The 140,830-nt window shown below is 43.8% G+C and overlaps 11 protein-coding genes across 24 annotated transcripts in view; 6 read left to right on the top strand and 5 right to left on the bottom strand.

The window, feature by feature from the left end:
- The window catches only part of LOC117581810 (S phase cyclin A-associated protein in the endoplasmic reticulum), a 29,644-nt gene extending 22,430 nt beyond the window's left edge, over positions 1 to 7,214 (top strand). The window contains exons 7-11 of the mRNA XM_034269251.1: positions 2,668 to 2,813; positions 2,899 to 2,991; positions 3,286 to 3,377; positions 6,536 to 6,862; positions 6,923 to 7,214. Of these exons, the coding sequence (XP_034125142.1) occupies positions 2,668 to 2,813; positions 2,899 to 2,991; positions 3,286 to 3,377; positions 6,536 to 6,862; positions 6,923 to 7,063 (799 nt within the window). The 3' untranslated portion in view covers positions 7,064 to 7,214. The remainder of the gene's footprint in view (positions 1 to 2,667; positions 2,814 to 2,898; positions 2,992 to 3,285; positions 3,378 to 6,535; positions 6,863 to 6,922) is intronic.
- A 37,903-nt stretch (positions 7,215 to 45,117) lies between these two features.
- Positions 45,118 to 68,941, top strand: LOC117582268 (insulin gene enhancer protein isl-1). 4 transcript variants are annotated; one of them, XM_034269894.1, is made up of 10 exons: positions 45,118 to 45,909; positions 55,142 to 55,204; positions 63,706 to 63,895; positions 64,662 to 64,792; positions 64,863 to 65,051; positions 67,074 to 67,194; positions 67,252 to 67,414; positions 67,469 to 67,705; positions 67,773 to 67,965; positions 68,033 to 68,941. In XM_034269894.1, exons 1-10 carry the CDS (start codon positions 45,771 to 45,773, stop codon positions 68,386 to 68,388), a joined length of 1,782 nt encoding a protein of 593 aa, XP_034125785.1. In that variant the 5' UTR covers positions 45,118 to 45,770; the 3' UTR covers positions 68,389 to 68,941. The 4 variants fall into 4 exon arrangements, with proteins under 4 accessions (XP_034125785.1, XP_034125787.1, XP_034125786.1 ...); XM_034269895.1 differs by having other exon boundaries at positions 45,123 to 45,909; positions 67,490 to 67,705; XM_034269896.1 differs by lacking the exon at positions 55,142 to 55,204 and having other exon boundaries at positions 45,121 to 45,909.
- An 866-nt stretch (positions 68,942 to 69,807) lies between these two features.
- Positions 69,808 to 70,415, bottom strand: LOC117582271 (putative uncharacterized protein DDB_G0271606). Its single transcript, XM_034269900.1, has 2 exons — positions 70,279 to 70,415; positions 69,808 to 70,211 (listed from the first exon to the last, which is right to left on the bottom strand). Exon 2 carries the CDS (start codon positions 70,209 to 70,211, stop codon positions 69,825 to 69,827), a length of 387 nt encoding a protein of 128 aa, XP_034125791.1. The 5' UTR covers positions 70,279 to 70,415; the 3' UTR covers positions 69,808 to 69,824.
- A 1,069-nt stretch (positions 70,416 to 71,484) lies between these two features.
- Positions 71,485 to 73,056, bottom strand: LOC117582269. The gene is made up of 5 exons (XM_034269898.1): positions 72,730 to 73,056; positions 72,475 to 72,669; positions 72,281 to 72,412; positions 71,968 to 72,223; positions 71,485 to 71,903 (listed from the first exon to the last, which is right to left on the bottom strand). The coding sequence occupies exons 1-5, from the start codon at positions 73,054 to 73,056 to the stop codon at positions 71,710 to 71,712; spliced, it is 1,104 nt and encodes a 367-aa protein (XP_034125789.1). The 3' UTR covers positions 71,485 to 71,709.
- An 11,454-nt stretch (positions 73,057 to 84,510) lies between these two features.
- Positions 84,511 to 87,555, top strand: LOC117582267. The gene is made up of 4 exons (XM_034269892.1): positions 84,511 to 84,708; positions 84,779 to 84,870; positions 85,460 to 85,748; positions 85,814 to 87,555. The coding sequence occupies exons 1-4, from the start codon at positions 84,701 to 84,703 to the stop codon at positions 87,492 to 87,494; spliced, it is 2,070 nt and encodes a 689-aa protein (XP_034125783.1). The 5' UTR covers positions 84,511 to 84,700; the 3' UTR covers positions 87,495 to 87,555.
- Positions 87,556 to 87,694: 139 nt separating this feature from the next.
- On the top strand, positions 87,695 to 90,633 carry LOC117582263 (putative mediator of RNA polymerase II transcription subunit 26). Its single transcript, XM_034269884.1, has 2 exons — positions 87,695 to 88,425; positions 88,483 to 90,633. Exons 1-2 carry the CDS (start codon positions 87,840 to 87,842, stop codon positions 90,558 to 90,560), a joined length of 2,664 nt encoding a protein of 887 aa, XP_034125775.1. The 5' UTR covers positions 87,695 to 87,839; the 3' UTR covers positions 90,561 to 90,633.
- A 144-nt stretch (positions 90,634 to 90,777) lies between these two features.
- LOC117582264 (centrosomal protein of 97 kDa) lies at positions 90,778 to 101,918 on the top strand. Of its 4 annotated transcripts, XM_034269885.1 has the most exons (9): positions 90,778 to 90,790; positions 98,455 to 98,604; positions 98,877 to 99,040; positions 99,112 to 99,578; positions 99,631 to 99,989; positions 100,053 to 100,310; positions 100,373 to 100,549; positions 100,631 to 101,033; positions 101,087 to 101,763. In XM_034269885.1, the coding sequence occupies exons 2-9, from the start codon at positions 98,598 to 98,600 to the stop codon at positions 101,694 to 101,696; spliced, it is 2,445 nt and encodes an 814-aa protein (XP_034125776.1). In that variant the 5' UTR covers positions 90,778 to 90,790; positions 98,455 to 98,597; the 3' UTR covers positions 101,697 to 101,763. The 4 variants fall into 4 exon arrangements, with proteins under 4 accessions (XP_034125776.1, XP_034125779.1, XP_034125778.1 ...); XM_034269888.1 differs by lacking the exons at positions 90,778 to 90,790; positions 101,087 to 101,763 and adding an exon at positions 101,859 to 101,918 and having other exon boundaries at positions 98,302 to 98,604; positions 100,631 to 100,743; XM_034269887.1 differs by lacking the exons at positions 90,778 to 90,790; positions 101,087 to 101,763 and adding an exon at positions 101,859 to 101,918 and having other exon boundaries at positions 98,302 to 98,604; positions 100,631 to 100,857.
- LOC117582262 (mediator of RNA polymerase II transcription subunit 12) lies at positions 92,746 to 97,995 on the top strand. The gene is made up of 3 exons (XM_034269883.1): positions 92,746 to 94,042; positions 94,085 to 94,090; positions 95,521 to 97,995. Exons 1-3 carry the CDS (start codon positions 92,840 to 92,842, stop codon positions 97,888 to 97,890), a joined length of 3,579 nt encoding a protein of 1,192 aa, XP_034125774.1. The 5' UTR covers positions 92,746 to 92,839; the 3' UTR covers positions 97,891 to 97,995.
- Positions 101,889 to 102,659, bottom strand: LOC117582270 (probable RNA-binding protein EIF1AD). The gene is made up of 2 exons (XM_034269899.1): positions 102,416 to 102,659; positions 101,889 to 102,350 (listed from the first exon to the last, which is right to left on the bottom strand). Exons 1-2 carry the CDS (start codon positions 102,585 to 102,587, stop codon positions 102,025 to 102,027), a joined length of 498 nt encoding a protein of 165 aa, XP_034125790.1. The 5' UTR covers positions 102,588 to 102,659; the 3' UTR covers positions 101,889 to 102,024.
- A 1,047-nt stretch (positions 102,660 to 103,706) lies between these two features.
- LOC117582265 (39S ribosomal protein L13, mitochondrial) lies at positions 103,707 to 107,947 on the bottom strand. Of its 3 annotated transcripts, XM_034269889.1 has the most exons (7): positions 107,826 to 107,947; positions 107,639 to 107,762; positions 105,752 to 106,011; positions 105,541 to 105,689; positions 104,716 to 105,454; positions 104,321 to 104,649; positions 103,707 to 104,254 (listed from the first exon to the last, which is right to left on the bottom strand). In XM_034269889.1, the coding sequence occupies exons 1-7, from the start codon at positions 107,847 to 107,849 to the stop codon at positions 103,786 to 103,788; spliced, it is 2,094 nt and encodes a 697-aa protein (XP_034125780.1). In that variant the 5' UTR covers positions 107,850 to 107,947; the 3' UTR covers positions 103,707 to 103,785. The 3 variants fall into 3 exon arrangements, with proteins under 3 accessions (XP_034125780.1, XP_034125781.1, XP_034125782.1); XM_034269890.1 differs by lacking the exons at positions 107,639 to 107,762; positions 107,826 to 107,947 and adding an exon at positions 106,177 to 106,254; XM_034269891.1 differs by lacking the exons at positions 103,707 to 104,254; positions 104,321 to 104,649; positions 104,716 to 105,454; positions 105,541 to 105,689; positions 105,752 to 106,011 and adding an exon at positions 106,927 to 107,364.
- Positions 107,948 to 108,200: 253 nt separating this feature from the next.
- Positions 108,201 to 135,407, bottom strand: LOC117582259 (protein cappuccino). 6 transcript variants are annotated; one of them, XM_034269873.1, is made up of 9 exons: positions 134,986 to 135,407; positions 129,595 to 130,113; positions 126,384 to 127,181; positions 122,285 to 122,860; positions 114,782 to 114,993; positions 109,915 to 110,788; positions 108,786 to 109,856; positions 108,431 to 108,728; positions 108,201 to 108,368 (listed from the first exon to the last, which is right to left on the bottom strand). In XM_034269873.1, exons 1-9 carry the CDS (start codon positions 135,335 to 135,337, stop codon positions 108,251 to 108,253), a joined length of 4,818 nt encoding a protein of 1,605 aa, XP_034125764.1. In that variant the 5' UTR covers positions 135,338 to 135,407; the 3' UTR covers positions 108,201 to 108,250. The 6 variants fall into 6 exon arrangements, with proteins under 6 accessions (XP_034125764.1, XP_034125765.1, XP_034125766.1 ...); XM_034269874.1 differs by having other exon boundaries at positions 108,202 to 108,368; positions 126,384 to 126,929; positions 134,986 to 135,406; XM_034269875.1 differs by lacking the exon at positions 129,595 to 130,113 and having other exon boundaries at positions 108,202 to 108,368; positions 134,986 to 135,404.
- Positions 135,408 to 140,830: the final 5,423 nt, after the last annotated feature.

Here is a 140,830-nt window from a genome sequence, read left to right as displayed (position 1 = left end):
GAAACGGCACAGAAGAGAAGAGTTTTTGAACTTTTGAAGAAGAGTTTTCTATGTACTAACTAAACTAAACTTTTTGGATCAGCTTTACATTTTTACATTGATATATCGCTGCGTCCATGTGTTCTTCCATTTCTGTGCAAATTACTCCCCCAACACCTAAGATATATATTAACATATGAACCATATACCATATGGTATATAAACCATAAACCATAAACATTTCCATATCCTAATCCAACAATAGTTCACGTTGGATCTCCAACTCTTATAGAGATTTCTTTGAAGTCACAAAGTGTATGGGGATAATCCGATTTTATAACAAGTTTTTGGCAAGCAAAATATTTGTTTAATACAAAAGATAATTAAACAAAAATTCTCTAATTGAATTTACATTTATTTGTACATAAACTAATTACAATTGTGTCGCAACTAGACCGCTAAATTTGATATCATGAGGGAAAAGCTCTTCGAATCGTAATCCATATATTATTTCTGTAGGTACACCTTGAAAATAATCAAGTAAAGTCCCTCATCTAATCCTGAGTTTTTTTAGCAACCAAAATCCTATCAAACATTTCCGTAAGGGTATCCACAACTCCGACTCTTGGCTCTACATAAGTTTGCTGTTTTATTTTTATTTCGTCGCCATCGTTGCTGCTGCTGCTGCTGCTTCTGGCTGCTGCTGCTTTTGGCTGCTGTTTATTTTACGGCGCTGACGATTATGTCCGAAGCCCGGACCGAGGACCAAGGACCGGGGTCCGTCTGGTGGAGAGAAAGTGGAGAGGAAACCTCAGCCACATCCGATACGCTCGCCGGCCGGGGTGTTGGCCATTTTGTGTTTGGATTGATGCGACCAACGAACTAAATACTTGGCACAAGCAGCGTCCAAACGTCCTGCCAGATAGCCACAGCCAGGACACATGACAAACGATGACAGTTCGCAGGGGGGAGGACGGATGAAGAGCACACACACACACACACAGCGAGATGTGGAAAGGACAGGGCGGTGGGCTGCGGGGTGTGGGGTAAAAGCATCCTTCACGGCGTTTGCTAGCTTTGGTGCTTGCTTGTTGGTTTAAGAAAATTATTAAGGATATTTTTGTGGTGCTGATGAGTTTGCCGAGTACTTTTTGTCAGTCCTTTTCCCCGAGTTTTTGACCAACCAGGGAGAGAGAGCAAACATCATGTGGGTAGTGCCCCACCCCCATCCTGTGTCGCCGCTAAGTGTCCTGTGTGCGATGTGAAGCACAAATAGCAAAACAGGAAGCTCAAGTATGTTTACAGTTGACAACGCCAGAAAATGCCAGAGTCGGTCCGGTCCGTTTCGGGACTCATCCGGGCAAAGGCACGTAGTCCTTCCCAGGCTTTGTTTGTCCTGCTCCCATGTGTGATATGTGTCCTGTGTGTGTGTGTGTGTGTGTGTGTGTGTGTGTGTGTGTGGCAGCATTCTGTACTCTGTATGCTCTGCGTTTGAGTAATGGACGCCTTTATTTGTGAACAGGACTTTTGGCTGTGTCAAAAGGGGTCAAAATGGATTTTTCGGCCATATAAAAATTTCTCGTTTGCTTCTGCGAGGGCGGGGGTCCCATTGTCCTGGCATATCAATCACTCATTTCAAGATCCCGTCGTATATGTTTATGGGAACTGGACTGCCACTTTAATTGCAGAAATCTGTATGCCATTCATTTATATTGTAAACATGGATGGCCATGGACTCGGGACTGTGGACTGTGGACTGTGGACTGTGGACTGTGGATTCTCCTTCATTTATTATGATAAATCACACACGAAAGGAGAGACCCAGAGAGAGACTCTCATTGTTTGTCCCCCCATTTGTGGCTGGGTGTGTGATATTTTTAGTGTTTGTAATCAGAATTCGCCTAATTGAAATCAAAACAATTTCAAATATATTTGCACAACAATTTTCTCAGTCAGACAGACAGAAACACTCTCGTTCCCTCTCGCAAACAGTCTAAAAGAAATCGAAAAGGCCACAAGTACTCTTGAAGCTGAAAACAAAAAGCTCTTCAATGCATGCCACGTCACAGCTCACTCTCTCTCTCGTTCTAAAGCTTCTTTTTATGCCATTCCACATCGACAAATTCTCTCATTCTAAATCACATTTCTCTCCACCCCATTCGTATTTGCTTACAAACATTTAGCAGCATTTTATGAGCGAATGAAATCTTTTGCTAATCGGTTTTTAATGCTTGAAGCGTGCTCCTGATTAGCATATGAAATAATTGTACATAGAGCTATTGTCGGGGCTCGGCGCTTAAGAACAACAATTTTCAATCGGCCTGCACATGAAACAAATGTGCAAAAAGATTTTGAAGCGTGATCAACAGATTGAGTTGTGTAAACTGTTGGCCAGAATATTAATGAGTTTGATACAAAAATAAGTAGCTTAGCTGCTTTGAAAATAATTAAAGCTGACCAAGGAATATTTTGAAATATCTTGGGGCCCTAAATTGTTCCAGACATAATTTAAAATATTTATTTTATTTGTTGGATAATTCTTTGGTGGTGCAACAGTTTTTGCTGGAAATGTTGCAACCTTTTTGGAATATTTCTTGGTACGAATCTTCCTTCTATTTTCATCAGTTCAACAGTCTAAAAATTGATTAAAACACTGCAAAATTCCCTTCTTCCTTCTTCTCCTTCCAGCTATGCCGTGATCACAGGTCTCATTGAGATCCTGTCGCGTCGCAATCAAAAGGTGCGTGAGTCCATCGAACAGAACCATGGCGTAATGCTGAATCTGTTGACGTCGATCGGCTTCATCAGTCGATTCATTGATTTCTGTCAGCCGGGTGAGTCATGCACAGAAGTTCGCACCTGGTTGATAGGCTGGTAAATAACTCGGAAACTGCTTCCTTTCCTCTTCCCTCTGTGCAGGTCCTGCCGATCCGACACGTCTGCTGAGTGCCGCCAAGAGCACGGAGCTCTTTGGAACTGTGACCATGCTCAGCGGCAGCATTGTGCCAATTGGTAAGAATTTGAACTCCAGCCAAAACAGTAGCACAAAACGGAAGGGTCAACAGCAAAGTGCTAATTACATTTCGATGCACTTTGCACGGACACCAGACACAGACGACCCACGCAACGTGATGTCCAGGCCAGAGCGGAAATTAGTTTTGATTTTCCACTCGGTTCTCGTTCTCCTGCTTGCTGGGGAAGCTCTAATGTTTTATGAGGGAATATCCGCTCATCCATCTATCCAATCTTCTCTTACAATTTTTTCCACATTTTCAAAATGTTTTTCTTCTCTCTCGATTTTTGCAGGTGATTGCATTCCACCGCGCACGACCGCCCTGGCGGCAGCTACGTTTAATCTTTACGTGTCCCTGGCCGCAGTGGATGTGAACACTTTTCAGGTGAGTCAAGAGTTTACCTTTCCATCCGGCAACAGCAACAACAGCAACGGCAACAGCATCGCAGTTGGCAGTTGGCATTGGCGTTGGAGTTTTGGAGGAGTTTGAACGGCAAACGTCGAACTGCTCTGCGGAGTGGAGTACGAGCGTCGTACGTCGTCGTTTAAACAAATCAAAAAGTCAGTCAGCCCTTAACCCAAAGCGGCCCGCCCTGCCAGCACAGTAGTTTGAGAGTGAGAAAACCAATAGACGTTTAGGGAATAACAATTCAGATATGGATATAGATGCTAGACTTGGAGAGGAAGATAACAATTAAATGCTTAGAATTTGCAGACCAGTTTGAGAGTACGATAATATATTGGATTTGTGTTTTCTGTGTTTCAATTAATAATCTTACCCATTTCTTAATTCATGCACGATACCAGAACTTTATTTATTTCATATTAACAACCTATTGCGAATGTATCTTCATGGAAAGTTTATAGTTTGTAGTGGAATATTCCAAAATGGTGTCAAGCTTTCTTCCAACATTCAGTCAGAGTTCATTCGAATAGCTTAGATCCACTGTGAAGTATCCTTTTAATGCTTGTCAATTGATAGCTATGGCTATACAAGTAGTTCTTAGTTAGTTCTTAGTTCTTAGTTATTCCAAACTATTTCTGTTCTCTCATTGTCTTTGTTAATCCTACTTAACTTATTAGTTGTACTATTATCTGATACAATGCCTAATCTTTGCTTTCTTTAATCTTTCGTATCACATGTTTCTCTACACATTTCTCTCCATACCCGAACCACTGTGAATCCCCTTCTGTCTCTCTGCCTGCTCGTGCAGCGAAGCGCAGCGAAAATTTCATTAGAATTTTTCCTTTTCGGTTTTTTTTTTATTTTTTCTGCCATTGGAGCTGTTGCTGTTGTTGTTGGTGCGGCGTTGTGTGTGCGTTTTGGCTTTTCTTTGCTTTGCACTTGTAAACTTTGTCGAACGTGAAATCGCCCGTCGAAAATTGAGAAAACCCCAAGAACAAAAGTTAGTGCAGACGTTTAAAACTTTTGCAATTGCTGATGCCGCTGATGCCTGATGCTGCTGCGGCTTGCAATCTGCTTGGCGAAATTTCACCAAAGTGATTTGCATATTGCCAAATGTCGTGACAGCCACGGGAATAGTATATATTCTGTGTGTGTGTGTGTGTGTGTGTTTGGGGGGGTTTTTGTGGGTAAGGGACAGAGAGTGACATTTTGCTGTACAGACAACAGAGCAGAGCGCCAAATGACAAACAGAACATGAGGCAAACGCCATTGAACCGCGATGACATTTGGCTCTGTACCTGTGAAAAGTCATGGGGAATAGTAGATAGGGCAGGGCCATGGATAAAATAGAAGATGGGTGGCAATACGCAAATATTTTGACACTTTACTTTGGGCAAATGTCAGTCACAGGCGCAGGCACCAGCTACAGGCGAGTGTCGTCTTGGCCTCTCTACCCCCGCATGCCCTGAAATATTTATGGCTGCTGGCAGGAAGGAGCTGGAAGAGGAAGAGTCTGCTGCCTGATTTGTCCTGGCAGCCAAAAACCGCGCAAATGAAACGGAATATCGAAGTGGAGGAGAGTCATAGAGAACAGTCTCGCAGACAGGCATCCACCTATCCATCCATCTGTCATCTGCATTTCATTTCCTGTGCTCTGTGTGTGCGCTGTGCTCTGTGTGTTTGTTGCACGTGTCAATATTTAGAAGTGCAGCCTGCCCAAGTCTACGCACTTGACAAACTAATTTGTTAGACAAACTTTGGCAGCAAACCCCAAGCTCTGTCTCTCTCTACCCCTCATATTCCCCGTACTGCCAGCCCATACCCCAAATTGCATCTGGGATTAGTGGGTTGAACATTTCTATTTGTTTTAAATTACCACAAAAATAGATAAAGGCTTTTGCCTACCCACCAAACGAGGGGAGTTTGTTTTTTAACTCTGATGCTGCTGCTGCTTCGGCTGGCACAAACTTTTGGCAAATAATTTGATTCGGTTTTAATCAGCAAACTCAATTTTGGAGTGCCGCTTCTGTTCTTCGCTGAGCCGTTGCCACTGCCATCGCTCCTTCCCTCTGTCTTGCTGCTGCGACTGCTTGTTTTTGCGTAAATATTGACTTTGTAAAATGAAATTTTCAAGTTTAACCCAAGCCAATCCCAGGCCACGCAATTTTCATTGCTTTTTGATGCTCCGCACTTGTGGGTAGGCCATGGGGTATGCTGCGTTGGCTGAGGTGTTTGTAACAGGCAGAAAAACTCAGCACAAAGAGGGAATGGGTTTGGGCTGTGCATGTGGAGGAAATATGTATGTTCAATGGTGTAGCTGAGGATTGGCATAGAAAACGATCCGTGGACTCTTCAATTATGGAAATTTTTAATGCTCCAAGCACCCCTAAAAATTGGATTCGGTTACAGGAAAATGATTCTAAAGTTATCTCAAAAACAGTTGAGAACTTTCCTTTTTTATGGACCCAATTTTTGACACAAATAAATATTGAACAATTATCCAATCCACAGAAAATCTTTTTTATTCTTCACAGAAACTACCCATTAATTAGCAGCTCTTCTCCACTTTATTGTCCAACACAAACACCCACATTTCAATGGATAACCCATAGTCTACACCCCCACCAAACCACTTTGGCTGGTACATTTTTTTGTTCTGCCAAATCCTTGCTCGCTCATATCCTGCCCAGTACTGGCGTTGTTCTAGCCAGCCAGGCATGTCAATTGTTTGGCTAAATATTTGCTTAGTGCTCGTACAAGTTGCCAGTTTCAGTTGTTGAATTGAGTTGAGTTTTTGGTCTGCGTTTGGGGTTTGGGATTGGGTCTTTGGTATTGGGTTTGGCCTGGTCTCTGGCAGGGCAAACAAATTAGAAGCGTCCTCTGGCTTGTCCATCCTCTCTCCTTCCTTTATGCAAATAAATGTACATATATATTGTATATATCGAGTGAAGAGTGCGGACAGAAGTCGAAACGGACGTGCCTGGGTCCTTCATATCCTGCCCTAAACAAGTGCCACTCTTTGATATTTGCTTTGACTTAATTAAAACATTTGCACAGTGATTTTTTTTTTTTCATTCTCCCCTGCAATTGTGTTGCCAATTAAATGTGTTATTTTGTTTTTCTTTTCCTTTCCACAGGAGGCTCTGTCGGTGGAGGGTCCTTTGTCGTTGAAGCTGCTCGATGTGATGATGATAATATTGGACAATAGTGTTACAAACACTCCATGGTCCAAGACCAGTGAACGGGCAACAATGCTAATTGATTTGATTGCCTCGTTGGCCTTCTTTGTCGTAAACAATCGACGGCATCAGGACCTGCTGATATCCGAGCCGTACGCCCACATATTTAAGAATCTGGCCAAGCTCTCTACGGATTTTAATCCCGTCATTTATCCATTTTTGGTCACTGCCATTTTTAATAATTCAGCAGCGAGAGAGCTCATAGGCAAGGAGTTTGATTTGCAGGTGAGTTTTTTGCCATAATTAATGATTGGACTTGTTCTGTATGGGTTTTATTTCTTGCAGTTTGTGGATGAGTATAGCAGATCGGATGTGGCGCAGCGCAATCGCTTGATCAAGCTTATACACAGTCGGAACAAGGAGCGAGTCAATAATAATCCTGTACTTGGCTACAGCAATCCACAACTGCCATTCAAAGGAGGTTAAGTCTGTGCCCTCGTCGCTCCCACTCACACACACACACACACACACACACACACTCGCTATATCCATACATATAGAGACTATCCTTACTCATTCTCAAGCATTGCCCATGGGAGCAACGTGATATTATTTTCATAGAAAATGAAAAACGAAAACCGAACTCGAAACATTCGCAAAGAGATGGTGAAACACAGGAAGCAAAGCAAAACAGCAGCAAAACAACACAAAACAAGGAAAATGAATACTTAAATATTGAGAGATCACAAATTATTCGAAATGCAGCTAATTTATGTCTACATTAAATTTAAAGCTAACTTAAAACTAAATTTAACTACCAAATAAATCACTCATCTCGCACTCACACATTCGCAGACACAACACACATATACATTCACAAAAACAAAAACAAAGACGAAAATCGCATATACATATATTATAAATCATATAATGATCAATTTCATTGTAGTTTATAGGATACTCACTGCTAAGTATTAACACGCTCATCACCCTCTACCCCTGCATCGCTTGCATTGGAAATTCACCAAAAAATCTACCAAAATTCCCAGTTTTTACACACACGCATGAGCTGCCATCTCGTACAAGGCAAAAACTAGATTCAGCCTAATGTATTTTTTATATGCATCAACATTTTTGTGTGGCAAAAGCAATTATCATAAATCATAAACATAAATGAAATAAACAAGTGAACAAAATGCTATGAAAATGGGTTTTCAGATTAAGAAAGAAGTTTAAATCAAGTTGGGTTAAGTGCTGCCAAACGGACTACAGTTATGCCGAACTGCATGGAGTCGGCTAGAGACAGTTCTGCGCTGGATAAGAGTGCTCTGAGGCTGCAAACTATCTCAAAATGTGAGGCTAATGATGTTCTATAAAGGAAAATGTTCTGTAGATTTCTCTTCCCAGGTGCTGCTAGGACTTAGGCGTCTCTCTCTCTGCAGTAACTCTCATAGAGATTTCTCCACACGGCAAACCTGCATAAGCAAAAGGAGGCAATATTACCTCCCACATCTCCACGCATTCTAGTACACCTACCCACAAGTTAATATCTCTTCTCTGCACACCTCCTCTTAATTTTGATTGTCTACAGGTCGTCACTTAGGAAGGAATTCATTCCTTAATTCAGATAAAGAACATGTAATATTTCATAATCTCTGAGACACAGACCAGTTCCACCTTTCAGTTTCTGTTCTCTTCGTTCTCTTACGTTTGAAGTGCTGCAAACAATGGAGAGTGCCAGACATAGGGAAACGGAGACCTGGCAATTTCTTTGCCTGCCGCCCAACCCAAAACTCAAATTAAAAACGACAAAAATAATGTGCCTTAATCATTTGTGGGCGTGTATTCCAGTGGCAAACAGAGTGGAGAATCGAAAACAAAAGCAAAACTCATCAGTCGAGACAGAGACATCACCGAAGAGTGTCTTTTGTCCTGCCCACCGGTAGCAGTGGTCGTTGTCGGTGGGCGTGGACCTGGTCCTGGTCCTGGTCCTGGCCATGTGTCGTGCTGTCCATTGTCTCGATTGTCCTCATCGTTGCACCTCAGCCTCAGCAAGTATTATGTATGTCACACGATGTGGCACAGAACAGAAGCGGGAGCGGCAATGACGACGACATCTAATTTCTTTGGACATTGTACGTGTGGGTTTTTTAATGCTGCCATATGCACAACCCCTGGCCAGAGAGGAGGGTTTCGCTTTTTTTGTTGAACATGGATAATAATAATAAAAGGCCTCAAGACTCTTTCAATCTCTGGCGACAGATTGAAGTCACTCAACTTGAAATAAAATGCGACAGCGTTGAACAGTTGCACAATCAAATGGGGACAATATGCATGGCATATCCTGGAATATCCTAAATGGCACAAAGAATGGGAAGAAAGGTAGATTAGACTTGGGGGGAAGTATGTAACTGATGTGGGGAGCTGTAGCTGGAGTTTACATTTAATTGCATTTTACATCAATTTTAATGCAGGGTGCAATTTAATGCAATTTTTAAAACGGGTTTCCATGCATTATAAATCTTTTCAAAATATTTAATCTATTTTTCGCCTCTCCAGGGTACTTTCCACGTCCACATCTACGCTCCCTTATCCATCAAATCTGCTGTTTTGATTTTGTATTCTCCTTACTCCTCTTTTTCTTCTGTTTTGTTAAACATTATTTTTAATTTGAAGCCCGGAAAAGCAATGAACAAATTGGTGTTAGCAGAAGCCAAGTGCTTGAGCACAAAGAATGGGACAGTTTTTTGTTGGTGCGTGTATGTGCGGGGGAGAAACAGGAAGGGGTACTGAGAGGAAGGAGTACGAAAGGGAAGGAAACAGTACGGAAAGGAAGTGGCCATTGGGCTGAGGGATCCTTTGCCACAAATGAAAGTGCGTCAATCAACCCTTCCACAGTGACTATCCACATAAAAAAAATGCCATAATTGCTATGTAGATGCCACACTGTCCACTCCACTACACTAATTGCTGGACAGGGGACAGCAAGTCAACCAGTCATTCAGTCAACCACCGGGCAAGTGACTAAGCAGACGACATCGTTGAACGACTCTGTCAATATATCACAAAATACCAATTTTACCTTCTCAATCAAAATTATGACAAAGCAACAACAAACGCTACAGTGACAACCCCCAAGGGAGCTGCGTTTTGTGTAGATTAGTTTAGCATAGTCTATCAAATAAGTATACTCACACACACACACACTGCAACAGCATGGCAATTAAAATGAAAAAGTGTTTGGGGCAACATTGCGTGCAAGGAAGGCATAAGGTTTGGGTGGAGCTGCGGCACGGGGCAGCAGATTGGAAGGTGGAGAGCAGCACCGACTGCTGTTGTGGGGTTGGGTCAGCTTTAAGGCTCAATAAGATAGGAGGAATAGTTTGATGGGTAAAGATTTGGATGCTCTTTTGGAGAGCAATAGGGACTACATTTTTATTCAATTTTTGTTACATTTTTGGAGATCTGTAACTAAATATTATGCCACAAATTCGTGAGTGTTCCTTAAACAATAAACCAAAGAACCTGTCACGCAGTTTTCTGCTCTTAGACTTTATCTACAATCCACATCAATCCTCTCATAAACACTTCTTCTGCACACCCTTGCTCACAATCTGAATACCCATTTGCGGGCGCATAAAAAAGTTAATTGCAAATACTTAAAGAGGAGCAGAAAGCCAAACTGATTTCAAGGTGCGGTCCTGGACAAACAAATTTTTCGGCGACCACACAAAATGTTGACCCAAAGCAGGGCTCGAACAGACAGCCACAAAAAAATGGGAAAGTTGACTTGACGCTGCCGACTGTCCAGTTTTTTCTGTTGTGTTGTGTTGTGTTGTGTCTGTTTTTTGGGCGCTTCTACTTCCGGCCAGGATACGCTTCTAATTTGTTTACAAGCGCTCGGCGTTCGGGCTCGGCGCTTGCTCCTCGGTGTTGGCAATGCTCACGTGCCGCATGGACATTATGCACGATGCAAGGCATACGATAAGGAACGTCCCTCTGCCAGCTGGACATGGGATTATTTTTGGGCTGGGGTGTGGGGGCGGCGGTGGTTGACTTACCGACTTTTTCCGGACTGTAGCTGTAGCTGGAATGATGTGAGCAGCAATGGCCATTGCGTGATGACCTTATGATGACACCCAGCTGATTATAAAGAAATATCCTGGAGCACAGTGTGTTTTCGGTTGCGTGTTCGAAGCAAATTCAGCGGAAATGTTTGCAAGCAACGGTAAATTATGTAACACACGCAGGAAGAGGGTAGCAGGAGGAGAAAGCGGGAAGCAGCAGCTCGCTGGACAGCGGCTCAGGGTTGTGGCCGAACATTCCCATTGAAAATCAGCGGAGCGCAGTTGCTAAGCCCCTTGTCCCACAGCCAAATGTCCTTAAGCAGCTTTGCACCGAATGCTCATTTGCACGTAAGTCGAAGACAGAGACAGAGACTCGAACTCCGCTCCCATAGGCAGCCAAGCGTCAAGGCTTAAGGCCCAACTATTTGTCCCCGAACCCGTAGCCAAACCATTTCTCGTTGCTCTGCTTTCAGCTGCAAATTTATGACCACATAAATAACATAACAGAAAAACCAGTGGCAGAGACAGGGGACAGCCAGCCAGGCAGTAAGAGTGAGAGAGAGAGAGAACGAGGAGCAGCGCAGGAAACCCGAAAAACCCCCAAAAGCAGCGAAACGAGATAAAACACGAAGATAAACGTAGAAATACTCTGGAAATAGTGTGGAATTTGGGGGCTGTAGTGGGAGGTCATTTGTGTAGGGGATTTGATCTACTATAGATACATTTTGGTATACCACACAAGCAGATAGGAAGGAGCTAAAAATAGTCCCAGTTATGGAGGAGTTCGTGGCCAGAACTGAGCTTAACCTTTGTTTAGGAAATAAATCAGTCATTACAATACAGTTTTCGTACCAAAATAAATCTACAAATAAATGGTAGTTTTAGTTAAAAAACCAATTAATGTAAGCTCCTCCATAGAAGCAATCCGCATTGAAATCAGCTAAGAATTTGAACCCTCAACAGACCAAAACTATTTTAATACTTATTCCAATTTGACTAATAACTGATTTTCTCTTGAATTGAAGAAACAAAATCGCTGAATAGGAAATGTCGAAGTACAAAAATCAAAGTCGCTGCTGGAAACTGTCAATAATTTAAGCATAAATGTAACTGTTACATACAGAAAGAAAATCCCAAACTCCCTTTATTATTATTACCACCTGGTGGGAGTTCCATCATACCCCACAACTCTATCACTCAATAGCCTCTAGGGTATGATGAAAAAACCTGCTGCTGCTAGGCATTCATTCATTTCGTATGCATATTTATAGCTTAAATAAATAACAAATAATATGGCTATAAATTTTGCCACTCTCTTTTGTTTTAATAACTAGCCAGAGACAGCTACAGACACAGCAGCAGCAACAGCTACAGAGTAGAAGGATGGCTCAGCCCCATCAACATATTTCTACATATCTATCTACATATTTATCTACATGTACATGTCTCTATATGCATACGATTTGAAGTACGTTGTGGCATAGTTCATGTCGATAAACATTAAATATGCATAAATAAAAATCAACTCGACAAATGAACAGCGAAAATGTTTGTTTGATGCCAAAATGCCACACAACCAAAAACTAGTTTGAGGTCATGATTCCCCACCGCTTGGGGACTGACACACGCTGGGTAGGGAGACCCTGGGGGAAAAATCATGACAGTTTTTCTGGGCATAAATCAATGCCAGCCAGCCATGTGGCTAGGTACGATTCTCCTGCCACTGCCACTGCCACTGCCACTGCTGCTGCTGTCTCGATAAGGCCGGCCCCTAGAGGCGATAACAACAATTTGTTGTAACTAAATTCTTATCAGCTCTCGCACTCATTCTCGTACTCGTGCAGTTTTGTGTGGAATTCGCTGTGAGCGAAAAAAAAAGATAAATTAAAACCATGTAAGTGGTTAATTAAACGCGTTTTACCCGCACTCACGAATTATAGCATATGTTGTGGGGCGCATCCGATAAGATAGAAGAAACAGATACTCGTAGATACAGTTTCCAGTTCGAGTGCTGCGACAATCCACTCCACACTCCACACTCCACTCACAAAAGTGCAACATAAACAGGAAAATCTGCTTTAGTTTTGAGCTTTTAAAATTGGATGGACTTAAGAAGGTTAATTTAGGGGAATTTATCACGTGTTTAGTGTCCCAGAAAATTGTCACTCTCTGGGGAAACAATTCTGTTTAATGTTTAGTCGACTTGGAAATATTTCTTCAAGGTGTGGAAAGTGATATTCTAGATATTCCAACATAATACTAATCCAATTATTTTTCTGGATGCCCCAGTAGAAACCCTTGCCGAAAATATTATAACAACTAGCTAAGATTTTCACAGCCATTCCAATTTCTTTGGCTCATATTTCTGTACATATAAAATATGCAAAAAACATTTTGCAAGATTTATTACAACCCAAAAATGTTCTAAACCACGAAAAATTTATATTTTTGTATACAGTTTGTGATCTGCCCAAGCTTAAAATATATAAATTCTCTTCGTGGCACAGAGACAACATTTTTATTTTGGCTTATACAATGTCTGTGTGGGAGCTGTCCTTTTTATTTTATTTTATGTGCCCAAGCAGGAGCTGAGCTGAGCTGCAGGCAAAAGCGTTGACAGCTTTTTGTTGAAATTGCCAAAATGCTTGGCAATGGCCTGAAGATGAGATGCGATTCCAAATATGCCAAATCCAGGAGGGGGAGAGAATGTTGTAAGGCATTCAATTTCCATCATTTGGACAATCTTTGTGTGCCGGTCGGAAATATTGTTGGTCTCTCATGCGTTCGTTCGTTTCGGCTCGGATATATGCACAAACATTGTACAATATTGCATAAATTATTAATGCCAACTTTTATTTATTCCCCATATTTTCATATACATATCTTTCTCCTGCTTTTTTTGATATTTTTACATATTTGAAGACAGTTGGCAGTCGGCAAATACGGGGCACACACACGAGGGCATGAGGGATAGACTGACTGTCTGTCTGTTCGTCAGTCAGCGCTCGTCATATATTTGCGTGTTTGCATTTAATCATCGAAAGCCATGCAGTATGCCACGCCCATAATTCTGTAAGGGGAGAGGGAGCCAACACCAACCCGCAGAATGGGCAGCAACCCGCCCAGCCCGTGGCTCCACTCAACCATTGCGTTATTTGCATTTTGCGGAAAAGTTATTCTTCTTTTACTCGCTATTTTCTCTCCGTTTTTCGCAATATTATTTTCCATTTTAATACTTTGGTTGCAAAAAATATGAAAGAGAGGCTGAAGTATTTGGATTACGCTAAAGGGAACTTGAATTCAAATTAATCAAAGATTTGCCTGTTAAATGATGATTCGAGGATTAATTTCTGACGAAAACTTCTACCAATTTCTGATACTTCAAACTGATTCCACAGCAAAAAAAGGCATAACTCCCTGCTAGCATAATTGTCAGTTGACATTAAACAACTATTCTGTTTGCCTTGTAACTCAGATTGCTAGACAATTGTGCCAGATTCGGTAATCAAATGGGGCTTATCATGGACCGAGCCAAAAACAACTCCATCAATAAACCAGAAATCAGGAAATCCTTTGGAGCACTCGAAATTTGAGGCAAACGCACAATGGAATGGAAACGACAAGTCTGTCAATTAGTTATCATGTTCGGTGTCAGCAGAATATGATTTTGATTTGGTTTTTGATTTAATTTTATGGGCCACAGGCACGACACGTTTTGGGTTGTGGGAGCTCTGTGATATATCTGCCTACACAGATAGTAATGACAGTAAATCCCTCCGTTTGCCATATGCTCGGCCAATGCTCGGAATAATCATTCATTGGAATTGGAAATGAAATGGACACAGACACACACACACAGAGAGAGAGAGAGAGAGAGAGATTGCCACAAAGGGACGCTCTCCATAGCCCGGATCCATCCTTTGTTGCACCGCAAATAGTTGCAACTTTTTTTTGCGTGTTTATAAAAAATTAAAAATAAAAATCTCTGCCTTGTGTGTGCTTGTTGTGGACAAAAACCGCACAGTGCCACAGCCACACCCGCAGCCCTGCTGCATGCCACATGCCAGCAACAACTGCGGCCTGACTGTCTGTCTGCCTGTCCGTCGCCCTGCCCTGCCCTGCCCCTTGTCCACCAGACCATGCTGTATTTTGATTAAACTTGGCTTTTACATTGTTGCCCATCATCATCAACCATTGTTGCCACTGCATTTTGTTGCTGTTGCTTCCTTCTTCCTTCTTCCTTCTTGTTGTTGCTGTTGTCCATGGTTATTGTTTTGTTGTTGTTCCCACCGCTGCAGCGCTGGCTGCGCTTTGGGAAACGCATTTGGAATTTGAATTCGCATTTCCGAGCTTTTTTTTAACTATTTTGGAATGCCCTATGAGGCACAGAGGGTATTGTGGAAGTGCCAACAGTGTTGTAGATTTATGTAGATAATGGGATAAAGGATTTTTCTATGAAATGAAGAATGAAATAATACTTTAAAAGCAATCTGGGAACGACTCAGTGTATTGAGTTTGGTAAATCAAAAGAAAGATCCTTGAAATTTCTATTCATTTTTCTGTGTTAATTCGATATCCAAAGCACATCATGAAATGATGTGAAAGCATTGAAATTTCATAATTTTGTCTTTTAAATAGTTCGCAGAATAAGTGATTTAAAGATCAGAGTAAAGCCAAGCTGTTGAATATTTATTCCACAAATTTGCTAAGCTGATTAAATTTGATTAAATTGATTTTGAAAATAAAATAAAAATGTAATTTAAAGATTGAATTTTAGAATAAATTGCATCAAACAATTTTCACATTTTGCAGTACATTTTTCAGGGGATGGTTCTCGTTTTGTGTTTCAGATGGATCTGCTGCATGGTTAGAGTATTTTCTGCCTTGTGTTCAGTTCTAAATAAAATCTTGCCTTAACTTTTTGTTCCGTTTCTGTTTCGGTTTCAGTCTCTGAATCTCTTCTTTTGTTGGTTATTCTCGGGCTTTGTTGTTGTTGTGCCATTTGCTTTTATTGCATATTTGCATTTTGCATTGTTATTGGCCATGGCTGAATGCCTCAATGTGTGTGGGTGTGTGTGTTTGTGTGTGTGGGCGTGTCAGGTGTAGGCGTGTGATAGCAAAGGGAGGGTGGAGACTGTACTTTGTTGTTGATTTAACGCGTGGCGAGCATTTTGTTTGTTCTAGGAGCGGACAGGACAGGAAAAAACATTGCCCCACGCCTACACCTTTCTACTCTCTAGCCAGTCTTTAGCCCTTATTTTTACCCCCACTGCGGTTGTCCATTTGTTGTGCCTTTTGTTTGACTTTTGTAATGCTTTTTATGCCTCCTTTTTTTTTTGCTGCTGGATTTGTGGCAACTGTAGGGATATACTCGTACAGCAGAAGTTTTTCCAACTATTTGTCCGGTGGTACATGGGCATAAAATAATTTGCAAGTGATTTTCGCAACATTAACGAGAAGAATGAAACAAACAAAAAAATAAACATTAAAAATGCAAAAAGCGTTGCTTCTCATTTATAATGCAAATATGCAGGCAGGCAGTGGCCGGGGGGAGGCTGAGGATAAGGCATAAATAATAAATATTCCATGTGCACATGCAACATGCAGCAGATACATACGGAGGAGGAGTAGCGGGTTGGGCGATGCCAAAGCCACTTTAATCAACTCTTCTGGCTCACAGTTTTGCGGTGCATTTCAAAGCAAAATGTCAGCCAATCCGCCAATCAGCCGGCAAAGAGCCACACAGTAAGTCCACACCAGAACAAACCCAAAACTGAGCTGTCAACGATGCTGCCGCTGCTGCTGCCTCTACAATCCAATCCAATCCACTAGCCCATGCCCACAGCCCCACTGTCCCTCTACTACCCTTTCGAGTTCCTTTGTCCGCTTTGGCCCAGAAGATTAACAGCTTTACTGCTATCGCTGCTGCTGCTCTGCTCTCTTGTGTCTCTGCTGAATGCAAATCCCCTTTTGACACTTGACCAGCGTTGACCAGCGTGCGGGTCAGCCAGCCACCCATCCACCCATCCACCCATCAGCGGTGCTCATTTCCCTGATGTCCTCGTGTGGGGGGTGTCATAATTTGTAATCCCGAAACGCTGCCTGTTTAATTTTCACACCTTTGTAAGGTCATCTTAGCCTGCCAGACAGACACACGACCAGCCAGCACATGGCTTAAATGGCTCAAAATGGCACTTGACCCCAGCGATACAAATTAGCTGCCAAAATAATCCTCGTCACAGCTAAACATTGGAGAGATGCTTATTAGAAAATTGCAATTATTATTTGCGCAGCTTTGGGCTTATTGTTGGTTGAGGGAACATCAAAGAAATGGCAAATATATAGACAGGAATTTGAAAATAATAATTTGTGTGGGATAAGGGATATTTTTTAGACAGAAATTCTTAGAAACTGTTTTAATTAAGCTGTGATTGGGGTGGAAAGTTTATGCCTAAACAGCCAAGAAATGGTTTGAACTGAGGGCTGTTTACACGAGACAAAATATTGTTTGTAGGCCTGCATGAGTAAATAATTTCCCCATGCTTAGAACTGTTGGAAATTATTATAAATATTACTTTCCAAGGAATTTTCTTGTAGCTGATTTGCTGTTATTTCTGTGGGTAATTACACAATTCCTACACAATTTTGGCATTTATTTTGTTTTGTTTGATTTATTTGTTGTCGGAACACTTCGCTCTAATTTGATGGCAAAATTCTATGATTTTGTTCACTAATTTTATCGCTAAATTCTGAGCTTTTTCCGTTCTTCTTCGCGGAGTGGCAGCACTTTTCCACCATCACACATTGCACATTTGTAACATTTCTTACACATAACCCACAAAAACTATAACCATTCAAGATACATTATGTAAAATGAACAAAAAAGCTGTAAAATGCGTCTGAAAATGCATCCATAAAATGCCAAAAAAATATTCTCTTAGCTTTATGACTTCTCCAAAGAGATTTTTGTTTAGCGGAGTTAAGTAGATACGGATGGATGATGGGAGATCCATTGAAACGTTTAGCATGATAATCGAAATGGATTTCCCCTCTCCCTAGCCCTCGAGGCCACTCCGAAGCACTCTCTAATGTGGTACGAAGGCTGCTGGCTGCCTGCTGCTTGATGTCTGCTCTAATGTGCCACAGCGACGCAAACATTCTTCGATTCGATTCGATTCGATTCAATTCAGATGGTGCGAAGCCCGGTTTTGGCAATGCCACAAAACTGACAACTGAAACTGGAACTGGCCCAGCAAATTCTGAATCGAATTCAGAGACGTAGATGGAGATGGAGACACGGGTGCCACTGCCTGAGAGACTGCGACTGAGACTCTGACTGCGGCACAGGCTGGCGCTCGCCATCATCAAGTTGGCGTGTTTATGGGCCAAGCGGCACAATTAACATGTCGCGGCTTTTAGCGTCTCCGTTGCTCTGTCTCTGTGGCAGCACCATTCGAGGAGGCAGCCGCAGCAGCAGCGGCAGCGGCAGCTTGCACAAAATGACATATGAGGCGCATAATTGAAACTTCAAAGGAGCAAGGGGCGCAGTCGGGTGCCATGTCGGGGGGCATAAATTAGGCGGCTGATCGCCGACGTTCTGTTCTTGATGTCTGATGATGTCTGCAGCCCAAGGTGAGGAGAGAACAGCAGAAGAAGACGTCATCGTTTTAGTTCCATTAGCGTCGTGTGGCAGTGGCAGTGGCAGTGGCACTGACAGTGGGGAAAGTGGCAACGGTAGTCCCCCCGCCCGCACGTTTGTCATGCCGCGCCCTTCCATTAACACAACAGACACCAACATATATGCCATATATCCTCCTAGATTCCCGTGTTGTGCTACATGAAAATCAATAAAAATCTGCGTGTGCGGTGATCAGAGATCGCTCTTTGAGGAAGGGGAACGAGAAGCTCTGACTCACACATGAGAAATGCTCGTCTCATTGTCGGCATATTCCCCAACACCAATTTCCATATTTTACGCCATAAATTAAACACTTGAACAGGGCCCACAAAAATGAACCACTTACCCGGCCAGACTTTTCTTTGCTCTCACTCGAGAAGAGAAATTTTCAATTGCAGTTCGGAGATAAGGAAATTGAACATTTTGTTGGGAAATATCTTCTCGCAGTCTTTGCTAACCGGAAGAAGCCAAAACAAAGAGAGAGAGAGAGAGAACAAATGTCGTGTGGGAAAGAAAAAACTCTTCAAGAAGAAAATCAGAATCCCTGGCAAAAGGGCAAACGAACACGCAACAAATCTGCCGTTTAGTCGGAGACGCTGAGGAGCAGAATCCGAGCCAGCTGAAAATCCATATGTGGAGAAGGGCAGGAATCGGCGACACCTTCTAGTTCCAGTTGGCAGACACTTTGCAGCAGCTTAAGCACTGCCAGACACGCCAATGGCAAACAAAGTCAATAGCCAGACAAATGAAAAGCTCAACTCGAGAGCGCACCAAAAAACAAGAAGGGAAAGAAAACCAAAAAAAGGGAAAAGCAGAGAATGAGAATGTGAGAACCGAATGCCGGCGTAAAACTCTAGGGAAAGTTCTAAATGATGGTAGGGCATAGAGGAACTTTGCCATACTCTAACCAACACTGGAAAGTGGAGGGGCAATAGAAATAGAAATAAAAATAAAGATATGTGGAAACAATGAAGTTTGCGGCGCATTAGAGAGAGTTTGTGCAAGTTTTTGGAGTAGAATAAGTTGCTGAGGATATTAGAAGAAGAAGTTTGTGGGACTCGAACTCAACGGAAACAGGAGTGCAGGAATGGGGGGCATATGCAGTGGATTTTTGTGAGGCTTGAATGTGATTTTAAGCAGGGATAAAAAATATGAATAAAGTACGAAACTACAGCATGAACTACAACTGAGTGACCCCCCAGCAGATTCATCAAAAAGAGCTAAGAAAATAACTTAACTTTCCCAGAATAATGTCTCATGGAAGGGATTGAAAAGGCTGAAATGGAATACAAATCAAGGTAATGACTAATATATAAAAGAAATTAAATTCAATAAACTTTGAGCAGACAAAGAAGAACCCTTTTTTGAGTCAGAAACCATCAAAAGTACAGCAGAGGAAAGGATGCACAAGAAATCTATAAAAACCCCTATGATTTATGTTAAGATTTAGACTAAATATTATCCACATCCACCACGTACACAGTCACTAAATTTTCCACAGAAACGTTTCAGCAAAACAAAACTCTAATTCAACTAGAAATCTATTGCCATCCAATCACAAACAAGTCGCTGGCCCAGCCATGCCCCCAGCCAACAAACCAACAACCCAACAACCCAACCCAGCTGATGTACCCCACCGCAAGAAATAGAGCATAAAACGGTTCATTCCGCACGAATGAACAGCCTGTCGGGCTGCTGGCCCCGGTGCCTGTGCCGCTCCCCTGCTTCTGTTTAGATCCAAAAACCCAAGGAGCCCCAAGGAAGGAGGAGGAGAAGGGCAAGCGGCAGAAAGGAAACCCAAGCGAAGCGTAAACATTTTACACTTTTGTGTGCAATGAAAGCGACGCCATCTTTATGTTCGAGGGCACAGCCCCTCCTTAATGCAAGGGAGAACGGGTTTTTGCCCAAGCAAAAGGACTGTTTGTATCGCCTGAAGGCACAGGCACAGCCATCGGCATGTTCATCTCTCAGACACTTGCAAGGCATAAAATCATTTGAGCGATGCAAGTCAGTCCCAGTACCAGTCCCTGTCCACTGGCCAATAGGCTCTTCCTTCTGCCTTTCACTTTCTTATCGAATGGAAGACGCCGTGCAATTTGTCATAAATTTAGCAAAGTTATAGGCGGCAACGTAAAGTGCATGAAATATGCGACAAAAATGCAAAAATACAGCAGGGGAGGGAGGAGTGGGTTTAAAATTGAAATTTCGCTTGCTGCTTAGATAGCAACTAAGTGTGGTTCGTTGCTTGGTTTGTAGCTTGTGGTGTGGCATGCAGCATGCGGCATCCTCCTGCAACATCGTAAGCCAAAATGCAAATGTAAAGCAACACCTCACACACACACACACACACAGAGAGAGTGTACACCAGCAGCACCTCTTTTGCCACGCCCACCACGCAAAACATTTGCATTAATCATGTTTGCATTGCATTATGCAGCAGCATATAGTAAGAGAGCGGGCAGAGAGAGGGTTGGAGGGGTGCTACTGCTGGAGAGGCATGTGGCAAGGCTTTAAGCCCCTCAGCACACACACAGAGCGTGGGGAGGCAGCGACAGAGGGGCCATAAAAGGACAGAAACTCATGCATAAATATTTTTTTTGCATAAACAAAAGTGTTGAAAATGCAATTTGCCTCGACTGTGGGTAGGTTCTAAAGGGGTAAACAGAATGAAGGGCAACACAGAGGAGCAGGAAAAATGTTGGATGGTTGGAATATTATTGGAGTAAATGCCATAAAGAGGGTTTGCCCATCCCCCAGGGACTATGTTTAGTGTGAGGTCAAACCAACAATAAAAGCAGACATCAGCTTAAACTAGTGCCAGGAACGCTATAATTTCTACCTCCAACTACACGATCCAGTGTGTATATTATACTCCATGACAAGGAGTATTTACTGTACGAGAAATGGAAATAAAGTGATTAAAATTAATAAAGTGTTTTGTGCTCATGAATTAGGATATTAAAGGGAAAAATATGTAGTCTTGACGTTAAATGTGTAGCGTTTTCCAATAGAAATTATTATATTTATAATGCTATAAAAGCTATTTATTGTTTGGGTATAAAGTTACCAAAACTTTTCATTTCGGTGGAGAACCTTTAGTTTACTTTACTTAACACTTTAGTTCACATTCCAACTGTACGAAACACAATCATTGGGTGCAACTTGACAAGTTTTTTATGGACTGCTAGACGTCCAAAAATGTCCTGTAGATTTCCGTGTAAATCTGCCAAATATCTACAATTTCAAAGTATTTCTCCCATGACATATTACACATTCGATCAATAAATCTGATTTTACATTACGGAATTTGATTACATTTTCAGTGAAAACCCACGAAGTATTTGCCATATTTTTATCCATAAATCATAAGCCTCTTCAAAATATTATAGTTAAGCTCTGCTTTAAAAAATGTTGAGGGCTTAAATATTTTTAATTCTATATTTAATTCCGTTCAACTTCCCCACAGAAAATTTCTCGTAGCAACTCTGGAAAAAAATATATAAAAATTGTTATGTTGTTTGTGAACTCTTAGCGTTTGCTTTTGGACAATGGCCCAAGCCCCCACAGGCGGCCAAAGGCAAAGACGGGCAACAGCCTATGCGGCGTATGCGTATGTTCTGAGTTCGCATTATGTATACGCACTGATGCACAGCCAGAAAGAGAGCGAGAGGGAGGATGAGAAGCGACACATTTATATGGCAAACTGTTTTTAATGCTTTTAATGCGCCAAAGTGTTGTTTCATTTTCATTATTTGCACAAGCTGCCACACATTTAAATGCCAGTCGGCAGCCCCTCCAGCGCCTCCCTCTGCTGACAGCCATAAACCCCCTTTGCATGGCGCTCTCTCTGTCTCTCCACTCAGTGTGTACGTACGAGTGTATGTGCAGCTGCTGAGCTATAATCATAATTTCATAAAGCACATTTTCACAAAAGCTTTCAACACCCTAAACTGCATTGTAATTACAACGAAAGCGCTGGCTGGCAGGGGGCAGTGCAGAGGGTGTTGAGGGTTGAGGGAATGGTGTGCTGCACACAACACACACACACAAACGAAGTACTGAAGTACCCAACAGAGCGCGCATTTCGTAGGGCCAACGTCAAGGAACGAATGGATAACGATAACCAACATGTCGGTTGGTTGGTTGGTTCGCTGCTGCCACGAGTCGGTGGGGATCTGAGGGTGCTTGGTGTGCTGGGTGCTCCTGCAGTTGTGTTCTGTGTATGTGTGGGTCTCTCGGCATGGCTCTTTGCCTGCGTTGAGGTTGGGGACTGTGAGCTTTCTCTGCACGGTTCCTGCTACTGCTCCTCCTACTCCTGAGGCATGTGCCGTTGCGTGTTGATTTCAACGCATAAATATTTCAAAAGGGTTCAAACAAAATGGCGTCGACGCGCAATAAATGCCATTGCTATCCTTGAATGTATGTGTAACCCGCTCTTTCCCTTTCCCTCTCCCTTTCCCGCCCCTCTTTGAATACAACTCTGTGTATCTCTGTGTAATAAAAGTGAATTTATGCAATATTTCTCTGGGCCTTTGTGCAAATAACATTTGTAATTCAACGGCAAAAGCAACAACAAAAGTGTGTCCTCGCCCAAGTGTTTGTTATGCTAATGAGAATCCGATCCCAAAACCTATCCGCAATACGAATTTTTGGACGCTATTAAATAAATATTATTAAAACATTTGGCCCCGAAAACTAAAGGCACAACAAAATAATTACAAAGAGGAAAGAAGTAACGGCCTAAAAGGATTTACAAATTCAAGAGCCATTAAAGTGGGCAAAAATTTGCTCTTTATAAAGTTTTCTCAATGCCTAGAACCACTTGTCACATGTGGTTGTCTCTGAGTAGCTCCATAATCACTCAAACTCTTGGCCATAGAACTGCCCGTCTTCGGTGGCAAACTTCCGACAGGTGATTGCTGTGTTTCAGTTCAAAAACAGAGAGAGAGCACCAAAATTCCAACAAAATGCTGGCTACAGTCAGTGCCAGGCTGCAGCTTGGGGAAAGCGGAAAAAAACATCTGCGAAAAGCAAATATCAAAAAGCAGAACAATAGCTGAGAAAACAGCTAGCCAAAGCCTGCGGCGGTGTACCCACATTAGTGACAGAAACAACAACAAAAAAACTAAAACAAAAAAGGGGAAATCTTGAAGAGGCCAGCAAAGGCAAGACGGAGAGAGGCCTACAAATGTCATTCAAGCGGTTCACTGCACACAATACAAGGAGAGGAGTGGAACAAGGAGAAGGAGTGGAACATGGAGAGAAGTGGAACGTAGAGAAACAGAACAGCGGAGAGGAACGGAGCAGACTGCCTGGTCTCCTCTCAAGTGCCAATGGTTTTCCGCCTTTGGCTTTTGGTCTAGCGGAAATCCATTAGGTTTACCCCATTCTATGGGTCGGTCTGTCCCCGCACCCCACACCAACCACTTGCCTGCAGTTTGCATTTGTGTGCGAAGATTTCCGTTTGTTATGGCACCAACCGCAGCCCGCCCCACACCCGCAATCCCCATCCACTGCCCAACTGGCAATCTCGAAAACGTTTTGCATACATTTCGATTCGATTGTTTCGGCCCAAGTCGCGGTTTATGGTTTTCGATTAGCATAAATCAAAGTTAGCCATGAGCCATCCACGGACTGGACACGTTTTTCTTATAGAAAAACAAAACTGTCTATTCCGCTTGTAAAACATAACAAAATAGAGGAACTGGAAACACCTTTCTCTTGCCAAAAATAACGAGCAGAGCCAAACCAGAAATCCATGCCATGCCAGACCGATTCATGCCTGATGAAAACATTAACATTTTACTCGAACATTTTTTATGGCTACTTCAATTTTTGATGGTGGCTTGAGCAAGAGCTTCAGGGATACACTAACTTGCAGGGGAGTTCAATGAATTTAAGGTGGAGTAGGCTGTAAAGTTGGGAGCATGTTGGCAGACCTTAAACTATTTTTTATTCAAGTGCGAAGAGCTCTTTTTGCTATAAGAAATTAATTCATATGCTCCATAAATTCTTTTTTACTCTTGTAAATATTTTCTTTAGAGCATTTCCTCTAATTAAAAGTTCCAAAAAAAACTATTGAGAATATTTAAATTAGTTACAAATCTCCCTGAATATTTTCTCAGTTATCACACCTCCAAAAATCTTTCATAAATATTGCTCCAAGAGCATGTGCACTTCCACTTCTTTCAGGATAAGACCTTCCCCAGCTTTGATTCTTTTTTTATACGCGTAAATTTTGTTTATTTGGAGAATGCCCATGCGAGTGTACAATAAAATTTTGTTAAATATTCGCTGAGTAGCGAGGAGACAATCGTAAATAAAAAACTCGAAAAAAACATACAAAAAACCAACAACAAAAACCACATAAAAAAACAAAATAAAACACACGACAAAACCTTTAATGAGCGATGTATTTGTGTTGTGTTTAATTGCCGGTTTTTGGTCGTGTGACAAAGAGCTGGGCGGGGGAGAATGGTGGGGGCAGTGGATGATGAATTTGCGACGCCCGCATCGGTCAAGCACCACATTTCAAATTTACATTTACATTTTTTTTGTGGCTGGAGGAGGGAGTCACCTGTTCGGAGACGCGATCAGGAAATGCAGCCAACAAACTGACGTTCGTCAGTGTCAAAGTCAAGTCAGACTCCAGACAGGTGACTGAGCTCCGGAGCATTACAGAAATATCTTGATAACTCAATCTACAAATCTTAAAAGCAGAACTGAAGGCAGGAGCAGGAGGAGTAGGAGGGAGCGAGGCACAAAACGCCAACGTCATGGCTGCCTGTCGATCGCCGCGGCTCATGACCAGGCATATATTAAGGGTATTTGGAGAGGGAAATTACCACAAAGTTTCAGCCCACAAATTGGCTTGATCGATGCCGGCTTGAAGTCAATTTGCAGCAGCTTAGGCTCGAGATTCGAGAATCGAGAATCCCCCCGATAGGCATCAGTCTGCCTTTGCTCACAAACTGACGCACTGACGCACTGATGGACTGATGGACAGGCGTACACGGTTCGAGGTTCAGCTAAATCTCTTCACTAAGTACCTTGAGATGAGCGACAAACGAACTGCGAAAGTGCTCCAGAAAAAACATATGGCACACAATTATCCGAATGACAGCGACGATGTGTTAAGAAATGCCCAAATAGATGGGAGAACTGGAAGGGAATGCGACTAGGGGGATACTGTGGAGTTCTTTTCCACTAATTTTGTTTGAATTTTTACGTGCGATGATTATACATATATTTCCAGAAATTATAGCAATTTCTAACAGAATCTGAGGATGTTTTTGCATGCCAAAAATATTTATTAAATATTTTAAAATATGGAAAAAATACTTTCTAAATTACTTTCAGGTTCAATTTATAGTTTACTTTATTGGTTGTAGTTTGAATTGAGTCCTCGAGTGCTAAGCTATCCGGAGACTTCCCGCACTTCAAATACACCCCATCTAATACCCTATCTAAGTATGTTCTTGTTATAAAAACACACACAAAATGAAAAATATGAAAATGTGGAGTGAAAACAACAACAAATAAAATTGTTAAATCTGTGGTAACCAAAGGCCAGGGACAGAGACAGGGACAGGGACAGGAACAGGCACAGACAAGAGCAGACCAGACCAGACCCGACCCGAGCCGAGCAGATCCAACGGCAGCCCGCTACCGGCACATGGCGCCCCCTGTGCGGCATTTATCATGGGGGCATCGGGTGCACTATATTTAGACGACGGGCTAATGGATGCAACAGGAACGAACGGTGGCAGAGAGAGACAGAGAGTGGGGCAAAAACCGAACCGATCCCAGTACCGTACTCCGCACAGGGCCACACTTTCAAATTCATATTTATTGTCTAGGCTGTGGCCTGAGTGCATTTTTATATATGGCAGTCCATTTGCTGCGACTGCGACTGCGACTGCGACTGCTACTACGACTTTTGCTCCAACGCCTAGCTCCATGGCATACCAAAATAAACAATAATTGAACATGGGAAGCGCGCAAAGCAAAGGAAATCGCATTGTAGTGCAATCGGGGGGCTAGGAATGGGACTGTAAAATGCGTGGCATTTTAAAAGGTTCCACATTTTGGGGGTCACACATGTACATGTGTTGGGGCGGGGGCTAATTGCATTGATTAGCTGACGGCGCATTTTGGGGCGCATCAAAGCCGCAGCACAGGAACCGGGGAAATGTCGGCAGAGAGAGTGCCGCCATAAGGTGAACTGACGTAGAGGCAAGTCAGCTGTCAGTCAAGTGGCGGCGACATGTTTACTTGGATCAAAAAATACCACAAAAAAAACCCTTTCCATGCATCCAAACCGAAATGAAATACGGAAACGTTTGAGCCACGCCGCAAATGTACACAGGTCCATCGAGTAGAAAGGAAAATACGAGTATTTTTTTGGGTTTTTATTGTTTGCATTCATATTTCAATATTTTCCCGCTGCCCAAACGATGGTGTGAGGTTGGAGGGGTTATTAGAAGATGCTTGAATTCCAATCTACTGAAAGATCATCAAAAAAGGTAGAGGAAAAAAAACCCACTCTGATCAAAGGTGTGCGACACGTCTCGCGCGGTCAGTGAGCAGTCGCCCAAAGCCGTTGGCGATGCCAAATTGACATAATGTGGCGTTTAACAAATTCCCAAACAATGCACATCCATCACAAACAAATTCGAGCGACCACAGACGAGGGCTGGACAAGCGATGTTCAGAGATTGCGTTTATTGAAATGTTGGTTGATTTTGGGTAGAGATTGAGGGGAAAGAATGGGTAGTGGAACAGGGAACAAAACAGTTGAAAAAAATGTTGGAAATATATTTTTGTAGCATTTAAAAGAATGATTTTTACCATTACAAAGAGTGGTTTTATTAACGGGCAATTATTTAGTTGGCTCTAAATGTGTTCTACATTTTATAACCACAGAAGGTATGCGAAAATATTCAAGAAAAATAAAAAGATTAATTTTATTGCCACAGTTGGGAAAGTTTGTATCCGCAGTGATGTGTGATCCACTGATCTTTTGCCAGCCCTAAATCATCTAAATGTTCCTTCAATTGAGTTATACAAGCACACACACAGAGAGAGAATCAAGTAAGTGGAGACTGCGACGGTGACCCAAGACCAAAGGAGAGGCGTATCTGTTCAAAGGGGCAGGCAGCTGCATTGGCGATCGGCATTCGATCTCAACGATAGATAAACTGAAGCCGAAGCCGAACAGTCGAAGCCCAAAGCCAAAGCCGAAGCCGAAGAAGGTGTAGAATAAGTAAATGACATAATGCAGCATCATCATGGATGGTTGGATGGTTGGATGGATGGATCGATGGATGCTTGGTTGCTTCGCAGAGATGGGTGAGGTGATGTGAGGTGAGCATAGAAGATGATCAGCGGCAGACAGGGCATTAGGCTAATCGGATAGTCGGTCGGTCGGTCGGTCGGTCGACAAAAAAAAGATAAGAGAGCAGCGGAACAGAACAACAAAAAGTGCCGCCTTTTGTCGCCATCGTAACGCTTTTCACGCCTACAGATGCCCAGAGGTCTGCCCCACTCCCCTATGCACTTCATATAAATCCCTACGATATTGTATCTCTGTCTCTATGGCTCTATGGGTATGGCATGTAGCTGTAGCCTGGCTGTGTGTTTGCCCAAAGATGCGTTAAATGAGTCCTAAGCGGCTTTTGTCGTAAGCATGAGCATCTTAAGGACTGAATCTCAGGTCTCAGCAGATCATCGCCCTCCATCACCCAGCAGCAAAATGGCCAAAAGCGCCGCGTGACAACGAACTAAATTTGATTTGCATTTGGGCCAAGGAAATCCGTCGCTGCTGCGGCCTGGACTGCCACTGCCTGAAGGACTCTGGCCGTAACCCACTAATGCGTTAATCACTTTTCGAAAGCGTCAATTGAATGCCGCGTGCCAGGAACTATGCAATTTGGTGGTGTGGTGGGGGATTGCTTCTCAATTCGATTGGAATCAACTGCTCTAATAAATTGTCACCCATAATGATTTGTGGATATGTTCTTCCTGTGGCAGGGGAGAGGAGTATTAGTCCAAGGGTTCCTGGGTAACGCCTTGCACTTGCTCGCAGCTCGATCTCTGTGCATCCCACACACATCCCTCTAAATCCCATCCGTTGCCGAATGACTGACACGTGTCCTGGGACAATTGTTGTTTATACTAAAAATTTGTGAGGCAGGAAGATGAACATTTAGGCTTGGGCTAACCCAATCCTCTGGCCATGCTTGATTGCCCGCCAATGTTGCTCTATTGTTTCTGCTACTCTTTTTTCTCTTCGGTCACGTGACTCGACCACGTGGCCGCTGGGCCACTGATGACTCGGGAACTCCTTCTCCTCCTGCGCAGCCAGCTCCCCAGGGGCATGAGGAGAGACACCACTGCCACTTCATCTTCCCAGGCGGTGTGGCAGTAGTGTGTCAGACTGCGGCAGGGTTGTTGTTGCAACGCTTCGTTCCGTTTTCATTATGTGGCCACGTGTGCCTCAACTTCCGTGACTCCACAGCCTACTGTTCCTCTTGTTCCAGCCGCTCCTGCAGTTCCTTCGCTTTTTTCAGTCGCTTTTTATTTCGGTCGCTCTTCATCGGTTAACTTGCAGGCGTTGATCCTTTGACTTTTATGCTCAACACTTTACCCGGGGCCTGGGAAATTGTTTTCCTCTCCATATTGCGCGTTTTTTGTCACGCTGCGTGTCCGGCGCGTGCGACACCCTCCTCCTTTCTGCCCTCCTTCCTGCCTACAGTTTTTGGAATCGTTTTTTATGCGGGGCGTGTTTTGTGGCTAATATTTTCCTGTCTGTGCAATCGCATGGCAAAAATGTACTCATTATCAGCTGCGGGAGGTGTCGCTTATGAGGGGGAGATTGCTGGCGGGATGAAGTGGATGTGGCAACAACATTTTGGGACACATGCGGTGACACTTGCAGCGCTGGCCAATGTTAATGCTGATTGAATGGGAGTCAGCCCCGGTCACAGGTTGCCTGGGAAAATTCTGTTTTGCTGGGAATTGCCAATGTTACGGCTGCAGAACGGTGGGAAGTTCTGCGGCAAATTCAATTTGGCAAACTCATGAGAGAGTGTTGGCATTATGAGTGTGTGTGACTGCGGGATGACTGAGTGAGTTCGGGGGCAAGGAAATGTTTGTTTCTCTGGCTGATGTTCGTTTATGATGTTAGAATAGTTGTAAACATTGCAGCGAAAACAGCGGGGATAGAGCTTTTATGTGTTAATAGATTTAAGCTTAAATTTGGGTACATTTAATGGAAGAATTTCGATATGCAGTGATGAGAAGCTTCATTCATATATTCCCTCTCCTTGTAATTAGTCCAAAGACAACTCCATTCAAAAGTGCTAAAACATCAATGCCGAAAAAGAGGTATGTAGGTACTTGAGCCCATTCCCGCCCAAAGTCAAGCGCCGAACAATGACATAACAAGAGGCAAGCAAAAGGTTGCTCTTAGTAGGCAACATCCAGATAGCAGCATCTAGCAGACCAAAAACCCTACAGCCACAGCCAACCCCTTGCTGCCAGTCGCTGTTACGTTTTGGCAGAGTTATAAACGAAGACGGAACGAAACGGGACGGAACACAGGAAATGTTTGCATGCTGCGAGCGGAGAGCAGCGACCAGAGAGCACTTCCTAGACGAGAGAGTGATTTATAACTGATTAAGCGGTGCGACACGACGAACGAACGACGGAATCGGACACGAACGAGCGACGGACTCCGACTCGGGTGCGGACAGGTAGAGCCAGAAGCATGGCACGATATGGATATGGGACAGAGGCATACCAAAGCCATGACGCAATTGACGCAGCCAAAGCAACAAAAAGGATCGCTTAGAAAACGAGCCTCAAATGCTCAATAATGAAATGGGTGTGCTGTCGCTGCTGGCTGCTGAACCTCGCCGGCGGCTTATTGCGGTTGACGTCGCCGAACGACGAAGATGACAACGAAGACGACGCCGCGGCGTGGTGGGCGAGCGATCATTAAACGCTCATTCCTTTGACCAGATCGATCTCCCTCTCCTTCTGTCGCTGCTCTCTTCTGGCTACTACTTACTCCGCATATTTCTCGCTCTTTTTTGGGCCTTCTGGGACTGCTCTTGTCGCGCCGCATTGATTGTGACCAATAAATACGCAATTGATTTTGGGCTTCTGGTATTGCATGGTCTGGCTCCGGGATCGTCTGGGTTTGAGAGCAAAGTCTGCTCCACAGGTAGGACGACACAGCGACGAGCAGCGCTCTTATCAGCTTGGGACGCGAATTCCTGACGTGCGGACAACCTTAAGCGTTCCTTAAGCACATTAGGCCACAGACGGAGCCAGTCTTTATGATTTATGGGTGCAACATCCAAACACATGAGAGAGAGAAAGAACTGTGCTTCGGCTGCCTGGCATTCTCTCACTCTTATCGACAGCTCTTTGACTTTAAGCTGCTTAACCAATCGCATTTCTTCTGCACTTTAATGCAGAGGGAAAAGACCGCTCCCCCCACAGCCAAAAAAGAGCAGCCAACGAAGAGGCAGAAAGCAGGGAAAATGTGCGGCTTTTCCGCAAAAGCGTGCATAAATTGTCTGTGGCAAACAGCAAACAGCAAACAGCAAACAGAAGCAACAACATTAGGGCCTTGTAAGCGCATATGAATAAATTATTGACACAGCCAGTCGTACGTACGTACGGACAGTGCGTGCAAAAAGCAGAGCAGCCATGCGACTCCTTTTGAAGTTTCAGCCTCTGTCCCCCCTCAGTGCCCCTGTGCCATATGGTGGCTATTTTTGGTGATTAAGCAGATGATACTCCGCCAGTCCGTAGTCCGGACACACATAAAAACTGGTCAGCAAGCAAAAGTCCAAACACACACACATGACTATTGCTATTTGTATGTGTGTGCGCCCCTCGTGAACGTTGAGTAGCAGAAAAAGTTCATAGTCATTTCAACGACTAGGATCATAAATTTACTAACCCCAGCAGAGCCCAACCCAGAAAGGCAAACACACAAAACCCAAACCCAAACCCAAACCCCCCTTGCAGGCGCAGAAGGAAATGAAAAAGCCAAAATGCAGGAGTTTTGTTTCGAGTGGAGTTTTCGTTTCAGGACTCTACTAAAGCTTTGAATTGGAATATGGAAAAAAAAACATAGAAAATCGAAAAAGTCAAAAGAGAGGCAAAAGTTAAGACACTTTAATGGCAGTTGTAATGCGCGTCTAGCAAAGAGACTTTTGGGGCTGCTGGCCAGCAAGGATATTCAGCAAGAGCCAAACCATGTGTGAGTTTGTGTGCGCCTTGTGGCAAGTGTGGAAAGTTTCTCTTGACTGGGAAAAGTGTCTGAGATCGTTTTTGGTTGAACTGCTGCAAAGGTTTGTTGGATTTCATTTAGGGTGATTCATTGTGAATGGTTGGGCAAATGAAAAAGGAATTATGGCGAGTGAGAAAGTGAATGTAAGGAAATATTTTGGGGGCTGTAGATGGGCAGGGAAAGTGCTCTGCCTCATGGGGAAAATAAATTTTAAGCAACGATTATCAGAGTAGATTTTATTCAGTCTTTGCCATCTCCATTCATATTTCAAACCGTAATTGATCAGTATCAATGATTCTTCTTTCAATCGAATATCAATTGATTTCTTTTTATTTTAAATTTAGCGCCGCCTGCTGTCCAGCTTCTGTTGCCTCGTGGCAAGGCCAACAACGGCAGTGGCAGCTGCAAGCTGCTAGATCTTCACTTTACAGTCGCTGACATGAGTCATGTATCGGTATAATTCAGGGGCCACTCCACGTCGCAGCACTCTCCTCCACTTACACGCACACAAAAAGGAAACCCAAAGGCAGGGGGACGGGCCGGGGGAGAGTGATGGCAAATGGCAACCCCTTCTGTTGCTGGATTTTATGAAACAGAAAAATTATGAAGTGCCAGCGACAACAACGGAGCGACCACTTGAAATCCATTAAATATTTGTAGAAACCAATAAAGGCAGAATGCCTATGGAAAATATATCCATATACATTTTGTCGAACTAAAGTATAACCACAAAAACGGCAACTGTGTGCAAGGGCAGGGGCAGGGGCAGGGGCAGAATGGAAAGGGGTACTCAAAGGATAACACGCGACTGCGTTGAGCGGCAGCATCAGTTCTTGTTGCCACTTGGCTGAAGGATCTCTCTGCGGCCTCAAATGAAATCAAAAGTGTGGAAATTTTGTGTGTGTTGAAAAGTGTGCCAGTGACAGCTGTCACAGCCACCAAAAAGGATACCTAAAGGATACCCTTTGGTCAGCTGCAGTCTCCTCTGTCGCTACACTTCGCCTCGTATTACAGGAGGCGCCTCGTCAGCGAGTGTCCTGAAAAAATGTCAACATTTGTTTCATATTGCAACATTTTCTCTATAATTTTGGACACACTTTTCTCTTCGTTCTCTAATCTATTTATAGCCCAAAGTAAATCTTATCAATCAGCTGCCGGGGGCTATAATCACGGAGCATAACACGAACTGATTATAGGGCTTAATATTAAATATTCCCCTGGTTTCAATTTAAGGATCAAAGCACACACAGGCCAGGCCAGCTCCTGCCTTGTTGCGCCTTTTGCAGCCAGCGAGGACCATTAATCAAACTATTAGCAGTAAATTTTCTACTCCAGCCAAACACACAAAAGCCACCCTAAACACCCACACACACCCACTCTGGGACAGGGGGAGACACACCCCTTTTTGGAGTGGATTGGAGTGCGAAAAAGATTTCATTCTTCATGGATATGTATTTATGGATCTCTTGGAACATACGCGATAATCACGATAATGCATCCTGTAATCAACTAATAAGGCTCATCTAGCCGCAAGGACACCGAAGGACGCACACACCAACCAACCACCCCACAAGGGTTTCCTTCGCCAGAAAATTGAATTTAACGCGCAATATTTTGTGCATTTTCCATGTTTCCCCCCCCAGTCTTCTCGGTTATTATGGACTTCTGTTCGACCCCGTCTCGGGGTGTTTGCCGAAAATGCAATTCATGTGTTTTTGTGTATACAAAAGTTGAGAGTGAAATTTATGGCCATGCCGAGGCTTTCTGGCCCTCAATCGTTGGGCCAAGGGGTGCGCGTTGACTGCGGCCAGCCTCAGTTTTGGGTGGGTAGAGTGGAGTGGGGGGAGGCACAACTAGTGTAAGTGGCAGAGTGGTACGTGGCAGGAGGTTACGCTATCAGCGTAGAACACATGTCACGAAATGCTCAGCGATGCCACCGAATCGATCAGATCTCTAATGAAATATGTTGCGATATTCGATACACTTTGATACACTCTGATTTGATCTCTTTGAGGCAGTCCCCAAACAGAAAGAGAGTTTTGTTTAAGAAGGGATTGACTTGGGATTTAGTGGGTAATGGCAGTGACTTACTCGAGAGATGTAAGCTGATTCTGATGTGTTTGAGTGTCTGAAAGGAAGGGAAAGATGCATTTAAATTAAAGAATTAAATATAAATCTTAAAGTTCAAGAACTTCTGGGAGTTTCAATATAATAACTAATGCCTTAATGTATGCCAACCGTTTTCAAGCCCTTGCTAAACATTTGTTAAACATTTGCCTCCTCCAATCATTAGAAATAAATTCATGTCCAACCATCGCAGGTTTTCAATCAACTTTTGTCCGAGTCCATGGAGACTCTTTCACATCTGTTTTTGTTTCTACCAAAACCATATGCCCCCTATTAGCCACAGCAAATGACGTATAAGCCATAAAAGAAAACTAAATTTGTCTCTGTCTCGCTTTTGCCTTGAGACTGTTTCTGTTTCTGTTTCTGTTTTATTTTATTTTTTGGTCTTGTCTGGCTTACAATTTACATGAAGGTTTGGACGGGTACAAAGTCGGTTTTGGTTATCAAAACGAAAATTTGTTCGCCGATAAGGCGCTACAAGAAGGGGCCACAAAACACAGAGCCCGGCCAGGGACCGACGACGACGATGACCAACTGCAACTGCAGGCATAGACATAGAAGCATACGGAGACAGGAAAAGAGAGAGAGAGAGATAGAGACTGAGTGAGAGAAAGGTAGAGAGACAGAGAGCAAGTTGTAAGTTTTTGAATCTATTCAAATGAGCTCAAGACGCCGCCTGGGGCAGAAATTAGGAAAGGTATTAAGATAAAATTGGGTTGGCTGTTCGGGCCGACTGGCTGGGCATACAAAAACACGCCTTGAAATGGCGACCCTGGGCTGCCTGGCAGCTGTGGAAGGAGAGGGAGTTACACTCTGCCTCTCCCTGTCTCTATCTGTGTGTGTGTGTGTGTGTGTGTGTGTGTGTGTGTGCGTGCCGGATTGCATTGGCGCCATGTTTATCTAATTTGGGGACATTTATGCATGGCATTCCGCGCGGTTGTTTATAGGTTCGGTTAAACCTGCACTGATAACAGTACGCGCCCAGGGTCCGGTACCCTCTGACTCACCGACGAACAACACAATAAAAACCCAAACAGAACTCGAGAGCCAAAGAAGGTAGAAGGCAGAAGGCAAGAGGCAAAGCCAAAAGGCAGAGAGGCAAAAGGCAAAAGGCAAAGGCAAGGTGAGCCTCAAGTCCAAGTCGAGGCTGACAATTAAGCGTCGCGACGGCGTCTTGCCTTACATATACATACATATGTACATATATATATGTACATATTTACATACATACATTTGTATTATATTTCTGGTCTGGTTTTTTTGGTTTTTTGAATTTTTATGGCGGTACCGGGGTTTCACGATTTCGATTCGAAGTCATTTGGCTGTGGCTCTGGCTCTCGCTCACTGCCCTGCACCGCTTATCTTTGGAATGTAACTTAAACTTTAAGGATTATTGCCTACAATAAATTTGCGCGACTCTTTTAAGGCTGTGTAAGTCAATACGTAGGCCTCTACCCCACACCCTACCACCCCCCTTAAGGAGTTAACCCCCACCGCAGCGTATGGCTTGTTTTTCATCATTAGCGCTAATTAAAAGTGTATAAACTTTCACTCTCTCCCTTCTAGGCATTTTTGGACACGTGCCTCGGCTGCTCGATTACCTGTCTGCTAATGAGAGTCCACAAGGCAAAGGATTCGTGGATTCACGGCATAATTTTCTCGCTCTCCCTCTTTGGCAGCCTCTTTGGCAGCCTGTCAGTGGCCCTGTCGGTTGGCTCTTGATTTATGACACATCCATTCAATGGTCAGAAGTCATAACACCCACTAAAGCCAAGCCAAGTGGAAGTCTGCTGGTGTCCAAGCACACTTCACTGACTGCCAACATCGCGTGCACTGAGAGAAAATGGGTATGGAGTTGGTAAGTTAAAGATTGAAGGTAGATAAAAGCGAAATTTCAAGGGAAACTTTTATGAAGAATTTATTGGTACATTTTTTTAATTTAAGTGCAAAAAGTTTCGTGATTTCTGGGAGCAAAAAATATTTTCAGAAATTCTTGCTAAAAGCTGCAAATATTTTCTTATAGCACAATCTTTAAAAGAGGTTCCATTAGTTTAGATTATAATATTCTATCAGGTTCCATAAAACACATAAAATTTAACAAAAAATTCATCAATCTTCTTCTTTAAGTCCCCTTCCCATCTCTCCTCTAATCACTTCCCTCTTTCTTCCTCCATCTTTCTCCCAGTGTTTCCGCTCGTAGAAATCACAACAGCCGCTGTCTGGCCACGCCCCGACACTGCCCCCCAAATGCCAAACGAGGAACGAGGAACACTCGTATCCAAGAGGCAGTCAGTCGAGCATGTCCTGATGCGATGACGGCGACACTTTTTCCTCTTTTTTTTTATGCGGTTGTCAAAAATATATTTTTATTGCCACCAAAATGACAACACTTAGCCGCGAGGCCCGAGGAGCACGACATGCTCCCGGATACACCCCGCCATAGTGTCCTGTCCTTTGCTCTCCCTAAGGCAGTCGCAGAGGGCTTCCTCTTTTGCGGGTGTTGACTGTTCGCTCATTCAAATCTTCCGCTTGATTAGGCGCCAATTCAGCACAAAAGCTTTCCAAAGAGAGAGAGCGAGAGAGGGAGAGCGAGAATGTGGGCGTTGCTGCGCCCTGCAATGTTAGAGGGGTTGGGGGAGGTCTCCTAGGGGTTGTTGCAATTGCTCAAACACTGACGTTACTTTTTTGCAGCCCACGGATTTAGCTTCCAGTAAATTTCACCGAATCGTTACAGTTGCCTCTCGCATTAAACTTAATGACAATATGGACTTGATAATACTTGACGATTTTTTACTAGCACTAGCTCTAGCCCGTACATATGTCAAGGGTTAAACGCCCCTGACAACGCTGTAACCTAAACCATCATGCTCATCATCATCATCAGGCAGAAAGGGTTCGAACTGCGCGTCTAAGCCTAAGCCGATGGTGCCCTGAGGCGCCCCCAGCCTTAACGCTTTATCTTCTGCTTTATGTTTTATGATTGCGTGCAGCCTCAGCCTCAGCCTTATACCTGGGATCAACATCTGCTTGGAGTCAGCCTCAACCTGCGCCTGGCAACCTCAGGGCTGAGTTTCTCCTCCTGGCAGACATCTTTCATCATCTTCTTCTTTGTATGGGGCTACCCAAGTTTTGTTAGTCAACTTTTGCCACTGCTGCCCGGCCTTTGAGGTGCTCTACAGTCAGGGTGCTGGGAGAAAGGGTCCCACCGTTTGGGGCATATTAGTTGTAAGGGAATGACTGTGCTAGAGGTGGCGAATTAATTAATCAGCATTAGAGAGAACTAGAGTACATTTCAAAGAGTTATTTCCATGTCTGCACCTCGACAATTTTCACTTATTGAAATCTGCAAAAATTATTAAAAATTGGTGCGTTCAATTAACAATTTCTTAATATGTATAGCTTATAAAACCATCAAACGCTAAGGCAAGTAGCTATAATTTTACAGCATTTTTGACTCAACAAAGTTTTTATTTGAAGGAAATTAAATACCTATGTAGAATAGTTATCAAAGCATTAAACCATTCTTCTAAGTTTTCAAGTTCTTCCTTAAAAAGTTGCACTGAAGTTTTAGTTATGGACAAGTTTTCACTAAGTCGTTGAAAATGTCTGGAAATTGAATGTAAAGTTTCTAAAATTATAGATACAACTTGATGGCATCTTTAGTCTGTATTTTGTGTCTTGTCTAGACTCAAGATGAATTCTTTCGATTTCGTAGCACCTTTGCCAGGCGCCTAGGCCCAACCACGAGCACACAATTCTTAACTTGTCCATTGTTATTTCCAGCGTTGTTGTTGCTGCTGTTGTTGTTGCTGTGCACTTTTGTTCACCATTTTGGTTCGTGCCCCGCGCTGTCGTAGTAGTTCTTCTTGCCACATTTTACGTACTCCTCGCAGCCCTCGTCAGCGCTATTTTGCTTTTTCTACTCTGCATAAATTTCCCCTTAAGAATTGTCGTTGCTCACACAAACACACACACACACGCACAGCTACAAAAGGGGCAAACAAACACACACACACACACACACACATAGACAAACAAAAGCTCTGGTGGCAGGTGCCGCCAAAAGGGTAGCAAGTGCCAGTGGTGCAGGTGGACGACAGTCACTAGAGAAGAGAGGAGCAGAGGGGTAGCTGGGGGCTTGAGTTGGGTGTTTGAAGATTTAAGAGTGGCGGTTGGATGGGTGCTGTGGCAGGGTAGACAAGTTGCAGGCAACGTTTGTTGTGTTTCGTACAATTTTTTCTACTTTTTTTGTTGGTGCATGTGCCCCCCCCCTGACAACAGGCAAAGCGCTTGCCGCCATTTTTAATATGGCGCACAGCAAACACACACAGCAAGGACTCACACAGAAAGCGAACACCCATACAGCTGCGGTTAAAATTATAGCACTGAGGACGAAGTAAGCCACACGAACAATAACAAGGCAGGTTTTCACATTTTTAAACATTTTCTACAGAGTCTGGTAAATGGTAGAAGAGATTATAATGCATCAAAGCATTTAATTGGTAATCATTTTTGCTTTGGTTAAAAAAGAAAAACACAATTAAGGTATTTGTCAAATATTTTTGCCGATTTTTAGAATTGGAATATTTGATTATAATAATTATTTCCCTCTCCTAAGGGCAACAGTCGTCCACATTGTGGCGCTCAATATATTTCTATAAATCATATTTGGTGGTATTTGGGATATATTTAAGTATATTTGGAGGCCACTAGAAGCAGAGTTGTTCCACAAAAAAAAGAACGACCTAGGACTGACCATAAATATGGGAATTGGTATGTCCATTTTTTTATCCTTCGAAAGTTAGTTAAATAACACGAACATTTTGCATTAGATATTACTCAATTTTATAAGAAGAACGTTTCTACTACAATTATGGACTAATATTTTCACCTCAACTGTAGCGTAGCATAGTGTAGCCCACTTGTGCGGCAGTGTGAGTATTCATGAGGAGAACTCGACTTAAAGGTACGAAAAAATAGATCCTTTCGTTTTTTGCCCTTTTTGCATTCATGCCCTGTGGCTGCCTTTTTACTTTTTATGAGTTTGTGTTTGTGTGTGCTACCCTCTACCCCTTGGCACCCCTACCCCTCTTGCAACCCACCACCCTGTTCGTGGCTTTCTCCACTTTTTCTTCTGCCGACTGTAACTCCTTCGTTGGCTGCCTCCTTTTTGGGATTTGCATATAAACCACTTGCAAATGTGTGCGCGCGCACAAACACTCGTACACAATCGCAACACACACAAACCAACACACACACACGAGTAAACTTTTGCTGTTTGCATTGCGGCACCACCACAAGAGCGAAGGAGGGAGCCAGAGAGAGCGAGAGAGCTAGAGCGAGGGCTTAACCGTCATATAAATTTTCGATTGATATGCAAACTTAAAAGGTACCGCAAAAATTATGCTCCACTGAGCTGCTGCTGCTGCTGATGCCGTAGCGGTGGACGTTCTATTTCTGCACTCACTGTATATATTTCTGGATGTGTGTGTGGGAGTGGAGGTGTGTGCCATGTGGGTTGGCTAACCGTGAGTGGTGGATTGAGAACTTGGCGGGAGGCTCCACTGGAAAATACATTGAAGGATTTCCAAGAATAATAAAGCGAGGAAATATTTCAATAGTTAGGGAACAAGAAATAGTAAAAAACTCTTCTCTAACTATTTCATAGTTATAGCAAAATCCCAAAGACAGCAATAGATATCAAAAGGTTTCTTATGACGGTTGAAGTCTTAAACAAAGCTGCTGGGGAACTTCAGCATTTAGGGTTTTCCAGCAGCTGGGATAAAGCCTCCAGTCTAGCGATCTACCTAAGGTACCAGTGACAATAATTATAGGAATAATTTCTCATATAAAAACTCCACTAAAAGAGCTACCAAAATGAAAATTTTCCAACTATCTTCAAGAGCAACTCTCGCCCCTAAGGACATGTACACACATCAGCATGCCACATGTGCCTGTTCCTGTGCCCCATGTCCCTGTACATATCTCTCTCTCTCCTACCCCTCTATGTGTACAACTTGGCCATGTTATAAAAATTCAACAAGCTGCCTGCTGCCTGTGCTGTCTAAGGCCAGGGAAGGCCACCGAAACCAGCTTACTTCGGGCAATGGCAAATAGCTTTGGTGGCCCCCAAACCAAACTCCCTGACTGCGGGCTGGAGCGGGCTGATGGACTGGTCTGAAATGGAGGCTGTGTGCAATGCCAGTGCCCGAAAGCGGCAGCCCAACTAAAACCCGCTGCTTAAACATTTAACAAACTGCAGGCCAAAAGCTCGACAGGCCGCGCTTGACTGACAGTTGACTGCCGTTGTTCGATGTTGCAATTGTTGCATTTGTTTGCTGGTTGTTGCTGTTGTGGCTGTTGCATATTCAAATTCTGACGCACAGAGCAAAACCAAATGAAATATATTTTCCAATCAAATTGAAATGCAAACATGTGCAACGATTGTGGCGGCCCCAGTGACGCAGAGAGAGTGAGAGAGTGCTGGATGGATAGATGGATGGATGGCACTGCCACTGCACTGTTCGCTGCTCCATGTGGATGCCAAAATTGGTATTGAAAAAGTCATGGATAACACAAAAATTTTATGCTGTGTGACTTTGAATGACAGATGAGTTTTACTTGCGGCAACAGGAAGCTGCAGCAGCAGCAGCAGCAGCAGCCGAAAATCGTAACAACTAAAAAAACAAACTGTTTGCAATGAAAATGTCGCGCACACGCGTTGGCCCAAAAAAGAAATACCCAAAATCGAATGAAGAAAATAGTCAACAATTTGACAGCTGGCAAAAGTGGCAGCGGAGGCGTGTGGCAAATAGGGAAAAAAAAAACAACAACAATCGTTGTGTGCGTAAGTGTGTGGGCGTAGCACAATGCCAATGGAAACTTAATTCAAAATCAACAACAGAGAAGGAAAATATGAAAAGGAAAAACAGTTTGACAGGAAAAATGAAGTAGTAAATACCCTGAAAATAGAGAGAAAAGAAAATAAGCGGCGGGAATTAATGGGTAGAATTTATAGTAATTATTTTAGGCACAAATTTAAGGACAAAAAACGTGAAAAAATGATACGAAATTTGCCTATTTATTAGTCCATTAAAGCCAAAGTTGCTTAAAACAATCCTTCATAATTTCATCTTTACTTCATTAGCAAAACTGCCATACTGCCGCCGTTTCAGAGAGTATCTACAATGGTGAAAATCCGGAAGGAAGTTGCCAGCGTCACAAGACGTTGACGTTGTGTCGAATGGGAAGCCAGTAAAAACGCCGCCCTAGAACCTCCGACCAGAACCTCTGCCTCAAGCCTCTTCTATGCCCTAGAACCTCTTCTCCGACTCTACCGCTGCCATCCTGCATACCAAAGTCGATGAATGAGGAGCCAAAAACCGAAACAGAAGTGAGCCAAAACCGTAACAAAACTGAAACCTTTACAGAACCGCTCAACGTTGTGTCGACCTTTGGGTTGCCGTTTTTGTTTTTGTTGTTGTTGTTGTTGTTGTTGGTACTGGTGTTGGCCTAACTGACTGACTGACTGACTGACTGGATGGCTCTGGTTCGGGCTCTTGCGCTGACTGGGATGGCTGACTGGGCTCTGGCTGCTTCCGCTTTTTACGTTCATTGCCTCTGCCACAATTTTAATTTTCCTAATGGATATCGATCCCGGAGTCGGAGTCGTCGTCGTCGTCGTCGTCGTCGTCGTCGTAGTCGCAACAACAACTGCCTGACTGGCTGGCTGACTGGCTGGCTGGCTGGCTGGCGAAAAGGATAATAGACTTCTTTATTGTGCATGCGACTCTATAAAAGTCAACTCCTGGACTTTGTTGTACTCCGTGCTATGCCGCCGCTACGCCAGACTATTCTGTGGCACTGTGCGTGGGGGTTGTGTGTGGCAGGTTGTTGGTGGTGGACACACAATCGAGGCCAGACACACACACACACACACACACACAGAGAACGTTGCATAAATACTTAAGCAACAACCTCACACAATAAATAATCTGCTACGTCATGCAAAAGGGAAACTCCAAGGGAAGGAGTTTGTTCCATCGAGCTCCATCCTTCATAGAGGGAGCTTCGTGGAAGGAGGGTTGGAACAGACATTGAAAATTAGATTTCAAACAGGCTTAGATAACTCTTTCCCCTTTTCACTTTGTGTGTAATCCGACCGCAGCTACACAAATTGCAAAATGTTTATTTGAATTTGCCGGTTTTGCAGCTGCCACTGGAGACCCGCTAAAGTGCGAAAATTAAATGAGCCACAAGTCAGAGGTGGGTAGGATCCAGCATTCCACATGTCTCTTCTCTGCTTTACTTTGCTCTCCTCTGTGTTTGTGTAGGTGTTTATTCTGCTTTTCCTGCTTCTATTTACATACATTTTCGCCTGGTTTTCCTTTTTGGCAAATACCAGCTCTGGCTGTGGCTTCCAGCTGCCTCCAGGTGCCAAATGAGCAGCAGCACATTGAAAATTGCCTAAACCAGCATTTTGTTCGAATTTGTGTTTATATTTACACAGCAGATAAAATAACATTAGCTGGGGCATACGTGTTGTTTTTTTTTTGGCAAAACGAAAGTGAATATTAAGATTTGTTGTATTGCAAATATTTTAATTAGAAGGAGAAGATGTGAGAGATTCATCTAAAAATTAATCTGTGGTATATTCGCTGAATATCTACAAAATATGTTTTATGTCGTTATATAATGTAGGGACAACTATGGAAATTACATAAACAATGTGTCATGTCTCATTTCTACTTTATGCTTAATTATTACTTCATTATAATCTTAGCTTTAACTTCAATGAACTCCCAGTCACCAGTTGATATTCCACAAAATGTCCCATAAAGATAGTTCTCTCCCATCCAACTTCAACTTCAACCCTTCCATCTCACCGCCTTGCAGCTCCAACCGAACCCTTCAACTGCAACAGGACAGCCCTGGAACACCTTTCACTTATACCAGTTTATCCCATCTCTCACTTATTACCAACTAACAATCACAATTAGAGCTATCAGTGCGGCTGAAACCCTCTTCCAGGGAGAAGTTATGCTGCCAACTTATGCAATTAAGTCCAGAACGGGGAGTCAGCATGGAAGTAGAGACAGAAACAGAGTCAGAGTAAAATGAACTGTCAGTTACATAAGCTTGACCTGGCGGCGCTCCATCACAACTAGAACATAAAACAGCATTCAACTGTAGCAAGAGCTGGAGATCGAGCTACAACGAACAATCCAATTCCATTTCAATTAAAATCGAGCCACAGAACTGAACTATTTCCAAGCCAAGCCAACAAGTGGAGCCACACTATTTGGTGTTCCTCTACTCCGTAAATCCTCTATCTCTACATTCCTGGCCACCCCAATCGATGTCGATATGCGAGGAATCGTATGCCGGGTCGGGCGGGCAGCCAGCCAGCCAGGCAGCTTGAGTGACATGTCCTAATTCGTAAGCGTTGACTTTTACCGGCATTTCAATTAACCCAATTAATGGACGGGGACCTAATTAAATTTTGAATTCATGTTGCGACTGCACAGACACAGACACACACCCACACCCACACAGTGTGAGAGCGAGCAGAGAGAGAGAGAGAAAGAGAGAGTCTACACAGAAACATCAGTCAGCTGTTTCTCTGTGCTGGCCAGCTGTCGCTCTGCTCTGCGCTGTGTGTGCAAGGGAGATGGCGCGAAAGCTTTACAGCAGCGGCAGCGATGGGTTAATGGTGGGTTGCTGTAGGGGGTGTGAGTGGGGCTCGGGGGGGGGGGTTGCCTGTAACAAGTATGTACTAATGTCGGCGTCTGGCTAACTGAGACACGGCTATGAATGAGTGTCCCGAACGGAGCTTGAAACTGAAGCTCGATGACCTTGATTACACAACACACACACAGACAGGCCCCACGACCCCATGCGACCTCACCAGCAGTGGCACTCCTTCAACCCCGCTGCGGAAGGCAGGCAGTCAGGAAGAGCAGCGTCGAATAAAAATGGCAAAAATAATGCCCCCAGAGAGCGAAAGAGAAAGAGAGAGGGAAAGGGAAAGGGAGAGAGGCAAGGTACAGAACTGGTAACTGACATTACAACAAATCATCAGGCAAGGCAACAAATGTTGGCAACTGGGTGTCAAGTCAACGAACTGCTAACCGCAACACAGGCCAACACACACGAACACAGACATACAGGAGTGGGCGTTTGCAGGCGTGGCATGTGTCATTAAAATTGCAACAGGGGCCTTGAAGGAGTAAAAGCAGAAGGTAACGAGGAAGGAGCAGCTGAAATGGAGCCAGAAATCGAAGGAGCACAAGGAGCCCAAGGTAGGGTGAACCGAAAAACCAAAAGACAAAATCAAAAGATCAATAATTATTATGATGTTAGCCTGGCAGCAAAGCTCCCAACACACACACACACACACACACACACACGGGTGGGGGAACGGGAAACAGACACCAAAAACTAGACGTAGTAGAACCGCAAGAACCCGAGCAAGTCAAGACATGCCTGTGCATGTCAGAGACGGAGACTCCGCAGTGTAAAAGACAGAGAGCGGTGAATGGTGGGGATGCCGAAAAGTTCGACAAGCGCATTACACACGGCCCAACAATCATCGATGGGGAAGAGGGAGAAAGAGCAGGAAGATGCCAAAGAGCGAGCGGAGGGTGAACGAAGCGAACGCGGCATTTGCTTACAAGTGCAACCATTTTGTAGTACAAACTTCGAAAACCAAAAGCGAAAATTGGCAAAACAAAAGGCATGCGACGAGCAGACAAGCAGCAGAGGGGGGGAAGCAGACTGGAGGGACTTGGCCTGGCCCTGCCCTGCCACCATTCCGTCATGGATGTGCGCCTTAATTCCGTGTATGTGGATTGTGGAATGTTGCAATGGTTCAGCTTCAGCTCCAGCTACACTCGAGCTCCACAGCTGGAGCGGTTCATGCGCACTGGCTTCAACCGATTGGCCCGCTTCGACGCCATTTAGAAAATCCCATAGAGTGGGAAGCCAGAATGAGAGAAAGAGAGAGAATAGACCCCACACACGGGAAAGAGACGGAGTATTCGGTGTGCGAGCAGTGCAGACAAACACCTGTTCCTGTTTCGAACTTCGAGACGCCCAAAAAACAAAAAAGATACCGACGCCGCGCATCTGTTGTCCGAAAAATGAAACACCACCAACAAGAACAACAGCAACAACAACAGGGCAACAGAACAACAAGAACCGGTTGTACACGCACACACACACACACGCACAAACAGTTGCAGCGACGCAGCCCACAAGCACATATAGCGGTGCTCTTCTGGCATGTGGCCACAGACAGCGACAGATTTCGGGGTGGACTGCTGCGTCGCGTCGTCGTCGTCGTGTGGTGCGGCGCGCTGTCGTCTCGAGCTGAATGGAACGACCGGTTTAGTCGTTCACAATTCTCAGCACCGTTAGCATCGTACGAACGAAGCGCGTCTGTTGATCGTCGTCGTCGTCGCTGTTGTCGCTGTCGTTGTCGTCGTCATCATCGTCGTTCGAACTCCACTCTCGTCGTCGGTGTCCGGAACACAGGCAAAGCAAAGCAAAGCAAGCAAAGCGAGTCGAATCTCCCATATCTCATTCGCCCCGGGCCACAAATATCAACGTCGGGCACGTCGGTTGCCGTCGCCGTTTTTTGGATACGAAACTCTTTTTACCTGGCCCTGCCTCTCGCCGTGTTACCTGTTCGCGTGTGTGTCCCATCTATCCAACGGAATAATCACCCAAAAAAGGAATCACGTAGAAGCAAGCAGTGTGTGTGCCAAAGCTCCAACTAACTGAAACTGAATGCAAGCAGTACAAGTGCCTTAAACGCGTAGTAATATAAATTCAGATTCAATCAGATCTCTCAGCCCGACAAAAACCACAACAACACACTTTGCTCAATGCCCGAGACAAGGCAAAGGCAGCGAAAATTTCAATATTTTTGAGTTCTTTCCCGCCCCCAAACCCCACCCACCACCACCCCGTCTTGAGTGTGTGTTTGCCGGGGTTTTGTAAGCCAAATATATGGTAATGGCAGAGATTGGTGGCCATTTGGCTCACCAGCTACCATTGCACAACCACAATCACAATCAAACTGGATTACAGCCGTCGCTGGTGATGAACCATCACCTGGATTTGGATTGTCATGGTCATGATGTGATAAGTAAGTACAACTCCAAAAAGGAAATTTATTTCTGTTACTATTACTATTCGTATGATTATGTAGTCAGATTTTAAGGGGATTCTGTTGGGGGTTTTCTGTAAATTATAGAGCTATTGGTGGTTGATATCCGAATAGGTTTCATTCAATCGAGTCTTGCGTATTTCACCATTTTTCTACATCTCAATACATCCTTAGGGATCTATCTCGCCATCCACAGCGTTTTAGTACACTTTTTAACCATATCCCACCCGCTCCATCCCATAATTTGACTACCAAAATCCAACCCAATTACTAAGTTCATTGCATAGATCAGCAGAGTCAAACGTGTTGGGGTCTGTGCCATATCATTTACCGCTAATAAAGCTATTTAAACGAGTTAATGACTTATTTATGGCGCTTGTCGTAGTACCCCAAATAAAAAGTTGGCAAATTAAACTGTCATTAGAAAAGTGAGCGTAGCCAAATCGTAGTCACCGAGCTGTAACTTTCTCAATCACAAACAGACATACGAGTATGTTTGTGATGTGTATAATGAAAACCGTTTTAGACATTAAAAGCCAATAAAATTGTAAAAAGCCGTGTTAACATCGTAGCCAGGCGAAATCATCGATGGGTTGTATAAAGTTTGGAGTCGATTTGCGTACATAATTTGCTTTGGCAATAATGTTCATTAAAGTTTTACAGATCTGAAATAAAGTTTGGCGTTGATGATCTAACCAAAGACCAAAGTTCAGGCTTTTTGGTGGTGTTTTGGGTTCAAAATTCAAAGCTTTGATAAAATGCTGTAAGTTTTAGAGGCTGAGGAACTGAGCTCTTGATCTTCTGCTTTATAGCTGTGTAATGGAGGAAGACATTGAAAAAGGTGAAAATCGTGCTGAACTCTTACTAACCTTGAGAATATAATCAAGGAGAAGACCTCACATAAAGTCCTGACATAAATGATCTGCAATGAATATAATATTTTATACGAATATTACAAGATAAAGAAAATTAAATGGAAATTTAATGGAAGATATAAAATAATTCAGCTAAAGTTTCAATGCGAATTCGCTTCCTGTTGTGTCAAAGTTTGCAATACTTTAAAATATAAAGACATTTTTAATGTTCTCTGTGACCTGTTTGAGTGAGTTTATATTTTTGAGAAACAATTCAGATCTGTGCGAATTACAGTCATGAACCGATGACAGATCAGACTTATCTTTTGCCACTTTTGTAATGGGCTTAGACACTTGATGCGATGCGCCAGCCAGCCGATGGCAATAACTTTTAAATTATAGCTGTATTCGGCTGTATATTATTTTAAGTACAATTTACATATAATATAGAAGCCAATTAACAGTTGAATGACATTTTAATGTTGAGCAATTAAAAGCGGTCAAGCAATTGCACGCCAAAAAATTAAACAAAAACCAACAGCAGCAGCAGCAGCGAAAAATATCAAAAATGTATCCCATGCGATTTTTAACTAGACAAAAGTTTTGTTAACCGAAAATGCATTTTATAAATTCATAAACCAAAAGTGTCATTAAAAAATGTGTGTTCTGTATGAGTGTGTGGGAGAGTGCCAGAGGAATATATTTTATTTAAATTGTATTTCGTATGCTAAATTGTGACAAATGTTACGCCTGACAGTTGTCTAACCGAACAAAAGACCGCAACAAAAAACCAACAAAAACTTGACACTAAAAAAAGAGCGAACTGAAAACATGAAAAATCATAATCATAAGCACAAAAACACAATTGTGCGAGAGAGTTATTTAATTATGAATGAATCGGAACGGGACAACGACCACACTCTAATAGATACATAGATACACAGATACATTGCGCGCATCTAACATTAAATTGCATTGCAATTTTTGTAATTGTAATTTAAATTCGAATTAGTTGTCCGGTCGTGAAGCCCCTGCTAAATATTTGATGAACGAACATTTTAATTTGTAAACTTCGCAAAAGTTTTCCTCTTTCCCTCCTGCCCCTTTCTCTCTGGCTGACAAAACTTTAAGTTTTAGTTTTTAGTGAAAACTATTTTTGTGATATTTTTTGTTGTGTGGCCCATCCTCCGTGCCGTTCCACTCTCTTTTTATTCTGGTGTTTTTGTTGGTTCAGTCAGAGTCCGAGCTGGGGATTTTTGTTTGTTTGTTTGATTTTTTGAGCGCTGTAAACATTTTAATGAGTTTTTCATGTCGCAGGCCCATGGCAGCAGCCACCTCCCTCGGCCCCAATGGGCCATAGTCAACATGTCGCCGCCGCCACCGCCTCTAACTTCTCAAGTAGTCGTTAAATTAATTAAATATAGTAGAAACAAAAAGAAAAATTTACAAAATGGTTGAAGTGTACTTCCACGAACACTTTGCTTACACAAGATATGGAAAATTCTCCTCCGAATCAGAAATCCGATGCATACTTCAGGGCGTTCTACTCGTCTGCTACTTCGTTTGGTGCTCATAAAATGCCTACAGCTTTATGCCGTAGACCCATAAAAAATTGACAATTATATGCGGCCATAAAAGCCAAAACGATTTTTATATTTATTTTTATAGTTTAGCAATTAGCTGCAAAATTTTCATAAAAATCTAAAGACATTCCCATGTACATCTAACAAATTGCTCTGCTCTAATCGCATTTATATTAATTTCATTTAAATCGTCCAGAGCTACTAAAATTAATCGCATGCTAATGAACATTTTTTTTGTTAACCTCAACAGATTTTCGAAAGTTAATTGTGAAAAATTGATTGAGCAAATGCTTACCAACAAAGTTGCTATAATTTTTGAAACAATTTGTCAACTGTCAAACATCGAAATGTTGTGCTTCGGCGCTGCCCCTGCCTTATAAGGTTAAGTTGTTCGAAGCTGTCCAAAGAGAATGGTACGGTGTTCAGAGAGTGATGGTCCCAGACATAGATCAACAACCGATCTTGCAACTGGTGGGATCCATGTTTATTTATAGATCCGCCGAAACGTGAGTGAAAGGCCCAGGGCTTAAAAATACAATACGAAGTGCCATAAAATTAATTACATGACCTACCATTCTAAACGAGCTTCGATTGATTTTTATTTAAATTGTCTGTTATGCATGGATTTTTGTGTGATGACTATTTTATGGAAGGTTTTTCTTTCCTTTACAAAATTAAATTTAGTTTACCTTTAAATTCTGCAAAAACTATTCCCAAATTTGTGCATTGCTGACATCACACAAAGGGCCACACCCATTAGTTGTAGCATAGCCAGACACGACGTTATCTATATTTTATGAGAGTTCTCCTATGCTATCCGAAATTCCTGCTGTTTTTTTTGCCTTCCCGTTTCCGGTCAGAATCCCTGCGGCTGCTGCTGCTGCCTCTCCTGCTACCTTTAGGGGTGTGATAAAGTTATTTAGGCGCAATCCATAAATTCCCGCACCAAAATCCAGAGAGACCCAAACGTAAATCCCAAAAGCTTATCTGATTTTGCACTTCGGATCCCGGACCCAGGCACTAGATCAATATGTTTTCGGACAGAGTTGTCCCCGTACCTGGGACCCCAGACATAAGACAGAAGACAGCTGTGCGCCTGCGCCGTGTTGTGTCGCCTCCTCCAACTCCAGGCATTTGAAATGCATTTGCACGAGTATCTGTGATTTCTATCTGTCCCCGTGTGTGTGACAATAAAACAGACGGGGGCAACCCGAGACCCGAGAGAAACACACAGTTGGTCTAGAAGACACAGTTGGCAGATATCAAAACATCAAGTCCCTAAAAATGCTGGGTCCCCCAGGTAAATTTGTGGCCAGAGTATCTGTATTCTTCTTTTGTTGTTGTTTACCTCTGCCTTAATTAGCAGCTCGTTGACTGGCGAAATTAGAAAATTATGCCTGGAATTTCAGTTCACAGATGAGCAACAAAAAATATATCAGCAATTTTTTGGGTGGTTTCTGCTGATTATCAAAACCAAAAGGAAAAAAAAAACAGAGTGGGAAATGATAATCAAATGGAGTGATAGTAATTGGTTAGCTGGCTGATTGAGGGTTTTTCTGTGTTGGGTTGCAAAATGGCAATGGAAGTGGATGATAATTTGTTCAATTTTGGCTTTTCATTGTAGAGAAGATTCCTTTTCCTGTAGCTCAATCGGAAAAGGAATTTAAACCAGGGATTACAGTACCGAAAAATATACCCAAAAGCTTTAATTTTCACACTAACATTCAGCATGTAATATTCCACTTCGTCTGTATGTATTTTCCACCAAAATATCTTAAAGCTCCGACCCTGCTCAATGACTTCGCAGATACACTCTAACCTAATTAATGCATTTCAAGATATTCTGCACCGCTTCCCCCTGCTGACCCCCTGGAATTGGGCATATTAAAGCAGCCGACAACCTATTAAAGTGCAATTAAAATTTTTTGTTGAAATTCTGTTTTCCATTTTTATTTTTTTTTTAAGTTCATTCAAGGTGTCAGCGGCTTGTCAAGGTGAGAGCCAAGCGGCGGCTGCTACTGTTTGCTCAGTCAGAAGCGAACTGGAAAAAATATTAAATTTCAACTGGGGAAAATGTCAGTGAGAGAAAGAGACCCCAAGGGGGACGAGACAGGGACAGACTGAGATGAATGTGCAGGCCAAAAAATTAGTTGAAAACCAACCAAAAACGCAAGAAAAAGATTAGTTTCGTAAACCGAAGCTTAAGATACACTTGGAGAGGGAGAGGTATGTGATATGGGGATCCATTGTTGAGGGAAATTGGAGAAGCTTTGATGGTTCTGCCTTTGAGAGTATAAATCCAACAGAAATGTGTTTTCCCCTTTACCAGTCTCCTACTGCAGTCGTAGTACCCGCTTCCAGTGTACACTTCTGTACTGACATGCCACGCCCGTTTATCGCGTGAGATCCAAAACCATATGGGGAGTACACATATCCGCAACTCGTGCCGTGCCGCTCCCGTTCTGCCACTCTCTGAGGCGCTCTCCAGGCGCTCATTAAGAGTGCGGCGCGCTTTGCATTTCCCGCTGGGATTTTGGTGGTGGGGCAAGTTTAGTTTTCGGTGGCCCAGGTTGAACACCCGCTGCGCCATATGACACCTTCCAGCTGTGGGAGTGTGCATGTGCTAGTGTGTGTGTGTGTGTGTGCTCAGGTGCATCGCTGGCATAGGGGGAGCCTGCAGGGGGGGTGGCCGGTAGTCCGGATGAATTGCGAGCGCTGTTGCCGTGTCCCTTGTGTGGCATTTTGGCGTGTTGCATGCAATGCGGTGGCCACTTTAATGGCGTCGTTTTTAAAGCTTTATTCCCAACCTCTCTAGACCGTACCTCCCCACTCCCTGCCCCATACGGCTGCAGTGACTCGAATGTACCTTTGGCTGCCGCGGCTGCTCTTTATGAGTGTCATTTTTATAACCCTTGTTTTAATGACTAATTAAGCATGAAAGACAATAAAAAAAGCAAACCCTACAGAAAATTAAAAGAGAAGAACAACAAGAGGAGGATGCTGCCTAGAAACAACAAACCAACAAACAAAAAAACAACAAACTTTTATGTCTTCGATCTATAAAGTACTCGAAAGGAGAGGGAAAGATTCCCTGCCCCACTGCTGGAACTTCAAATGGATTGCCGCTGGCGTCACAGATTCCAGACGCCACTTGAGAGCCGTACTTGAGGGCCTCTACACTCTAGACTCTAGAGAACTGCACATTGCACAATCTAACAAGTTCATTTTGCAGTCAAAATATAAGAGAGAGAGAGAGAGAGAGAGAATTGAGAGGGATTTCCTCTTGGGTTATATCTTATTACATTACAGAATGAGGGGGTGGAACCGATTCCTTGTTTGGTGCCTCTCGCCACTCAGGCCACACTTCAATGTCAAGTGTGTCTATCGTCTCGTCAACAGGTTGGACCGCCTGCAGTGAGCCTCAGACCCAGACTCAGACGCAGACTTCGAACCGAAACCAATTCTGAATGTCGCGCCACGGGGCGACTCATTCAGCATTAGACGAACCTTCGAGCCCCGAACGGAGCCAGACAGTAGCTGGCGATGCAATTACCGTTTTGCCCGGACAATATTTTGACTCATCTGCGCCAACCAGGAGATGGGATATGGTCTCGGGATATATGATTATGGATGGTTATGTGTGCATAACTAAGCCAGATCTACCTCTACCTCCTGCACCCTGCTGGCTACTACCTTTTTTCTCTAACTGTTACCTGTGCCTCTGCCTCTGCCTCTGCCTCTGCAGTTTGGCTTGCGGCTGGCTCATTATGTCAAATTGAAATGTTGCCACACGGCCAGACAGGCAAACAGACGGCAGCAAGGCAGAGGCAGTGAAAGAGCGTGGAAACAGGCCAAACAAGTCTCTCTTTCTCTCTCACTCTCTCTCCCTCCGTTGGCCAAATACTTTGTAGTAGTCGAAAAAAAAAATGGGAAATTCCGCTATGTAGATCAAATCATAATCAATGAAAATTTTAGTGGGACGAGAGACTGCAATGCAGAGGAAGTTGTTCCACGTTTGGTGAGAGTAATCAGAGCAGGATGTGGGTTAAGACTTATTTTGACTTATAATTTTGAGCTTAAACTGGACCAACTTGAGGAGTTAAAGAGGTGGAAAATTGAAGTAGTTTATCCTGCTTTAGAAGGACTTTTCTTAGAGTAAAATGTACTATTAAATTGAGAGTTTTATTGTGCACAATTTACACAGTATTCCCGCTCCTAACCCATTCATTATTCAGGCAACTTTACACCCTTTTTGCCTCACGCTATGAACAAACTGCAGCTCATTATGTCAAATTGAATTGTTGGCAGCAGCCAGCTAAAGACAAAACAGAACACTCCACATGACAGAGCACAGAGCACAGAGTCGAAGTGACCAAAACAAGTTAAAGACTCTGCGCAGATCTCTCAATGATGCTGCCCCTCACCCTGGCCTGCCCAGCCTTTGACTGAGTTTATTTATGAGGAAGTTGGCGGTGAGCGTTTTGTCGCCGCCTAAAAGTGGGTAGAGGCGGTAATACATCTCCCGATACACAACACCACACCAGAAAGGAACGACCACACAGATCCCGCACTGGTTAAATGAATCATACGAAACGGGTATTGAGTGCGCGGCAAGGAGTACTCATTCGCAACTAGTTCGAAAAGAGACAGAGAGAGAGCTCAAAGTAGAGCCATAAAGCAGGCCTACTTAAAATGCCATAAAACCAAACAATTTATTGGAGCGAAACCAAGATGCAAGGAGTCCGTCCCAATCCTCAATCCTCGCGAGCGAGAGAGACAGAGGGACGTCGTGCAATCAACGCGATTGGAGTTGAATTCGTGGCTCAAGTTGTGGAGTTGATCTTTGGGTCTGGCTGGTCTCTGGTCTCTGGTCTCTCTCTCTCTGTGTGTGTGTGGAATTGGTATCGAAACATGCCGCTGCGGTGTAACGCTCCTTTGAAATTCAAATTTTATGAAGCTCATTAAATATAAATTTGTCGTTCGGGCACTGCCACAGAACTGGACTCCGATTCCGACTCTTAGTCTTGATGCTGGAAGCAGTAACGATGAAGCGGCAGCCAGCCACAAGGCATGTCAACACAATGAGGCCCCGACTTCGACTCCTCACTCTCTGTGAGTGTGTGTAGATCTGTGTGTGTGACTGTATACGACACCCCAAATAAAATAATATAAATTAATTAACAAAACGAAGCCGAAATGAAGTTAAAAATTTGCATGAACACAGGGCCCAAAGCCTTTGGCGGTCGGCGCGGCGGTCTTCACATCGAACTTATTGTTTCTCTCTCTTTCTCTCTGTGTTGCGTGTGCGTAATCGGTTGGAGGGGGGTGAGGGTAGATGTAGGGGTTGGATGGAGTTGGCTCTACTATGGGGGCAGCAGGACTCCAACGATTGTTGTTGAGCGTTAAATCGGCAACTCGGTCTTCGAGTGCCATAAAGCAGGCGGCGGCGGCGTCTTTTAATGAGGTCTTAAGCTTTTTTTTTTATAACGGTGTCGATGCAGTGATGTATGAAGCATCTAGGGCCAGCATGCATTGGAGTGGCATGCAGGCAGTGGTATTTATTGGGGAAGGAACGGTTAAGGAATTTGCAAAGAAAGAACAGGAATTTCATTTTATTTGTTACAATTTTTGATAAATGAATGATTAAAGTTAGAGATATTTTATGCCTCTTTCTGCGTAAGAAAACTCCCATTCAATTGTTATTTCACGAACCAAAGAAAACCTTCAGTAATTCCACAAAAATATGTACCAGAAAAATACAGAAATATTTTCCCTTCTAAGACTCTCTCTCAGCTAAGCCTCTCTCAGCTTCCATTGATCCCATAAAAGACATACCCAAAATGCTTGGTACACTGGAAATTTCACGTATCCTTTGCGAAATTAATATAAATCTGCGGCTTTAGACGTGTAGCATGCCACAGAGCACAGAGCACAGAAATAGGTAGAGCACAGCACAGGCAACAGCGAAAACAGCAGAAACCAGGCAAGACACTGCGAGTACAACTACAAGAACACCTTCAACAACTACAGCAACAGACGGACACAGGGACAGAAAGACAGACAGACATACCGACAATGTTCAAGTGCAAAAGGGGCACGCATGCGCGGCAACTGCCACAGGGAGAGGCTCGAGGCTTGAGGCTGTTGGCCAAAAGGCAAACACCAAAGGGGGCAAAATGAGTGTCTTGAGGGGCCAGGAGTGTGGCACCAGGAGATGGTGTCGGAGGAGCAGGGATATATGCACCTTTTTCTGTGTTGTCATGTTTGCGCAATATTTGCGACAAATAAAGCATAAAAACTGTTAAAGTTCACACGCATCAGGTCAAATATTTACACAAGAGAGGCACCGCCACAAAAAAACAACAACTAAAACAACAAGCAACAACCGAGAACAGCAACAACAACTGGGACTGGGACTAGGACTGGGACTGTGACAATATCCACATACAGCAAGCCAAAAATGTAGTCAAATCGCACACATTCTAATTATCCAAAAGCCAAAAGCAATTTATGATAAACCGAAAGGCAGTTAAGGAACAAAATATGCAGCAAAAAATGAACAAGAAATTAAAGCTACAAAAGGGGAGGGGCGAAGGCTTGGCTACTCTAAAAGTCTTCTGGGAGAATTTATGTTGATTAACCTTAAAATAAGATGTTATATTAATTGTAGATTTTTGAAACTTCAGTAGGAAATATATTGTAGAATTATCTTTAAAAAATACTTATTTTTCCATGGCACTGACTCTTACTTGATTTATGTACAATATAATGTAGGCGGCAGCAAAGAAAAACTAAGGAAAAGCAGTTCGGAAGGAATCATATTACATACATTAAATGGTAAATACTACAATATTTTATTTTATATGTTTAAAAAATGGATATCAATGTGCCATGAAGCTGTGCAGATTATGTATAAAAATGTTGTTTCTATGTAAAGATTTAGTCATTAAAGCAGAGCTGTAAAATGCAGCGACTAGTGGTCACAAAAACTAACAAAAAAATTGCCATAACTACTTGAATAATAATGCTGCCAAAGCATACCTAAACTTCAGAAGACTCTAAAATCTTTGCCACACAGCAAATACCCCATGAAAATCCATTCAACTCCCAGCTAGAGTACTCCTAAAAAATCCTTTAGCAAGCCCGCATGAATTTTTGTTTTTAAATTTAAAATGGTAAAAACATACAGCAAAAACAGAAAGCAAATAAACTGAAAAATTTGTTACTACTCGTACGTTGTGCGGCGGCAAAAATACAAAACAGAAAAATACAAAAACTCGTTTCTTCGATTCTCCATATAAAGGTTAAACTGCATTTTGAATCTCGAACTCAATTTGTTGTGCGTTTTTCAGTTTTTCCTTTGTTATTGTTGTCTTTGTTGTTGTTGTTCCTCTCTTTAATTGCAGTCAAATCAAAGTCAGATATTTTTGAGTAGATTTTCGTTGTTGTTGTACATTTACTGACATTAATTTGACACTTTTCTGAGGCTGAGCCTCGCGCGCGCACAGACAATGAAATGAAATGAAATGACGGCCCTGACTCTTAACTTGGCTTTCACCCCGAATGATGGCAGTTGAAGGAGGAGTAGGGGGAGAGGAGTACGTAAGAGCTGATGGAACCCCTACCTACAGTCGAAACCCGTTGAGAGGGGGCGCCTTGTGTTAAAACACCATAAATAAATGTCGCCCGCTTATCGCCAGCGAGACACAGAGAGAGAGAGGCAGAAAGAGAGAGGTAGAGAGAGTGAGAGAGAATCCTGCGTCGGCGTCTGGCTGCCACTCCATTGAAAGACAAATGCGTTGTCAACGCAACCTGCCTAATAACCCATCATGATCATCACTTAACCCAACAGAACCCGACGACGACGACGACGATGCAACAGCCCCGAACCCATCCACAGCCACAGCCCAAGGTGGAACAAGAAGCTCAGAGACGAGCGAGAGAGATTGCGGGGTTCGGTGTTCGGGTTCTAAGTCGGGTCTGAGGAGCAGGCTCAGCCAAAAGACACTATCGCCGCTTGTCATCTGTCGGCGACACGCAGCCAAGCAGCGGCAGAGCAGAGGAGCAGGCAGACTCCAGTTTGAATCCGAGTACGTAGTCTTCAGAGTCTCGAGCGTCCGCGTCGAGTGTCTGCATCGGCATTTTGTTTTCTGCTGCAGCTCTCCTGCCGCCGATCGACACACACAAAAAAGGTCATTTCCGTTCTTGCAGCATCTCTCTCTCTCTCTCTCTTTCTCTATCTCTCTCTGTTATGGCATAAATTGTTGCAGGCCCATGTCCATTTTGAGTCCAGGCACTCTTTGATGTCGCGACTTCAACCAGCCAGCCAGCCAGCCGATGGCATCTTGTGGCAGCCGCAGCAGCAGTCCCAGCCCCCAGCCCGCTCTCTCGTCTTGTCTCGTATTCAAATTTGGCTTCAATAAAACGACAGCCAACACCAACAGCATCGAGTGAACCAACAACCACATTTCAGTTAGCTGCGACGGCCAATTCCAAAATCAAACACTTCAAAGTGATTGCCTGGCGGCGGCTTCTTTTGGTTGTATGATTTTTTTCTCCCCCCCCCCCCCCTTTGCCACTGTTTATTATTGATTTTTGTTGTTGTTTGCGGAGAAGAGTCAGTTTGCATTGATCAGTTATTGGCTGCACATACACAAGGGGAGATGGGAGATGTGAGATGTGATAGACGGTGGCGTGACACGAGAAAAGGTACTTCGAAGATGGAAAAATCTAAGGTGGGAAGTTCAAGTAAAAGATGAGCAGATCTAAGCTTAGAAATTGAGGGAAAATTCGAGCCAGAGTTGGGCAGAATTGAATGAAAAGATGGGCAGCAAATTGATCAAATTGTTTCAATTTCTTAGGGTTATCTTTGCCATGGACTTTACATTTCAAAAGGTATTTCCAGCATTCATTTTTCCATGCCTTATACCCCATTTAAAGTTCATAACAATTACTGCTACATGAAGTGTTTTTAGCAAAATTTAATGAACAAATGAAAACTTATGGGACAAAAATGAATAATTTTCTTTGTTTGAGCTATGAATTTCTACACTCATTTAAACCCTGTACCATTTTCTACGACATTAAATGTTTTTCCTACTAAATTCAACAATCGATTTGCAATCAACATTTTCCACTTTCCCACCTGGGCTTTTCGCCCCATCTCCAATTGAACTCTGGCCGACAGCTGGCTACTGTTAACCCCTTTTTGGCTTGTATTTTGTGTAATTAATTAGGCAAATTCATACACAGACAGAAAGACAGACGTAGCGACAGAGAGAGGGAGAGGGAGAGGGAGAGGGAGAGGGAGAGGACTGGGGACCGAATATCGATCGAGAAAACTTGATGTTTTCTGGCTGGGGGACGCCCCAAAGCAAAATGAAGATAATGTTGTCCATTGTCCAAGCAACTGCACTTAATTAAGGCAACTTAAGGCTGCACACACAGTGCGACTACGAGTTTGGGTCCGAGTTTATGTATAATTGAGAGTATCGAAAGTCGATGGGCAAACAAATCAAAAACCGCAAAACTTCCTTTGAAGCTGAAAGACAGCAGACACCAGACACCAGACAGACATTGGATTGGACGTCAGTGAATGAATGAGTGAGTGAGTGCAGAAGCAGCCCACGCCTTGCCGGCAGAGACAATAGCCAGGGCCATAACAAAACATGGCCTAATCAGTGGCTGGCCGCGTACTCTTTCCACTCCACTCCATCCTGGTAGCCCTACCTTCCCGCTCCTCTTTTTGTTGGTATCTACAAAATTGATGAGTCTGTCAAAATGTGAATTCGAATTGTCCAGCCAAGGCAGTCGGAGTTTCGAGCATTCCAATCTGTGTGAGTGAGTGTCTGAATCTCTGAGCGAGTGTGTGACTGCATGCCTGAGTATTGGTAGAAGCGTTCAGGGCACGTGTTCCCAAAGGGTCTTTCTCGTGGTCCTCGCTGCTGCCTGCCTGCCTGTCATCATTAATTTTTTAAATCGTTGCCCAGAGTCACAGGTAACAAAAACAAAACAAAAAACAGCGAAAAATGAATGAAAAAGGAATGGCCCACAACCGCCGAAACTTCTTCCAGGAAAAATGACAAATTTTCCAAGAAGTCACGCGCTCGGCTGCTGCTGCTGCTGCTGCTGCTGCTGCTGCTGGTGCTGTCTCTCCTCTGATTGTGACCCCCACCTTCCACTACCATTTTATGAGCATGTGAAATTCCTAGTTCCAAGCGGCACGGCACTTGCTATCCATCGAGAAATATTGAAGTCCCCCTCAGCCCATTCAACGATTGCTGTGTGTGACTGCGCTTTGTATTTGCCTTGAAACAAAATATGCCATAAATCAAAGAGCGAACGAAACGGGCCCCTTTACTGACTACACTCAGTCCCCCTGCCATGCCCCTTCTGGTGGCAAAGACACAAACAGTAGTTGCTTTTGAAATCGCGCCCATATCCGGCGGAGCTTCCATAATTTTTGTTGTGCCCAAGAGCCAGAGAGAGAGGGTCTGGGCCTCTCTGGCCAAAAACGTATCTTATCGATGCTTTGCATTTTGCATGTTGCCTCTTGTCCGAGCAACAGCAACAAGCTCAGGCTGAAGATGGGGCATGGTGCAGAAGATGCTGCTGCTGGGCAGCCATTTGCCTTGGAGTTGGAGTTGGAGTTGGGCCCCCACTGCCATGCCATGTGTGAGTGCGTGTCGTGTATCTGTGTGTGTGCATCTCTGCCTGTGTGTGTGTGTGTGTGTGTGTGTGTTTGTGGAGTTGCCACCGAGAACCCTGCTTGATTTGACTGCAATTTTACTTGTTCTCCACATTTTTCTCTCCCTCTTTCACTCACTCTTGCCTTCTCGTTGGCTCTTTGTAAGATTGCCGACACTGATAAGGCGCAGCATCGATCGAGCGCTGGGGGACTCTCAGTCAGAGGTGCGGTTGGTGGGCGTTTCCTATATCTGTTGCTGTATGTATTCCGCGCACTAACTTTGATATGTTTATTGCTTAGCCATCAATTGATGTTGGCATGACAAAAGTCAACTCCAAAGATCATAGATCATCCATCAATGGCACAGCCATCACATCTATCACATTCAGCCATAAACACACACTCGTGTTTGTTAGATAAAAGTGAGTCTTACTATCAGATATTTATCTTTAATTGCTGAAGGAAATGCTAAAGTTAAAGATTGTTGTAGAAACCTTAACCTTGACTTAATGGGCATTCGATGAGCATGATGAAAGAACTGGAAGGCATGTTTAAAATTAGGTATCAAACTACAAATTGTTTAGAAATTACTCTAATATTCTGAGTAACACAAAAGACTGTTAACGAGTCGGAGGCAGTCTATCTGTTCGTTTTTCTGGGCTTTATGTGTATCTTCAAATAAAACTATAAAGCTGTGTTGCTAGCTAAAAGTTACGCCACAGCTCCATAGAGCATGGGCTTAAGGTTTTTTCTGCCCGAAAAACAGTCTCTAAATGTTGCAAATATTTAATCACTTTAAAGCCAAGCAAAAGCCACCCCCAATAAAAAAGGAAATACCAAATATTCAAACGACTTTAGGTTCAATTCCTAACCAGGGCGAACAGGGCTCGGCCACAGCTGTCTCTATTCTCACATCCACAGAGAGAACGAACACTCTTAGCCATGTCCAACAAGGTTTTGCCTGATCACAGCACATAAAATTACATCATATGCGAGTACTACAAGTAACCTATACTCGTGCTCGTACTTCCAGCAAAAGGTTGAGGAGGTCAAGAGCAATCGACAGGCAGACAGACCCCTTCGCGTGGCAGAAAAGGTGCGGCCATTAAACATTTTTAAACACCTTTTTGCACATAAAAAACTTGAATTTGCCCAAGATCAAGTGCCACAGCAGCAAAAGATAGATGTAGCCACGGAGGAGCACTGTACTGTACTATATACAAACGGCAAAATACAGCAAAAATATAGCACCCAAAAGGAGGTGGCATGAGGGAGGAGGGACTGGCAGGAAGAGTTCCCAAAACCGACACCGAGGCGGCAAGTGACAGGCAAAAATTGGAAACACGCAGCTTGCGAAGCGTTTTCCTCGTTAAAAGTGAAAAAGCCGCAGTAGCCGCATGTGCCCCACGCAGCAGCAGCAGGCCCCTGCTGCTCCCCTCCTCCCTGCCATCCACCCGTCATTCTGCCAAAAGAAAAACCGCCGACACAGTCGCAAAAATTCATAGACGACAACACGAGACAAAATTGCATTTTGGATCCAATGTGTGCCGCATGGCAGTGCGACAGCAAAAAAAAAAGAGCCAGCAGATGGAACCGCGGCGCGACGCCAACCCCCGGCAGAAGGAGTGGCAGTTGGGGGTTGGGCTGGGGGGAACCAACAAAATGGCAACATAACATGCAAAAGATACGCCACAAAAGCGGAAAAACCCCACACCACCCCAAAACGAAACGAAAAGCGGAGGAAAAGATACACACAGGCGCAGGAGCTGCGCTTAAATTCCCATTACAGCCATAATGGCTGCGGCTGTGTGAGAGAGTATCTGTGTGTGTGTGTGTGTGTGTGTGTGTAAGTGTGCGTGTTGGCTGAGTGGGTGGCAAAAGAAAAATGAAAACGAACTGCGCAGGATCATTAAGGCAACAGCAAACTTCAGCCTCAGCGCCAGCCCCAAAAACTGAAACTCAGAACCCAAGGAGTAAGCAATACACAGATAGAACCCCAACAAAAATACACACACACACACACCAGATGCAGAGACAAACAATGCGAAATGTCAGAAGAAGGAACACAAAAGATACGTACGGGAGGGCCAACTGAAATTTATACAAACAGCAGAAAAAAATGTAAGAAAAAAAAATACGCACACCAGAAAAACGAAAGAAACGCACAACAAAAGAAGCTGCCAAAAAAAAGCTGGCTAAAATGGTGGCCCCAGCACACACACACACACGCACATACACACTCAAACTTTTACGTACAAATCACACACATGTTCATATGTCTATATAGGGTAGCAGCAGCAGGAAAGTAAGAAAGAGCAGAAAAAAAAGGCGCACATGCCCCCAAGCCAGGGCTAAGGAGAGACAGAGAGGGAGAGCGAAAGAGAGAGAGAGAGAGAGAGAGAGATTGCTGAAGTTGAATTGGAGGCTGAAACATGGAAGTAAATGCTGACTGTCTGTCCACCCAGTCTGCCCGCCCATCTGTCTCTCCGTCTGTCTGTCAGTCGGAAACTGAAACACTTGGAGCTTGAAAAGCAACAAATACTCGTACTCGCAGCCCAAGTACTGCAGCTTTTCCTCCTTTTTGCCTTTGGAAGCAGCTTCAAAAATACCCTAAAATGTTTTATAAATACTTAATTGAAGAAGATATTAAAGGGAATAGTTATGGAAGGAGTTTAATGGGGAAAAAGGAAAGGCAATTGTAGGCTTAAAGGAAACTTACATGCGTATAAATTGATGCCTGATTTTCCTGGTGAAGCTTAAATTTTGCCTGGCAAATAAATCAAATAAATATGTAGTGGTTCATGAAGAGCCAAGGGACCAATTTTGTAGGTTCTCAAAATAAATATAAGTTAAGAATGTGCGGCTTAAGTTCATCTTGATTTTATACAAATTTCTTCAGATTCTTCACTATTTAAGTTTAAAGACAATTTTTCAGACTATGTTTTGCCTCAAAGATAAGTAGAAAATATTTTGAATTCAAGTAAAACTTCTAAGATTAAAATGAAGTAAATTTCTGAGCGTGGGCAGCTTCCTGTCCCTTGTCCTGTCCAATCTCCCTGCCAAAATGTTAATACCCCAAACGTTAGGGCAATGTACAGGGGGAAAAAATTGGCGAAAAAATAAGGAAAATAATATACAGCGAGCGAGAGAACAACAACAACAACAATAACAACAATAACGATATCGGACAACGGCAACAGCAGCATCAGCAGCAAGCAGCAACTTGTCTGCTCCGCCTTTATAAATAATTCATGTGTAGCTACAGCGAGTGCGAAAGATACGCAAGATACTCGACTCGTATCGTATCGTATCGTATCCGTACTACCCGTGCATACATATACTCGTACTCGCAGCGCACACTGAGCATCCCCACCACCCAGCCCGGTAGTCCGCCTCCCTAACCACTCCCCACAGCACACACACAGCTACGCAGCCACGTTTAAAGATACAGCGGCAACAGATACAGATTTTATGTTGGTATGTGTGTGTGTGTGTGCTGGGGCAACGAAACATTTAAAACGTGCTAAACGCGCGTCAAAGTTTTTCTTAATTTTTCAACAGCAGAACAAAGTTTTTCTGTTGCCGCTGCCAAGGATTACGGCCCCGCACATATTTACTGGGGGAAAAACTGGTAACTAGAGGGGGGACAGGAAGTGGCAGTAAGAATATAGTATTCTATCTTATGGAGTGGTGTGGCATCGCGGCATGGTGTGTGCTGCCTTGTACATAATGTGGCAATGATTGCATTGATTTTTTTTTCTTTTTCTTTACTTTACTTTACTTTACTTTTTTTTGGTGCGCTGGCAAAAGTTTTTGGGGCCAAAAAAACTGTAGACGAAGATGAAGTAGAAGTAAAAATACACGCGCAGAAAAATGGGGACTTATTTGGAGGTATACGAGAACTTATTTAATATTTTAAATATATTTTATCATCATAATTTAATTGTTAAACTTTTACAAGAAAATCTAAATATTTACATGGCTTCGGAAAATGTTTTGAAAATTCCCAAAAATGTTCTATGAGCTGCATAATCACAATAGATTCCTCAACTTAATCCCATAAATATCCTTGACTTGTCTACTGTCATATCCTTGGCATGCAACCGAACGGAAAGGCAAAACTGTTCAACTTAAATACTTGAAAATGGCTGCCAGCCTGCCTGGGCCAGGATTTATGAATTTTTCAAATGTTTTCTCTACCAAAAAAAAACAAAAAAAAAAAAGGCAGCGAGAGAAGCAGAAAACTTGTTGGCAGGAAAAGTTTTTTGGGTTTTTTGAGTCCCCGTGCTCAGCACTTGGGTAAACAGGGCAGGAAAACTCAGATTATTTGATAACAGTTTGTTAATTAGCGCTGTCTTTGGCTGTCTCCCTGGCTATTTGTTTGCGTTTCCGAGGCATAATTGGCAAAATGAATTTAAGTTTTGGGCGGGGGGATAGCCAAAAAAGAAACTGCAGAGTCAAGGAAAATGGTAAATTTGGTGAGGAGATGGCCGTCGGCAAATGGGAAAACTTTCATTTATAGATTGTTTTTGATTGGGTTTTTTTTAACACAAATTAATTTCAATTGAAAAGCCGGGAAGTGGCAAGCAAAACCCCACTTTTAATTACAATATTTATAATAATATTAATTTCTCTATTTGTTTCTTTGCAGAAAAACAACGTTTATCGCATTGCGTTGGCTGTGGCGGCCAGATCCACGATCAGTATATCTTGCGCGTTGCACCCGATCTGGAGTGGCATGCGGCATGTTTGAAGTGTCAGGAATGCAGGCAATTCTTGGACGAGAGCTGTACGTGCTTTGTGCGTGATGGCAAAACCTATTGCAAGCGTGATTATGTTAGGTAAAATATTGCACACACAACATCCCATGACTCAATAATTTTCCTCTGCCCGAAAAGGCACTATTTACACAGCCCCAACATCCGATAGTCCCCACATACTCTCGTCATGCGCCTGCTCTTTTTGGTTTCCAATTGTAGCGTTTTTCTGTGTGTTTTTTGTGTGTGTGTGTGTGTTGTTAGCCAGCCTTGTTAGCCAAGGCAATTAGAATGATGATGCCAACACAGCAGCAGCAGCAGCAAAGCAAAGACCTCTGGGCACCCTGTTCTAATCAACAGATGTTGGGGTCCAGTAGCAAAATCATTACTTGGCATAGGCACTTGGGTTGTGGGGGCTTTCATCATCGCTAAATGTATGACGTGCAATAAAAAAGTTTGCTTTATTTGCTGCTGCTGCTGCTGCTGCTGCTATTTTTTGTTGTTTCCAATAAAGCGGAGAAGCGACCGAACGTCGCAACTATTTGCCATGCAAATCTTTGAATAATTGATTAACACGTGCAAAGCTATAAATTAACACTTTGCCACACACAAATACACATCTCCACGAATCCAATACGAATGATTGATGAACACAGAGCACACACACACACACACAGCACAGTCCGTTGCTGTTGTCGGCGGTCACAAAAGAATTTCATTTTATAGCCATAAACAAGGCAGAGTTTACCCATCCCATCCCATCCCATCTCTCTCTTCCTCTCGATGACCACATTCAAGGCTATTTACACTAACTAATCATGGGTTATTTTTTCTGTCGCTTTCGTTTCAGGTTATTTGGTACAAAATGTGATAAATGCGGTAACTCCTTCAGCAAAAATGATTTTGTGATGCGCGCCAAAACGAAAATCTTTCACATTGAATGTTTTCGATGTTCGGCGTGTGCGCGACAATTGCTGCCAGGTAGGAGGAAGCTATTTAAATTTATTTATCATACGGTTGCATTACTCATTTATTGTTTATTTTTGTGCAGGCGATGAATTCGCGTTACGTGATGCTGGTGCGCTGTACTGCAAGGAGGATCACGATGTGCTGGAGAAATCATCGCAGAGCAGTCTCACCTCCTCATCGGTGGAGAGCAACAACAATATTAGCAGTAGTAACAATAATAATACCAACCTTAGCAATAACAACCATTCCAGCGAATTGGGCTCAATGTCAGGTGAGTTGTTGTTCCTTCTTTACTTTGTTTCAGTTTGTGCTGCATGAGTTTGTGCTCTTAATGAAGGGAAAGATTATCCAAATACTTGACTTGAGTGGGGTAAAGATTTGGGAATAGTTAAGGCAGAAGTAACCTGTCAATCTGTGACTTGGTTTGTGTTGATTCAGGTGCTTGAAGAAGTGCTCCAAATGAGATAGTTTACTCCAGGAAAGATTTGAAAACAGATTCAGGCAACAGTTCAGGAGGGTCTTTAGCAGTACTCAAAGATTGGGGATAGATACAGCAATACTTAAAGAAGGTTTCCAGAAGGGTTGTGCCATTGTTGGAGCTACCCTTCAACCCTTCCATGTGGCTCCTGGGTTTGCTTCGCTATTGTGTGACAGTCTCCCCCTTTGTTTAGCCACTGAATTGACTCTGTAACTGGATAGTAGTTCATTAGTTTCTCAAATATTATGCTCTACCCCATTGTTGTGTTTTTGTAGCCACATTTTTGGAGTCATCCATCAGGCTAATTGGCATTGAAGTTATTAGTTATAGACCCAAATAGAAGTGTGATAACATTAGTTGCTGTGGCAGTCCATTAACAAATTTCACTGAATAATGTAAGCAAAAAAAGGGATCTTGGAACGTATCTGATTACCCCTCTGGTTCGCAGAATAATCATCAAAGAACACACGATTGTACCTACTACTTAACCCACATTTGATGGTTCTTTAGATAGTACCAAGAACCTGCCACTTGCTGCACTTCTACTGCAACTGCAAGTTCCACTCTCTAATTGGCAAATGGCAGCACTTCTATTCGTTGTGCCCCAAAAGATTGCCAATCCTAATTAGCCTAAATTGGTCTGAGGCAGTGGCACTCCACTCTGGCACTCTGCCACTCTGCGGCACATCTAGTACACGCTTCGGCAAGCCACAAAAGCGTTTGCCCGTTCGTGTTTTATTCTTAGAAAAACAGCGTTACATCCATGTAAGTGATAGAGGTAGAGGCAGAGGTGTCAATAGAAATCGGCAAACGTCAAACAATGTACGACAATTGTCAAACCATATCGTCAACATAATCTCATTGTTTAACCAGAACGATGGAGGAGACAGGAACAGAGAAGAGCAACAGAGAGTGGAGAGCACCTTATCAACATGGGGCGGCGTTGTCAAACGATGCCAAAACGTGTGTGGCAGAGATAGAAGCAGCAACCCAAGCTCATGCCCCCCCAATTTGCAAAAGGTGTAACGAGAGGGTAGAGGGAGAGACTGGGACAAACACAAACTTGGAGCTGCATTGAAGCATTCAAGCGGGCAAACATTGACAAGCCAACTTCTTGGGAATTGGATTTCTCTTTGACTGTCTGTCGATTCATCGATCCGTCGCTCGTATGATCAATCTGCTGTGCAGCTCTACCATTCATGGTTCCACTTGTTTGACTTATTTATTTGTGTTCAACTCGAAAACGGCATGCAGTCTACAATAGTCGAGTGTTTGCCAAACTCCGATGCCACACAGAGTCGCTGCCATGGTGCGGTGACAATGCTTTGATGTCTCTCCAGAGAGTCTCTCCCCAGCGATCGCGCTTCAATTTGTATAAAAGTTTTTGCCAATTTGGCAGCGCCTCACACAGGTTGATAAGGAGTAGGAGAAGATGTGGCAGATGCCGCCTAACGATATATCGATCGATCGTTACGATCTATTCTTTTGGTTGTTTCGTTTTTGTGGCCACGATCTTCATTGATCGAAATTAGATAACAACTTGTTTGGGGGTTGTGAAACACGACTTAATTACCAACGATCGATCCCCCTACAAGGGGAACGCGTGTACCTCTTTGATCTCCGCACATTTGGCGATATTTTTGGGCTGCAATTGGAATGTATGTAGAACGGAAAGCAGCAAGGCCCAGCAACAGAGCCCAGAGCAAGAGCCAGACTGAAACAATTTATCACAGAAAAACGGCACTTCAAAGTGTTTGCTTCTCTTTGCCAAAAATAGCAAACAAATTGATCATATCTTTCACTCTTTTTGTTCAGATTCTGGCAGCGAATCGGGCTCACATAAAAGTATTAGGGAAAAACGACCCTCGGGTCCGTCGGATGGCAAGCCAACGCGAGTTCGGACCGTGCTCAATGAGAAACAGCTGCATACACTGAGGTAAGTCCAAGAGATCATAATCATTTGGTTCCCCATTCAAGAGCTCTTTCCTTCCAGAACCTGCTACAATGCTAATCCGCGACCTGATGCGCTCATGAAGGAGCAACTGGTTGAGATGACGAGCCTCTCGCCGCGCGTCATACGCGTCTGGTTCCAGAACAAGCGCTGCAAGGACAAGAAAAAAACCATACAAATGAAGCTGCAAATGCAACAGGAGAAGGTATGTTTATCCACTCGCCAGTTGCATAATCTAGCTCTATAAACGATCAATAAGATGGTTTATCCTTACTTTCAGGAGGGTCGCAAACTTGGCTACGGGGCAATGCAGGGCATACCGATGATCGCCAGTTCGCCGGTGCGACACGATTCGCCGCTGAATCTGCAGGGTCTGGATGTGCAGACATATCAACCGCCGTGGAAAGCCTTAAGCGATTTTGCCCTGCACGCCGATCTGGACAGCAATGGAGCAATCAATACGCATACACCTGCATTTCAGCAGCTGGTTAATCAGGTGCGAAACTGACACTCCATGGAAATAGTTCAACCAATTCTAAGTTCATTTTTCCATTCTCCTGCAGATGCATGGCTATGATCTGAATGGTATGCCAGTGCTGCCGCCACATCCGCCACAGGGACCACATCCACATCCGCCGCCGGGTCAGCAAATGAATGGACCCGGGCCTGGGGGCAGCAGCATGGACTCGGGCATCACCTCCCATCATCATCCGGATAGCACGGACTCGTATGTCACCTACCTGGAGAGCGATGACAGTATGCAAGGCAGTCCGTAGACCAAATCGAACCGAAATCTAATATCAGCTTCTTTTGTTGCTCCCAGAATCCAAGCTGGCGCTGACACCGTCATCCTCGTCATCGGCATCGGCTGCCACATCGATCTCCTCGCCGCCATCGTCCTCGTCGGCAGCGGCGGCCACTGGTGGCGGTGGCGTTGGCGGCATCGGCATCGGCAACGGCATCGGTGGCGGTGGCAGTGGAGTTGTGGGTGTTGTTGGCGTTGGAGTCGGCATGGGCATGGGCATGGGCATGGGCATGGGCATGGGTCTGGGCATGGGCGGAGCTGGCATTGGTGCTGGTAGCGCAGCCGCCAATCAGTCGGCCACCGAGCAGCTTATGCAAATGCTCCAAAAAGTGACTGGCTCCGGTGGTGTGCCTGCATCCCATGCGGTGCTTTGAGCTGGAACAAGGTGCCAGGGGCAAGGGGCAGACATCAACCATGACGCAGGCTCCAGCTGATGCCACACAGAGAGAGACAGAGAGAGAGAGAGAAGGAGCGAGAAGAGAGAGCGAAAGATAGTGGAGAGCTCGCGGGCTTTTTTGGGTTTTGTGCAATTTCCGCGACTCAGTTTGGGTTTGTCCCTACCCCCTCCTACCCTGTACTATTTTTGTAAACATTGATTTGTAACTTTTTTTATTTTATTTCATTCTGTTTGATTCGGTGCCAAAAAATAGTCTGTAGGCATTTTCAAACCGCTGGGCTAAGGGGAGGAATTAAATTTTTAAATCTTTTTTTCTGGCTTTGGCTTGGCTTTGGCTCAGTTCTTAATAATACATTTCTTTTGTTATGTAATATACCCATTTTGTTGTAACAAAAAATGCTCACACACTTGAAAAGTTTTAACAATAATTTTTGCATTAACGAAAAACAAAAACAAAACAAAATTATTCGATAAATGAGAAAAAAAAAACAAGTTACTTCGCATCAAGTAGGGAATTTTCATTAAACGAACAATTTGTACATAACTTTTATAAATATAGTATATAAAAAATATATAAATATAAATATATTTTCATTCAAAATGCAAAAACAAAAAAGATTCATAGACATTCAAGCAGAAAGCGAAAAAAAATAAAAAACGAGAAAATTGACTATAAAAAAGGAAGAAAAGAAAACATAAAACAAAGCTCGTGTGTATTATAGTAGAGTTTATATAAAGCTGGGGGACTAGAGATGTAGCATAAAGGAAAAACCACGCACTTGGCAAACATTGTAAATCGAATTAACGGCAAAAGGGAAGAAAGGGAAGAAAGGAAAGAAGCAAAATGTCTACGTTTAAGCTGGTAAACAAACAACAAAATTATTATAAATAAATGAACATAGAAAGTGTATAAGTGAGAAGGCGAAACTGTAACTAAATCTAGACTTATTTGTTAGTTTTTAAAAACATTTGCGAAATGCATGCGACAGATGCGCAGTCACCACAGCAGCAAAACGGGGGAAAGAAGTCAGATGGGGGAGAAAAAATGTACCAAGGATGTTTATAAATTGTTTCGTAAAACAACTAATGTATTTTCAATAATATTTAACTAATATTAATAATAAAAATCAGTGCATAAGTAATTTTAGTAACTATAGAAAATGTTTAAATGAAATTACAAACGAAAATAAAACAAACACACAAAAAACCACAACAAAATAACAAAAAGAACTTGCCGAGTATTTTGATTTCAAATGTTGGCAACCGCTGTTTGTTAACATATCGCTGTTAGTTAACAGAACACTGTGCGCATAACAGCACAAGAATAACGAACACACAAACACCACAGCACGAGATAACAGCAGTCAAATTTTTATTGAAATTTGTTCAAAATTTGCATTCTTTGAATATTGTTTATTGTTGCTGCGCTTCCGCTTGTTGCTCCTGATGGCCATTTTGATCGTCCTGGCCCTGTTGCTCCTCCTGGCCATTTGGCTCCTCCAGGCCCTGTTGCTCCTGCTGCCCACGTTGCACCCGTTGACGCAACTGCTCTTCCTGGACTTGCAGCCTTCTTTCGCGCTGGTGCTCTATAACTGCCTGAAGTCGCTCATGCCACACAGGATGCTCTGGTAAATGTATAGCACCCGCTGCCAAACGTGCATTCGACTCTCTTAGGGCCGTAATTAGCTCATTGACCTGTTGCATTGGGACATCTTGTTGAGCGGCAACAATCAGCGTATTTTCCATATTCTCCGCCATGCACTCCACCATGGTGTTTATTCCTTCATCGGTTCGGTTCATCTTTTAGAAACGGAATGCACAAAAATTTAACAAAATAATTTTGAAAATCATCTTTTAGAGCACAAACCTTTAAGCTAAATTAATTTTGATTTTTCTTTTAACTATCAGAAAACCTGCTGTCCCTCTTGTTTGAGTCCAACTTTTTTTGTGAATAGTTTTAGTCTTGAAACCAAAAAGCGGTGCCCACTCCGATTAATGAGAAATTAAACAAAGTTTTGAACAAAAAGCAACGCCTACTTCAACACAATGAAACATGTCAATTTACTTCGAATTGTGCAGGAGATGCAGGAGAGGGAATATAATTTTCGGGACAGTTATTTGGTATGGTTATAATTCTTCGAAAACTACAAACATAAATGCCCCGTTATTCTTTTCCAATTAAAATTCGCCTATCGCCAAGCACTACCGATATCGGGATACGATAGCAATTAACAGATGGCGCTGTAAAATGTATGATGTAACAAGATGTATCGATTTGTGTAATAACCCAAATGTATGAACAGCATCAAACTTTTGCACAGTGGCAAGGCTGTTGCTTCTAAGGCTGCCGGATCTTTAAAAATAGCTGGTTCAACCGTCGCCAGTAGTCAATTGCAAAATCCATTCGTCTGGGCTTCATCTAAAGCAGTGCAAGCAATTCAACCAGTCTATTGAGTATGCCAACAGTTGGGATTCGGATTTCAAGTAAATTTGGGAGTGCATTTTTGGTGCACTCGTGTTATTATGTGAGAGCTGCTTTCGGCATCCATTTGGTTTCTTGAATTATTTGTTTTTATTAAAAAATAAGCAAAACTACGTTTATAACAAGTTGATTTCCATTTCCATGCTCATTGTAATTTCTAAATTTTAAATTTTGCTTGCAATTTGTTGTTCGTGTTACTAGGGTTTCCTATTACAAATATTTGTTTGCCAATTTTAGTTATCCATTCCAACATTGAACAATTTCGAAAGTGCTTCAACCGTTCCTCCTTTTCGTTCGTATAACTAATCAAATGGGCAATGATCTTGTGGATCTTTCTTCCTGCTGTTCTTTCAAAACTTTTACTTTGTATCTTTAGCTTTCATTAAATTCTTTAAATTTCTCTCTCTTTCTCGGCTCGTAGTACACACACAGACATACAATTGTATTAAATTTATTATTGTTTGCTTTGCTCGGCGCTGCTTAAATATTTTCTCTCTCTGTTCTCTCTCTCTCTCTCTGTGTTGCTCTCCACTCAACTTTTTTTCATCCACGAGTTTTGCTTCTGTTTGTTTGTTTTTGTTTTTGTTTTTGTTTTAACTAATTAACAATTTTGTTTTGTTTTTTTTTTCACTTCTTACATTGACCAAAATGCTTCAACATGCTTCAAATTTTGCTGTTATTTCCAGTTTATAGCTGAGAAAAACAATTACAATTCATTATTTTACTTGGGGCTGTCCTCCTTCTGCATCATCGTCTGCTTTTTGTCTTCTCTTCTCTGCTGTTTTGGGGGTTTCTTCTTGAGGAATTTAAAAACTATCACGCACTAGAATTATCATTGGAACGGGACGTGGATGGACCGGCACCCTGATCATCGCCTAACACGAATGTGGGACTCTGGCGGGATGTGTGATAGTGGTAGCCCTCACGATAACGCTGATTGGGTTTTGTCCGTGCGGTTTGTGTGTGACCCAATGCTGGACGCTGATTGTTGAGCACATCGGGTCGTTTGGCTGCACGAGAGAATAATTATTAAGATAATTATAAATGCAGTAGCAGATTCTTCATTGATCTTACCAGGTATATAAGGCTTTTGATTATAGGACGATTGTTGTTGTTGGTTATATAGTTCCCCACCGCTGGCTGCATTGCCATTATGATATGGCGTCGCATGCAGCTCGGTGCTACAAATAATGGGACTCATCGGTGTCATTTCGCGATCCTCGATAAACAATTCGCTGGCATCGTCGGGCACCTGACGATACTGAGTCCATGGCCAGGATGCGATGCCCGATAAAAGAAATGCCTCCAAGGCGCACACATATCCAATAATCTACAGGAGCAAATTTAGGGTTTTATAACTATAAATGTGGTTGCTATAAGGACTTACGCCTGTGGCTAATAGTGTGTCCTTGGAGTGCTTTGATACCCATGTGTATTCCGTGGCACAGAGGACCATGTGGACAAGCAATGTGGAGCTCAAAATAAATATCAAACCAATACTCAGGTACATCCACGTATTCTGGGGAGAGAAATGGCATTAGAGATGGAGTTTCCTGGGAGTTTATTTGTCATCAGACTCACCACTTTAGTCCAATTGAATGGAAACATGAGCGCTATATGCGATATATCCAGAAAGATCATGAGACATGTGATGAGTAGCGAGAAGAGCGCACAGAAGACCATCAGTCTCAGGCGTCCAATGAGTGGCAGTAGAAAGAGGCCCACCTGTACCGTGCCCGCTGAACATTCGCAGGCCAGGCAAGCGGCCGAGGATAACTACGAAGAGCAATTAATATATTAGTTTAGATATTTAACTAAAGTTTATAATTGTTTTACCACCAATAGTATGCGCACAATCCCTGTAGGCGTTTTCAAATGTTGCGGATCACAGTGTAGGGCAACGCCCCATGGCAGCGGTGTGGCGCCGCTGCGTTGCTTGTAGTTGGCATGCGAATCCCATGAGGTGCATGTGCCCAGCGGTGATTCGAGGGATAGCGAGAGCTCGCCGGCCCTGCTGCCAGCTATTTCAAAGTCCTGCTCATCGTCCAGCTGACAGCAGACCGGCTCCAGCTCCAGCTCACGTATCTCGTCCAGCAGCAGTTCTATCTCGTCCGTCCCATATAGATCAGATACAGACGGTATGAAACGTTGGGGTTGTTGCATTGCCCGTTGCGGGATGTGTCCCACATCACCGATGGTTGCCCCTCAAACTTTCAATAACTTTCTCTCTCTCTCTCTGTCACTCTCACTCTCCCTGTCTTTGTCTCCCCACGTAGCTGAAAGTATAAGAATGTAGGAAGACAGCAAATGAGGCTACGTTCTGGTTGTTTTTTGTTTTTTGCTCCATTTGATATGCCACAGAAATTGATAACTGTCAGAGCAACTGGCCCCCGACGCTCATTAGAGGTGGCCCCAGACCATCATGCCACAACCTCCAAGCTATGTACGTCCTGCCCCAAGCATTTGTGCATAACCATAACGGTAATTTGATATGAGTCGTCGTCGAGTTTGACGCTTGCCGCGGCTCGGCTGTCACTCATACGCCATGTGTGCCGCAGCGTGTGCCTCCCCCTTGGGTGATGCCAATCAGCATACACTTCCAGCCGCAGCCTCGAGCTATGTGAACTTTCACAGCAGTTTTGTTTGTATTTGTTAATAAAATTAGGCTTTAAAAGACAATAAAGTTAGGGGACAGCGAGAGGTGAATGCCGAGGAATAACTGAATGGGAAATTCAAATTTAAATAGATTTAAATGCAGACAAGAGGGCGTAGCTCTTCCACCTCACTTCATTCATAATTCTTGCTTGTCTTTCGCCCCGTCTTCATCTCATATTACCCTCAATATTCTCTCTCTCGTATTTTCCCAACCAAAAAGATAATAAAATAATAAATATTTTCTTAGCAATCACTGGCTATTCCTGCTAGATCATCAATCACTTTAATGCATAGCAACACGGAGGAGTACGAGCAGGAGTACGAACGAGTATCTGCCATCTTTCATTCATCATTCACATTCACTTCTAATTACGAGAGAGAAACAGAGCGAACCAGAACCACTCCGCTTCGGTACTCCGCCACACGTTTTCCATTTATTATTTTTAATTGCGTTTGATGCAAGGTCCCTGATAAACCCCCCCCCCCTACATGCCACACACTGCATGCCACACTTCGCATTCCAGATTCCAGATGAGGTGGCTGCCAACTTGAAATTAAATCGAATTGGTTTTCCCTTTTGCCACCAGGTACGAGAGTGCGGTGCGGTGCCTCCAGCCACACATCAATGCCGCTGCGCGTTGCAATTTTTATTATTTTTGTTGTTGTTGTGAAACATTTTTATGCCACACACAAACACACTCACACACCTGCAATTAACACAGACAGGTGCATGTGTATGAAAAAAGAAACTCCTTGGAGAATTTCAACAATTTTCGACATGGACTGCCTGAATTCCTGCTGCCTGACTGACTGCCTCCTGCCTGCCTTTCTGCTGTCCAGCAGCATTCATTCGCCTTGAGTTGTCATAATCAGGACACAAAATGAAGGTAGCTTATGCTCCTTTGCTGTCATTCGTTCTGTTTGTCATGCCCTGGAGGAGGGTATACTGATTTTTAGTAGGTTTTTGCCATAATCGGAATGAGGCTGATCGAAGTACTACGATATCAAGAGCCCTGTCCGTTTCTTTGTAAAGACAAACCACTCCAAAGTGCACCCAGCTGTTGCTTAATGTGTTCAAAATATCTTCCCAAATTGAAACCTTACCCGGCCAGGGTATGCAAAGCTTCGTCACACGTTGGGACTGTAGCTACTGTTGCTGTTGCTGTTGCTGTTGGTGCTGCTGCTGCAAATACTCTGGTGGACAGGCAGCGACAGTGGCAGTGGCATGCAGCAGGAGGAGCAGCAGTGGCGGCAGCAGGACAAGAGCAAATGCAGCTGGCCAGTCAACACACGGAACGGAACTGAGTGATAGGAGTGCCACATATGTACATGTACAGATATATGTATGTATGAATTTACTCTCGCTCGCTCTCTCCTTCTCTTTTACACACTTCCACGCCTCCCACTTCGTCCCACTTCTCTGTCACACTCTCTCCACGCTGCATCTCTTCCACGCTGCTCTCTCTTTTGGCTGTTTTTCAGCTGTTGTTGTTTTTGTGTAAAGTTTTTGTTGCTGTCAAAACCAGAGCCTTAGCCTCTGCTGCTGCTGCTGCGTCGACGTTTGCTGTTCGTGTTGTCCTTGCTCTAGTTTGAGCGCGAGAAAGTCCCCAGCCTCCGGTTTGGGAACTGGCCCTAACCTTACCCCACCCACTCCACCACCCTCTTCTGACCCCCACCTATACACACGCTTATCTGTGGTTATTATCGCTGCATATAATCTGCTGCTGCTGGCAAGAGAAAAATATTGGAAAAGTACCCATCGAGTGCGCCTAATGAGAGTCCTTGTCAGCAACTTGCACAAAGGACAATCATGCTCTATCTTATGCCATCGATTCGCTTGCATTAAGCACTTCAATTGCAGGCTCCTCCAGACTACAGGCTGCAGCTCCTTCTCGACAATTTGAAATCAATTATGCTCATCTGCATATAAACCGACTTCGGCTTCCTGCAGGGCAGCCCTCGACGGCAGCCACCGCCAGCGACTCCTCCCGGAAGTGCAAGTGCTGTGTATGCAAATTTATTGTCAAATGAGTGAAAGGTATGGGGGGGAGGGCGCTGGCGTTTAGGACTCATATAGCCTGCAGGACAGCACAAGACAGAGGCTAGTACTGGGCTTCAAGGGTTGGGGACACACTCAACCAGCTCAATGGTTTGGCGTCGTGCTGCATTTCTTATTTATGAACGTGCATAGACAATGCCCTCGGCCGCACAGCCCCCTCCAACCCGCCTCTTGTTGCTTTTTTGTTTGAGTTGAGTACGTACGAGTATATGGCTGAGTTGGTTGGTCTGCCTTTCCTTCCTAAGTACACAATCACACAGCACAGCCCATGCCCATGCCCATCCATACGATGTGCAACTTTTGTCGCATTCAATGGACCAAAGTTGCCGTAAATAACTTTTAATAGAATTTTTAATGGGGATTCGCTTGGTTTGCCTCTCCGCTTGTTGGACTCTCTGCTCCAGCTAAAAATTCAGCCATATTGCATGGCAATTTCGTATTAATATGGATTGCTGTAATGACTTGTCCAGCCAGCAATAAACCGAAGAGCACTGAAATGCTCGCTCTGAAAATACACAACTGTTTGGCAAATATTGCAATAAGTTGTGACCACCACAAAGGTCATGCCAAGGCATGGATGTGGCATCAGAAGAAATAATCTATTTTTGCGTATTAAAAATACAATTATGGTCATCTTTTTAGAGCCAATTATAAGGATTGGATTGGATTTTGGCTTCAACATTTCTTTAGACATTTTTTGTTGCATTCAGCAAACTAGGAAGAAAAATCTAGAAAAATGTTTGTTAACTTTTTGCAGCTGCTTTTGAATAAAAAAACCTCAACAAGCTGATGTATAAATGTTAATAGAAAGGCGCTTAAAGGAATTAAGAAAGACATGAAGACAGCTGCAATCGGATAACCCTAAAACCACATCAAACAGCAGCTCATGAACATGAAATGGTTTATTAAGGCAAACAAGGAAGTAAAAATGTGATAGAAATGCGCTGTACATGAGCAGGTTCCTTGAGGCATTAAGTACATTAAAAACAAAGAAGAATTCCATAAGAATTATTAGTTTGCAGAACCTCATGGAAAGTCGCTGCCTAGCAATAGTTGAAGACGCATTTAAGAGGCTCCTTCGAAAGGTCACTCCCTAAATGAAATTCCCCAAAATAAGACAAGATGCACAGAAGCTTAAGACTTAACATACACTTCTCCTACATTCACAAATATTCCACTCGCAAATATTATCAAATTTTCATAAATTTTCTCTAGCAAAAGCAAACGAAAACGAAAAGGAAAACTCTGTCTCTATGCATTTTAAACTAATGTGTGTGAGTGCGTGTCTTGCCATAGCTTTTGCTAGTAACATAAATTTATTATTGGCTTGAAAAACTAATGACCTAAGCGGGGCAGAGTCCATTCTGGACCTACATAAAGTTATCAGCCATGTGTTTGGTCTTTGAACTGTGACCATAAACCAAGGCATAGAGCAAAAGTCGTACAGTTTTCGAGGGGGGTTGGAGGATCCTTCGTAAGTTGCGTATAAATTTTGTGCTAAAATTATTGGAATTTTTTGTGTATTTTTTTGCTGCTGCTGCTGCTGTTGCTGCTGCTCGTTGCAGACATTTCGACTCTCGTCCTCGATTCGTGGCGGCGGCATGCAATGCGGCTGGTCTGGGTCGAAGGTAGGGAGTGGGCCAAGTGGCAGGGGGCATGGTAGCGGGCCGAGTCTGACAAAGCCTTTTTCCTGCTTCCTACTTATTATGCCGCCGCATGTTTCTCTATGTTTGCGCTTTCTTTTTTGCGGAATTATCGATTATAAATGAATATTTCATTAGGGGAGTAGAGGGAGCGGGTAGGGGTGAGAGGAGAGAGTGTTGCCAGGTGCCTGGCACCTGCTGCCGTTTGCTGACTTCCGGTTTCCGGGTCCGCGACACTTGCAAGGCTATTTTCAATTAAAATGCAGCATACTTTTCCACTTCTCTGCCTTTACACGGTGCTCTCCCACTCTCTGTGCCTCTTTCTATACACTTTGTGTATCCTGTCCCACTCTCTGTCTCCGTCTCTCTCTGTGGAATGTTGTATAATGGATGTAGGCAGCCCCACTTCTGCTTTGTGTCGCATAATTACCAATGGCAGGATAATTAAGGCAGCGCCAGGCAGGGGCCAAAATAAAAAGGACAACGACTCCCGAATGCGGGACTCTCGCCTCCAGGGATTTTCGCCAAATGGCCTGGGTCGAGTGGGGCCGAGTGCTGGCAGTGTGAGTGGGAGTTGGGCACGTGACTAACGCTAATGCCACGCCAAATCACAGAGGGAATGAAATATTTTCGGTGGGAGTTTATTTTTGGTATCCACTCTAGTCGGGTCGTGGCGAATCCTAAAATAGTTCTCCATGTGGCCGAGTGTTTTTGCGTATTTTAAACTTTAATTTTGCTGGTAGTTAATTTAAATTTCGAAGAGCAGCTAAAGATCTGAGTCGCCATATAAACAAATAAATAGCCATCGAAGTATTGGAAACTTATTCCTTTTCCTAGAAAAATTAATTTATTTTACAATTCAATTTGCATACGAAAATGTTTATTGCACACAGAGGCCAATGAGTTTGAGCAGCACAAGGGAATGTGAATAAGCATAAAGATTATTGCTTCTAATTGTTGGAAAAGGGTTAAGGAAGGGTATTGCAGGAAGGACGCAAGCAGACACTCATAAGAGTTGGCCTTAAGGTTGTGCTTGCTAAAGGTCTGCAAAATAGAAACCCTCACCCTGAAGCAGGCGAAGATCCTAAGCTACTTGTTCGATATTCAAACCAAGACTATAGCCTTTTCATGATACATATCAATCTTAGCTCTTCAAGACTGAGTATTGAATAATATTTACAAATTTATTTTACGTTTCTTCGTTGACACAAAGATAGGATTTAAGTTGTTATTTGTATTATTGTTGTATTATTGTTCTTTTGTTATTTGAATACGTTTATGAACCATTTAGAGCTTGGAAAATGCTAGTGGCATTCAGCTACTTAAGCCACAAGCCATGCTACAAGTATTTGCCACAAGGTTGTCTGTCCCTGTCCCCAAATGTGCATAAAATTCCCTTTTAAAATACCCAAAGATTATGCATAAAAACTAACTTAAATCCCTGCTTAAAATGTCACCACAAAAACTTCTGAATCAATTAAAGAAATAAAGTTTCACTTTTCACGACAGACAACTTTTATTGGTCGTGCGAGTGTGTGCCGTGCAAAAGGGGTTTCCCTTTTCCCTATTCAAATGCTAACCAGTAATCCTCTTATGGTAAAGTTATGCTCCAACTCCACTTGAGCTTAGAGCAACCCATTCTCTGGCACACACCACGTGGCACGCCACCCAGACAGCCTTTCTCTCGCTTATCTCCGGCCGCACACTCGACAAAAAAAAAACTCGAGGGCAAAAAGTGATTAAAGCTCACGTTTCGGGATTACGTAAGCTCCTACAGGGATACTTAGCCAGGTCCCATTTCGTGCCTTCATCCCTCCCCTCCTTTCCTCGCGAGTGTGTGTATCATGTGTTTATGCGCGACTCCTGAAATGAACACCTGGGGGGGAGCGGGTTGCCCCCTCGAACCATTATATACCTCACTCCCTTCTGCTTTTTACCTGTGCTTTTTCGGGGCGTCCCCTGACACGTGAGCTCCATAAAAATACAAGGAAGCCTCGTCATGTCATGGACGTTGCAGCACGCGAGCATGCCCCAATGGGCTTCCCGTTCCTCATTCATACAACCCAGCACGCTGTGTCGTTGTCGTTGTTGTTGTTGTTGTTCTGGCTCTGGCACTTGGTGTCCCTTCAGCAACTTTCTCTAGTTGCCTCTTGTTTCCTCGCTCTTACTGTACGCTTTCACACTCTGTCACCCACAGCCCGGCACAGCACAGCTTTGGCTCCTTGTTCATTGCGTTTTCACTTTTCATTGTGGGGATTCATTGGGGTTTCGGCCTGTCCAGGGGGTTACATATTCGGACCAGATGTTGACCAATGCAAGGAACAAGGTTTATGAGAACAAAACAGAGGAGAAATTATAATTCCGGCTTTAAGAAACAATTGGACGAAATAAATTATGAATAATGGAAACAATTAAATTTACTACAGGCTTAAAAATCACAAAAAGCATTCAAATTCCAAATAAGTTTCAACTAGATCCAAAAAACAACCAAGAATGTTGAAACTCCTTCCAAAATCCATGAAAAAATGTCTCTAGCAGTGTATTCGTCCACTCATTTTACACCCCAATAAAACTTTCCCTTCTCTGTCCTTTCTCTTTCATTTGTTCTTGTTTCTTTTTTACGCTGCGTAAACAGCGCTATTAAATTCGAACTGACCCCAAATGTTGACCGAACTCGGACCCAAAGCCATCAAGCAGCCAAGCAGCAATCCAGCAATCCAGCAATCTACCACTGCCCCTGCCCCTTCCCCTGCCACACCACTATTACAGTAAACGAGCAAAACGGGCGGTGCAACAACCTCGTTTAGTTGCAGCAACGACCTTGACTTAGTTTCATTTTTACATTTTCTTAGAAAAGAAGCAGAAATCGGGCAAAAGCCCAGCGAAGCCAAGCCAAATGGGAGAAGTCTTAGTAAGTCTCAGAGACGGAGAAGAGACACCCCCCAGCAAGTGTTGTAACTCTCTTGCATATCTTGTCTTATTAATAAGGCTTAAACCGTCTAACGGCAATTTAATTGCAGCAACACACAGGCACACACCCCCGTCCACATCATATGAGTGGGGGGAAGGGTTCTATGACAGCAAACTAAAAATAAACAAATGAGCCAAGAAGAGTAACACAAAAAAAAAGAAGAAAGAGCCCAAAAATCCAAGAGTTGAGGCAGCAGCTGACCAGCGCCTGCGTAAAGCGAAAGAGAGAGAAAGTCAGAGAAGGAAGAGAGAGAGAGAGAGAGAGAGAGCTGGGAGAGCAAGTTAGAAGAGAGATGATGAGTGAGTGAGCTTGAACAGACAGCGAGAGAGCGAGCGAGCGCAACCAATATGATTGTTGTGGCTGCAGAAGGATTTCAAGGAAGTGAAATAGCTGCAGACAGCATTTTTCACACACAAAGTTTCCTATTTTCTACCTCTTCCTGCTTGCTGCTGCCGCTGCTCCATCTGCTCCTCTCAGTGTATTCCCTAGCTATCACTTCCTCTCCATGTTCATTTTTCCCTGCCCTGTGTGTGTTGGTGTCCGTGAGAGGTTGAACTGCCCTGCCTGCACAGACACACAGATTTGTGTTGCCTTTTTCTGTTTGTGGGATGGAGGAAGCCTTCGCTTTTGATTTTACGGAATTTTTGGCTACGAAATTTCTGTTCAATTTGACAGAATTTCCAGGAATTTATGTGTGTTTCGGTGCAAAAAGACTTTCGACACAAGATTGTTCATGCATATTTTATGTGCCATAATTGGGCTGGGAACTTGCACTAGAAACTATCAAACCAAATCATGTAGATTGAACAAATAAAGGAGAAACCCCTGTCATATAATATCCATAATTTAACGAAAACATTTATCAAATTGTATCTCTTCAGATAAACTTTCCTTGCCTAGAAAATCATAATAGAAAAATTAATATTCAAGGATTTGAAGCATTAATTGTGGGTGTGCCGATAGCCGCAACTCTTGATCAATTTCACTTCCATTGTGCTACCATAAATAACCCGAATATAATTCCTAATATCACCATCGTTGTCCAGGCAGTCCAAGCATAATTAGCTTTCAGGTAATTAATTACAAACCGAAGGTAACACAAAAGCATAACTACAGAAAATGGTCTATAGTTAAAGTAAACGATCTGGTTAATAATCACAAACTATTCATTAATGTTGGCAGCAGGAATACCTAGATTATTATTATTACCAGAGGGAACGCCAAATTCAATATTAATAACCATTCTTAATTATATCAATTAATACTTAAGCTGAAGTACTGATTTTCCTTCCATTTATTTAAGCTAAAATATTTTTACTGCAATTGAATCAAACTCAAAGCAAGGAATATGTTTTAGTTTTAGCTTTCAGATTATATCCCTAATTATCCCTATTATTTTCCTAATAAGAAACTTCTATATAGAAGTCGATATTCAAATTAATTTAAATTTTCTGTATAGGTTCATATTTATCAGTCATTCTGCATTTCATAAAAATAAACTCCTTTAAAAGCATTCTGGGTGCTTTTGTGTGTCCTGTGACCTATACGAACTGCTTAATTATATTCTCATTTATTATCTTTTTATTAGTCAGATATCCATGCTGTACTGTTCCCCACTCTGTACTCCAAAGTATATGTATTCAATTTAATCCAAGGAAGTTTCCTATTTCTTAATTAAGCAGCTCATGTTGCCACATACGCACACATACGCAAATATAATACTCACATATTTACTTAGACACTTTCTTTGCCATAAAATCTATTAATACTTTGATTGCTTTTCCTTGTGTGTGTTATTTCTGCGTTTTATGGCTAAAAACAACTGGAAAGATTTAATGTTTTTCTTTCATTTGGCGGTGAACTTGGTTCAATTGAACCAATTCCGTGGCTGGAACACTCTCAAAATACCCTCAGCCATGTGCTTTTGCCTGCGTATTGGTAATGTTTTCCTCCACGAATGTGTGTGTGTGTGTGTGCGTGTGTGTGGCAAAGTGTTATATTGACATTTGGCTACATAATGATTTATGCTGCTGCAGGCAGGCAGGCAGACAGCAGGCAGCAGCAGCATCATCGGCTGGCATCATCATCATCATCATCATCATCATCATCGATGAGCACTCGAGAACGATCCTTGCCGCCTGCCTGTAATCCCTGCTCTTCCACTTGGCGTGGCATGGCCATAATTTATTTTTATATGTAAAACAACAAAAACAGGAAGGAGCCAACTATTACACATTTTGAAAGGTTCTGTTTTGGGCAGGAGCACAAAGGGGAACAGCAAGGGGCGACTGCTAGGGGCACAACAACGGAGGGGACTCTGTGTGTGTGTGTGGGGCAAGCGAAGGGCAAACGCGCTGGAAAGCATGCTATGATTTCTGTTGCCATTCGCGTGGGTGATGCGTGCGGATGGAGGGGCATGGGTGGCATTTCGTGTATACAACTAGTTAAATAAATTTACACTTGACCCACCTTTTTATTCGCTATACATACACATATGACTCTCTGCGTGTGTGTTGGCTTCTGTTTTTTTTGTTCCTGATTTCCGAATGCGCGGCGCGGCGTGGCGTTCACGTAGTTTCTATTTCCCTTTCGTCGCGCAAAAATCTCTCGAAAATTGCCTTTTTATATGCTTTTAAATGTTGCACATGTGTACGTACGCTTGTATGTGTGTGTGTGTGTGTGTGTATGAGAGGGTGTCGCAATGTGTGTGTGTGTAGGGGGAGGGAAAGTGAGTGGCAAGGCTGGCCTGCTCTTGCTCTTGCTCTTCCTCGTCAGCAGCGTTTCGCGATGGCAGGTTCATTCATGGGCCCAGGATTTCAGACACAGGACACGGACTGTCGTCGCCTGTCCGTCCTAATGGAGTTTGTGTAGTGTGGCACTGTTGTTGTTGTTGCTGTTGCTGTTGCTGCTGTGTATGTGTGCTGCAGCATATTTATGAAGCACAAAACGCTTTTTTGGCTCACACGTTTTCCCTTTTCACAGTCAAATTTGTTTGCGTTTAATTGCAAAATTTCTTTTATACACCAACACTTTGCTTTTTTGCTTTTCGTTGCTCTTCTCTCTCTCTCTTTTTTTTTTGGGGTATTTTTCAATTTTTCATTTGCATTTTCATTTTCATTTTTGATGGCAGCACAAAACAATTTTCATTTCCAGCGCACACAAATATCATTACTCAGTGCGACCGAAAGTATGAACGCTTTTCCACATTTTCCGCTGTCTTTTCGGGCCATGCTGTGCTGCTGCCTTTCAACATTTGCTCCTCGGTCGCACTCGCACTCACACTGCCATGAACTCACTTACTCACACACGCACACACTCAGACTGAGACTGAGACTGAGGCTCGGAGATAGGCTGGGCCACACACAAACACACAACTACAACTGGAGAGAGAGCAGCGAGGTGGTGTGTGGAGCTGGGCAAGAAGGGGGGTACAATGCAAAGCAGCAGCAGCAGCGACGACAGCGACAGCGACAGCGACGTAGCAATGGATAACGGGCAACCAACGACAAAACGAAAAACGGACGACGCCAAAAACCACCGACGCGACGCACACAAAAACCCACAGAGAACCAACAGAGAACCGACAGCTTTGAAAGCCAGCAAACGACTAACTAACGGAGAGAGCGCCATCGGAGCGCCAAGATGCACAGAGAGAAAGGGAAACAGTGAGAGCCCCAAGTCGATGGCTGGAGAGAGCGCTGCGTGCGTCCTTTGCAGACTCTGTTCCCGGAACTAGCTCGCTGGTGGCTTATGGTGGAAAGAGAAAACGACTCGAGAGAGAGAGAGTGCAAGCCAATTACACTGGAAACATAGAGGAAATACTTCGGTTTTCCCAATTCAATAATAATTCTATAAGATAAGCTGGAGAGACGCAGAATTTACACAGAAAGTCCTACATTTTTAACGACCGTTTCAGGTGCCAACCATGATAAAATCTTAACAATGTTCTGTCTTTACACATTTTCTTTAAAGACCTCAGTAATGGAGGTTTCTTTCTGACACTAAAAACACACAGAGCCATGGTCTTATGATATAGAAATCCAATCAAGGAAATGCTTGAAGAGTGCTGCAGATGGCTCTAAAGGCACTTAGCCAGATGCAGGGAACCGGCTTCAAATAACATTTGTCCCTCAATAAATAAATCAATAGTAGACAATCAATGATTATTTTCCCACTGTGTAGCACTACACTACACTGTCTTCAATGAGAGCAAAATAATTAGGCTGATAAGCTAGAACGAGCAGGCCAATGCGAATCTATTGTATTGGCCGATCGATCAGTCGTGCCCAGCACGTAAACACGAACGAACGTGTGCCAATCGGTAGAGAGATAGATAGAGATAGAGAGCGATATAGCGAGAGACGCGAATCAAAGCTCGAGTGTACGCGTACATATAAAGTGCAGCCAGGCAGCTATACTAAGTATAGCTTCTATTTCGATCCGTCTTGTGTCTTTAGTTAGCATCAAAATCAACCAAAAATGGAAAGGTACCTAATCCGGCACTATATTTATAGTCATTGATAATGATTACAAGTCTTTTGTTTCTTCCCACAAAAGCTTCTGGCAAGAGTTGAAATCATTATTAAAGACCTTACTCTGCTTCGTGGTGGCACTGATGCTAATGCCTTTGCTGCTCTTATCGTTTCTATGTAAGTGATCGTGATCATCATCATCATTATTAACAACTCCCCAGCAACGATCCAGTGTGCCAGATGATCGATTGATCAGTTCGACACGCGCTACCGACACTGATAAGAACGAAAGATCGAACGAACGAACACTCTGCCCCCGCCCACCATATAAATCATGGAACATCAAACACGACCGACTATATAAATAAACGAGGCATGGGTTGATTAACCGATTCCACTCAGCCAAAGGATAGCTAGAGCTCTACCATATAATTAGCAGAAAAAGAGAGAGTGTTGGTTCCCCTTGCACGCGAAAGAGAGAGTGTTGCAGAACAGCACAAAGCAGAACAGAACGTAGAGAAAGTCCCACAGATAAGAGTGTTTCTTTTTTTGTGTTTTGTTTATAAATATTAGAGATTACCTGTTGCACCTTTGACGGAACCCAGACGAGCGCCCCGAGCGAACTTTGACCAACTGAATTACTCATGAAAATATTGCGAGCAGATAAGCTTTCGGGTGCTGGCGATAATGCACGGCTCGAGGTTTGCCCCCCAATCCAATCCATGCAGCTATCTGCTATATTTGTTTCATTTGTGGTTTTTGGCAGGTGCACACTTTGGCAACGAGCTGGTCAACTACATATTGAGCATCAAATATCCCAACCTGACCATCTCCAAGTCCAAGAAGATTCGCACTTTGATCGACACACAAAAGAATGCTGGAATCTTTCACTTTCTGCTGCAGGTGGAGGGTGCCTGTGACTTCGAGCAGATCAAACGTTCGTATGCACAACACCTGACGGATCTGCGGGACAAGACGGGCATGCTGAGATTCCCCAAGCTGCGACAGAAGCTGGTAACCTGCTGGGGTCACTATGCGTGGGTTAATGATAGCAGGTAACGGTTGATCCATAGATCGATGCAACAGAGAAACTATTAATCATCTTGTATGTTCCTCGCAGTGGCTTCAACATCAACAATCACGTGCTGCTCAGCACCCACAAGTACCGCGGACGCGCCGTCAACGAGACAAATATACAGGATTATGTCAGCGAGTTGGCCACCAAATATATACCCTCGGACCTGCCCCAATGGCAGGTGATAGTGATACCCAGCTCCGACACCACACAGCCCTACCACATTCTGATCAAACTGCACCACTTAATCATTGCCGAGGAGGAGGATCTGCATGTGGGGGAGATGCTCCTGCTGCACGACAACGACACGAAGAGCGTGTTGACCCTCAATGATGGTGGTCTGGGCGAGAGTCCATCGCAGCAGCTATCCCACTTTGTGCGGCAGCCGGAGCACATCAGTCGACTGGTGCATCATGTCCTGCACTTGGTCATCTGTCGCTGGCAGCAATTTATCTACGAATTCGAGTCCCTGGAGACGCCCGATTGCGCCTCAAACAGCGTGCAGGTGCGATCCCTCAGTCAGTTGTTGTCTCTGATCCTTATTGTGCTGGTGAATGTGGCACTGGGCTACTGGCGCAGTCGGTCCAAGCTGCTCAAGCTGAAGCGTCGTTCCAGTGGCTTTAGAAATGATATGGGGCGCCTGATGACAATTCGCTTGCTGCTCAACCGGGAGCTGGAGCAGCGAAATCTCAGCTGGGCGGTGGCCCGAATGGCTCTTTACAATAGTCTGCAACCCACGAATCTGGCCAAGGTCTGGACGCGCTTCATGTGGCGCCTCAATCTGAACCATGTACTGCTGCTGCCGTATCACTTCTACTGCGAGGCTCTGGCCCTGAGGGATGTTCTGCTGCGTGGTCAGACCAGCTACACCTCCACCTACTGTGCCCGACTGCATTTGTATGTGCCGCTGCTGCTCTACGCCCAACTGGAGCTGGTCAAGATCTGCTGGGAGCTGTTCAAGGCGCCACGCAACATCTACGAGGTGCTGTTCGAGCAGCCCACCAGGGAGTTGAATATTCTGCACCAGAAATCCTATGCGGGCAGGAAGATAGTCTCCTTCAGTCGATCCATCGATGGCAGTCAGCTGCGGGAACGACATCGGGGCAGGTTTAACGATGAGCTGCGTGAATCCGACTTTAGTCTCACGTGCCTGGCCGGCGCCGTGCACGATTACTTGAATACCTTTGCCCATTTAGCGCCTGTGCCTTCGCTTTTGAACACCACTTGTAGGACCATTTCCAAGGGTTACTTCACCGATAGCCGGGGCGACAAGTCGGAGAACATTGGGGGTGTGGTCTTTCTGCAGCTGCCACTGCGACAGCCGGATGAGCAGCATGCCCGGCACCTGCACGGCATTGTGGAGCGCATCAGGCGGCAGCAGATCATGATCTATTTGGCCTCCATCGGCCAGACCAAGTACAGCATGCTAACGGCGCTCCTGCCGCATGTCCTCACCAAGATCTTCATCAACTTCTTCTCCTACAATTTTCCCATTACGATCACCGAGATCTATGGGTCCACGGCAGAGTTCCAGTCGGCCTGGGGACAGCGGGTGCAGGATGTGCTGCTCTTCAGGCCACCACAGTCGAAGACTTGCCTGTCCCTGAATCTCCACCGCTTCGGCGATAAGTACAGGCTGGCCATTATGGCGGACACGCATCTGGCGCCTGATCATACGATTATAGCACGATCCTTCGAACGATATATGGAGACAGTCACACTCTGACTCTAAAAACGAAGATTCTCTGTTTTTTATACATAAACAACACTTTCACGTATACGAAAAAATAAATACTAACTATTAAAATGCAAGTCACACAATGCTACACAATCCAGCTCAAGCTCACGCTTGAGTGTACCGCTGCCAAAAAGGCTTCGTGTATGTATAACAGAGACATCCTCATCACGATGTTTCTATATCAAAAACGATTGTTTTCTTACCCCGAAAAACTTGTTGATCCCTTCGTTGGGGACTTTTATGTAGCAAAGTAAGCTTGTTATTAAAGTCATCTCCTCATGTACTGAAACAAACTCAGATCGATTGAAACATCGACAAATTCCCACCCGATCTATGCATAAGCGAGCCTTCACATATTGCTCGGACTTTAATACGAAATTCTACGAGTCCAGGAGTGGGAAGATAAAACCGATTGGCTCATTCCTACAGCAACCAGACATGCCTCATGGGACAAGCCACAGCAATGGCTCAATGGTAGGTGAGGGGATGTCGCCACAGGACAAGCACAAGGTGCGAGGAATGGTACGTGAGATGTTGACTCAAAGCGATCAGAAGAATCTACAATGGCCACAGAAGAGATCTCCAATACAGCAGCAGCAGAAGCCGCACATGCAGGACCAGATGCAGCTTCAGGAGCGAGAAATTGGCTTGCAGCGTAGCTATCAGCAAGGCGAATATCATCCTCAACAGCTGCAACAGAACTTTAACCAGAAGCCTGGCATGCAGCAGCAGATGTATCAGAATCATCAACAGCAGCAGCAGACACAGTATTTGGATCAGAAATACCAGTGTCCTCCCATGGTGCAGCAGCAGCCACAGCCGCAGTATCTTCAGACTTCGTATCCGAAACATCCTCAAGAGCAATCGCACCATTATCACAGCCAGATGAAAGCAACTCCAAGCAGAGCCAGCTCCAAAGGTAAGAAAGGATCTTCCATTTCCATTTGCTCTTCTATGCAATTTTATCTTTCTGCAGAGTACTCCAACACAGCCTTTGGCCAACCTTCGGCGGAGGAGAATTTCGCAGATAATTTCAGTGGATCTGATGACAATACTTCTTACAATAAGTACATGGAATTTATGCCGGAACATAATTCGTATCAGACTCAACCCAAGCAGCAGTATGGACAAGATTCGTATCATAATTCGACTCAGCGTTGTGCCACAACTAAAGACGTCTCAGTGTACAACCTGCCCCTGTCCTATAATAACATATCCGACATGGAAATCGATGATTATATTATGGAAGTAGAAAGAAATACACCATGCGAGCACATGGAATATGCCACCAAAGGGCAGATTTCACCTCAAGAGTCGTATCAGAATTATCTGAATGAGTTTGGGAGGCCTGCAAAACAGCAGCCCGAACCGATGCAGCAAACATATTCCTCGAATTCTTCTCAGAATATGTCTCAAAAGCAGACACAAGGTGGTCCAAGCCAGTACAGTGTTCCCCTTGTAGAAGGTTGGGCCAGAGAGAATGCTGGGGAGCTTCCAGCTGAGCACGCAGCAAAGAAGAATTTCGAAGCAGAATCTCCCTCCGGTTCAGGCTGCCACATGGTAAAAAAAAAGTTTTGCAATGAATGCATGTTGTCTAATGGCGAGAATAGCTCCACTGCATCGACTGTGATCAGTGTGAAGAGCGGCGACGATCTGCGTTCCATGGTGCGGGACGAGTTGCGTTGCTTGGCCCGCGACGAGATTGAATTGCAATCGTTGTATGGTAAACTGCCTGAGAGTGTGGTGTGGCAGGTGAAGGAATATTTTTGCGAAAGGTCAAAAGCTGTGGAAGAGAAGAATGCGCAGAAAGATAATGCCATGGATATTAAGCAGCAAGAGTCATATCAAAGCCAGAATCTAGCATTGATGAGCAATAACATTTTCAAAGCTAAAGAAGTCCACAAAAATATGGAGTATGCAGAGTATGCCCCCATGCATACATCGACAAAGACACAGTATCAGGAGCAGCCACAGGAGCCGAATCGGCAGCATTCGCATCTTCACTTCCAGCTGGAGGTACAAAAGAATCCTCAGCAGAAGCAAACATATCAGGAGAGGGCAGGCTCTACTCAGTTCTCCCGCTTGAGCAATACGAACGAGAATGATTCCTATGATTCATATATCCAGCAGAAGATAAATCAGGGCCAGAATAAGGCATCGCCTAGCAAAGGCTCATCGAAAGCTAAAGAGATCCCATTGCCGTGTTGCCCGACGTACAAGTTTATGGATTATGCGCCTCAACAGGATACGACACAGAATCGTACTCGACAAACGTGTCAGGAGCAGCCACAGCCACTGCAACATTCCCCTCCTAACTTGCAGTTGGAATCACAGACAAATTCTCAGCAGAATTCAGACTTTCCTCCATTCTCCTGCTTGAGTGAAACGCCTGAGGATAATTCTAATCATCATATTTCCAACGAGGCTAAGAACACAAAACCGAACCGCAAGTGCATGGATTGCGTACAGAATAAAGGCTGCGAAAAGGACAAATACAAACCCAAACAGAAGCTATCCATTGACGAGCAGGATCGATGTTCCACGGCCAGTGGCTTCACGGTATCGACTTCGATCAGTGCAAAGACCGGCGAGGAGCTGCGATCCATGGTGCGAGAAGAGTTGGAAATGCAATCGGTGCGCAGTGAACAAGCCTCGAGGCGCAATCAACTCTCAGGAACAGTTAATGCCACTCCAATCAATAGCCTGGAAGAGGCAGTCTCCACACGTTCAGTCTCGAGTTCGCACACAGATGACAGCCAACCAGGGTCCAAGAGTTTGGCCATAGTTAATGCGCCTCTTAGCAAGGATAAAGAATCCACCACGGATTCAACTATGGGTTCGACAAACTGCGAAAACCATAGCAAGAAATGCTGTGTGAGCGTAGATGATTTAGTCAACTGCAAAGTCATCACGCCCATGATCATGAAGATACACAACAAGTATATGACCCTCATGCAGGATGAGATGCATCTGATGCAGTATCTGGAGAAGGTGCCGCACCTTGTCGGTCAGATTTACAAGGACAACGTCCAGATGGAACAGAGGAGAGCCTAACAACGTTTAAATTCACTTTTGATTCGATGTGACCTTTGTTTATATTTTTTAAGTATTGCATTCAATAAAAATAATACCAAAAGCCGGTAGAAATCATTCTAAATCACTAGAAGGGGTCCCCGTCTTCTGTAGCCAATATATCCGAGTATAGATCAGAATAGTTTAAATACAACAGAAAATTCAAATGAAATAGTTCATTAAGTGGAAAAGAGGATAAAGGAAGTGCAAGAGTTAACATTGACATAAAGTTTATGGAGATTTCGTAGAGCACACCACACAATTACTCTTAACGCGGCTCACAACGTTTCCGCTTGTTCACAAAGCTTTTCTTTTAATATATTAGACTCATCCCCTTCGTTCACTTTTTGTTGGAAAAGTAACCTTTTCATTAAAGTCATCACTTTGTGTAGGTGATGTCACATCTTTCCATATACTCAAACAAACTCGAAACGATTGAAATATACAAAATTTGCTCTCGCTTGATGGACAGACAAGGCCACAGCTATCGCTCGGATTCCCGTAAGCAAGAAGAGGAAATGCCACAACAGGGAAAAAGCGTGCTACCGGAGAAGATCCGTCAGATTTTAAATCCTACCAGTTTACAGACACTGGAATGCCCTAAAAAGAAGCCTCCAGAACGGCAACATCAGCCGATTTCCATCATGGACCAGATCAGCGGGCTGAAAACAAATCAAAGATCTGCACTAATGCAGCGCATCTATCAAAAAGCCGAGTTGCACCCACTACAGACACATTATCAGCAGGAGCATGAGGAGAATCATCCTCAAGAGTACAAGAATTATGAGAGTGCTTCCCATCAGCAGAAGCATCGATATCCGGGTCGATATCAGATTGTGCCCCAGCATCAGTCAGGTAAACCGCCTCAAGATCTATTGAAGCAGCAGCAGTATCGGGTTCCTGAGTATCCTGAGAATATGAGAGAGCCTCTACATCAGCCTCCGCATGATGATCAGACTCGTAAGAATACACAAAAAGAGCAAAATCATCAAACGGTGTACCAAAATCCTCCTAAGAAGGATCAGTATATAGATCTGGCGCAGAAGCCGCTTCAAGATCAATGGAAGGAGCAGCCACCACAGAAGTATCGGATGCCTGCTTATGAGAATTCAACAAAGAAACCTTCGCATGGGATACCTCAGGATATGGGCAAGCCTCCACAGATGCCAAGTGATGATCATAAGAATGCTTCCAAAATGATACAAGAAAATCTCCAACCGAATGATCCCTGTGACGGTCCTTCCCCAAATGTTCGTCTTGAGCAGTTGAAGCAGCAGCCACCGCAGGAGTATCGAGAGTCTTCTTATGAGAATTCTTCAAAGAAATCTTCGCATGGAAATGCTCAGAACATAAGGGAACCCCCACATCAGCCACACAATGATCATAAGAATGCTTCCAAAATGATGGAGCAAAATCTCCAAAAGAATAGTTCGTATGAGGAACTTCCTCGGAAGCTGGCAAATGATCAATTGAAGCATCAACCACGACAGCAGTATCGAATGTCTGGATATGAGCAGCCTTCACAGCAGCCACATGATGATCAGACTCGTAAGAATACACAAAAGATGATGCAGCCATGCCAGCAGATGGAATACCAAAATCCCACTAAGACGGACGAATATGTCGATCCTCCTCAGATGAAAATGGAGTACAAGAATTCCCCTAAAATGGATCTGAATGATCAGTTTAAGGAACAGACACCGATAATGGATCGGGTTCTGATGCCACATGATGATTATAAGAATGCTCCCAAAATGATGCTGAAGCATCTCCCAAAGCAGGATCCGTGTGAACAACTTCCTCAGAAGGCTCCTAATGATCAGTTGAAGCAGCAGCCACCGCAGGAGTATCGAGAGTCTGCTTATGAGAATTCTGCAAAGAAATCTTCGCATGGAAATGCTCAGAACATAAGGGAACCCCCACATCAGCCACACAATGATCATAAGAATGCTTCCAAAATGATGGAGCAAAATCTCCAAAAGAATAGTTCGTATGAGGAGCTTCCTCGGAAGCTGGCTAATGATCAGTTGAAGCAGCAGCCACCGCAGGAGTATCGAGAGTCTGCTTATGAGAATTCTGCAAAGAAATCTTCGCATGGAAATGCTCAGAACATAAGGGAACCCCCACATCAGCCACACAATGATAATAAGAATGCTTCAAAAATGATGGAGCAAAATCTCCAAAAGAATAGTTCGTATGAGGAACTTCCTCGGAAGCTGGCAAATGATCAATTGAAGCATCAACCACGACAGCAGTATCGAATGTCTGGATATGAGCAGCCTTCACAGCAGCCACATGATGATCAGACTCGTAAGAATACACAAAAGATGATGCAGCCATGCCAGCAGACGGAATACCAAAATCCTCCTAAGAAGGATCAGTATATAAATCTGTCTCAGAATGTGCAGCAGCCTCCACAGATGCCAAGTGATGATCATAATAATGCTTCAAAAATGATGCAAGAAAATCTCCAACCGAATGATCCCTGTGACGGTCCTTCCCCAAATGTTCGTCTTGAGCAGTTGAAGCAGCAGCCACAGCAGGAGTATCGAGAGTCTTCTTATGAGAATTCTGCAAAGAAATCTTCGCATGGAAATGCTCAGAACATAAGGGAACCCCCACATCAGCCACACAATGATCATAAGAATGCTTCCAAAATGATGGAGCAAAATCTCCAAAAGAATAGTTCGTATGAGGAACTTCCTCGGAAGCTGGCAAATGATCAATTGAAGCATCAACCACGACAGCAGTATCGAATGTCTGGATATGAGCAGCCTTCACAGCAGCCACATGATGATCAGACTCGTAAGAATACACAAAAGATGATGCAGCCATGCCAGCAGATGGAATACCAAAATCCCACTAAGACGGACGAATATGTCGATCCTCCTCAGATGAAAATGGAGTACAAGAATTCCCCTAAAATGGATCTGAATGATCAGTTTAAGGAACAGACACCGATAATGGATCGGGTTCTGATGCCACATGATGATTATAAGAATGCTCCCAAAATGATGCTGAAGCATCTCCCAAAGCAGGATCCGTGTGAACAACTTCCTCAGAAGGCTCCTAATGATCAGTTGAAGCAGCAGCCACCGCAGGAGTATCGAGAGTCTGCTTATGAGAATTCTGCAAAGAAATCTTCGCATGGAAATGCTCAGAACATAAGGGAACCCCCACATCAGCCACACAATGATCATAAGAATGCTTCCAAAATGATGGAGCAAAATCTCCAAAAGAATAGTTCGTATGAGGAGCTTCCTCGGAAGCTGGCTAATGATCAATTGAAGCAGCAACCACGACAGCAGTATCGAATGTCTGGATATGAGCAGCCTTCACAGCAGCCACATGATGATCAGACTCGTAAGAATACACAAAAGATGATGCAGCCATGCCAGCAGACGGAATACCAAAATCCTCCTAAGAAGGATCAGTATATAAATCTGTCTCAGAATGTGCAGCAGCCTCCACAGATGCCAAGTGATGATCATAATAATGCTTCAAAAATGATGCAAGAAAATCTCCAACCGAATGATCCCTGTGACGGTCCTTCCCCAAATGTTCGTCTTGAGCAGTTGAAGCAGCAGCCACAGCAGGAGTATCGAGAGTCTTCTTATGAGAATTCTGCAAAGAAATCTTCGCATGGAAATGCTCAGAACATAAGGGAACCCCCACATCAGCCACACAATGATCATAAGAATGCTTCCAAAATGATGGAGCAAAATCTCCAAAAGAATAGTTCGTATGAGGAGCTTCCTCGGAAGCTGGCTAATGATCAATTGAAGCAGCAACCACGACAGCAGTATCGAATGTCTGGATATGAGCAGCCTTCACAGCAGCCACATGATGATCAGACTCGTAAGAATACACAAAAGATGATGCAGCCATGCCAGCAGATGGAATACCAAAATCCCACTAAGACGGACGAATATGTCGATCCTCCTCAGATGAAAATGGAGTACAAGAATTCCCCTAAAATGGATCTGAATGATCAGTTTAAGGAACAGACACCGATAATGGATCGGGTTCTGATGCCACATGATGATTATAAGAATGCTCCCAAAATGATGCTGAAGCATCTCCCAAAGCAGGATCCGTGTGAACAACTTCCTCAGAAGGCTCCTAATGATCAGTTGAAGCAGCAGCCACCGCAGGAGTATCGAGAGTCTGCTTATGAGAATTCTGCAAAGAAATCTTCGCATGGAAATGCTCAGAACATAAGGGAACCCCCACATCAGCCACACAATGATCATAAGAATGCTTCCAAAATGATGGAGCAAAATCTCCAAAAGAATAGTTCGTATGAGGAGCTTCCTCGGAAGCTGGCTAATGATCAATTGAAGCAGCANAACAGTATCGAATGTTTGGTGATAAGGCGACCACACAGATGTACCATGTTGCTCAGACTCCTCACAACAGATCTAAGATGATGCAGCCATGCCAGCAGATGGAATACCAAAATCCCACTAAGACGGACGAATATGTCGATCCTCCTCAGATGAAAATGGAGTACAAGAATTCCCCTAAAATGGATCTGAATGATCAGTTTAAGGAACAGACACCGATAATGGATCGGGTTCTGATGCCACATGATGATTATAAGAATGCTCCCAAAATGATGCTGAAGCATCTCCCAAAGCAGGATCCGTGTGAACAACTTCCTCAGAAGGCTCCTAATGATCAGTTGAAGCAGCAGCCACCGCAGGAGTATCGAGAGTCTGCTTATGAGAATTCTGCAAAGAAATCTTCGCATGGAAATGCTCAGAACATAAGGGAACCCCCACATCAGCCACACAATGATCATAAGAATGCTTCCAAAATGATGGAGCAAAATCTCCAAAAGAATAGTTCGTATGAGGAGCTTCCTCGGAAGCTGGCTAATGATCAATTGAAGCAGCAACCACGACAGCAGTTTCGAATGTCTGGATATGAGCAGCCTTCACAGCAGCCACATGATGATCAGACTCGAAAGAATACACAAAAGATGATGCAGCAAAATCATCAAACCGAGTACCAAAATCCTCCTAAGAAGGATCAGTATATAAATCTGGCTCAGAATGTGCAGCAGCCTCCACAGATGCCAAGTGATGATCATAATAATGCTTCCAAAATGATGCAAGAAAATCTCCAACCGAATGATCCCTGTGACGGTCCTTCCCCAAATGTTCGTCTTGAGCAGTTGAAGCAGCAGCCACCGCAGGAGTATCGAGAGTCTTCTTATGAGAATTCTGCAAAGAAATCTTCGCATGGAAATGCTCAGAACATAAGGGAACCCCCACATCATCCACACAATGATCATAAGAATGCTTCCAAAATGATGGAGCAAAATCTCCAAAAGAATAGTTCGTATGAGGAGCTTCCTCGGAAGCTGGCTAATGATCAATTGAAGCAGCAACCACGACAGCAGTATCGAATGTCTGGATATGAGCAGCCTTCACAGCAGCCACATGATGATCAGACTCGTAAGAATAACGTAAAGATGATGCAGCCATGCCAGCAGACGGAATACCAAAATCCCACTAAGACGGACGAATATGTCGATCCTCCTCAGAAGAAAATGGAGTACAAGAATTCCCCTAAAACGGATCCGAATGATCAGTTTAAGGAGCAGACACCGCTGTTGTATCGAGTTCTGATGCCCCATGACGATTATAAGAATGCTCCCAAAATGATGGTGAAGCATCTTCCAAAGCAGTGTCCGTGTGAACAACTTCCTGAGAAGGCTCCTAATGATCAGTTGAAGCAGCATCCACTGCAGGAGTATCGAGTACCTGGTCATCAGTGTTTTACAAAGAATCTTTCGCATGAGAAGTCTCATCACATGGTACAGAAAAATCAGCTGACGGACTACCAAGATCCCCCTCCGAAATTTCCCGTTGATCATTTAAAGCAGCAGCCCACGCAAGAGTATCAGGAGTCTGTTTATCATAATTATGCAAAGAAAACTTACCATGGAAATCCCCAGAATATGCGGCAGCATTCTCAGCAGCAACCGTATGATCAGCAGACTCGTATGAATTCTCCCTCGATGATGCAGGAAGGTCAGCAGACGAAGCACCAAAATCTCCATAAGATGGATCCGTTTGAGGGTGCTCCCTCGCAGGCTTCTCAAAGAAATCCATTGAAACAGAACCCAGAGGAACATTGGGAGCCTACATATCTGAATTATGATAAGAATCCTCAGCAGATTGTTAAAAATTCTCCCAAGGAGTCTCATAATCACCCAAAGAAGAATCCGCTTGAGGGTTGTCTTCCGAGGTCTCCGCATGATCAATTGAAGAAACAGCCACCGGAGGAGTATCGAGTTTCTTCTCAGGTTACTTCTGATCACTTTAAGCATCGGGCTCCAGAAGTCTATCAGAATTCTACACAGAAACCTTCTCATGGGTTTGCTCAGGATATAAAGCAGCCTTCACAGCAGCCATTTGATGTTCCGACTCGTAAGACTGCTCCCAAATTGTTGCAGGCGGAGTACCAGAAAGCGGCTAAAAAGGATTCGTTTGAGGCTCCTATACAGAAGACTCCGAATGATCACTTGAAGCAGCAGCCACCGCGGGAGCATCTGGAGTCATCTTATTGCAATTCAGCAAAGCAGCAGTTGCATTCCAATTTGCAAAAGCAGCCGTTCTCGAATGCTACTCAAGAGCATGCAGAGAGTAGTTCAAGCCGGATTAAAACACCTCATAGCCGAAACTGCACTAAGGCCACTGTCGCCCCTGTGCCACGTGCTCGGTCCAGCAGTCGCCTGGTGCAGCAACAACTTTTTACGAACGCTGACGATTGCCAACCCTCACACATTGCCGATAAAGCTGAGGTAAGATGTTCCCCCAAATGCTGCGAAAAGCACAGCTCCAAGATGGCATGCAAACACGAGTACCTGTCCACGGAGTCCACGTCCACGGCATCGACTGTGATCAGTGTGAAGAACGCCGACGAACTGCGTTCCCTGGTGAGCAACGAATTGGAATTACAGGCGGTGATTATGGAACTGTCCAACGATTCTAAGAAGGAGGGGATATTGAATCCGAAACAGTGTACACATGACAAAACTTACAAGTCGAAGAAAATGTGGGAGAATGCATACACAAGAGCACGAGCAGACCTGGATAAAGTACAGCAAGTTGATTACAGTCACACTGTAGATAATATAGTGAGCGAATCAGTCATTAGTCCCATGATCCGTCAGATCCAAAGAATGTACATTCGAAATCTTCGTGACGAGATGGCTTTGGTGGAGTCGCTGGAGTTGGTGCCGCTTCTCGTCAAAGAGGTGTGCGAGAACGTCGATAACATGGACCAAAACAAACTTTAACAATGCCTCCAGTCATTTCTTTATTTTATTTGTTAAGAGTTGTTGGTTTAATATATTTTATATACACTTGTGCACAATAAAAGCGCCAAACAGGCATAATGGCGGGATCAGGGAAGCTAACACGCTACTATCGATTAGCAATAGCATACATCGCTATCGATTAGCAATAGCATACATCGATAACATTTGTTTTACAGCAGTTCATATGGGAGAGATCGTGTTATTTTGGATGGATAGATTTTATTGATCTAGTCTTTGGCGACGTTCAAATTTCTCCCCTGTTTAACTAGAGCGGATTTACAGAGGCTTAGTTCATTTTTCTTCACAGTATATGTTGCGGTATATTTTTACAGTCAAAAGTATATTCGGTATATACCCAAACGTCTTAAAGTATATTTAATGAATAAATGCGCGGTCACACTGACAGGCGCAGCGGCAAAAGTAAAAAATTAAAAAAAGTAAAGTAAATAAATTAATGACCATGGCAGCACACGAACCAGGTAGCATAAGCTCCTAAAGACTACACATCATTATCCAAAGCATACACAAAGGGCACAGAAAGAGCAGAAACTCTGGGTCTGAGAGGAAGGAGAGACGCTGCATTCCGCAACATTGATTTTTCGTGGTGGACGACGCCACTCCAATTGGCTGGCAGCGACGTGCGGTAACAACTGCTGGAATTTTAAGTGTGCCACCAGCTAGCCACCATGAGCGGTAAGCTGGAAAAGAGTAAAGGAATTTTCCTTGCTATTCGAGCGGGGAAGCAGCCAAGCAGCTGTCTGGTTGCTCGCTTCATTGCATCGAAATTTGCAGTCTGCTTTTGGGCCGTGGAGTGGGGGCCTTGGTGTCGCACCTGCGCGAAGCTCCACAGCCCCCAGACCACTAACCAGGACTAACCCCGATGAAGTCATCAAATTACTTTACATTGTGTATACATTTGTGTGACTTTCTGTCTACCCCTCACCACTCCTCGCTCTGTTTGGCAGGTGACGAAGGCGGCTGCAGCGAGAAGCAGACCCTGAACCTCTCCAAACAAAAGCTCAAGAAGGTGCCCAAGCAGGAGGATGCACACAACATACGCAAGCTGATACTGGACGAGAATGAGCTGCAGAAAATCGACAACATTGACTCGTACCTCAAGATCGAAACGGTTCCTATAATAGTTCCCATTTAAAAACTGAATTTTCGCCTATATAAATAATGTTTTTTTGTTCACTTCAGCTGTCGCTGGCGAAGAACCAATTGCTGCGTATGTATGGCGTCTGTCGGCTGCACTGTCTGCGCGAACTGAACCTCTCCTTCAATGGCATTCTCTCGATTGAGGGCCTCAAGGATTGCCTGCACCTGCGAGTGCTCAATTTGGAGGGCAACAACATCAAGACCATCGAACATCTAAGCACGAATGTGGCGTTGGAGTGCCTTAATCTGGCGGAGAACAGCATCACCAGCATATCGGACATCTCGTATTTGGGCAATCTCAAGGAGCTCTACCTGCACGGCAATCGTCTGACGCATCTGCGGCAATGCGACAAGTACTTGCCCACCTCCCTGGAAACACTGACGCTGGCCAAGAACAACATCGATGACTTGAACGAGATCTGCACGCTGTCGCATCTGAGCAATCTCCTCAGTCTCTCCATCAACGATAATGGCTGTGTGAACATGTCCCTGGGTCCCAATAGCGTGGAGTAAGTAACGATTCTCCTCGCGATCCCTTTTATTGACTGTCTGCCCTTTTAGCGGCTTTGATTATCGGCCTTTTGTGCTGAACTGGTGCATGAGCCTCAAGTGCATTGATGGCTATGCGGTGGATCCCATCGAGAGCCTCAAGGCCGAGTGGCTGTACAGCCAGGGGCGTGGTCGCCAGTTCCGTGTGGGCGAGCAGCCCGCGCTGGCCAAGCATCTGAGCACCTTCTGTCCACTGGTGGGCAAGGCCCTGGAGAACGAAGACGATCGCAAGCTGCGCCTAATCCTAAGCAAGGCGCAGCATCATCAGCGCCAGCTGCAGGAGGAGATCATGGACAATGCGAATAGCTCCGCGAGCACTTCACCCTCATCGCATCGCAGAAAGCCCACCAGTCGCATACAGTCACCAAGATGTGGGTGCAAGTCTTTCGGCTTTTGGGATGTTTATTGATTACTCATCTGCTTCCCTTTTGCAGTCTCTCGCTTGAGTGGCCGCCAAGGCTCGCCCGAGTCCATGGTGAATAGTTATCATGGCAACAGCAGCAGCAATAGCAGCATCAACGACAATGGCTCCGTCAATCATTCGCTGCAGATGAGCATTTCGCTGATTGAGAACATCAAGAACGATGGCGACTACTCGCTCGCAGGCAGCGGCATGTCCAGCAGCGTGACCACCAAGACCTACAATTCGACGGAATCAACGCCTCGCAACATAACGCCAAATCCCTATAATGGTGCGTAATTGTCCATCCATTCTAACCATCACTTATGGCATGAATTTCCCCTCCAAAAACAGATCAAACATTCCTCAGTCAACCGCCTGCGGGTGGCCCTTTGGCTGCTGCTTCGAAAATGGTGCCCGTGCCGGAGACTCTAATGAGTCCGGATGTCTGTCCCGCTGCCGTGGCCCAACGTGTGACGGTCAGTGCGCTCAATTCGCAGCTGCACAAAACGAAAATCAACAAAAACAAAGGTAGCCAGGCAGCCCAAGCATGACTAATCTCTATTGTTACACGGGATTTTATTTATTTATTTGATTTTATTCACTGCACAGACAACAAATTGAACTTGCCGCGTGTGCGTAGTCCACTGCTGAAGCGCACACAGAGTCCCACGAGCAGTCCACGCAAGGTGGCAGCCAGAACAACAGACAGAGTGCAGCAGCAGCAGCATATGACTTCGACAACGACGGACAGCACGGATGATGATGAACAGATTAACATTGACAAGTTGACGACCATTAGGAAGATGGCAGCGCAGAGGAATCAGCAGCAGCAACAGCAGCAGCTGGTGGACAACAGCAGTCAGAACTGTGCGGCGGATCGTTTGATCGAGCACATGACAGAGTCCTCTGCGGTTATTATACAGAAAATGTGGCGTGGCTATTATACGCGCAAGAAACACAATCCGGACATTGCCGAGAAGCTGCAGCGACGCCGCGTGCAGGAGTACATTGAGTAAGTCCACAGACTGCGTCCTTGAGTGTAGGCTAATCCTTCTTTTTATACAGACAACTCAGCAAAGACATGCGACTGACCAAGGCGCAGCTGGAGAATGAGCGAAAGATTCAGCAGCTGCAGATGCAGGCCATCAATGCGCTGTGGAAGAAGGTGTCTAGCATGCATGTGGATCCAAAGGCTGCCACAGCAGCAATCGTTCCCGTACAGGCCACAGTTTCGTGCGAGGATGTCAGTGCTGGTGGCGGTGGCTCTGCGCCCGTGAGTCTTGATCAGAACTCGGCCTCTGTGGTCAACGATCTGGCGCAACGTTGCACCATGCTGACGGACCAAGTGCAGCAGCTGCAGAGCTCGATCGGGACGATTGTCAACTGCCTGACAATGGTGTGTAATTTGCCACAGGATGCGCTCATTAGACAGCCCGAAGCAGAGAGCCAGGAGCAGGTGCAGCCAGAGCAGCGTGACTGCAGCTCGACGCAAACCGATCTGATTGCCGTGCACACGCCACAGATGGAGGATCTGGCGAACTTTCCCTTCACCAAACCGCGACCATCGACACTGGCGCTGGAGTCGAAGATCGAGGCGTTGCCTCCGTTCAAGCAGCTGGAGCCGGACGATGGCGAGCAAAAGGAGCACGATGAGTCTGTGGAGGCGGATGCATAAATAAAGCCAGCAGCCAGAGCCACCCAAAAAGGAAATCCCAGTGAATAAAAAACGCTTTAAGAATCGATCTCAGCGCGCATTAATTAATCGTTTAGGCTTTGATGTAGCTTTTGCAACCATTTTCAATTGATTTAACACACATTTAGGACTAGCAGCAGCCACCAGCAGCAACAACAACAACATCAACAGCAATTAATTCGTAGTTGACCATCTAATTATTTTGTTACATTTTCAAAGATGGTAAAAAAGGAAAAAGAAAACGAAAAATTGAAAATATACAAAGCTAAAATTTTGTAATGCACCTCCACAATGCACTAGTGAACTCGTGTCAGTCTTCATCCTCGCTGCTCTCAGTCTCCTCATCCTCGTCGTCATCCTCTTCAGCGGATTCCTGCACGGGACGGTTTGTATTCGGCGTTAGATCATCCTCAAAATCGGAATCCTCATCGTCGTTTTGTGTTTTGGCCGCCTGTGGGGGATTCTTGGCAAATCTTTCCGGCCATATGCCCGCCTTGGTGTACTCCTTGACGTGGTCGTTGGTGAGAATTTTGGAGATTTCCGCTTTGACTTTGTCGCCCTCCTCGATGGGCTCCACCAGCAAAAAGTCGCCGCGCTTTACCCACATGTTTTTGCGATATTTGTTAGGCATAGACACTAGAATTGAGATTAAAATGTACGTTAGACATGGTTTCTTTAGAGGATTATCCCAGTTATCATACCCAGAAAGTTCTCCGACTCTGGCGTTGCTGGTTCCACCTCGTGGAGATTGTTGCCGCGACTGCTGACGACGCGCACGATCTGCTGCTGCTCTGTGGGCAGCTCATAGTCATCCTCCATCATTTCCTTAATCAAATGCTTCCGTCGCGTGGTACTCGGATGTGAACGGTGCATATTTTTGACGCAAAAACGAAAAAATTGATTTTAAAATTTTGTTTGTACACAATAGACAGTGTGACCACGGATTTATCGATGTAATATACCAACAGAAATATGCCGAAATATACATTTCCATTTTACGAAAGTATGCACATAACAAATCATGTTTTACTAATAAGCTAAGACTCTCAGCCCCGAAATTATAATTGTATCAGATTCGTCAATAAATTCTTTACAAGACACAATCATTGCTAAGACTCTCCTTAATTGATTTGTTTATAAAATAATGTTTTATGCACCCACCAAAATGTCTACTAACTTTGTCTTTCTACATTTCAGCTACATAGAAACTACATACCGTTGAACTGGAACTGGACCATAGGACACACAAATTTAAAATACATGAAATTGTATCGAACGATACCGGCGCCTTTTTCTATGTCATCTATGACTTCGAATCGGCGACTCATTTTTTTTGGCAAACTAATAGCAGCTTACAGAAAAAGTTAGGCTCAAGCGAGGAGAAGTCTGTGGATTTTTATAAAAGGACAAACCTTGAGCAAATGGTCCTGTAAAATATAACTAAATCTGTTATTTTATTCATATTTTTGGACATTTCGTTTAGCGAAGATGAACCAAACGCGTGACGGTTGGGAAACCATTATCTCGCGCGTGAAGAAGAATTGCCAAAATACGCGAATTGCGGTCGAGAATGAACCTGACCTTCAATCTATTTGAGAAATTTGGGGTGTCGACTAGAAATATGTTCGAATCTCCGCATTATCCCAATAATAGACGATTACCGCTGCCGGTGGGCATGCGATTCGGGAACGGTCAGGAGGAAGGACAAGGACTTTCTCACAGGGATAAGAGGAACCACAGGGTCAAGACGCAGCACAGGGCCAGGACACAGCATACGGCCAGGAGAACCCTCAACAAGAATTATAAAATAAACACTGGCATTCAACCGCACGGCCTTGTCTGCTGTTTTTTTTCACGTATTTTGAGTGCCGAATTGAAGTTTAAATTTGTTTCCAATCGATCCATTTGGTTCTTCCTTTGCCACTGGAGCATCTGAAGTGCTCCAAGAAGTACGGACAGCCCAAGGAGCACCAGATTAAACTCAAGAAAAAATCAGACTACGAGAATACACAAAAAAATTTAATTTTTCATTAAAAAATCTCGACAAATGCACACTTCAAAAAAGTCAGACCTAAATTGTCTTTAATCCCAAGTCCTTTTCGATGGTGTGCGAGCAGACGGTCATCATTTGATCCTTGACTTTGACAAAGTTGCGAATAGCCGCCGGCTTGGCCTCGGGCCAGGCAGCCAAATCGCGGTAGATGGGGCGGCAGAATTTCATGCGGAAATTCGAGTTGGCAAATTCAATGATCTCTTCCAGACGGCCGAGCAGGCGGGCACGAATGATCAAACGATTCAGGCGGAAACGTACTTCGGCGTTCTTGGACTGCTTTAGCTTGTAGGTGGACTCGAGCAGTTCAATCTTGTCCTCGTTCAGGTCGACAATGTCCTTCGATTCGATCAGTTTGCCCAAAAAGTCAATCAGTTGATGGATGGAAATGGTCTGCTTGATGTCGCTGTTGTCTGACAGTTTGGAGACAGTCTCATTGCTCCACAGTTTGGCCAGACCCGTGGTGACATTCGACAGGGATTCATCGAATCTGCAAGAATAATTACCGCTTTGGTTAAGGAACTCTCTCTTAAATATAGCCCAAGCTTATCCCTACTTGGGTAAAATGGGTGGCATGCCCTCGCTGGTCAGCCACAGATCCCAGTCCACGACGCTCAGTTGATCCTTTTGCTCCGTATCCTTGAAGTAGTCGTACAAGGCACTCTTGAAGTCGTTGGTTTCGATCGATTTGTAGGCATATTTCTTCAGGTAATCGCGGAGGAAAGGCTCAAAGACAGTTGGTCCACCCAGCAAATCCTCCAGATAGCGCAGGAATGTGGAGCCCTTGATGTAAGGCACAGAGGAGAAGGCATCATCGGGCCCACAATTGGATAGATCCACCACCAGTTTGGTCAGCTCGGGTGTGCCAGAGAGTTGAGTGCGCAACTGCCAGAAGGAAATGCGAAATTAGTGGGATTTCGAGAAGATTTATAGATGACTGCTGTTACTCACACACTCCTGTAGATCCGTCAGATTGCTGAGCATCTTAAAGTCCAGCTCCTTGGCACCCTGCATGCGTCCCACAATCTTGGACTCGACGAACACGGTGAAGCCTTCGTTCAGCCAAAAGTGCTCAAAGTTCTTGTTGGTCACCAAATTGCCCGTCCAGCTGTGGGCAATCTCATGGGCCACAACATCGGCCAGCGATTTGTCGCCCGCCAGCAGCGTGGGTGTAACAAAGGTGAGACAGGGGTTCTCCATACCACCGAAGGGGAATGATGGTGGCATCACCAGCAAGTCGTATTGCTTCCACACATACGGACCGCACAGATCCGAGGCGGTCTTCAGCATGGTGGCCGTTTCAGAGAACTCCTCGGCACAGGCATCCACAATGGCCTCTTCGGCCCACACGTTGGAGTTCTCGCCGAGCGGACGGGAGACCAGCCTGCCAATGGCAATCGCCACCAGATAGGCGGGTATGGGCACCTCCTGCTTGAAGTGTGTCTTGCCGGGCTGCTTCTTGTCAATGATGGCGCTCATCAGCGCCGTCAGCTCGGTGGGATGCTCAATCACCGCATCGTAGGTGAACTTCACCGCTGGCGTATCTTGGCAGGGCACCACCGAACGTGCGTGTATCGCCTGACACTGCGAGAACATGTACGGATGCTGCTTGCCCAGTGTCTGTGTGGGATTCAGCCACTGCAGGCCGCTGGCACTGCTTGAGGTCTCGTAATCGATGCGAACATTCAAGCTACTCACACGAACGCAGAGTAAAGGCAGAGTGTTGGATTATTTACGAAGTGCCATAAAGATTAGCTTATCGAATCGCTCGCTCACCTGCCCTTAGCCGTGCCGGCTGGCAACTCCAGTGTTAGCTTTTGTCCAATATCATTCACGGGATCGCTGATGAAGTAGTTGATGGGCAGCTCACTGCCTCCAGCCAGCAACGTGGCATTCGTCACATTAATGTCGCGCACATCCAGGAGCTGCCAAAGAATGCAATTAAAATAGATTCCAATGGCTGCCATTTCCTTGCCCTGCTACTCACAATCTTCTCCAAATTGCTGGACAGCACATTGAAGCGGTGCACCACACTGCCCTGCAGCTTGGTGGCTGCAAAGTCCACCTTCCAGTTGAGCACACTGTGCTCCGTGGTAATCAAATCCGGCTGCGAGTAGGAGCTCGGATCCACTGTACCCAGGCGGCCCATGTTGCGTTTTTGGAGTTGATAAATTGGACAAAGTTGTGTTTGGTGTAGCGGCCGCTGGAGCTGCTGTAGGTGTGTCGTGCAAAAGCCGCGTTTGGAGACTGCAAAAACAGAACAGAGGGGAGAAAGCGTTCAGTTTGAGTGTCTTGCACGCCGATAAGCTAATCACAAAATAAATAACGATTTGTTAGAGATTACAGAAATGCGAAGGGAAAAACCACTCCAGATGTGTGCTGTTTGTATATAGTATATGATGACAATCAAACCTCTGATATCTTATATATGTTTGGAGATGAACAATGAGTAGGCGTCGGCAATTTGATTTTTGTTTTGATTTTTGCAATTCACTGCCGGTCGCCTTGGTGTTTACGTGCTTAACCCAATTAAGCCCCCTCTATTTATATGGGTAAACAACTTGAGTTAAAATGCGGCAAATAGTACTGTTTGTGAATTCTTATTGGATACCCACCCTTTCTCTTTGTTTGAAACATAACTTTACCACAATATCTCTCAACTGAAATGCATTAAACATTTTTCAAGTTTCATAATAATCCTGCGTAAACTGAAATACCCACTGGTCCACAATGGGTTAAGCGTTCGCTCTTCATGATCGTAAATCATATTTCTCGATTTTGATATTCGCTTCAATACTACTAGCTGGTTCGTTATTTTAGCACCGAACATATAATTTTATCCGATAGATGCATTCATTTGCTGAATACTGGCTACCTCTTAGGACTCCTTTATATTGGCTTGTAAAGGCTTGCACGAATAAGTTTCAACGAAAAATAAAAGCTTAAAACGCAAGTGGGATTTAAATTTAACGCCATTAGGCCACTTGTTGCTCTTTAACCATTCGATTAACATTAACACTGAAATCAAAGCCTTGCCATTATGCCAAAGAGTGAAATGTCATCAGCACAGAGTCGACACCTAGTCCACAGCCCACTAACAATAAATTTGTATGGTGGAAAGTTGTCAAGCTCAACGAATAGACCCTCATAACACAACGTATGTTTTGTGTTTAAAATGTATTCTCGCTTAATTACTATATTTTAACAACAATCAACGCAAAATGTAGTCCTTGGGATAATCCATAATGGCGGGGAAGTTCTCCAGCGTCTCCTTATCAATATGATCGAGTCGCTGGGGCACGGTGCGGGGCGTGCGTATCTGATTTGTGACATTCTGCAGAATCTCATCGGGCACCGAGTCCCCGGAGAACAGATGCAATCGCTGCATTGTGTGTCTGCGCTGCAGATTGCCATGCATCGAGTTGTACACGGCCTTCTTCATGACCATCGTGGGATCCTTTTCGTGCAGCTGCCAGGCCAGGGTCCAGGAAGCACCACCGGGATAGCCCGTGTGATGGAAGTAGACACGCTTGATCCACTCGTCGCCGGGCAGTGCAATTTCCTTGGTATTGATCAGCACCACATGGTCCCCGCAATCATCTGCAAATACGGATTTGGGTTTATACATCGGAAGGTGGGACTTGCTTAACCTAGAAGAACAGAGCGCGCATCAGAGATGTCATCAATTGGCCTACGGCTGCACTTTTATAATTACCATTTCGAATGGTGTGGGAGCAGCAGCAACAAAAACACAACACGCCGGTCGTAGTTTGTGATGTAACGAGGCGGCACGTAAACATTCACCCACGACGGATTTAAACACATTTCTCACTTAAAACTAATGCCGGTGGCTACAACTATGGTTTCTACTCACTCATGGGATGGTATATGGGCTTGTGCAGCCCCATCAGATGTGTTTTGACCAGTGCAGCGGACTCAAAAGGGTTCTGCCAGGTGCAGTCGTAAATGTGCCAGGTTCGTGCAAACGTTGCCCATTGCTAGAAAAGGGATGGAATGGGTTCTATTAGGCTCTGTTCCTGAACAGTCCTGCTGGTACGTACCTGCACACGTTTGGCAATAGACATGTTAAGGCTATTTTAATATTGAAAGGAATTTGAAAGAAAATTTCCAAATTTCAGCTGTTTTGGTGTAAGCAGTGTGACTGCGGAGTTATCGATAAAATATACCGACAGACAGTCGGAAATATACGAAAATGTACCCTTTCATTTTCATAATATACTGTAAATATATACCAAATTATACCATATAATTTTCAAAAATGCCGGGCTGCCAGACATGCTGACTTCAATGTTGTAAAAGTCCAACTTGTGGCGGCTGATTCGAATTGAAATTCATTATTCTTGTGTGATATTTCTTTTGTTTAGTTTAATATTAAAATATAACTTAACAATAAGCGATGAACGAGAACTTTGCTTAGCAAAAGTATCTATCTATATCTGTCTATCTATTAGAAGCGCAGCTAGAATTAATTTTTGCTGCGTCGCATCACCATTCGCTCCTTGAGCGAGAGCCGCCCATTCTTTTCCACCTTCGTGGATACATTGCGTCGGGGCTCGATTTGCACTTGTTTTGATTTCTTTTTCCTGTAAATAAACACCATAAACAATAATTAACGGGCCAAACAGCTTCAATGATTTGCGCTCACAATTCATTTATAAGATTCTCAATCTCCTTGCGCCAAATGTCCTTAAAGTCATTGGTGAAATGTGTCCAGCACTCAAAGAACTGATCGGGCGTGCAATCCTCGAGCGTTTGTGTCTCCGGCGAGTAATGATAGAAGCGCATTGTCTCCAGAAACAGCTCCCGGCCATCCTCCAGCATGCGATCCAGCTTGGCCATCGCCGTGTCCGCACTGTCCGTGAATTCCTCCATTTTGGACTTGAAGGGTTCCATTATGTCCTCACTGGAGGCAGCCAGCACCTTGGCCGTGGTGCGCTTGAAGACTAAAAGACAGACTTAATAAAGGAAGCAGCAAGCAGGAGAAGGATCTGGGAACTCACCCATAAATTTCTTTTTCAGCTCATTGATGTGCTTCTCCACATCCTCAAACTTGATCTGTGCGGCACGCTCCACGTCCGCTGGCTCGGGTATGGGCAGACGTATGTCCAGCGGATGGACACCCTCCTTCCGCCGCTGCGCTATGTACGTGCGCACAATGAAGTGGAGGAGCGTGGTCTGCCGCTCCTTGGACTTGACATCCTTCAATTTGCCAAGTATGTCCAGCTTGAAGCCATCCGCTTGGCCCCGCTGCCGGTTGCCACCGTTCATGTAGTTGCCCAGCGTTAGGATGATGGAGAAAACCAATTTGAGATCCTCGCTGTCGATTAGCTGCTGCGACAGCTGCTGTATCGTCTCCAGTTTTCGCAGCTGCTGCGTCAGCGACTCCTCGAACTCGGCCTGGAACACAATGCACGAGATGCGCTCGCTGGCCATCGAGATGAGTGAGATGTCCAGCAGAAACTGCTCGGGTGTATCCAGCGGTATTTCCCCGCCCGCCGCATCCTTGATCTTGTGCAGCTCCTCGTCGCTGGCCTTGATGTGTCCAAAATGCTGCAGCGCCTCGAGGCTCACCACCGATGTGTCCAGATTGTAAATGGCATGCTCGATCTCGCTGGTGGGCACGTGCAGGCTGCGTGAGATGATGCCCACCTTGCGGGAGCGCTCCGGATCGAGCACCTTGATGGATTTGGCTCGCTTCATCTTCACCTCCTTCGGCTTGTTCACCGGCACAATGGCCTGGCGCGAGAAGAGCTCCGTAAACTCCTCAATGTTGTCCAGCGGCGTCTCCTCAATCTCCGTCCAGATCTCCTTTGTGGGTGGAGGCACAACAGGTGCGGCTGGGAGTGCCACTGCTGGAGGCGCCGTGGCTCCCGGCGTGGAGGCGCCACTGCCACTGGCGCTCGTTGTGGGCGCTTCATCGGGCGAGCTGCCGCAGATCTCCGCATTGTCTGTGCTGTCTGTCGAATTTGCTATCGAGGAGGGACGCGGCACGGGCGGCGCCATTGTCACAATGCGCGTCCAATAAAGCGGACGCATGGGCTTTGGCGGGTTAACGGCACTTTTACGCAGCGCTGCAACAGAGGGAAGGAGTGAAAATGATAGCCAGGGGGGGATGAGTGCTGCGCTTACTGTTTGTGCGATGAAACCAATTGCCCTCAGCGGGATCGGGCAGCGGCGCAGGTGAGATCATGGATGGCGGCGGTGGTGGCGGCGCACCAGCAGCAGGTCCAGGCATGGGGGGCGGCGGTGGGCCTCCAAATCCAGGCGGAGGCGGCGGCGGAGGTGCGCCACTGCCAGGCATGGGCGGAGGCGGAGGTGCTCCACTTCCTGGCATAGGTGGAGGCGGGGGTGGAGCTGCACCACTGCCCGGAGGCATGGGCGGAGGCGGCGGCGGTGGTGGTGCACCAGCAAAAGCAGGCGGCGGTGGAGGTGGCGGTGGAGCAGGCGGAGCAGCTAACGCTGGTGCAGGCGGTGGTGCGGGTGCACCCTCTGCCGCTGCACCACAGCGACACGTGCCCTGACATTCAGCTTCCCCCTCCGTTTGCGTCTCGACATCCGCATAGCTTTTGCTCTCCTGCGGCCTGTTGTACTCGTAAATTGTCGCCTCGCTGGCATTGAGCAGCTCCGTGAGATTGACGCAACGTCGGGAGGGACGTCGCGGTGGCTCATCCACGCTGCTCAGCAGCTCATTGACCACCGCATGCACCTCGGCCAGCGTGGCGCAGTTGAGGAGTCGCTTCTTGAGGATTTGCTGCAAAGTCTTTTGTTGGTCGCTGGCTGCGGGCGTGGCCGTTGTTGCCGCTGCAGCTGCTGCTCCTCCCGCTGCCACTGCTCCTGTGGCCACTGCTGCTCCAGCTGTTGCCAGCGAAGATGCCTCCAAGGTACGCTGGCCCGCTGGTGTGCTCGAGAAGGGCCAAGAGGCGACCTTATCCAGTTTGCCGGGTGTGAGGGGCAGCGATGTTGTTGGCTGTTCCGTGTGTGTCCATTGGTACATCTCATACGGCTGAGGGGGAAGAAGGAGGAAGAGTTAGATCAAATTGTATTAGCCCATTGACTTCTAATTGTCGCGACGAGTCGAGTGCTGCAGTGGCACTCCTTCCTTCTCGAGTGAGTCTCGAGTGTGCCACAAGCGACAAGAGCTTAAAAGCAATCCAGGATTGCACGCCCAGGATTCCCTTTATATATCCTTCCTCTTTCCTCTACCTTTGTCTAGTTGAAGCTACTCTGAATGCAAAACTCTCTGGATTGTGCATGTCGCTGTCGCCGTTGACTGCGACTTGGCTTTGGTCCCTCCACGGGAATTGTCTTACTTTTGTTGCTGTTTTCCCCTTTTGTTGGAACATTAGGGTGTTGGGTAGGGACCTAGGGGGAGGAGCTGTGTTCCATGAAAACTTGTGTTGGCATTTCTTTTGCGTGTGTTTAAGTAGAGATTGAAGTTCTCAACTGAGTGAAAAATACTTACTTAAGTTTTATACACACGATTGGGGAATTAGGAATGTTACACAACGGATGTAAGATGCATCATCTGTAGCATCTTGAATATATTGAGTCGAAAAAGTCACTAAAATAGTCTCTTATATGGAGACATAATGTCTCTAACATTCGTGAAGTTTTGCTTAAATTGCACCTTCATTCTTTAGTGATATTCCTTGCCCTTATATGCAGATACTTTCAGCACCTCTCTACTCTACTCTCAAGGTTCCCCTTTGGGTGCTTATTGTGTGGTTCTATTGTGACACTTTTGGGTTTATTTTTTTTGCAATTGTTGTTCCTTTCTCTTGGCCCGTGATTGAATTGTCTGCTTGGGTTACTCTCCTCGTGTTGCTACTTTATCGCATGCAAAACAGCATGCAATTGGCAAACACTCGAGCAAATGAGTGTAAAGTGCGATAAACCCTCACTGGATGACTGAAAGCAAATGCCCTGGAGTGGGTGCTGTAAGACTTCCCGCCAAATGAGGCACATCAAGGCATCAAAGCATCAAAGCATCAAAGCAAGCTGTTGCACTTGATTTGCATCTGTCAGATGCTCAGATTTCTTTGACTGATTAGGGTCTCGGATGCATGAGTGTGAGAACTTATCCGTGAGTGTGGGACTTAATCTATGCACATGTTGCACATACAACATGCAGCGTGTGTGGCAGGGCACGCCACTTGTTGGCGACATAATTAAATTTCAATTACAATTTTAATTGCATTTGTCACAACTGCAAGGAAACTTTTTGGAGTGGGCACAGAACGCGCATAAAGTTCTGTATTTATATAGTTTTTAATTAACAAAATGTTGAAATAAAGCAATTTGGAGAGCATAACTAGCATAACTGAATAATGGTGCAAATATGTTTTTATTAAATGCTCACGGAATGGGCTTTAAAAGAGGCTAAAATAAATAGATTGAGGGCTAAACAGCTCCCTGGCGCTGAATTTTAAGCATGGAAAAGGGGTTTTGATTGAACAAATTGACTTCTTTATGGCAAACAATTTGTTTAAATGAATGACTAAACTTTTATAATATTTCTAAATATTTTAAAGTTAAATGAAAGTTAAATGAAGTTAATTTTTAACCAAAAAAGAGGAACATTTTCATTGCGATTCCTTTGGTTCTGCCTGAAAATAATTATTACTTTATGGCAAACAATTTTTCTAAGTAACTGAATGCCACTTTATATCTGAAAAATATTTTAAAATTGTAACTAAACCACCAACTAATTCCCAACATTTAAATAAATTTCATTTAAAAGGAATTTCCTTCCTCTTCAAGGCCCATTTTAATCTACTTTTAATCCTTTACCATACTAACCATTCCTAACCACTCTATTAATAACACAATGGTATTGGAATCCCTTCAATATAATACTTCCCAATCAACCCACACAATTTCAGTTGCACTTTTGCATTCCACGTTCATGGAAATTATTCCAGCATTAAAGTTTTCTTTGCCCCAAAAGTACAAAAAACAACAACTTTCAACTGAAAGTAATAAAAACGCACAAAAAACTTTCAATGAGCCAAAGGAACCCACCCAAGTCCCTTCTGTTACAGCGAGCAAAAAAAAGGAAAAGAAAATAATGGGCATGGAAATACCCAATAGAAAAGGGAACCCCCCTCTCTACAGAGAGAACAACAAATAAAGTCAATGTCGAAGAACCTTTGGCAGGGATACAACCCAGGGATATATTTCCCCTCTGCGCTCTCCTGCCCCCCTGTCTCATGCTGGCCTGTTGCCCAAAAAGTTGATGATGCGAGCAGAGACATTTGGAGACATCGGAGGAACACCCTGCTCCTGCCTCGCTTGTTACTTGGCAGCCAGTTGTAGAAATTTGTGATATCATAATCTTGAGCTCAAGTATCATCACATAGAAAATCACTTAACGGTGTTGTCTGGCTGTGTGCCTGACTCTGACCTGACTCTACTCGAACTGCTGCTGCTCGACGGCTCGTGGGATTTGAGGTTAAGCTGCTGTGGCTAAAACTTTTGGCCTAAACTAATTTGAGGGCTCTATGCTCGTCTCGTATCTGGTGCTTCATTATTTGTGGCTGTTCTTGTTGCCGTTGGTGTTGCCTTTTGCCTTTGGTGTTGTTTTCCAGCTTGCTTCTCATCTGCCTCCTCCCATGCTGTCGCCTGTCTAATAACACTTAACAGAAACAGGCGCTACAAATGGCAAATGGTAACCAGTTAGTCTCTTAGCCTTCTGCCAGCAATTAAAGCTTTTTCCCCTTTTGGGCCAACTGTTTGTTTATTTAGCTCTTTGGTCAAGTGCCTGCTGGGCTGCTTTGGCTAAACTGTACCTAAGTATGGGCAACTATTATGGAGTCCATTAGGCACAGGCACAGGCACAAGTACTCTGAAGATGGCCAACAGATTGGTTACGAAAAAGAGTTGCACCAAGATGGTGGCCAAAGCGTTTGCTGGAGAGAGAAATGCACTGAGAGAAAAGCTAGCATTTGCTCACTAATTTCCCTCTTTTATCGTGCATGATTTTGAGCTCAAAAAGGATGAGGAAAGTGTAGTACACCTTGGCACTTAAAGACTTGGAAAAATAAAGGAAATTCTTTAGAAAATAAATCTTATTTGAACCCCGTGCATTTTCCCACAAAATCGCAGCACTTTTGCAACCAAATTTGTATCTAAAATGACAAAAATGCTCTCCCAGTGTGGGCAGCACACTCGCCTCGTCCGAATGTCCCACTTTGGTTTCATAATTTTGCATGCAGCAAAACAAGAAGTAGAATCAAACAACAACAAAAGCAACAAACTGCAGCGAGAAATTGTTAATGCAGAGAGAGAGAGAGCCAGTAGCCAGAGTGAAGTTTGGCTTTTGATAGTTGACGTCTGCCGACTGTAAAGTTTTAACAACTTCTGACACTTGCAGACGAGAATGGGGCTAAATGTGGAGGGGAGTGGGCGATGCACAGGGTATCCAGAGGGGCCAGCAGGGTGTCACAAGGGTTAGCTGGACAAACCGCTGAAGCTCGAGCTAAATGAAAGTGCAACCAAAGCTACGACTACTCTCCGGGTTTGTCTTTCATTTCGTTTGCACTTCGCTTCTTTTTTTTGCAATGGAATTGCTAATTTCCGGGGCACAAGTTTGCGGTTCATTTTTGCACAAGTTTTGCCTGGCACCCCCAAGCCCTAAGGATGCCCTCCTCCTGCCACCGCGTATGAGTAACATTAGGGAGACGCCCGTCCAAGCTGGTTGACAGTCCTGCGCCTCGAGGGCAGAGAGACAGAGAGCGAGAAGAGCCTTTATCAATGGGTTTTTGCTGCCTTCAAACGCTAATGACTTGAAACTTAGTTTAGTTTCTGTCCGCCCTTCCCCTTCCTGTGGCTTTTAGTTTTAGTTTTAGTTTTTTTTTGGTTTTTATCCCGCTGTCCAGCTAAACGCGGACTCTCATCATTTCCGCCAGCGCCGTGGCAACATCCGATGCAGTGACTGTCCCGCCCCTTCATCTCGCAGATGACCAATTTCCTGGCCATAAAAGTTCAGTGAACTTACACTGAATCCTGCCGTCGCTGTGCCTCCGCCATCCTGCTGCTGCTGTTGCTGCTGCTGTTCGTTGGAAGAGATCTGCTTGAGTACACCAACATATTTGAGATTATTGCAAAATTGCAGCGCCATCACATTAAATTGTTCCTGCAGCTCCATGGCTGCCATTGTCTTGGGATTGCCCTGCAGTGTGGATATTAGCCATTTCATCAGCATTTGACCTGCAAAAACAAAACGAAAATTAATCAAATTTGATGCACAGATGTTCCAAAAGGCAACAGAAAAACTTCTGCCCCAAAGATTTATGGGTGTGAGACGAGTTGAAGGAATTCGCTAGGAAAAAAAGTAGGCATAAATAAATTTGTGGCTTGAATGCTGATTATTCAGCATAGATTTGGAGCTACTAGAAAATACTCTCATAAATATTTGTAATAGTTAGATAGTTACAGCTTCATTTTAGATAATTTTTGGTGTTTATTTGGGTTTATATCTGGCATAGTTTTGTTAGTTCTCACAAGTCACTTTAATCACAGTTGAGTTTCTGGCATGACTAATGCCTCCAACGATAAGATACAACAAATGAAATTTGCACTGTGGATTGTCCGCAAATTAAAGAAAAATCAATTCAAGTACATATAAATAAATAATGTGAACAAAGGCATATCGAAATTGGTTATTAAGGTTGATATATTTTCAGCCGAACTCATCATCAATGAATTTCTAACACAAATCACTTGAAATAAACACTTTTTGCACATTAAATATGTTCACCAATATTCTTCCATCACCCAGCGACTCTTCTTTTAGGGAAATTCAAACTTTCTTTGTGGCAGAAGAAAAACTTACGCTTGCTGTCAGCGTGTGAGTGGGAAATGGCGCCCAGCTGAGGTTCAGGCGTGGGCGGTAGATTCACGCTAATGCGGACAATGCGTAGGCTAACACTGGTCTCTGTAACATCAGCTGGCAGCGCCTTGGGTCGATTGCTACGTGAACTTTGTGCCTGTGCGGCGGCCAATGACATTAGCTGGAGATCATGAGGAGAGTTCGAGTCCAACAGGAAATCCGTCGCTGGCTGGCGCCATGGTATATCGAGTGGCTGTTCCACTTCAACATCCCAGTTTGGTTTTTGCTCTTTGGCCAGCAGAGAGCACCAGACGTTGCTCAATGTTGCCCCGGACATGTGGAACCGTCTCAAACTAAATCCAAAACTTGACTACTGCAAAACAAACACAGCCGCTGCTTGCCATCGAAATTGAAATGTGTCAAAACTTATCAGCATTATCACTGCCAACATGACAACTGCGACACTACTATACCCAGGTTCATTGATAACAGCGCAAGTCGGAGTAGGTCTACAGCGGTGTGGCCAGTGTGGCCCTGACAAGGTCGCTATTTTCTTTCTTTATCAGTCACGGCTACGACTACGACTACGGTCTATTGGTTGGCTGTCTCTAGGGTTTTTTGTTCGCATTGAATCACCTCTCTAAATTCGTGTGTGTTTAATCAACTTTAAACTGAATTAAAATCAAATGTTTCAAATGCGTCAATGCGTCAATGCGTACACGTCATGGACCCTTTCTTTATGCCAAAAAACATTGTTTTGGCTTTCATTTCGCTCTTCCACAAGATACCGCCATCCGATCATGTTCGAGTGTTATAAAGTCGATTGATACTCGTAGAATCAATGGCCATAAATATAAATTGCTGACAATCGCTGGAGGAAATCTTTATGACTGCTTTTATAAGTAGGTTTAATATATGTTAAAATGAGTTCTTCAATCGTTACTGATTTGCCTGCACTGTAATCAATTTACGCATCATAAGGGACATATTGCATGTTCCCTGCCTATAGCAGCATTTAAGCAGCGCCTAACAGGAGCCTTTTGTTCCTCCATTTTATATATTTACTACTAAAATCTACTACTACTTAAACTTAATTGTTTAATGCTTTTTCAACACTGACTCTAAATGATCTAACGCCTTATCTCATATTATGAGACAAATACAACATTAATCCTGGCGGTTTATTTTCAACGGCTCAGTTTTTCCTAATAGTTCAAAAATACTCAAAATATCTTCTGATCTCTTGGCCGAGATCCCCCAACTATATTAAGTCCATGAAGTACATAACTATTAAGTAAAAAATATATTAAAGTTCGTTAAAAGTCCCAGTCCCAAAAAGACTCCAAAAAGAAACTTCGCAAGAACTCAGCAAGAGAAAAAATGTCTCGGGTTAGAAATGCCAAAACTTGTGATAGACTCGCAAGTGATCGCAAGATGATCACCATCGTCTGTGAACCGGCAGACTAGCAGAAGACGACTCCGACGAAGAAGAAGCAATGAGCGACGAGCATCCACTTTATCGATTCAGAAGACGACAGCGACTCTGAATACGTTCTGAAGTTCTCGGATTAGCAAGGACAAATCGCAAGGGCAGTCTAACAGATTCCAGCAGAGATGCCAGCAGTTCCAATGGAGCCACAAAGTCATCTGCCCAGACATATTCTGCCTGAGGAAATAGTTCAGATAGTAAAGGCCGTCGAGGCGGGTCGGATTGATCTGGTTCGAGCTCGGCTCTTAAACTGCCGCATGCCCGGCCCCACATCCTCTTCACCAACAAGGAATCTAGGTATAATGCTTAAAGCTTACGGAAATAAAAAGATTTAGATCACAAAAATCCAAATTGGAAAATTTTAGATCGCTGATGAGGAAGAAGCAGAAGCAGAAGAATATAAAATAATTTGGGGAAGTGCTAGTGGTTAAATGTAGTTTGTAATAACCAAGAACACTTCTGCGAAAAGCTGAAGCAGCTCAGAAAACCAAAAATAAAATAACGCGTGGCGCGGCTGCGGTTCGCCTTTATATAGCAATCCGCAGGGCAGAGTCGCCATTTGCAAAAATAAATTCGGTGCAGCTGGTCGGCAGTGCTGGCATTATAGCAGATCTCAGAACTAGCTTTTTTTATCATTATTTTAATGGATATCATTTTTTGAAATAAAAGTGCATTTCTTCTAAATTATTCCATATTGCATCAATTTTTTTCTGCAATTTCAATTTCAGCTTTTTTATTTTCAATTATAGCCATTTTTTCATTTATGTCTGAGCCCTTTATTCACTTTGAAATTTTGCCAGCACTGAAGCACAGACGTCGCCGCGCCGAAATTTGTCAGAGCGAGAGAGACATATCGGCTGTCGCTGCACGTGTGTTGCTGCCGAGTAAGCGTTTTTCATTTCTTTCTCTGCTTATTGCTGTGTGCATACTTGTGAACGTGTAAAAGAGACAGATGTATGTACATATCAGCCGTGCTGTTGTTGTTTTTAATTATGGGCTTTTTAGAATTCTCGACGAATGCAGCATTGCTTGTGTCATTTTCGGCGCTTTGCCGTTGAGTGAAGAAAACACAATGTATGTGTGTATGCATGTATGCAGATGTGTACATACGAATGTAAAAACATCTGGCATCTGCACCATCTTTGTTTTGATGTGAATGCACCTTTTGGCATTGCTGAAAATAACTCCATATGGAATATCAAAGAGTAAAACCAACTCAAACTTCAAACAACAGTTCCATAAATACACCCATTTGCCACCAAGAAAATGTCAAGCCTGTCGCTCTGTTCTAACTTCGCATTGTACTCTCATCAGCAGAACAAATATTGAGCTATTGAGCTCACAAGCTCATTAGCCCCAAAAAGTTGATACTAAGGATTGTAGTAGCCCATTCCACCGTACCATTTGCTACTCGCATTGATGATGATGATGATGGTTAAGCGTCGGGCAACAAAGAATATGCCTGGGCTTAGATGATGGTCAACGTTGCCAGCCAGTATGATGCCTCATCATCACCCATCGTCATTGTAGTTGCTTTCTTTTTTTGTGGGGTGTTGTTTCTGTAGTTGGTCTTGCCATTGTTGTAGGTGTTCATCCTGTTGTTGGTTCCGTGTTACTGCCGGCGCGCCCGGTCGCGGCATTGTGGCACAAACGAGTCGGGGTTTGATGAAAACTGCGCCGCGGACGCACAACAAATTTGCATAACTGCTTGCCTGGCACTGCACCACCATCACACCACACCACACCACGACATGCTGCTGCATCCCACACAGAGTAGGGAAAAGATAGGAAAGATGGGTGGTGCAGCAGTGGTTTTTGGCGCCTCACGCATGCATGCGTTGCATTCATCAACGGCAGAGACTCCTCGACACAACCACTCCTCCTCGCTGCTGCACTTTCTGGACGATTCCGACAAACAAAACGGATGAAAATGAAACGATGCTGGGCAAAAACCACAAAGCAGAACGCAGAAATGAAGCAATGAGAGACAGAGAGAGACAGCTGTGGGCAAGAGCGAGGCAGAGCGAAGACATAGAGGCAGCTACTTCGCGCACACTGCGAGAAAAATAAGCTTAGAAATTCTAAGAATTTCCTCCATTTTACGCTCTACTTTACTTTAGAGAAAATCGATATTTAAATTTCGTTTTATTATACCAGCAGGAAGATAAGTCCCGAGCTAAAGGTAGCACCTTTTGAGCGGCATCTTCTGGCCTTTTCCCTCAGTGCACTTATCTCTTACCACCAACAAAATATTGTTTCATTACGCTTTGGCCAAAACATTGTTGCCTGTCGCTATACTTGGCGGCAAAGACCTCCTACTTGATGCTGACTCTGGCATCACAGGCTGCTGCTCATCCTCTTAGCCCCAAGTGCCGAGTGTCCCCAGTATCGCTTCATCCCGAGCATCAACAAGCTGCTGAGGGAACGTGATGTTTTCGAGCATATAAATCAGATTTTTGGATCCCCCCAAAAACGGTCCGCTTCATGCCGGACGTTGGCTGTCGGTCGTCCTGTCTGATGAAAAGTCGCGACAAAAAGCTTCTGTTGCTGCGCTGTGTTCCCCTCCTCCACTGGGCGCTGGTCGCTGGGCAGTGGACACCACGGGTAAGCCACGAAGAATTGATGGCCACTTCAGAGACAATGACGATGGCGACGACAAACGCGACAGGCGACAGGGATACAAGGAGCGACTGCTGCGGATGGACCCTGTCCAGAGCCAGCAAATTGCGTGTCCAGCTATTTCCAGAGGCGTCTGCAGCACCCTCCTACTCCCTGGCTGCAGCTCCACTTCTCCTCTGATGTTTGTCCAGCGAGGCGTTAAAATGTTTGTTTGCATTAATTTGCAGCAGACGGCGACGATGATGACGAGGATCAGCAGCCAGTGGACGGTGCCCACAACGATGAGCTTACCAATTAGCGCCACCATTTTCCCCATTCCTCATCCTTATCCGCCTCCTGCTACTCCACCTCCTCAGTGTTAGCTGGAGGCGTGGCATGTGTCAAAAACTGCGCCTCCCAAAAAACTTGAAAAGCCAACCAAATTTTCGCGCCTCGTTTTAAGCTAAAGTTTTCAACGGTTTGCTAGCCAGAGAAGGTTTGGAATACCCTTTAAGAACTTATCGAGAAAAAGGGTATATTCCGAGCTCAGATATCTCATTTTAGCTCTCAGATATATAAGTAATATTTGGTAAGTTTTTCATCCCTGCTAATTAAGTTGGAAATAATTTCCATTGGAAAATGTTTGCCCTAGTGGTTTAGTCAAAAATATTGTGGCAGCTACAAATGTGAAGATAGTAAGATCAAATTTGGTAAGCGTAACTTTAATATCATTATCTATTTATGTACTAAAAATCAGCTTGATCGAAAAATGTTAGCATCTGGTGTGATGTTTAGCATCATTCTGCCAACAAACATTGAAATTTAATTATAAAATGTGAAGTATGTTGAAGTTTTATATATGAATAGATATTATTCCAACGATCTCTAACAACTAAGCCAACGGGCTTATGACTACAGGCAAAATAAATGCTTCCGATTAAAGATTATTTTCTCTAGTCTCTCATTGCAAAACTAATACCCAAATTCTAATCGGTACTCCCTAGTCGATTGCCCCGCTGTCTTTTTCTTTCACAATTGTTGAAAATAGTTTGCCGTTCGACGGAAAATTTGTGCCTGGAATTTCGAGCACACGCAATAATGCGAACCAGCATCCCACATCTGTATAGAGATGTGTACATATATATCCTTTGGTGGGATTGGGCGTGGCATGTGCTATGGAAATTCTTGTTAGACGATTTTAAAGTCTGAAAGCCCGAAAGTATGCCACTAATTTCGGGAATATGTCAGAAGGTTCTTTCTAGTTTAGCTCGTAGAGTAGTGTGGCAGCATGACTGGGGCATGGCTGACTGGGGCGAGTGGGTTTTTGCACCGACTTCAAACACTTGCAAAATGTGAACCCAACAAAAGTTTTCCCTGTCCCTATATTTACATACACAAATTTCCCAATTATGCAATCATTCAACTTGATTTGGTTTCTTGACTGATTTTCGCTCCACTGTGGAAGTTGAATCAGGGGGAAATTAATTGTTAACTTTAAGCAAACAACAAACGCAATCAAACGTGGGACGAGCACTGCGAATGATTGCAGGGAGTGGTGGGTGGTTTCTTGGGGACTGGGAAAATAAAATTAAATGTTTCCAAAGAAACGACACAAAAGGCAAACAGTTAGTGCGCAAAAATCGCTGTGTTACCTTTATATTTCTCCTTGAATGGGTCTCCGCGTGTCGCCTCCCCACCCTTTCCCTTCTATCGTTCTAGGGATCCGCCTTTGCCTTTGCTGCTGATTTTGGCAACGCTTCACTGGAGTCGCAGATTGAAACATAAAGCGGAAACCCTCTAACCCAGCAGAGGCAACCACAATGGACGAATACTCTTTCAGCAGGTAGGTGGTAGAAAATGAGTTCTTTGGCAGAGACACACAGAGAGAGAGAGAGAGACAATGAAGAAAGGTGGAGCATACTTCATAAGAAGTATGGAACGGTGCCCTTTCAAGGAATATCTGTACACACCTTTATGTCATATGTAGAAATTTCATAAATAATTCCCCTGGAGTCGTGAAAGTTTTTCACCAAACTATTATATGTTTTCTTCTATCGGTTCAAAAGAGGTGAAGCAGGGATTACATTTGCTTCTAATAAAAATGTTTCTCTTCAAAATTACATCTTCAACTTTATATCCGAACAACGTAATTATAATTATGATAAACATCGCTTTTGGATCATAGAAAATGGTAAAAAGGGAATCATTTTTCTCTAATAATGTCTTATTTTTACCTATAGATCATGAAAGTATTATTACTTAAAGTCACCTCCATACACACTCGCATAATAATTATTTCACCTGCACATTCTATTATAAATGCTATCTATAAAAATATTTCTACTGCTGTTTAATGTCACTTTCAGATTATTATTATTACGCACTTTAGAAGTTGCTTTAAATATTCATAGATGTCAGAGAGATTAATATTTACACCAAAACACTCTCTTCATTTGGTATTTCCCAATACCTTAAAGTGCCATTTAGCTACCCAAACCCTCTGACCATTCGTTGATGACTCAAATTTCCCTCCTTTTAGATTTTAGAGTACGAAATGCGAACGAATATTTGGGTAAACTTACCTTCGAACTTTTCATATGCAGCGAAGCTTAACTTTTCCGGTACATAAGATGAGCCGCGACGCGAACCAGTCCCAGAGCCAGAGCCAGCCCCTGTGACGGTGGCACCTGCCAGCTCTGGCAGGGTTGCCAACAGCGACGATGTCGGCGTGGCCAAGAGCGTTGTCTCCTCCATCAATGGCAGCGTATTGGAGGAGCTATTGCCCGCCGCGGACTTCTCGACCGTAAAGCTGGCGACCTTCTTAAGCACATTGCTCGTGAGCAGCGGCGTTGTGGGCGTACCAAATCCAGGGGGTGGCGGCAGCGGCGGCAATGGCAGCTCTGCCATGTCATCCTCCACATTGTCTGACGCTTGAATTGGAGTCGCTGTCGAACTCGGAGTCGGAGTCGGGCTCTGAATCGTCGTCGTCGTTTGAGACTGCACAGGTGTTTGAGATGATTTAAACGAAATTATAACAGTTGATTGCGTTTCCAGCAAGGATGACGACGACGATGATGCTGGAGCAGAAGCCTGTAAAGCGGAGGAGGAGGAGCTGCCTGCTGTTTGAGCTGCTGATGCCACTGCTGATGCTGATGCTCCTGCGAATGAATGAATGACGAGGCAAAAGGCATTAGCTGGATAAATTTGTATAGAATTCACGCACATCCCTCCCCGCCGCACTCTCTGGGAAAATGCTCTCTCAAAGGTGGCGTCCTGTTTAAATGAGTGAAAAATTGTAGATAAATGTACGAGTATTCCGAGCAGTGTGTTTAGAAGTCACTTCACATAATTACTGGTTAAATTGTTGTATTTTTGTTGCTGCCATCCATTTATCATTTGTGTGATTCAATTTGGTTGGGTTTTAAATGGAGTTTACACAGGTTTATAAAGAGCTTTCGGAGGTGCTTACAAGTAGCATGATTTCGAAGAAGACTGTTGCTGATTGGATGGGGAAATGGATGCTTAAGGGATCTGAGAGTTTTGGGTATCGTGTACTGAAGGGAAATATTTTCTGAGGGAGCTGGGAAACTATTAAAAAATTTCCACAATTCAAGGAAGCATCTCAGACATTTTGTCTATAACTTCACTCAACGACTTTGTTGGCAGATCAAGACATATTTTAATATATCCTTTTATCCATCAATTTTTTCTACTTCTCTATCTACATATCCATCCAAGTATTGGTTCATAAATCATTCTATCCATATATATATTTATCTACACAACCATCTATTCATCTATCTACCTGTCTCCTACTTTACGTACTACTTTCCGTAATCTTTAATGTAACTTTCTCAAGCTAAGAACTTCTTCCCTCTACCTTTCTCTCTCCCCCCTATTCCTCACCCACTTTTTATAGTCCCATCCCCCGTAGCACAATCTGTTTTGTATGCCTTTAGTCAATATTTAAATGATTTATACATTCATTAAATCGAAAACACAAACCAGAAGACATAAAAAATTGCCTCGCGCAAACATATAATTTTTCTAGTGCATTAAATCTTCCATTATCCAACACCACCCTGTGTCCCCCAATCAGATTGTGTATTTTAAGGCGGATTCCTGATTTTAGGAAGAAAATTTTTATGGTTCTCCTGTCGCCTGTCGCCTGCCGCCTCCCTCCAAATCCAATCCCACAGTACCCGCTCCGATTGAGTAGACCCAGTGGAGCGCTTATCGTGCGGCCCCCATCATCATTGACTGTGTACCCAAGTGGTTATGCCTCCTCCTGCCTCCTGCCACCCTTCGATTTGCGCGGAATACTCCCGCGTGTATCATTCTATATAACATGATTTAATTAAAATTTAAACTTTACTTTTTCTGCGCTCCTTTTTTTTGTGTTTTTTGTTTTGTTCCCCCGTCGAGGAACAATGGGGAATACGGACTGCAGGAACAACAGGAAAAACAGGAAAAAACGATGGAAGTCCGAAGCCTGAAGCGCCTGTTTCCCCCAATTACCAATCCCCAACCCCTGCCTGCCCTGTCTGCCTGCTTGACTGTTTTTTCCAGCGTTTTCCTGCCTTTCCGGCCAACATTTGGTAAACAATGAAGACGTGTTTGCAATTTTTAAGTTTTCACAAATGTTTTGTTTATTTTTTGGAAAGTATTTTGATACCGCGTAGTATCCTGTGGAGATGCTTGTAACAGGAAGCAAGTTAACGTAGGGATTACAAAGCAGTCGCTGGAGGATTTAAAGGCAGAAAACCATCAGAAGAACATCCTAATTGGTAGAGACATGTGTGACGGTAAAGTAGGAAACAATAACTATGCTCCTTGGGTAATTTTGGATTGAAAATGGATCTTTAAAGCTGCTATCAAGTCTACCTAAGACGCATACAAATCTCTTCTAAATGAATACTTAACCTATGCAGTTGTATCGCCTAATTAGTACATCTATTAAGCAGCAGAAAGCTACTTCATCTGTTCATTTAATTGTGGTAAATTATTTTGTAATGATAACATTTTGTTACAGATCTTAATTCTAATAAATCCAAATACCAAGTATCTCTTAGTCGTTCTGCCTATCATCACTGCCATTCCTAACTTGTATTTTGTTTTAAGGATCATTTTATTTTATTCTTTAGGGTATATACTCCCTGCCCCAAGCAAAGCCAAAGCACGAGCCCTGCCTGACGCGGCCCAAGGCCCGAAAAAGGCAGCGAACCGTGTTCGCATTTTCGCTTTTGTTTATCGAGTCGCAGGAGATGGTCCGCCATCAACGCAATTAGGCAACTGTTTGGGGAGACTGGGTGGGGGCAGGAGGAAGGTATACTGATAGGGATTGGGGGGCAATTATATATTTAAAATATCATGTGAAAGGACACCCTGGGAACGAGTCCTTGCATAAATGTGCCAATAATTACTTTCGGGTCCGTCCTGCTTTCCATCATTCAACATTTTTCAGCATCCGCTGTTGATCGGATCAGTTCGAAAAAACAAAGAAAAAGAGTTCGCTGGTTGGGGGTTTTTTTGGGGCTGGCTTTAAGGGCGACTGTTGCTGCATGAGTTAATTAAAAAACTTTGAATTAAGGTTCTGGGCATGCCATGCCCCTTTTCTCTGTTTCTTGTGTGTGTTTGTGGGTGTGTTTGTTGTGTAAAGGTTTTCTCCGAGTTGGTTAAGAACTTTCTCAAGTTCATGAAGTTTTTATGGTTTTTTTGGGCGTACACAAGGTATGGCAAACATTAGCGAAAATACTAATGATTATGGTTTTATTTGGCGTATGGGTTATGGTTTCCTTTTGCTAGCAGAAATGAGTCTAAAAAATTAGCTTTTAAATCTTAAATATTTAACTATTTTCATTGTGTATTTCATTGCATTTCTGTCTTGTTTGTGGGATTAAAACTGTTTGAATTTAAATGATTTATTTGTCTAAATTAATTTTAAAATTAAGCAACATTCAAGTTACAATGGAAAATCAATAATTATCGATGACTTGCAACTGTTAACTCTACTATTTTGACCATTTTAGCATTATTTATAGGAGTTCTTAAAATTCAATAAAAATATTATTCAACTTAATAAACTCCCTGAAACTCCCAATCGCTACACATCTGCAAATCAATCGTTATTTTATGCTTCACTTTCCATTTCCATTCCATATTTTCTCTTCCCAAATCGTAAATGTCCTAAGCTGAGACTTTTCTTTAAACTTTTACCCCCACTACCCCTACCCACAGCTCTAGAGGTTTTCGCTCTTGCAACTTGTTGGTGTGTTTTCCCAGGCACTTCAATTATGTGCCAACAGAAAAGAGACAGAAAGACAGACAGATAGTAGAGCTTGAACTAGAGGGAAGGGAGCGGACGGGGGCAGCACTCCAACCAACAGTTTGACAAGCACTCCAGGCCCAAGCCGTATTTACCTTTGAAATTGGCGCAGAGAGCAACAAGCGGCATGTCACGACAACAACAACCAAAAAAGGGACAGGACAAGCTTTTAGGACACGGTTTTTTTCGGACTGAAGGACCACTCAGTAGAGCACACACTGGCACACACACACACACATGTGTGGCATACGGCTACAAGTGGGGGCACAACAAACAAGCAACGGCATGGGGCCTCAAGATTGGGTTCACTGGGAACAAAAAAAACAAAAGTCTTACTTTAAAGTTTAGATTCTTACCTGTTTCCTGTGTGGGAGGTGGCGGCGTTGGACAAACGGCGGCTGTGAAACGCGATGACAGGTTCTGCAGTTCCACCTTCTTGGACTTGGACACATTGAAGAGTTCGCCATTGCCCAGAGTCGAGTCTACTCTGGTGATTCCTGGCGCACCGCTGCTCTCCATATTGCCACCACCTGCTGTAGGTGGCGGTGGTGTTGCGGTGCTGCCCAGCACCTGGGCCAGCTTCTTGCCCAACTGCAGGGCCATTAGCTCGTCTGGGGAACCCTCTGATGCTGGATTCCGCTCCTCCGCATCCGCCGACTCCCTCCGATCATTGGCTATATGAAGGTACGATATGGGCGTAAGGCTCAGGCAGGCCAACTTATCCGCTCGACAACGACGCTGCAGCTCAAGCACCGCCTTGGCTGTGCTCGGCGAGAGCGTGTCCACCGATGTCACGCTGATCTCACTCAAAGGGCGATCCCGTTTCGGAAGACCGGCTCCTGCTGCCTCCGCTTTGTGTGCCTGCAGGTAATCCTTGGGTACAAGCAGCGCATCCACTGGATCTGTGAATAGGGAATCATTGCTTGAGCATGAGGTGCACAACGATCTCTGATCATGGTCAAAGGGATGGCTATGATGATTTGAATGTTGATAATAGCGATGCTGGCTATGCAGATAGCATCGTGGATGATGACGCTGCTGCTGTTGTTGCTCTTGGTGCGTCAGAGTGTCACTCGAGGCATAGCAGCAGGAGTTGTCGCTCACACAATTGTAGTACTCTAGAGAATCGGTATAGTCCAAACTGACCACGTCGTCTATACATATGTCCGTTGGTAGGGTATAGAGTAAGACATACAGGATAGAAAGATTAAGTTTTAAAGATGATAGAAAAACTTATAGAGGAAAGTTTATGTCAGAAATCTAGACAACAGAATGCAGAAAAATATGAGAAAACAACTAGGAAAAATAAAAATTCAATGGAGAGTTGAGAGAAACTAAAGAACTTCAAGAAAATATATGAACATATATTACATTAGAAAACTTTCGATGATTTATAGACTATTCCAGGTTTAAACCAAACAAATTGAACGAAAATACTAAATATTACCAAAAATATCAAATGGCAGCCTATGATATGTCTTTAATGGGATCCCAACTTAAATAACTTTTAATTTAATACAACTTAAGCGTACTCAATGCCTTCAATAACTGTTCTTCATAGCGTAATAATTCAAAAAGCTAAAGATATAATCGTGCTAATCCCGGGTGATCTAACTCCCCAAATATTTCACAAATTAATGAAAAAGTCTGCCAACTGTTCCTCCTTTCTCGCTTGATTTATGTTTATGTCCCATGGGAAGAGGATTGATGGCTCATTCACAAAACAAAAGTAAAACGACATGTGTAGAAAATAATAATTAAACAAAAGTAAATACTCGTAAAAGAAGGCGCCACTGGAACGCCAAAAGAGAGTGAGCGTGAGAGAGAGTGAACGTAAGAGCGTAACGGAGAAAAGCAACGCTCTCAGAGAGAGAGAGAGAGAGAGAGAGAGAGTGTGTGTGGTGCTCCTCCGCTTTGACTGGAAATCAGAAACCGAAACCGAAACAGACGCAAAATTATGAAAATCCATATGGAAAATGGTCAATAAAAGAAAAGCCGCAAACAAAGCACACAATAAACAACAACACAAAAAAAGGTGTGCACAAGGCAAAGAAATATGAAAAGTGAGGGTTCGAGTGAGGGCCGATAGCGAGGTGAGGTCAAAGAAAATCCGCCTCAACACACACAAAAATAAACAAAGAAAAGTGTACAAAATAGAACTGAAAACTGGTTTCGGTTATGGGTCTGTCTTCCTACAAGAAGGGTTCGACGAGGGCAGCGCGGCAGAGAGGGGTAGGCTACCAACGCGTTGGCGTCAGTTTATACTCCCTCTTGTGTTCTCCCTATATCTCCTCTCGTTCCACACGCACACCATTTGTAATGCACTTTAAAGAGAGTTGTTTGGTTTAGGAAGGTGTTTGCGAAGCATCAGCGATCTCAGCCAGCTTATGAGCGTGATAGGCTTCGAAAATATGCCTCGAACTAAAATAATTCCACAAACTGTTCACATTTCTCTTAATATATATTTTTACATTACTCGTCACTTGTTTTCACATATCACATCGCATTCAAGGGTATGACACCCTTCGGTCTGCCAACTTTCAACCTGCCCTCTGGTGTTTCGTGTTTAATTTGTTGTCCATGAACAATTAAAGCAAATTGAGAGCAAAACAAAAGGCCAAAAAAAAACCAAAAGATGGACAAAGAGATAACAAAGGAAAAGGCTCTGCCTCTGGTAAGTTCGAGTCAAAAAGAGGCAGAAAAGGAAGATATAATAGCTTGAAAATGTAACCGTGTTTAGACACCTGTAGATGTTTGTTGCTTCTATGTAGTTGTTGGCAGCAAATTAGCTAATGGCATTTGTCAAGCACCGCGGCGCACTCGGCCCGGCGAACACAATTTGTCACTTTTCACTGATTTTTCACCGTATTATTTGTGTTATTTTTTCACTCCGTTTCGTTTGCCGTCGCTGGCCGTTGGGTTCGAACCGATCTGCGCGGAAGCGGGCTCAAAAAGTTAATAACAACCAACTGGTTTCCAGAAGGGGGGCTCACCAGACTGGAAAGAGCCACAAAAACAACGCTGGAAAGTCGAAAAGCCGCACACAGAAAACAGATAGAGAGCGAGAGAGAGTGAACGTACCGGGAGAGTAAATATGAGAGCGTGGCAGCAAGAGAGCAAACGAACAGCTCGAGCGAGAGAGCGTTGGCGGTCTTAAGCTCGAATTACATGAAACGAAAGCAGAGCAGAAAGGCAGGCAAACAAAAGGGGAACGATGATCGACTAAGGAATGTTCTATAAGCAGTAGACGATCTGACGATTATCGAAAATGAGTGAAGATATTCCGTATTTCTTTTAAATTTAATTCACCGTTTCACACATCGATATCTTCAATTTTCAATAAATTATCAATGTTATGAGTAAAATATATAAAAACAGGAATAATGAAGTTATGTATAAAACAACATTAATAAACACAGTTGCAGGTGTCAAGTCATAGTTCTGCAGTTTGGCACAAATTTCGACCAACCCTAAATGCCCACCTTTTTTCCGTATGCCCATTACAGAAGCAGAGCAGCAACGTCCGTCAAAGTGTGCATGGGTGTTTGTGCATGTGTGTGCGCTTACCTAAAACTGCAGCTTCGCTGCCGTTTGTTGTTGCTTTCGATGCTTGTACTGCAGCTTCGCCTGCGTTTGTTGTTGCTTTCGTTGCTTCTGGTTCTGCTTCTATAGCTTTCGTTGCTTCTTGTGCTGATGCTGTAGCTTTCGTTGATTCGAGTGCTTTTGCAGCTACTGCTGTCTCAATTGTGTCGACCAAAAAGCCTTCAATGAAAGCTTCATCCGAATGATCAGCCATATCGTACTTTCCCCTTCTCATGGGTTTTATAGGTGGCTGTGGTGCCGTTCGACGCTTGCGCGGCTGCTGAGTGGTGGGCAGAGCTTCAGCTTGCAGCAGCCGCCGGCCCTTCAGAATCGCTTCACCTTCCTCCTGTGCCTGATCATCCCACTTCCCGTCTTCCTCTGCTGTACTTTTTCGCAGCTTTGTGGACAGCTGACAGAGCTGTGTTAGGCTGCAGAGTTGTTGTTGCTCTTGCAGCTCCTGTTGTCCCTTTTGTTGTTTCTTGAGACGCGGCGGTTTGATGGGCACTTTTTGGGGAAAAATATGCATACTTTTGGGCTTACGCATTTTCGAACCAATTTTCCACAGCACCACAGCAGTGGCCACTGCGGTGGCTATCCGGCAAAGCCACTCTCGAATTTTCATGACATTATTTAAGAATTTCTTTGTCTATGTAAGTATTACTATGCCCACGGGCAGTTTTTAGCCCTAAAGTTTTGTTTTAATCGTAAAATGTGGCACCATTTTCAGGGAATAATGTTTGGAACCCCAAAGACAATCCGAGCTCCATAAGGTGCAGATTTAATTTTGAATTTTGTAGCGAAAATTATGTGTCAAAAAGCGAACATGACAATTTTGAGCTATGTTGCTGAGGTTAGGGATCCAATGATCCAAGGAATATATTTATTGGGAAGCAGCCAAGATTTGAAGGAAGTTACCACAAAACTTCACAGATTATTAAAAGATTTTACAGCAAAAATCAGCCACTAGTCTATAGGGCGGTCATTCCCCATCGTTTAGTGCTGAAAATCAGCAACTAAAAATCGAGTTTCCATGCGTAATCCTCTTAAACGGATTACACTCTCCACTAGCCCACTAATACGATTTCCACACACAGCATAATGTTCATTGAAATTCATTCAAAAATGCAGCCAAAAGTATGCGAAAACGAATTTTCGGGTTTGAATATCCATGCCAGCAATGTGGGTACTACTTAAACACGGCTCAATTATTGCATTATTATAACAAATTGTAAACAGCATTAAACAGTTGTTAAAACAGACACAGGCAGAGGAGACAGGCAACAAGGGGTTAAAGTGAGCGAGAGAGATATATACAGAATGAGCGAGCAACAGAGAGGGACATAGAGATGTAGATGAGTGAGATGGCGATAAAAGTTTACAACTTTTACATGGAAAATGTACAAGCAAAACTATTAAAACTAATTGCCATAAATATTAGCGGCCAGCCCACGTGCCATGCCCGAAAAACTTTTCCACTGTAATGTGTTCTCACTCTATGGGTGTGTGTGTGTGTGTGTGAAGAGAGTGAGAAAGGCAGCTTAATTGAGCACGTGTTGCCTCTCCCTCCCGCAGGCAGCAATTGCCGAAAAAAAAGAAAACGGAACCAAAAACTAAGCCAAAACTCAACCAGCAGCGACCCCCACCCAAGCACCTCACACGCTGTTTCAGCAACTGCCGAACACGTTGCCTCTTCGACTCTCATACTCCACCCCAAAAACTCCTCACACTCTGCCCACACCCAACTCTCATATGCTGCCCCACACTATCCACCGAAAAGCCTTTTATTTGGTGGGTTCCATTGGGTGCTACACTGTGCTGCTGGATATGTGGCTTTCGCGTGGAAGTGCTTGGGTAATGGGATAAGGAAGCGGGCGAATATTTGTTCTTAGCTGTGTGGACCAACGAGTTTATATTTTAGATGTTAATTGGTTAAAAAGATCTGGCTGGTAATCAGAAAAACTTTGGAGCATGGCGATACGACTCAAAGAACTTGACAAACGAGCTATGAAAGCTATCGTATAAGAGACCTTCAACAGCTCTATGAAAGCGGCATGTCAACGCATTTTTCTAAAAGGTTCCCTCAATATCCATGCAGGCGCTACCTTTTAAAACTTGTTACAAACGATCCATTTATAGTTATGGCAGAATAATCTGTTGTAACCCCCTGTCGTTATCAAAGCTGAATCATGATTGCCATCAGAAGTGATTCTATTCTTGAAGGATTCTTCTTTTATAAGTGCCCCTTCCGTCTGTTAAATGCCACCAATTGACTCCTTTATTCTCTTTCTTGAGATTTTTGACAAATGCCCAAGGATTGTGGCCCTTCAGCCCCTTTAGCCCACCCATATTCCTCTTCTTTTACCAACTTCCCGAATCTTGGCCCACATGAATTATGAATTTATGCATTGAAAGAGGCCCGACAACAGCTGCCTGTGTGTGAGTGAGCGAATGAATGAATGAATTGAGTGTGGGTGTGGGTGGTCCAAGGAGCTCGGGAGGTATCATCTCTCATCGCCTAAAAGGGAATATTTGATAGCGAGGGCTCGAGAGGCCCTGCTCCTTTAGCAGCAGGTCCTGTGGCACGTTTTGGATTTTTCGTTGATTTGATTTTAGACTTTGGCCCGCACGCTGCAAGCCAAAAGCTTCATGCAGTCGGCTGGCGGCGAGGCTGAGAGGCCTGGGGGCATGATGGAGCATCTCTCTTTTTCGCCTCTGAATTGCTTTTTGATATCCTTCAGCCTTGAACGCGTTTTTCGCGTCTTTGAAAAGCGCGCAGAAATTCCCAGGCACAATACGTATAGAAAAGAACCCGCTGCGAAACAAAAACAAACCCGAGGATAAAACGTTTTCCCGCGTTCGTTCTTTTGGTGCAAATTTGAATGTATTTGATGCACTTTGAAGTACAAAGGGTAGCACGGCTAAGGCAGGAGGTTTGTCCTTTGAGAATCGAATTTTTTCAGAGAGTTTTTCATACTTAAAGTTTCGAAAATAATGTCAAGCAACTCAGGAAACCTTTTCTGCAAATAAGACACTTATATACCTTTTTTTTTATAATAACTAAATCGAATTCTTCGCGAAAATGCCGCCTAACCAACCGAGGGGCACTGCTGCATGACGCTCTGCACGCATAATCAAACTGGTGGCTTTCTGTTTATCCTTGAAACTATTTTCCCCACCCAATTAGAGCATTTCATCGTTCACTTTCCGCATGTGCCACAATCCTTTCCCTCCTCGTTTCTTTTCTCACAAATTTTCCAGCTTTGAGTGATTTTTTTTGGCGTAAATATGTCTTTCTGTGTGTGCGTGTGCGTGTGTGTGTTGTTTTTTAAGTATTGAGGAAAAGTCAGTAGCCTGCAGCTTTTTGAACTCGACGCGTTTTTCTTATGGCTGTTAATAGACAGTCGTGAGTTTTTGAAGTGGGTCGCTGCTTTTGCCACGTTATGCATCTGTTCATGCTCCCCACCCAGAAAGAATGTTCTCTCCACCACCACCAATCTCTTCCCAGTTTTGGCCTTCAGTTTTGGGTTCTGTTTTGTGTTTTTCGGTTCCTAAGTTTCTGTCTGGTGTGTTGAGTTATGACTGGGAACGTGCTCGCTTTGAGCGCTGCTTCAGTCTGCAGAGAGGCTGCGAGGGGAGGAAAGGGTCCTCTTTTAATATTTTTAAAGGAAACATCTTAAAGATTTCACATGAATAACTAAAATCTATAAATTTTTGATTCGTACGTAACAAGCGAATGGAAAACTTTTGAGTACAAAATATTGTATATATTTTTTTTGCCCAGGCAAAATGCCAATAAGTTACAAGAAGCCTCGCAAAAACTCTCAAGTTTTTTTTGCTCAGCCGTCGATGAGGGATGGTTGTTGCCCCAGACCGAACGAAGGTGCCACAAAAACAACAACCAGTAGTGGCAGGCGCAACCAAGGGGCACGAAAAGTGAGCGCTCTAAAATTCAGAAAGTCAAGCGGTAGGTCCTGGTTAGGTCCTAAGGTTAGAGGTGGTAGGGTTGAGGTGGCCTTTGGGGGGTTGCGAGTGTAGAAATTTCATAAAAAACTTCAATGAAAAGTTTATATTTTTCTCGTATCGTATCGTTTCGTTCTGCTTCTGCCTTTGCTCTTTTTTTATTGTGTTACAGGGGAACCTGCCAGAAAATTCTTATTTAAACTACGCTTAAATTGCAATAAAGTCGAGTTTCAGACAGGCAAAGATAGAGCGAGGGAGAGAGAGAGTTGAATGTGCAGTGCGTTTCATTGTTGTCAGGGTGCTAATATTTGGGTAAATATAAAGGCTTTATTCTACGAGCTGCTATGTTGGGATATAAAAAAGAATTCAAATAGATTTATCGATTATTTTTCGAATTGATTTCAAAAATATCGACCGATATGCTTATCCGATAAACCCCGTCTTTTATATCGCTTTCGAAGCGTTTAATAGCAATCAATAACAACAGAGAGAGAGAGAAAGGACTCCCTTTCCTCACAGCCGCCCTACACTGCCGTCACGCACTGTCCTCTAAAGTATAGCGTTGCCAGAGCTGTATATTAAAACAAAAGTCAGACAAAAAAAGTTGCATATAAAAAAGAGAGTAAAACCCCTAAACGAACAATAGAAGGTACAACAATAACAACAACAACAACAAAAGTTGCCGCATTGAAAAATGCAAGAGGTCAATTTGGTGAAGGGTCACGTTGAAGGAAAGCGAGGGAGCAGGGGAAGAAAACATCGAGGAAAGCTGACTAACTGAAATGTGATGCACAGCAACAACAACAAGAACATTTACAACAACCAGAGGAATTTCAACAACAACAAAAATAAAGTTCGAAGAACTTAAACAACGAAAAGTCAACAATAAGAAAGGAAAACTAGTTTAAACCAGAAGTTTTTAAAACCTTTTGCAAATATGACGGGAAACTGTACTTTTATTGATTATTTTACATGTAAAAAAGTATTCGATAGATTCGATAAATGCTGCACAAATTAGTGATACGATTTGGCAGATTAAATTTGTTAAATTGTTATAAAAATCCATGCCAGACCAAAGGAAATTGACATGTAGCGACTTGGTTGTTCTTTGAAATCAATACATTGAAATATCGATATCCACCGATAAGTAGACTCGATTACAGAGCGTTGCATTTGGCCTTATCGACTCAACTAACTCTGATCTAATAAAAAACCCGCTGAAATTCATGTTACCCTCTGCCAAAGGGTATAAAATGCGACCCCCGAAAGATCAAAAATAAAGTAAACAACAAAAAATCAACGGCAACAGCAAGAACAATAATAGTAAAAACAACAACACTATAAGCTACAACAACAAAACACACAATAAAAGGATGGGTGGGAGAGAGAGGAAAAAGTTTCGGAAAATTGACTTACGAAAATCTATTTGTTCTGCGCTGGCATCCAATTGTCCATGCTCCACTGCCGCTGTGGTCCAATCCCCAAGCACCGCAATTCCCTCTCCTGCATCGGCGCTGCTGGCAACCGCTTCTCCTGCTCCCGAATTGGATCTCACTTTTGGATGCAGGAATGCCTCCCGTATGCGTTTCTGTCCCACCAGGCGACCGAGCACCCGCACTCGACTGCGATGCTCCACCAAAGTGCCGCCACCCAGGACCAGGGGCGATGCCCCGCCACCGCCGCCAATACCCAGGCGGACTAGACTACCACCTGGCGGCGGCTGTGACTTTTCATCGCCAGTTGTGGCACGGTTCTGCGAGTTTCCCATGTTGAACGATTTTCCAGTATCTGCTGTCGGCTTTGCTTTTGGCTGCGTTTGCTGCTGCTGCTGCTGCTGTTGCCACAGCCGCTGCAAAAGAAGTTTATAAAAATCAATTAAAAAACTTTTCAATCAGTCGCATTGTTTATGTTTGGATTTTAAAACTTTCGGTTTTTCTACGGTATTTGTATCGTTCTTTTTTTTGTGTGTATATTTTTTAAGGATACTCTAAGAGAGGGTAGAGATATTTGTGGATAAATACTGTTAATGAAATGATAAGTTCACTTATTTCGTTCGGGAAAATATTAATTTAATTCTTAACAGAGCTTACAAAATGTTAACAAATCTTTCTTGGGCAGTTTTCAATTTGTATTTTGATTATTTTAAGACAAATAAAGGGTTTGGGGTTTTAATCCTTTTAAACAAATTTGATTTATTGTAAATGAGGCCTGTGCCTCAGATCCTAGATGCCTAGATCCCCGTACAAGACCTCAATTAGGGTTACAGGTGAATGGGTTCTAGCTCTCTATATATGATATTGTATTCCTTATTCCCTAGAGCATCCAATCTTCGTTCGCTGCTCCCACCCAAACAACTTTCCCCGATTATTTTTGAGCTGGCAACAAAAGTTTTCATCTTCTTTCTTTTTTGCTGTGGCGAAAATGTTTCAGAAATATGAAATGAATTAGTTGCACAGGTAACAGAACAGAACAGAAAGGTGGATGGGTGGGTGGGACTTGGGTTGGGTTTGGTAGATTGTTGTTGGGTTGGCCTGTCGCTGGTTTGGTGGCCTAGGAGAGTTGACAGAAAGTTGCTACTTTAGTTGTTTGATTTCGAAAGGCAAGTACCCGGAGTATTTGGGTTTGGTTCGAGAGTGGGAACGACTGCGACTGCTGTGGTTGATTCTGTTTCTTATTCTGCTGCTGCTGCTGCTGATGCTGCTGCTGCTGCTGTGTCAATAGCCAAATGCTCGAGGCCAAACGCAGTTGCAGCTTGAATGAGAAATCGTTGTTCGTTCTTCCCCTACCCTATCTACCCCTCTCTGGCTGTAAACTTTTACTTTTTCCACAAGTTTTGTCGAGAAAATGTCCACCGATAATGATCATTAAAGTGAGAGAGATTTTAGTATAACACAAAAAAAATAAAGTTAAGGATAACCTTTGTTAGACATCTGTCAGGTGGTCGACTGTCGAGAAATCTATGGCACTCGAGGGGTCTGTGCGGCGGACACGGTTTGGGGCAAGTATTGAAATTTCATTTGCATTCGCTTCGGCAAACTTCTGCTCAAGGTTTTGGCACAACAATTATTTTTCCACTTTTTTACAACAATTAAAATTTTAATTCAACATGAAAATTCTATTTGTGACAAGACCACGCCCAATGGCGCTATTTTTTGTGTGTCTGTGTAATTGTCATGTACTTGGAGGACAGTGTAATGGTGGTACTATGTAATGGCATTAATCCTTAATTAAGAGTTTTCAATGTTTTTTGGGCTGTGGGTTTTTTGGCTGTGGCTTTTGGTGTAAGGTTTTTTTGAAGGTGAAATGTGTTTTGACACATGTAATAAGGGTATTATTTACTCGTGCTGGAAGATAAATATCGAGTGGTAGTAGAGTATCGCGTGCCCAGAGAGCTGATGATAAGGTATATTTGTTACATCAGTTAATGCTTTTCTATAAAGGTAAAACATTTGGCTAATTTAGGTTTGTGCTTAAGAGATATGCTAAAATATATTGCATATTTATTATGACAGTAAGTCGGACTGCAACTGAATTTTGGGCATGCTTAGAATTATTATTTGCTCGTTTTTTATTTAAATATAAAAACAAATACGAGCTATTTTTGTACAGCATTTTAACCTACTTAGGAAACTTTTCAGCACACTTTGGCTTCGCACTTCCTTATTCTTATCTAAATCCCAAATAAGTCTTTGCCCCACCTCTCATACATACATAGCTCTTATCTTTCAGTGAACCACAAAAAATCCATTGACCCAACGATAAAAAGCGCCTCCAGCGTGTAGACGGACGCTGATATCATGCAAGTTCAATGCCAACATTTGACATTCAACTTTTATTAATTACAATTTTTGATCATTTTTATAAAGCCTACAAAGAGAGAGGGAGCAGAAAAGAGCGTATCAAATGAGCGTCCAAAAGTGAAAAAGCGAGTCAGACATACAAAACATTAGAGAGCCTCACGGCACTCTCATAAATCACAATAAAAACAAATTAGGCAATTTTTATATCGGCTCGGGGCTAGGGGTGGCCAGCTCCCTGCTTTTATTAGGCTCCACCAGGAGCAAAGAGCCTACCAAAAAATGGTCGACTAATTGAAATACTCCAGCAGGGGTGGGGCTTGAGACGGGGATCAAGCGTGAGAGGTGTTAAAAATTGTTCACCAAAATTAATTGCCAGCAATAAATTGTGCGTCGTTTGGCCTGCCCACGTGACGCATTTAACGTTTTTTATGTGCATACAAATTTAGGGGAGAGTATTTTAAGGGTGCGGGTAGAATTTTAAAATGAAGAAATAAATATATACAAGCAAAATACATAGATAAATGTATAGAGAACCGATCGGTCGGCATGGAACAATGTACATATATTTTAGCTATCTTCTATTTTGTAAAATTTTGTATGAGAAAGTGATTCAACTTGGAAGATAATCGTACTAAACTCAAGAACCTATTCTAGTTTTTAGTTAACTATATTTCTCTATGATTAAAACATTTCTTAATAAAAGATCCTTCTCCAAGGGCATTCGACATTTCTATCCTCCACTTCTAGCCTTAATTTCCTACTGCTGTTGCCATCTCTTTCTAAATATCAGGCGGCTCCTTAGCCAGCCCAGCCAAGCCCAGCTCGTGCCTCTCCTTTCTTAAGCATAATGACCATGCGGCGTCGGCAGTCACAAGCGCATTTCTTTTAAATGTTTTGTATCCTTAACACAAATCAGTATTTCAATTATGTGGGAAGAGTGTGAGGGGCAGTTTTACTGGAAATGTAGAAGCAGCGGGGCTGGGTGTTAAAACCACGTGGAAACACATTTTCTTAATTGTGTCAAAAGCGCAATTTTCTGCAATTTTCTATGAAAATGTGATATGAAAGTGAAAGCAAATCGCACAAGCACACAAAACACGAAACACAAGAAATAACTGTAATCCAAAAAGCTTACGCATCTAAAAGGTGCACACAGGCACACACACAGCTACCTACCGTTCACAGCGAAAGGCAGAGAGAGAGAGAGAGAGAGAGAGAGAAAGCGAAGCGCGCCCGAGAGCGTTGTGGGTCTCCTTTCCGGTTGCAATTTGCTATACAAATCCGCGCTTTTGTTGATGCTATTTTCCACTACACTCCCCGCTCCTCAGCGCTGCTCTGCTTACGCTGCTTCTCCTCTGCTCTGCTTTCGCTGCTTCTCCTTCAATTTGATGCTTGCCTTCCGTATGCCGTTTCACAGCTACACGGGGCGCGGCGTAACTTTAATTTTGTTCGCTCTCTTTTATATTTGATTGTTGAATGCTTTCCCTCTTTTCTTGGTTTTGGTTTTGCTTTTGCTTTTGCTTTTTGCTAATGCCTCAAGTTCGTGAGGGTTTCTATTTCCGCTGCAACACCACCAGCAGCACACACACACACAGAGCACACTTTACACCACTCTCCTTCAGCGCAGTTTAATGGCCCGAAATTCAGGCGATTAGTCGTTAGATTTGGCAATTTCCCAGTACGTTTAGCATTTTTGCGTTTTCTCTTGCTCATGGCACACTTTAACTGTTATTTTATTCGTTATTTAATTGCAAAAATGCAGGCCGAACCGAATGGTAAATGCAACCTACTGCAGCTGTCAAAAACGGGGCTCTTCGGCTGCAGCGGCCAGCAAGTGTCACAACAAAGCGAAGCGCCTCCCGAAGCTCAGACGAGAGAGAGAGCGGATGAATCAGATGTTCGCACGAGAGACACAGCGCGAAAGGATGAATCAGCTGACCGAATGGGTAGGAAGCAGCCTTGAAGCCTAGGACAACATTACGGCACGAGAGCAGCAGCACGGCGTAGCTATAGCGGGAAAAATCGATGGCACACTGACTGCAGCACGAAATGAAGCACACAAAACGAGAGAGAGAGAGAGAGAGGTGCGAAGACTGGCGTAAAGTTTAAGCGAGAGAGCGAGCGAGCGAGCGAGCGAGATTACGTTTTTGGGAGAGCCATAACTGGACTACAGCTCTGATAACAGCTGAGCGCATTCATTTGTTGTGGCACCTTGGTTTTTGTGAATTTTTGTTTTGTTTTTGGCACAGGTTGAGTGTTGTTGAGGTAACCGAATGCCCTACAATGGAATTTGGGAATTTTTAGCAAAAAAATAAAAATAATAATAATAAATAATAAATATGTTTTCTAATATGAAATGTAATCACAAAATGTATATTTTAAGTTCAAACATATTTTAAAGTATTTTTCTAAATTTTCATTTAAGAAAGGTAACTAAAGGTAGGTAAGGTAAAGGCAAAGGTAACTGCCCATTGCACTGGGATGGCAATTATTGAATATAATTTTGCTTTTTGGGATCTGGTGGATGTAAACAATTTTAGGAACGAATCTTTATAATAATATAACCTTGTACGCATGGATACAATAGATGATAAATGAACTTACTCAACAATTCCTTTTATTGATAACTGATTACAACTGAAAACCATCACCGTTCGCTCTGTATATTTTATACCAAAAAAAAGTGCTCATAGTTCATACTAACTATGACTATAACTTATATCCACGTATTTCCATATATTTTTTGCATTAACTGCCACATGCTAAATATCTGTTTTAACCTTCGCCCAGTTTATTCCAATTCGCGACCACATGAATGTGGTATGAATTCTCATTGCTGGTGCTGCTCTAATTGTAGCTCACATCTCGGGTCTGGTTGGGTCGTGGAAATCGAGGAATCGAGCAGCGCTCATTAGCATTTTGTGGCATATGGAGCACAGGGGACTTAATTCTAGGGTTACGATATCGTGCACTCTGCAGTGACTCACACAATCAACAAACACACAAATCTGTCAAATACATATACATACAAGCGAATGGTATGCTCACACACACACACACACACAAATGCAATCGGGTCCCAAGGCAATTGCAATTGTGATTTTATGAGCTTTTCCGTGGTGTGGTGGGGTGGAGGTAGCTTTTGTGTGTGGCGTTGGGCTTAAAGCATCGATCCATGAACTTAGAAATGATTAGCAGCTTAGCCATCTCCCTCACTCACTCACTCTCACTCTCTCTTTCACTCATTACGAGTATATTTCGGCCTCTCTTTAACCACGCTAAGTGCTGCAAATTACACGCCCGCCAGCTCTCTCTTTAACCTTTGAGTGGTGCAAAATAAAAGAGAGACTTTTGCATATACACTCGTAATCGTATCATAAAATTCCATTTACGCGACAATAAAATGTTTAGCTCTGTTTGAAAGAATGATTAAATGTTTAGCTCTAATTGACTGAATGATG

The sequence above is a fragment of the Drosophila guanche genome, unplaced genomic scaffold, assembly GCF_900245975.1.
Source record: "Drosophila guanche unplaced genomic scaffold, DGUA_6, whole genome shotgun sequence".
NCBI classification, from domain to species: Eukaryota; Metazoa; Arthropoda; class Insecta; order Diptera; family Drosophilidae; genus Drosophila; species Drosophila guanche.
Note: the sequence above shows the minus strand (reverse complement) of the source record. Positions and strands in the feature narration are given on the sequence as shown.

Coding starts and splice junctions, on each gene's coding strand:
- LOC117582268 (XM_034269894.1), top strand. CDS start 45,771: ATGGTAATGGCAGAGATTGGTGGCCATTTGGCTCACCAGCTACCATTG. Junction 63,896..64,661: donor TGCAAGCGTGATTATGTTAG/GTAAAATATTGC, acceptor CTTTCGTTTCAG/GTTATTTGGTACAAAATGTG. Junction 67,966..68,032: donor CTACCTGGAGAGCGATGACA/GTATGCAAGGCA, acceptor TGTTGCTCCCAG/AATCCAAGCTGGCGCTGACA.
- LOC117582271 (XM_034269900.1), bottom strand. CDS start 70,211: ATGAACCGAACCGATGAAGGAATAAACACCATGGTGGAGTGCATGGCG.
- LOC117582269 (XM_034269898.1), bottom strand. CDS start 73,056: ATGCAACAACCCCAACGTTTCATACCGTCTGTATCTGATCTATATGGG. Junction 72,670..72,729: donor TTGTGCGCATACTATTGGTG/GTAAAACAATTA, acceptor TGCTCTTCGTAG/TTATCCTCGGCCGCTTGCCT. Junction 71,904..71,967: donor TCAAAAGCCTTATATACCTG/GTAAGATCAATG, acceptor TCTCTCGTGCAG/CCAAACGACCCGATGTGCTC.
- LOC117582267 (XM_034269892.1), top strand. Junction 84,871..85,459: donor GCTGCTCTTATCGTTTCTAT/GTAAGTGATCGT, acceptor GGTTTTTGGCAG/GTGCACACTTTGGCAACGAG. Junction 85,749..85,813: donor GCGTGGGTTAATGATAGCAG/GTAACGGTTGAT, acceptor TGTTCCTCGCAG/TGGCTTCAACATCAACAATC.
- LOC117582263 (XM_034269884.1), top strand. CDS start 87,840: ATGCATAAGCGAGCCTTCACATATTGCTCGGACTTTAATACGAAATTC. Junction 88,426..88,482: donor AAGCAGAGCCAGCTCCAAAG/GTAAGAAAGGAT, acceptor ATCTTTCTGCAG/AGTACTCCAACACAGCCTTT.
- LOC117582262 (XM_034269883.1), top strand. CDS start 92,840: ATGTCTGGATATGAGCAGCCTTCACAGCAGCCACATGATGATCAGACT.
- LOC117582264 (XM_034269885.1), top strand. Junction 99,579..99,630: donor CTGGGTCCCAATAGCGTGGA/GTAAGTAACGAT, acceptor CTGCCCTTTTAG/CGGCTTTGATTATCGGCCTT. Junction 101,034..101,086: donor CGCGTGCAGGAGTACATTGA/GTAAGTCCACAG, acceptor CTTTTTATACAG/ACAACTCAGCAAAGACATGC.
- LOC117582270 (XM_034269899.1), bottom strand. CDS start 102,587: ATGCACCGTTCACATCCGAGTACCACGCGACGGAAGCATTTGATTAAG. Junction 102,351..102,415: donor AGAGTCGGAGAACTTTCTGG/GTATGATAACTG, acceptor TCTCAATTCTAG/TGTCTATGCCTAACAAATAT.
- LOC117582265 (XM_034269889.1), bottom strand. CDS start 107,849: ATGTCTATTGCCAAACGTGTGCAG. Junction 106,012..107,638: donor GCCCATATACCATCCCATGA/GTGAGTAGAAAC, acceptor CTGTTTTTGCAG/TCTCCAAACGCGGCTTTTGC. Junction 104,650..104,715: donor TGACGGATCTACAGGAGTGT/GTGAGTAACAGC, acceptor TCCTTCTGGCAG/TTGCGCACTCAACTCTCTGG.
- LOC117582259 (XM_034269873.1), bottom strand. CDS start 135,337: ATGGGAAACTCGCAGAACCGTGCCACAACTGGCGATGAAAAGTCACAG. Junction 114,994..122,284: donor TGCATATGAAAAGTTCGAAG/GTAAGTTTACCC, acceptor TTGTTTTTGCAG/GTCAAATGCTGATGAAATGG. Junction 110,789..114,781: donor CAGCGACGGCAGGATTCAGT/GTAAGTTCACTG, acceptor CTTCCCCCTCAG/CCGTATGAGATGTACCAATG.